General features: G+C 42.4%; 1 protein-coding gene across 10 annotated transcripts; it reads left to right on the top strand.

Moving 5' to 3' along the window:
• Positions 1-370: 370 nt before the first annotated feature.
• On the top strand, positions 371-75,670 carry WFS1 (wolframin ER transmembrane glycoprotein). Of its 10 annotated transcripts, XM_061582545.1 has the most exons (9): positions 371-706; positions 20,743-20,829; positions 27,360-27,439; positions 28,509-28,591; positions 32,744-32,888; positions 37,882-38,052; positions 42,649-42,729; positions 46,236-46,381; positions 73,255-75,670. In XM_061582545.1, the coding sequence occupies exons 4-9, from the start codon at positions 28,517-28,519 to the stop codon at positions 75,058-75,060; spliced, it is 2,424 nt and encodes an 807-aa protein (XP_061438529.1). In that variant the 5' UTR covers positions 371-706; positions 20,743-20,829; positions 27,360-27,439; positions 28,509-28,516; the 3' UTR covers positions 75,061-75,670. The 10 variants fall into 10 exon arrangements, with proteins under 10 accessions (XP_061438529.1, XP_061438525.1, XP_061438522.1 ...); XM_061582541.1 differs by lacking the exon at positions 27,360-27,439; XM_061582538.1 differs by lacking the exons at positions 20,743-20,829; positions 27,360-27,439 and adding an exon at positions 3,985-4,077.
• Positions 75,671-105,247: the final 29,577 nt, after the last annotated feature.

Raw genomic sequence — 105,247 nt, 5'->3', positions numbered from 1 at the left:
CCTCAGGCATGAAAGCAGCATTTGGGCTGGAAATTCATTAGGAAGATTCCAATTAAGTAGTTTAGTATGGTGCACAATGGAAAAAGGATTTAAGATAGTTTAAAACTCATTCAAGGATTACCAATACAGCCCACTCTCCAGCCACATGGGAAATGTAAAGAAGCATTAGTATATACGGAAGAAAAACATACAGCATGTTTGCATTCAGATAACCAAGTAGCTATACGGTAGAAACTCTTACCAGTGGGATTCACCCACAGGTACCACCTTTTCCTCCGAGCTTCCATCAGACACACCCTTTCCTCTGTCCCTTCCGCAGGAGTCTCTACTAGCGTTTAATGCTTTTTCCGGCCCCAGCCCCGCATCAGGCTGGCTGGTGCTACCCGAGCTGTCCCCGTCTTCATCTTGCAGTCGTCCAGCCTAGAAATGGTGTATGAGCGATATCGGAGAAGGGGCATACGAACAAGTGTATAATAAAGTCTTCCGGCGGGTTCAGCAGGGTGAAAAGAGCGGCTGTGATTGTCAGGACAAGGCGGAAGACCGGACAGGAAGCAGCTGGACTACGGGGCTCCTCCCTCGCGGAGGCGGTATTTGCTCTTCAACGCGTCCGGAGGGGGAGGAACTAGAGCCGACGCTAAACTTTTTAGGAATTGCCAAGCAGGCCCCTCCTCGTTCCCTCGGTTTTTGTTGGTGGCGTACGATCCAGGTGAGGCACTTTTCAGACAGAAGGCTAGTTGGTTGGAGACCTTTGCTGGCGCCGGTCGTCAAAGGCATTTCCTCCCCTCCCCCCGGTAGTGGCTTTTCCTCCCCTCGTCCTTCTTGTAATTGGTAGCAGGGGACTGTACTACAAAGCTGCCTGCTCGCTGGTATGTTTTTCCACAGCTATCTTTCTTATTGTCGCCTTTTGATGTTGCTGAGAAGAAGCCAATTACATGCTCATTTTCTGGCTGGTGGTACCTTCAGAGGTGCCAGACGGGAAGAAGGGGAAACTGCACCTCTCCCCCCAAAAAACCTCACGCAGTTCGCTCGTAAGCATAATTACTCGGGAGTAAGCCCTAGCTAAATCGGTAGGAATTACTTCGATGTAAGTGGTCATGAGCCTTGCAACATAACCCTCTGCTTGTTCAGTTGCCTATCACCGAGTCTGAGAAAGTACATACAGGATATAAGCTTGTTTTACGCTGAAGTAACGTCAAGGAAGCACCAATAAGTTTAAAAGGTCTTCCTTTCGGGTACTATGTAGAGAACTGCAGTTTCAGTAAATTATTTTTCTTTGAAAGTTTAGGTTGCTGCGCTTCAGATAAGTATGTTCAAACCATCTGTTGCCTTACTGCTTTTTGACCCCATCCTAATCTTTGTGTGACTCCCCACGTGTATTTTGAGCATATTCTTCAAGATTGTTTGGTGTTGCTTAACCTTCGGAATGTTTCTTCCAAATGCCTTATTCTTGTTGGCGTTTATGTGCTAAATGTAACTTGGATCTGTTATGTGTAATCTATAAAAGAGATTGAGGATGTGTGAGATCTCACTGAACAAATAACAAATAACAGTGCTTGCTGGGGAACAGGTAATAAAGAAAGACTTTAACAGCTTAGTTACTGTGGGACCTGCACATAGTTTTACTGGTTCTTCTCAGTATGGATAGAGAACACTTTGTACATATCCAGAAGCCTTTTTAAAAGTATTATTTAGCATATTCTAGAGCTGACGCCTGGCAGTGAGAGCATGTTCTGGAACTGCGCCTGTTCTTTCCTGAGTCATGCTTGGTATATTTATGGGAATACTCATAAAAGAGATTCGCTGGGTGTCTTTTCAGGTGCCTTTCTATCTCTTCATTTTCACTGCCTAATTTGATTATCTGTTCCCCACACAGAATCATACAGCTATAATTTTTTCAATCTTTCTCTCCTTTTCTGTGGAAATTTGGCTCTGGGGGGTTTGCCTTTGGGGTGGGCTAGATTTTAACATCATTGCTTTTAGATTTTAATGTGATTGTATTGATACGTCATTTTGTGCTATTTTGCTTATTTTGTGCGTCGCCCAGGATGACTGGTTAGCCAGCCAGATGGGCAACTAAGAAATCCAATAAATAAATAAATAAATAAATAAAATAATAAATGAGTTGCAGTTGGAACTTTTGTGATATAATTGAATTGCAGTTCTGATTTCATGTTGGACAAGAAATTTAATAACTATTTTCTAAAGTCTTAGGACTGGAGATTATTACTGTAGTTTGTTTTGGTAGCTGGAGAGTGAACTGTTGATTTCCTTTTGTGTGAGTGAAAGATAAATGCACGAGCCTTCCTTTCCCCCATTTCAAATTTGCCCTTGCAGTGTCTAATTGTGCTGATATTTGATCTCATTTCTAGTTCTGGAAGCTATTGCAGTAACTGTGCAAGCAGGAATGAAAGCTGCGAGCTGAAGATGCTTCTCTGCGTAGCTTTTATGTAGTTAACTCTTATATGCAAGGGGCTCTCTGTGTGTTCTATGAGAAATTCAAGAATTAAATTGGACAGCTGCAAGGGCAGCTGTTGTGACTTCAGTACTTTTAACAATGTCTGTTGAACTGACCTCTTAAGAACAACTTTCTGCTTTGAGAGTACACCTAATGTTCCACCGCTATTTTGAAAGTTGCATAACCATATAGTGGTTATTTTCCCTAGTGTTAATGCTTGTAATATGTTTCCTGCGTTTGAGATTGACTATTCTGGAGAAGAAACTGGCTGCCAGCAAATTATTATGCCTCTGGTGTAATCAGATTGTAATTTATGCCTTGGTAGTTACATGTATGGAATCTTGTAAACCATTTTCATTCCCTCTAATTGCAAACACAAGTAGTTAAGTGCTGGCAGGATTGGAGCCAAAACTGGGTGACTGAGAAACAAGAAGGATGTAGCACTTTTAAAAATCCAAAGGGAGCACCACAAAAAAAGCCGAGTGAAGGCTGAGAATGCTTATGATCTCCAGGATCCACAAAATGTGGAGGGGGACTGAAAACATGAGAGGGAAAGGAGAAGGGAAGGGAATGTGCCTTCTTGATGAGCACCTAACAGTATCCTGGTATTACATATTTTTAGATAGAAGTGCCAAGGGAGGTTTAGGTAGCATAGGTTGCTGTACAATCTAGTTATTAAAGTGAAAACTCTTCCACAGAATTTCTGTACCTTTTCCCAAGTCCACCATAGGTAATACATTGTGCCCATCATTAAACATCCTCTCCAGTACAGAGGTGATAGATTCAGATTAATCTACCTTGGTTTAATTGGTGTACGACTTCATGGAATATTTTACAATATTTGGCCACAGAAAAATAGGTTTGATAACATTTGGCCAATAAATTGACAGGCATGCTGTACTGATCACAAGGGGAGCAGGGCTACTACTTTTCTCTTGCATGCAGATTTTTGTCTAATAAATATGTGGGGCAGAATCTGCTTGTGTTAAGCATGAGCTTGGTCTTATTCCACATCTTGATGGGAACAGCAGTCAAGGTTGTGTAGAGATGGTGAACTCTTACTCAATACAAAGATGTACCTTTATTTATTATTTGATTTATATCCTGCCCTTGCTCCCAGCAGGAGCCCAGGGCGGCAAATAAGGGTGAACCCTTACCTTGAATAAGGGTGAATGCTTAGAAATATTTGGTGTAATCTGACTCATTTTTAGTAAGAGGGGTATCAATTCAAGGATCATGGATAGAAACCTTAGTAAAACTGGGAAAAACTTGTAGAACAATCCTATGCATGTTTACTTGGAAGTAAGTGTTGCTGTGTTAATGGCAAATGTTCCCAGGAATGTTGGATTGCAGCAATGGTCTGTGGAACACATTTTGTCGTTGCACTTTGTGTTTTCTCTCAGAAAGTAAGTGTTAGACCCTAATCACTTACATATTTATTACTATTCTATTATGTGCACAGCAAAACAAGGAAAGGCTCTCTGGCTGTAATTTTTTTCCAATCTGTTATTTTTTCTAATCTTTAGCAGAAATGGACTCAAAACAAGATCCTCCTTCAGGCATCTCTTACACTCAACTTGGAAGGTCCCAGCTAAATGCAGCAGCTGATGCTGAAGACCAAGGTGAGGGAAATCAAAAACCTTGATCATCTTCTGAAGATTTAGGCTTCAATCCAATACATGTCTACTCAGAAGTAAGCTCCATTGGGTTCAATGGGACTTACTTCAGGTAAGTGTGTATTGGACTGCAGCCTGAGTTGACTTTTTTACTTTGCCAAACAGCAGAGAAGGATTGTTGATATGAATGGTAAATGTGAATTCAGTGCAGGCATTTTGTCAGCATAATATGCTACATATAAGCTGTGCGGAGGCATTCTTGTGGAATGGATTCTACTCAGTGTAAAACAGGTTTCAGTGTTTTCCAAAGCCATTGTAAGATTGTCTGCAAGTGCATGCAGAGGTGAATGGGGATCATCCTGGAACTCCAAGGCAAGGGGAAGGCTGGGAGGGGTGTGGCCACAGCACTGCTAAGGTGATCAGAGGATATTGATAGTGCAGGAGCAACTTTCCTGCTTGGAAGAAGGATTACAGTGGTGGTGGGCTTCCTTGGCTGTTGTCAGACATGACACCTGAAGTATCTTGGCCAGCTGGAACTGTGTCTTTTTCTTGTGGCTTCCATGTGCATATTGCCTAATGATGACCAAACCAGCAAGGGGAGGGACAGGTTAACACAGTTTTTGCATTGGTTATCAAGGCTAGTTAAAAATGTGGACCCAATTAATATAATTGTTTCTCTTAATTATCCCCACATCGTCTGATACCAGTTTTCTTATCATCTTATCTTATCAGTTTTCTTATCATCTTAGAATAGAAAAAATTACTCTTAGAAATGGGCAGGGATGTCAAGAGAGGCTGTGTTCCACCCTTCGCAAGTGTTCGTATTCAAACTCTACCCATGCAAATATCTTTCCCTGCTCTAAAGAGCACCTTTGGTGGTATGTGACAAGTCCTCTGTTGCACTCAGTTGCTGTGGTTTGCTGGTTCAAGTCCTGCTTAGGAGCTGAGGGGGACTGTACCCTTGGGGCCCAGTGTCTGCTCTGGTAGCTCTAATCCAGTAGCAGAGTGGTGAAGTTTAGGAGGTGTGGACCTGATCATTCAGAGATTATTAGGATTCCCATTAAAGCTAACCAATTCTGAGATTTCTAAAAAAAATACCATTTAGTAAATATCAATGTTTACTCATTGTTTACCAAGAGTTGATAACACTAGATATTCCAAATTAGTCCATCTGGCTGGCAGCTTTTGGAAGCAGAATGCTAGAATGCATGGACCTTACTCTCATCTACTTTCTGATATCCATCTGTGTACGCATTTAAAGTGCTTATAAAGTGGTCAAAAGCATGTTTGATTTTACTAGAGTAAATCCACAGAGGATCATTCCAGTTTACAAATTGTTTGAAAGTTTCTACAAACTATAGGATTTAAAAGTATTAAAACCTAAAAATGATATGGGGACATGCAGGGTGGCTCTGTCAGAGTCAACCAGTTACCTGATATTGACCATGGATTACTCTCCATGTAAACTAACCAATCCTTGGACTGTTTGCAAAGCTTCAGCCAGAGATTTGGGAAGGAGGATAGATGAAGAGTTGCCTCTTGCCATTGTGAAAATGGGGAGGGGAGTGTACCTGTATAGCACTCTGGTGGCTGACTGGTTGCTGTATTGGACTTGAAATTCAATTTGAATTCCTTGAATCCTGTTCACAGCACATCAAGAAGTTCTTATCATAAGATCCGCTTAGGGATAACCACTACCCAACTGGTTATGTTCTTGCAGTTACTAATCTGTAGCAGCATAGCCTTCCCAAATGCAACGTTGAGTCTATACCCATTGAACCAGAAAAACTAATCTAACCACTTATTTCTTTTTCCAAAGAAATGTAGCAGCAAAGAAAACTTTGCAACTTTTGTGGTGTTTAGCAAGCCTTGTGAAAAAGATTGCTATCATAATCTTTACAGATGGGAAATTAAGGCTGCAGTCCTATATACATGAACCTGGGAGTAAGCCCCACTGGATACAATGTGTTACTTCTGGGAAAATCTGATTAGGATTGGGCTGTAAATCTGAGTAATTTGTAAAAGGCCATTAAATGAATGTATGGGCCTCAGTGCAAACATGCCTTCTACCTACCATATAAAAGGCTTGTACTATTGGGAAATGCTGAGAGTTGTCATTCCACTTACTGCTGGGGCATAACATCCAATCACTTTCTTTGTTTAGTAAGAATGTTAAAGTAGCCAAGTTGAGACTTTTGAAAAAATCCATTTATTGTAAAAAGATTGTGATGCTTTCTAAATTTTAATACTTGTATAGTACTAAATTTTTGGTATAATTGCAGCTCTTGCTTCTGGAGCAGATAAGTTTTTCTTCCACTTTGTTTAGACTAAGATATATATGCATATTCCAAACCATAATTATGAGCTGTAAAGAGAGACTAAGCGAAGGGATCAAGGCAGTGGTAAATGCATCCTTGGAAGAGGGTGCTTTGCCATCAGCCCTCAAGGAAGCAGTAATAAAGCGCATCTTGAAAAAGTCCTCCTTGGATCCTCAAGAGTTAAATAACTTCCGCCCAGTCTCTAATTTACCGTTCTTGGGCAAGGTGATTGAGCGAGTGGTGGCCAAACAGTTACAGACACACTTGGATGAAACAGATTATTTAGATCCATTCCAATCGGGCTTCAGGACTGGACATGGAACTGAAACAGCCTTGGTCGCCCTGGTGGATGATATGAGGAGGGCGTTGGATAGGGGAGAACATACCTTCCTCGTCCTGCTCGATCTCTCAGCGTCTTTCGATACCGTGGACCATGGTATCCTTTTAGATTGCCTGGTGGGATTGGGAATAGGAGGCACCGTTTTACGGTGGCTCTGTTCCTCTCTCTCAGACAGACATCAACGGGTGGCATTGGGGGATGAGGTTTCAGACCCTTGGCCTCTCAATTGTGGAGTGCCACAGGGTTCTATCCTCTCCCCCATGCTATTCAACATCTATGTAAAGCTGCTGGGGGCTATCATCAGGAGATTTGGGCTGCAGTGCCACCAATATGCGGATGACACTCAGCTCTATCTCTCATTTAAGTCCTCACCAGAGTTGGCTGTGGATACCATGTCCAAGTGCCTGGAATCCGTAAGTGGATGGATGGGAAGGAATAGGCTGAAACTAAACCCCGATAAGACCAAGGTGTTGCTTGTGGGAGATGAGAAGGTTAGGAGAAATAGACCTGGAGTTTAATGGGGTAAGATTACCCTTGAAAGACCAGGTCTGCAGCCTCGGGGTCATTCTGGACTCCCAATTGTCCATGGAGGCTCAGGTTTCAGCAGTGAGTCGGGCAGCTTGGTATCAATTACATCTGATAAGGAGGCTGCAACCCTACCTTCCAGTCCATCTTCTCCCACGGGTGATACATGCCCTGGTCTCCTCCCGCTTAGACTACTGTAATGCGCTCTACGTGGGGTTACCCTTGAAAACGGTCCAGAAATTACAACTAATACAGAATGCGGCGGCACGTTTGATTAAGAACAGCCGTCGCCGTGATCATATCACTCCGGTGTTAGTAGATCTACACTGGCTACCAGTTGTTTACCGGGCCCAATTCAAGGTGTTGGTGTTGACCTATAAAGCCCTATACGGTTTCGGCCCAGTTTATCTGAAGGAGCGCCTCCAGCATCACCAATTATGCTGCCTGACAAGATCAGCCACACAAGGACCTTCTCTCGGTCCCACCAGTTAAAATAGCGAGGCTGGTGCGGACTAGAGAGAGGGCATTCTCGATTGTGGCCCCCACCCTCTGGAATTCCCTTCCGTTCGACCTTCGCCATGCCCCCTCCCTGATAGGTTTCCACCGAGCCTTGAAGACCTGGCTGTTCAGGCAGGCCTATGGGATCCCGGGGGTGGGTTAGTTTTTAACACTGTTATTAATCTGAATTGTAGTGTTTAGTCTAATTATTGATTGTGGCTCTCATTGTTTTATATTGTATTTTATTGTATTGATGTACGTCGCCTAGAGTGGCTGTTAATTTGGCCAGATAGGCGACTCATAAATAAAATTTTATTATTATTATTATTAATATAGTTCTAAAACACAGTGTTCAGTGCCCAACCTCCACTGTTAATTCTTATTCCTGTGGCAAGGTTTTAAATATATTGTTTAGGCAATTAATTAGGATGCTTTTTATATGAAATGAAAATGGACTGCCTTCAAGTCAATTCCAACTTACGGCGACCCTATGAATAGGGTTTTCACAGTATACGGTATTCAGAGGTGGTTTTATCATTGCCTTCCTCTGAGGCTGAGAGGCAGTGACTGGCCCAAGGTCACCCAGTGAGCTTCATGGCTGTGTGGGGATTTGAACCCTGGTCTCCCAGGTCGTAGTCCAACACTCTAACCACTAAATCACACTGTCTCTCTTTTATATAGAATATTTTATGTTAGTACATACAGGATGTCACATCATACAGGATTTTTTGTTTCTTTGAACAACAGAAGTGATTGCGGTGCAAGTTGGTTGGTAATCATCAGCCATCCAAGAACTTTGTGGAGGAGCCTGCTGACCTAACATGTATTGCTGAGACCAAGGAGTACAAGTGGATGTTGGAGGTGGGGGAGGAATAGCTTTTTCCAGCTGTGTCTACTGTTTTTGTTGTTGTAGTAGAGATAGCTTAGACTTGATGAGACAGGAAGAGGGATCACTGTAGTCTACCTTTATTCCTTTATTCTATGCAGCGATGACTCAATTTTAGGTGTATGTACCTGATGCTGGAGAGCCATTGTGGCACAGTGGTTAGAGTGGGAGGCCAGGGTTCGAATCCCCACACATAAGTCAGAATCGACTTGAAGGCAGTCCATTTTCATTCCACCTGATGCTGAGGTCTCAGAATAGGATAGAGATTCTTACGGTGTATGCCCCACTCTGCTGTCTACAGCTTCCCTATCTGGGCTGGTAGAGGAAGTCTTATTGGTGGCACTGAATGTACTTTAAAAAGAGATGGGCAGAGCAATCCAACTCAGGGGAAGCCAGTGGAAGAGGATCCGACAGGAAGCTCTGTGGCATCCATTTGCTGTTTGGGAGCCTGCTGGGCCAGCGGAACACTAGCTTGAGCCATAAGCTGTGCTCATGAACAGAAAAGAAAAGGCTGGCTCTCATGAATACTCTTACCGGTGAGTAAGCGCTCCCCATTGACTTCAATTATAATTATTTTCTTAGACTGGCCTTTTTCTCAGCGTAACTTTGGCCTGGATTGGGACCCACAGGAGCACTCCGAATGGGAGTTGGATGCTGCGTAAGTCTCCCCTCGGTCCCTTCTCTGACATACCCCTTTTCGGGCTTTATGATGACATCCCTTCTGCTGGGCTGGGATTCCCTGATGGATCCTTGGCTGAGCTGGCAGGGTCCCACTTCCACCATAGCTTAGCCAGGGTGAGGGGCTTCTTCCAGCATAGCTGGGACACTGCCAGTTCAGCTGGGGGTCCACCACATCCAACTCCCCTCAGCCCAGCATAAATATGAGTTGGATGATGCCCAAAGTCACAGGTGCCAAATGAAAAATAATATTGAATTATCAGACAAGACAAACCAGGACACTGAATGATAACAAAATAATTACAGAGTATTATATACACAACACTGCAATTATCCAAACAGTACGGCACATGTAGACAAAGGAACAATTCTCCAATAAATGTAGGATGAGATCTCCAGGATTGAAACTTCATTACTTCTTCAACAATTGGAGAATACGAATCAATGGCAGCTAAAAAAACCCTTATTGACTCAGTTTTCATGTAGATTTTTCCTCCTTTCAGGGGAATATCAGTATTGTAAACCATGAAAACATATTATTGAAAAATTACCAAAAAGGTTGTAATTCCAGTTTCATTCAGATACACAGGAGCATCTTATAAAATGTAACAGGTATTTCAATTATATTATGCAATATGGTCTTATGTTATAGATTTTATATTAGTCAGTGAATAATTTTTCAATATGTTTTCAGGGTTTACGTTACTGATATTCCCCTGAAAGGAAGAAAAATGTACAAGAAAATTGAGGCAATAAGGGGTTTTTTAGCTGCTGTTCATTCATATTCTCCAATTGTTAAAGAAGTAATAAAATGAGTTTCAGTACTGGAGTGTCCTACATTTATTGGAGAATTGTTCTGTTTACATGTGGCATACTGTTTGGATAATTTCAATGTTGTGTGTGTACGTCAAACGCAGAAGAAGAATTGGAGAGATTTTACGCAGAAGTACAGGAGGAAATTGATCACACACCAAAACAAGATATGATAATCATGGGGAACTGGAAGCAGGAGAAAGACTTATTGAATTCTGTGAAGCCAATGATTTGTTTCTTGCAAACACATTTTTTGAGCTACCAAAAAGACGACTGTACACGTGGACATCACCAGATGGTCAATATAGGAATCAAATTGATTATATAATTGGAAACAGAAGATGGAGAAGTTCCATACTTTCTGCAAAAACAAGACCAGGAGCAGACTGCGGTACAGATCATGAACTGATGATATCGAAAATCAGAGTAAAGCTAAAGAAGAACAACAAAGCACTCATAATGCCAAAATACAATTTATATAACACCCCAGAATAATATAAAGATCAAATAAGGAATAGGTTTGAGGCTTTAAACTTAGTTGACAGAGAACCAGAAGGACTATGGACTGAAGTCAGTGATATTATCAGGGAAGAATGTTGAGAAAGACCTCAATGGATGACTGAAGAAACTCTTAAAATTGTTAAAGAGAGAAAGAAAGCAAAAGGAGATAGAAACATGGTCAGAACCCTAAATGCAACAATACAATGACTAGTACGTAGGGACAAATAGAACTATTACAATAGTTATTGTATAGAAATAGGAAAGGACAACAAAAAGAGCCCTATTCCAAAAGATTAGAGAAATGAAAAGGAAATTTAAACCGCGAGTACGGATGTTTAATCAACAGGGGAACACACTGACTGACCGAGATGAAATAAAAGGAAGATGGAATCAATACACTGAAGAACTCTATAAAAGAGATACCAGGATGACAGATTCATGCATGGAGGAACCGTATGATGAAGAACCAGGAATTTTAGAATGTGAGGTGGAAGCTGCTCTTAAAATACTTGGAAGAAACAAATCACCGGGAACAGATGGCATACCAATAGAGTTGCTATAAGCTACTGAGACTGAATCTGTCCAAATTTTGACAAAAATCTGTCAAGAAATATGGAAAACTAAACAAGACTGGAAGCGTTCAATATACATCCCAATTCCAAAGAAAGGGGATTATTGAACTATTGCCTTAATATCCCATGAAAGTAAAGTAATGCTCAAGATTCTACAACAAAGGCTCTTGCCATATATGGAGCGAGAAATGCCAGACGTCCAAGCTGGATTTAGAAAGGAAAGAGGCACCAGAGATCATATTGCAAACATACGTTGGTTAAAGGAACGGATCAAGGCATTTCAGAAGGAAATCACCCTGTGCTGTATAGATTATCATTACAGCAAAGCCTTTGACTGTGTAGATCATGAAAAACTATGGAATGCTTGAAAAGAAATGGGCATCTGATTCTTCTGATGCGCAACCTATACTCTACACAAGAGGCTACTGTAAGGACAGAATATGGAGAAACTGATTGGTTCCCAATTGGAAGGGGTGTGAGACGGGTGTATTTTATCACGCTATTTGTTTAATCTATTTGCAGAACATATACAGAAAGCGGAATTGGACCAAGATGAAGGAGGTGTGAGAATTGGAGGGAGAAATATCAATAATTGAAGATATGCAGACGATACCATACTACTAGCACAAACCAGTAATGATTTGAAACAAATGCTGATGAAAGTTAGAGGAAAGCACAAAAGCAGGACTACAGCTGAACGTCAAGAAGACTAAAGTAATGACAACAGAAGATTTATGTAACTTTACAGTTCACAATGAGGACACTGAACTTGTCAAGGTTTATCAATACCTCGGTACAGTCATTAACCAAAATGGAGACAATAGTCAAGAAATCAGAAGAAGGCTGGGCTGGGGAGGGCAGCTGTGAGAGAACTAGAAAAGGTCCTGAAATGCAATGATGTATCACTGAACACCAAAGTCTTGATCATTCAGACCATGGTATTCCTGATCTCTATGTATGGATGTGAAAGGTGGACAGTGAAAAAGGCGGATAAGAGAAAAATCAACTAATTTGAAATGTGGTGCTGGAGGAGAGCTTTGCTCATACCATGGACTGAAAAAGACAGATAATTGGGTGTTAGAACAAATTAAACCAGAACTGTCACTAAATGATAAATAATAAATGATAAATGATGAAACTGAGGTTATCATACTTTGGACACATCATGAGAAGACATGATTCACTAGAAAAGACAATGCTGGGAAAAACAGAAGGGAGTAGAAAAAGAGGAAGGCCAAACAAGAGATGGATTGATTCCATAAAGAAAGCCACAGACCTGAACTTACAGGGTGGTTCATGACAGATGCTCTTGGAAGGTCGCTGATTCATAGGGTCGCCATAAGTCGTAATCGACTTGAAGGCACATAACAACAGCAACAACATAGTACAAAGAAATTTACTACTGGGTGGACATGTTTACTGCAAGTTGACTATACAGTGAAATCTTAAGGAGTGTCTAGCTTTAGGCCCTGTACAGCAGGAGACATGCTTAAGGCTCTTTGCACAGGTTTTACATTTGCCATTTGGAGAGGGGATTCTTTAACATCCTTTTGCACTTATTGTGTCGTAGTATTCGGAGAAAATAATTTCCGGAGAACACCACAGGAAAGATGCTTCCTGGTTATTAAGGCAAACTACAGAGATTCCAATGACTGCTAGAAAATAAGAGAAGCAGGAAAAGTGCACTGAAGGAGGGGGAAACAGTAGCTCTTTAGGACCCCAGGCATTCCTGTTACCTGGTGTCCGAACAATCCACTTATCAATCACAGCTCCCACTTGACTCATTGACTAAAAACACTGACAGGTGGGAGAACAGAAATCACTTAGAAGGATATCTACACATTTGCTTCATAACTTTCTTTCTAGGAGGACTAGATACTTGCTTTTAAAAACAATAATAAAATTCAGTGTCTGGAGCCTTGCCCAGGAGTGCCAGTGAAGTCCTTCACAGGTACCACGGCACCAGTGAATGCAGAGTTGACAACACAAACATACTGCTTTCAACACACTGTAAGAAAGGAGGATGGGAAGAAAACTAGAAGTGTTTGGCCCTGTCTATGTGACCTCTTTGATTCCATAGCAATCTTATGATACAACAAACAAACATCATAAAGTAAGCAATTTGTTATTGCAGCAATTTGTTATTGCAGAAGGTGGTGCTTGGGGAACATTGCTCGGCACCCTGGACTCTCCAGTATGGGGTTCCGCAGAGGTCAGTTCTGTCCCCCATGCTGTTCAACATCTACATAAAACCGTTGGGTGCGGTCATCCGGAGCTTTGGAGTGCATTGCCATCAGTATGCTGATGACACGCAGCTCTATTTCTCCTTTTCATCTCCTTCAGGTGAGGCTGTCAATATGCTGAACCGGTGCCTGGCTGCGACAATGGACTGGATGAGGGCTAATAAACTGAGGCTCGATCCAGACAAGACTGAGATGCTGCTAGTGGGTGGTTCTTCTCACCAGATGGTGGATGTCCAACCTGTTCTGGATGGGGTTGCACTCCCCCTGAAGGAGCAGGTTCGTAGCTTGGGGGTTCTCCTAGAACCATCTCTGTCACTTGAGGCTCAGGTACCAACTTCGGTTGGTGGCCCAACTACGTCCCTATCTGGACAGGGATAACCTGGCTTCAGTTGTCCATGCTCTGGTAACCTCCAAATTAGATTACTGCAATGCACTCTACGTGGGGCTGCCTTTGAAGACGGTTCAGAAACTGCAGGCTGTGCAAAATGCAGCGGCCAGATTTGTAACAGGGACCAGACGGTCCGAACATATAAAACTGATTCTGGCCCGCTTGCATTGGCTGCCTGTATGTTTCCAAGCTCAATTCAAGGTGCTGGTTTTGAGCGATGAAGCCTTACACGGCTTGGGACCACAATACCTGATGGAATGCCTCTCCCGATACGAACCCACCCGTACACTATGTTCAAGATCAAAGGCCCTTCTCCGGGTGCCTACTCCAAGGGAAGCTCGGAGGGTGGCAACAAGGGAGAGGGCCTTCTCAGTGGTGGTCCCCAAATTATGGAATGATCTTCCTGGTGAGGTGCACCTGCCGCCAACACTGTTATCTTTTCGGCGCTAGGTCAAGACTTTCCTCTTCTCCCAGGCATTTTAGCATGTGTTTTAATTTTTTTTTATATTGTTTTAAATTTTAAAATTGTGTTTTAAATTGTATACTTGTTTTAATGTTTTTGATTGCTGTAAACCGCCCAGAGAGCTTCAGCTATGGGGCGGTATACAAGTGCAATCAATCAATCAAGTTCTACTAAAGAAGCCACCATCTTCCCACCTGGACCAGTCGAAAGATGAAGGGTAGCATTTGCAGTTACATTGGCTGCCAGCAGTAGTTTTCAAACATGCATACCAGGATCCTGAGCTTTTAAATGTCACATTCAAGTATTTATACATATTGACTTGATCAAGCGGCTGGTTAGCCAGTTGCTATCAGAAGTTCTTCCTCCTCTTCCCCAAAACTAGGATTTTAGTTTTTGCATAATTAACCTGTAGGAATTCCCAATACAAACTTAAAGCCCTTAGGAGCCTTCACATCCCTGCCACCTGGGTGTATGACAAAAGAGCAGCATCGTCTGCATATAATAATACTGAAATACTCCTATCCCTTAAATGAAGGAGAAAGAACTCTGGACTGGATAGGGAGGAAACTATGTCACTGAGTTACAAATAAAAGGGGTGCTAATATATGTTGTTTTTAAAAGACACTTGGTATAGCTGAATTTTAAAAATAATCTAATCCACTGAAGAAACTACAGGAAAGTTTCACTTTTGGAATAGTTACTGTTCGTTTTTGGAATAGTAATTTAAAAACAGTATGCATATGTCATTAAGTAACTCATTTTGGGGTAGGCATAGTAGTGTGATGTCTCTTTAAAGGTGTATGTGAAATAGGTCTTGCTGTTTTGGAGAACTGCATGTTTGGAATAAACTAATGATTTATTCTAGTTCCAGCACTTAGAAACCAAGAAATGTTTGTTTACTTATGCATTGATTAGGGCTGCAGAGCTGCCTTCATGCTTAAAAAGATTCTGTAAGTTGGATCCAGTGTGCCTCATGTGCAGCAGAGAATCTTCTCTTTAGGGAAGGCACAGAGATCCAGTGGGACTCCCTGCTGGGGGAGTGGGGAAGGTGATTTTTGCTGAATTTCCTCCTCCTCTTGTGCCACCTCTCACGATCTTCTGGAGGGTCCCCCAGTCCTTTGGAGCACATTTTCATGGGGCTGCAGGAACATGGAGGAATTGCCTCCCCACTCACTTCCTCCAATGTGAGTGGAATGCTGATGAGTGCAGGTCTGGATCCAACTCTTGTAAATGACTAATTGTTCTCTGAATAATTGCAGCCACATAAAAAGACATTCAAATTATCCTTGTAACATGTTATTTCATTCTGCTGAAGTGTCAGTAATTTGGCCCTTTTATTTCCCCACCTACATATTTTAAATGTGCTTCTTATTATTGTCACTTGTGGGAGTAGAAATGTCATCTTCTTAGTGCATTGATAGCTTTTAGCTGTGGTATGACTAACTCTGTAGTGATCATAGACATTTTGTCTAGCACTATATCATATTTTTTTCAGTGACTCTTACTTTCATGTAACACATTTAGAATAGGATTTATGAATGCCAAAACACCTACAGATCCTTTTCTCCTGGTAAAAACAGATTAAATCCTATAGTGGGCTCGCAAGTTTCTCTCCCTCATTGATGTGGAAACCTGGATACAAGATGCTAATATTATGCAAATTTCTTTTTCCAAATACTCAATATTGTTGACCAATTGATACATCTACTGTGCTCATATTCTTATAAAACCTTTTATCAAGTAGCTTTCTTTTTCTACATTTTCAAAGTTACCTGTTTGGGGAAAACCAGCTGCATTTTTTGTTTGGGTCCAGTAAAGCAAAAATTACTAAGAAGTTATATACCTAACTGATGCAAATACTGTTTAGTAATAGGAGGAGTTAATTCTCAACTATGGATCAAACTATTGCAGTCCCCCTGCTATCTCAGTGGATGAAAGTTAGATCATCACCCACAAGTCCAAATTTACTTGGTAAGGTGACCCATTGATTTATTGTCACCTGAATTTTGAAATTTAAGTCTTTGGTAGCCATCTGTTTCATTCATTTTAACTGCACATCTGCCTATTTTATAACCATTACTTGAGGCATCCAAGCAAAAATTTACTTAACACCCTTATTAATGTAGAATTTGTTGAAATATTTATAGTACTTACAAACTTTCAGTCATACCTATCAAGTTGTAGTTATCCTCCAGTATTAAGAGTTCAAGTTCATCCTGTTTGTTTCCCATACTGTGGGCATTAGTATACAGACATCAAAGACCATGTGATCTACAGTCTGGCTTCCTCTTTCATTTTTATGAAGACTATTATTGGGCCCCATTAGAACCATTTTCTCTGTTCCCATTGCTGTGCATAAGCCTTCATCAATTGTTACCACCAAGTTTACATCTCCCTTCCCCTTAGGATTCAGTTTAAAGTCCTCCTGATGAAGTTCTCAATGCTGTGACCAAACACATTCTTCCCAGTCCTTGTGAGGTGCAACCCATTACTTGCCAGCAGTCCATCTTCCAAGAAGTGTAGCCTGTCGTCCCAAAATCTAAATCTCTCTCATCAGCACCAGGAATCCCAGAGTATAGGACACGGAATAATGGGCTCAAGTTAGAGAAAGACATCAGTAAAAACTTCCTAACTCTTAGAGCAGTATGACAAAGGAACCAATTACCTAGGAAGGCAGTGGGCTCTCCAGTGCTGGAGGCATTCAAGAGACAGTTGGACGGCCACATGTCAGGTATGCTTTAAATTGGATTCCTGTATTGAGCAAGGGTTGGACTCAATGGCCTTATGGGTTCCTGTCCAACTCTACTATTCTATGAGCTGTTAAGTGGAATATACATTTTTTGAAATAAACAATTATTGCATGTGCTGGTTCCTACTCTGCAGAAGCTTATTTATTTATTTGGGAAATGCTGAAGGGCATGCCAAGAACTGTCTGGCTTCATCCCTCTTGCCCTCCCACCTTTATTTGGGAGGCATCATGTATAGTATGTTTAGATGCTTCCTAAAAACATCTTTTTGTCCAGGCGTTTTCTAATTGATAATTGCTAGATTGGGGTGCTCAGTTTTTTTATTTTTTTGAGTACTTTGATAACTAAAAATATCCAAAACAGCAAAAAAAACCATTCATAGTTATTTGTGTGTATGTATTGTGTTTTACCGTATGTCCGACTTTTGACTCTCATTGTAAATCAGTTCAGCAGTTTTTTTAATAGCATGTAGAGTATAAATTGGTTACATAAAATACAAAGAATGGATCTCCATGCTGTGAACCCGCTCAGTAAGGGGCAACATGATCCCATCAAAACCAAGGCAAATACCATCTCCTTGCTTGAGAATATTAACAATTACTTACCAACTGTACCTCTATCTTGTTTAATAGCCCTCATCCAGTCATTACTGACCTCAGGCACCCTTTCTTGCCCCACATTAATCATTTCAAATGTGAAGTAAAGACAGTTAGTTGCCATTAGCATATTGACGCTTCAAATCCTAGATAACCTCCCCTAAACCTTTCATGAAGATGTTAAACAGCATGAGGTGGGGACCGTGATGTAGAGGAAATGTTTGCCAGGGCCGCCTTTTGGAATTGATCTGCCAGAGAAGCAAGGTGCAAGCAAGGTGTCCCTAGTTATTATGTCTAGAAGGATACCATGGTGGTTAAGATTGAAAGTTGCTTGAGAGATGTAGGAGAATTAACAGGTTTGCTTTCCTCCTGTTCTTTTCTCTGCTTAGAGCACTAAGGGCAGTTTAAGCTTATGTACACATTGCATGATAATGTGCGTTCAGTGCTTGATGCAAGTGCCTTTTTGGGGTGTTGTACACACGATGTCATCCCCATGCCATTCCTGTCCCACGCTATTTGTTGATCTAAAGCTCATTCTGCTGGAACAGTTTGTGTCATTTTTTGTCGAAAATGCACTTCTCAAGCACTTGCTGCTTACATGTAACACAGAGTGCTTTCTCAGGTCACCTCCTATTGCAGCAAAGCTACTGATCTTTTAGGCTATGCTACTCCTCCTCACCATGTTTAACTTCTCTGTGAATGAAATAGGCAAAATAGGAAGCAGAACAGTAACTTAGCCACCTCTGTATATCAATACCAATATATATCCCTGTATATAAATATCAGTATATCAACACACCAATTTCCAGCCCCTCTCTTTAGAAAGATTGCAATAAATAAATAAAGTCTGTGGAAACACTAATTGAGGTGAGTTTGAAAACACACCCACCTGTGTGTACAGACAACATGGATAATAGCTGGTGCTTTACATGATGTTATCGCAACTGCAAACTGCAGTGAACAGAAGTGCACTGTGAAAAAAACTATCCCTGTGCATTTCAAAGGTTACGTGTGTACACAGCTTGGTTTCAAAGTCAGCTGGAACCCAGATTGAAATGGATCTAGGTAATCAGTGTCTTTCAAGAATGTCTGGTTTTGAACTGCCACTAACTGCTCAAGTATCTTTCTCCAAGAAGGGAGGTTTGGCTCTAGGGTGCCATGTGTCCTACTTTTCAGAAGACAGTCCTCTATTTGAAGGGCTGTTTGGTCCAAGTCCAATTTAAAGAATAAGAAGGGAGGGCAGGTGCCTTGTTTAGCCGTAGCACTGAGCAGGCACACAGGTCACGTGGTCAGTCTCCTCATTATGTTTCTGTTTAAATGTTTATCTCTAAATTGACATCTATACATGTAACATCATAGGAATATTTTGTGCAGGTCTGTGTCCTCATCTGGTTCTGATTTGGTCTGATGGTTTGTTTGCCAATGCATTTATTTTGTCCTATTTGTCTCCAGCCAACATTTAGAACTATCATTCAGCCCAGGGAATGTTTATTTGGAACTGGTGACATCCCCAATGCCTTGAAAGGGATGATTATCACTCCTGATTTTAGGAGGCATTGATCACATCCTGGATCCACTAGGCAGCACCCCCACCCCTGCAAAATTATGTTTCATATTTTAATTTTAATAATTGATATTCTGTTTTATTTTTATCTGTAATGATTCACTAGCTTACAAAATTAAAAAAAAATAAAACACAACAATTGGAAACAATAAATACAAAAGAGCAGCAGGAAAATAAATCAAAATAACTAATCTTTTCCCAGTTGGGAAAAATAATGGCACATAAAATGCATGATAAATGCATGATAACTTTAGCAGTCAAAAGAACAAAACGTGATGGTGAGGGGCCATAACTGAGTGTTAAAACATCTGCTTTTGCATACAGAATGTCCCAGGTTAATTTCCTGGTGTCTCCAGGGAGGGCTGGGGGGGAAAACCTGTCTGGAGAGCTGCTGCCAGTTAACATAGATCAGGGATAGCTAAACTTTTTTGGCCTTTGGGGCCCAAAGTATAAAAGTGAATGTGGTCAATTTCAAACTGTTTTTCCAATAGACAGGTGTTTTGGGGGAAGGACTACAAAAAACATTCTGACATTATACTATCACAGCGGGACAGTATGGGACAGCCAGTAAAAATGTTTTTTTAATGAATGGCCAGATGGGAGGCTTGGAGGGCCACAGAAAAAAGCCTTTTAGCCAGGGCTGTGGAGTTGGAGTCGTGGAGTCGGAGTCGGAAGCAATTTTGGGTGGAGTCGGAGTCGGTAGAAATGTACCGACTCCAACTCCGGCTCCAAAATAAATTTTGATTGACAAATTTTTTAAAATAGAAATTCAAAATGTCAAAGAAGCTTCCAATGAAGTCAGCTGTAGTTGAGCATTTCACCATAACTCAAGATGGAAAACATTTTGTGTGTCAGTGTATGACACAGGACCCAGATGAAGACAAATGCTGTGATGCCAAGATCAGCGCATATTCAGGCAGCGATAAAAATGCTCCTATGAGAGCTTCCAATTTTAAAAAAATATTTACAGCCCTTTCCAGGGCTGTGCAGTTGGAAGCAATTTTGGGTGGAGTCAGAGTCGGAGAGTAGAAAAATAGAGGAGTCGGAGTCGAAGGTTTGGCATACTGACTCCACAGCCCTGCTTTTAGCATCACAGTATCACTGTGGTAGATCTATGGGAACAGTCAGTAAAAATAAAATGAGGTGGGCACAAAAAGCATGGCATCATAACATCACAGTGAGGGACCCATAGGAGCAATAAACATGATTTTTTTTTTAAAAAATGACATATTTGGGGGCCCCAGATTCAGGCTGTGGGCTGATCCATGGTGTATGCAATGGTCTGACTCAGTATTAAACAGCTTCCTATGTTCAGGATTGGTTTAGCCAAAGTCTTTCTGAAAGAGCTTTGTTTGGACCTGACGCCTGGGGAAAAAAATACAGGAGCTCTGTGGACAGGGCATTCTGCAGAGTTCAAACCACTATTGAGAAGACCCTAGTGGATTGCCAAATGTCATTTACCATTATAAATCATGTTGGGAAAGGGTTGAAAAATGGCTGATGTCCTGAACACGCTAAGCACTTTTTTTACATCCTCAGGTCACATTAACTGAAAGTGATTCAAACAAGGATGGGGCATATTTTTTCCTGAACTGTGATCAACACGGCCTTTAAGCTGAGACAAATGTGAGTGATTTTGCCCTCCAAGTATTTAGCGAACAAGGTGTTATGGGCTATTAAGGATTTCTGATGGCCATCTTGAGGGCCTGTTTGAAATAGTGATGGTGGAAAGGTGTTCCTCCTTTGCTGCCATAGACAGTTAAGGTGATATAAACCAGAGTGGTTTTGCCATTAGGTGTTTGTACTTCTTTCTTTGCACTTCTGCATCATGCCTAAAGCAGTAGCAGTGAGATGTATATGCCTCTGTTCTTCCCTTCCATGTATCATCATATGAAGGGTCCCACTTTGATGTTACATGAAAGAGCACAAGACATCTCTGCTGCTTCTCTGCCACCTTTTTGTAACGTACAAACCTATTCTTACTCAGGAGAAACAAAATAGGAGCAAGAGAATAATACCTAGCTTTTAAATGAAGACTGGCTACTGCATATTGTTCACCATGATTATGTCAATATAATCAAACATCCCTAGTAGATTGGTACCTTGAGTTATATGTAACAATTTCTTCGAGTGTGAATAAGATTTAATACTGAGAGGAAAGATAGTTAGCAGTTAGTGTAGAAAATTGACATCATTTAATCACATACCAACTAGGAGGATAGACTCAAAAGCTGTTAAGTATAAGAACTCAAAAATGCATAATACGTGGATCAAAGTTATGCTTGTGTATAGCTGTTCAATAGAAAACTTCTTAATGGCTGGATAAAATAATGAATATGTTGTAAACACCAGTAGACCAAGATCTTTCAAAAAAGAACCATACTGTTATTGCACAAAACAGATTAGATGGAGAAAAGTGTGGGGAAAGGAAAGAGACTTAAAGGGAAATAGTAGCTTTTGTTGTAATGGTGCACCCATCTTAGAGAAAAAAATAACACAGAATGTGCGAAATGAGACGTTTTTAAGTAGAAAACCATCTGAACAGCTTTGTTTTATGGTTGCTGTTCTTGTTTGACAGACAGGTCCATCTGTTTGGTGAACGCAGAATATTTTAGTTTAGATCTTGAACCTCAGGTAATAATTCCATTGTCAAACTGTTTGTGAAAAATACTTCTAGAACCAGAAAAGGAAGAGAAGCAAGTTGTTTGGCTCAACACATCTGTCTGGGGAACCAGTAGGCAGAAATTGTGTATGTGTCTGTAAATATGCCTTTCAACTTCTGTAGCTATGGAAAAAGTGATGATTGTACAGTAAAGGGTGTGATTCTCAGGGCCAGCTACAGTTTTTTGTGGGTCCTTGAGCACAGGGTATCCTTGGGCTTCCTCACCATAGCTCACTTCTTCCCTACCAGGCCCCCTCAAAAACACTCTGGGGCTCTGCAAGAGGGAACACAACACAAAAGATTTATTGCTTTGCTCCTTCTGGGTGCCCTTCCTAACAGGATATGGAAGTTTGCTCTAGAAGCCCCTACAATGGCACTTATGGGGCAGTCTCCTACTACCTGATGGGAGGCATGTCTGGAAGGCAAAAATCAAGAACAACATTTTGTTTTACCCTGATGGGGATAAAAATCACTGTGCCTTCATCCTGGTCCATGGGCCCTGGGGGAAACCTTCCATTTCCTGTTGGGAGACAATTCCTTGAAGGAATGAAGTATCAACTCTTTTAAATTTCTTTGAGTGTCAGCAAGTTACAATTTGTAGGAATTTAATTTTAGAATACTTTAATTAGGTCCCAGAGTTTGATCCAGAAGCTCCTACAAAAAGTTCCTGTTGCTTTTTACTGGTCCTTGAAGCTCGGTCACTTGCATGACTTGTAGTAGGACAAAAGAAGTGTTACTATTGAAAGACACATGCACACAGCTTCACACAATTTCATACAAGCATTAAAAAAAACTAAAGTCACATGAATATATAAAGTAAAACAAGAAGCATTTCTTACACAGATTGTGTGGAGGCGCTTGATTGTGGATGATGTGTGAATGTATATATGTATGTTTGGTCCTTGTTATGTATATGTAAGTGTGTTTGATGTGTATGAGAGTGTGTGTGTGTATATTGTTTCATTTTATTGTTTTTAAGTTTTTGGGTATTTAAGTTTTATCATGTGCCTAGGAGAGAGGTTTTCTCGCCCATCGGGGGGACTGGAGGAGGCCCCAATTAGTGTAGTGATGGGCAGAGGGAGGTATGGCGTTGGGAGAAGGACATGCCAGGTAAGAGGAATGCGGCCCAGACATGTAATGGCTGTGCCTTGTTCCGGTCCTTCTCACACCCGCAGGGTTGTCGGTTGTCCTATCAGCCAACTCTCGGATCTCCAGGTGCTGCTTTTAAATGCTAGGTCGGTACAAAATAAATCCTCCCTCGTCCATGATTTGATTGTGGATGAGGCAGCCGATCTGGCATGTATAACCGAGACCTGGGTGGGTGAACAGGGAGGAGTTAGTCTCTCTCACTTTGCCCACCGGGGTACTTGGTTCAGCATCATGGTAGATCTGAGGGTCGGGGAGGTGGGGTCTCTGTGGTCTATAAGAGTTCCATCTCACTCATCAAGCACCATGTCCATGCAGTTACTGGTCTGGAGTGTTTGCACCTAGTGTTGGGTCAGAGGGACAGACTGGGAATCTTGTTGGTGTACCGCCCACCTTGCTGCCCAACGGCTTCCCTAACTGAGCTGACGGAAGTGGTCTCGGAGGTGCTGTTGAGATCCCCCAGACTATTGGTACTGTGAGATCTCAACATCCACACTGAGGCTACTTTATCTGGGGCGGCTCAGGACTTCATGGCTTCCATGACAACCATGGGGCTGTCTCAATATATCAGCAGCCCAACACATGTGTCAGGGCATACTCTAGATCTTGTCTTTGCAACTGGACATGGGGATGGTGATCTGGATGTGGGGAGTTTTACATCTCTCCCGTTGTCATGGACAGATCACCGCTTGCTGAAGTTTAGACTTACAGTGGCTTTTCCCCTCTGCAAGGGTGGGGGACCTATTAAAATGGTCCGCCCCCGGAGACTAATGAATCCTGAAGGTTTTCAAAGGGCTCTGGGGGATTTTCCGGCTGATAAGACTGGCACTCCTATCGAAGCCCTGGTTGAACTGTGGAATGCGGAGATGACTCGGGCTGTTGACACGATCACTCCTGCGCGCCCTCTCCTGTGTAGAGCTCATACAGCTCTGTGGTATACCCCTGAGCTGAGAGCGATGAAACAGGATAGGAGACGGCTTGAGCGGAAGTGGAGACGAACTCCCGATGGATGCAATCATGTGCTGGTAAGTGTTTCCACTAAGCAGTATTTGGAAGCGTTGAGGGTGGTGAAAAAACAATATTTCGCTGCCACTATTAAGGCATCTCTTTCCTGCCCAGTGGAGCTTTTCAGAGTTGTCCGAGGGTTACTCTATACTTGCCCTCAGGACACAGTAGGGTCATCGATGTTCCGCTGCAATGAGTTTACTGGACACTTCCAGAATAAGATCTTATGCATCCGCCATGACTTAGACTCCCAGTTTATAGCAGATGATTCGAGTGAGGCGTCCGGAGCGCGGTCTTGTCATCTTTTACTGGATGAGTTTCAGTTGGTTCAGCTCGAGGACGTGGACAAGGTGCTTGGACAGGTACGTGCAACCACATCGGTACTAGATCCTTGCCCCTCTTGGCTAATAAAAGCTAGCAGGGATGGAACATCTGGTTGGGCCAGGGAAGTGATAAATGCCTCTTTACGAGAGGGAGTGATCCCGGGCTGTCTGAAGGAGGCAGCAGTAAGACCACTCCTGAAAAAACCTTCCTTGGATCCGGAAAATTTCAACAGCTACAGACCAGTAGCAAATGTTCCATTCCTGGGCAAGATCTTGGAACAAGTGGTTGCTGGCCAGCTCCAGGCGCTATTGGATGAAACTGATTATCTAGATCCGTTTCAATCGGGGTTTAGGCCCGATTTTGGTACTGAGACAGCCTTGGTCGCCCTGTATGATGACCTATGTCGGGAGAGGGACGGAGGGAGTGTAACTCTGTTGATCCTCCTTGATCTCTCGGCGGCTTTTGATACCATCGACCATGGTATCCTTCTGGAGAGGCTTGCGGAGTTGGGAGTCGGGGGTACTGTTTGGCAGTGGTTCCGCTCCTACTTAGCGGGTCGTCTCCAGAGGGTTGTGCTTGGGGAACATTGCTCGACACCGTGGGCTCTGCAATGTGGAGTCCCACAGGGTTCGGTTCTGTCTCCCATGCTTTTCAACATCTATATGAAGCCGTTGAGTGCGGTCATCAGGAGCTATGGAGTGCGTTGCCACCAGTACGCTGATGACACGCAGCTCTATTTCTCCTTTTCATCCTCCTCAGGTGAGGCTGTCGATGTGCTGAACCGTTGCCTGACTGCGATAACGGACTGAATGAGAGCTAACAAACTGAGGCTCAATCCAGACAAGACTGAGATGCTCCTGGTGAACGGTTTCCCGGATCGGATGGTGGATATACACCCTGTCCTGAATGGGGTTACACTCCCCCTAAAGGACCGGGTTCATAGTCTGGGGGTTCTTTTAGATCCTTTCCTGTCACTTGAGGCCCAAGTGGCATCGGTGGCACGGAATGCTTTCTACCAGCTTCGGCTGGTAGCCCAGCTACGTCCCTATCTGAGCAGGGAGGACCTAACATCAGTCGTACATGCTCTGGTAACCTCACAACTGGACTACTGCAATGCGCTCTACGTAGGGCTGCCTTTGAAGACAGTTCGGAAACTACAGCTTGTCCAAAATGCGGCGGCCAGATTAATAACGGGGACCAGGCGGTCGGAACACATAACACCTGTTCTGGCTCGCTTGCACTGGCTGCCAGTATGCTTCCGGGCTAGATTCAAAGTGTTGGTTTTGACCTATAAAGCCCTATACGGCACGGGACCACAATACCTATCGGAACGCCTCTCCCGATATGAATCTGCTCGTACACTATGCTCCACATGGAAGGCCCTCCTCCGAGTTCCATCTCATAGGGAGGCTCGGAGGACGGTGACAAGATCTAGGGCCTTCTCAGTGGTGGCCCCCGAACTGTGGAACAGTCTACCCGAAGAGGTGCGTATGGCGCCGTCATTGCTCTCCTTTCGGCGCCAGGTTAAGACTTGCCTCTTTGCTATGGCATTTTAATATGTAACTTGTTTTAGTTTTAAATTTTGTTGTAATTGTTTTTGATTTCTTGTTTTATATATGTTTATGCTGTATTTATTATGAGATCTGAGATGTTTTGTATTTTTATATTCTGTTGTTCACCGCCCAGAGAGCTAATGCTAGTTGGGCTGTATAAAAATCTAATAAAATAAATAAATAAATAAATTAAAGGTAGCAATGGTGATCTATTAGCCCAGGATCTCGTACACTTCAGCTCATAGCCCACACTGTGGTCCCAGTCCAAAAGAATCGTTCATGAACACAAGCCCATGTTTTTACCCCTTTTTATAAAGTTCTTAAACCCTGGATTCCATAGAATGTGAAGTTTAGTACTACATTGGTTCTCTGACTGACCTCTTTTTTCCACATGTAAGTTTCTCCTACAGCCCAGAATTCTGGTAGATCAATATCAAGCAATAGTCCTTTCCATCATGAACTCATCCCAGTTACATTTTCACCTAATCTTGCTGTAAGCTTCCAAACTATCATACTTCCTGAATTTGATACCTTTTTGTGCCAACCTAAAATCTGCTGAGACCCAGAAAACATAACACTTTCCAGTTCTGCTTATTACAAATAAACCACAGGACTATGTCATCTTCATGTCTTCCATGTCTATTTAGATCACAAGCATGCACACAGTGCCTCCAATCTTTGTTCCCCTTTTCCCATTTTTGCTCAAGCCTAACTGCAGACCTGGCCACTTCATTTCTGATATAGCCAGTACTTTGCTATATGTGTGAAATAGAACAGAAGTCCCAGTGTCATGCAAGAGAAATAAAAAGGAATAAATTTGCCGGTCTAAATTTCTCCCTCGTACTCCCCTCCCTCTAGGTATCTCTCAAAATGGAGAATTATCCCTGAGGGTCCTAAAATTTTGCACTGGCCTCTGACACTTTCCATTTGCTGATGGCAGGGATGTCTAGTAGTAGTGGAACATGACTCTTTCTCCAAGGAGCTGGCAAGGCTAAGGTGATTTTCAGAGAGTCATTGCTCCACTTCCTCCATCTTTCATGGATCTCCGTGGAAACTTTCAATTTCCTGATGGGAGGGTGCCAGAAGGAGGCAGCAGCGGATTCTCTTGTGCTCTGTTTATTCTTTTGTGGCCAGACATTTGTCCATTCAATAAATGAGTGACTGCCAGCATCCCAGATCAGTAGTCTGTCTTCTGTGGACTTTAGAAGGTGACCGGTTGTACTGACCCTTAATGCTAACCCTGCTGACATTCATTTGGATGGGAGACTAACAATGTAACCAAAAAGAATTCTGATCAGTTTGTATCAGTGTAGTTTAAGAGTGGAATGGAACAATCTGTATTTTCTACACAACAGGTGACCCAGCCGCTCCACAGATAGCAGCACTTTTTTTTTCCAGCCACAGAACTTGCTTCTAGGGGTACAGACAGACTGAAGAAGCTAACATTCTGTTTTCATGTCTTCCAGTGCTAGTACCCTGCTTTGAAAACAGAGATTTCTGTGGTTCATTACAAAGGGTGAAGGGGCAGACTAGAATACAATAACTGGTATGTGTCCTGACACCACAATTCCTCCACTTTGTTAGCTGCCACTGGTGGAGGCTGGGGAATGTCCTTTTCCAACCATTTCACCTCTTCCCATTTTTTTAAAAAAGCAGACTGTGATTTGTTTTATAACAAAGAATATGATGGGTCTATTAAACAATATATTTAAAAATAACTTCTACACAAAAATGAGATAGTGCTGCTTAGTTTTCTTGATGTTCTCGGAGATGAATAGCCATGGAACAAAGTGAGTAAAGATTATAACATCTGATTATCTTGCTTCAGGTTGAATGTGGAAGAATCCTCAATTAAATTGCAGGGAAGAATATAGCTTTCAAAGAGTTAAGAGGAAATGCTGCTGTTACTTTCTTTCCTTGCAAGAACAAAGAATGTGGCCTTTGTAAATTATGCACTTGTTTTGAAGATTAGCCATTCATTTGTATGAGTCAGAAGTTTTAAAAGGCCCAGTTTCATGCTCAAAATAAACCTGCAATCCAAATGAAGATTAATTGGCTTCCAGAAAAGATGAAGGGAGATGGGTGCTGGGGGAGAGAAAATGACCAATAACAAGCAATATGTTATTGTTTGTAAAATATGGTGGTCCCGAGACACAATTCTTCACTGTTCTTACAGAAAGAACCCACAGCACTTTCTGTCCTAGAGTGGAAGTGGAACTGGTAACTCACTTCTATTCCAGTGTAGTAGAGTAAATAGGACATGTACAAATCCATGCCATACATTTCAAGCACACTTATATCACTTTAATAGTCATGGCTCCACAGAATGGTAGTTTTTTAAAGGGTGCTGATCCCACACAGGTACAGTTCTCAGCACCCTTAACAGTTCCCAGGATTCTCCATGACTGTTAAAGTGATATAAGAATGCTTTAAATGTATGATGTGGATGTGACCAATATCAGAGTATAGGCAACTTGTTATTGCTAATGTAAGGTATAGCATTGCCATGATCTACTCAGTTATACAAGTGTTCAGTGGTTGTAGACTGGGCTAGCTACAAGACTTCTAACCAGACTTTTACTAAAGCTCAAACCTTTTTTGACTGACTACTGTAGAGACGGTGATGGAGGAACCAGAAGTGCTCTTTGAAGAACTGCTGGAAAGAGCAAAAGCTGGAGAACCTAAGGCACAGACTGAGGTAATTTTTCATGCTTTGGCACCTTCCTTTGCAGTTTTTTTTAAAGTTGTGTTGGAGACCTTTTGCTAGTTTATAAAGTCTTATGCTGCAGATATAGCTTCATAGGATTATAAATAGGTTGTGCTGAATGTTCTGAGCTTCCATTTTTACTGCTAAAGCTTGCAGTTTGGAGAGATGCAAAGCTGTGGGAGGAAAAGCATTCCTTCCACATTTCATGCCTTTGCAGCTATTGTTCCGCTAATATGCAAGCTGCTTGGCAAGGGAAAGATGGAGCACTTCCAGGTTGCCCAGGCAACCGAGTCACTGCTACCTAGCTGCACTGGCAGATTGAGTCTTCTCCCAAAAGAGCGTCTATGACCCTCCTGGGAAACAAGAAGTAGAAGGGGCAGGATTGCAGCTTGAAATTGAGAGACAAATGGTCAAGGAATACCTAATCACTTTGAACAAGTTCAAATCTCCAGGGCCTAATGAACTGCATCCTAGAGTACTGAAAGAACTGGCTGAAGAACTCTCAGAACCACTGCCTATGATCTTTGCGAAATCGTGGTGGATGGGTGGAGTGCTGGATGACTGGAGGAGGGGTAATGTTGTCCCAATCTTCAAAAAGGGCAAAAGGGAGGAACCTAGGAACTACAGACCAGTCAGCCTAACATCAATCCCTGGGAAACTTCTGGAGCAGATTACAAATTAGTCAATCTGTAAGCACCTTGAAAACAATGCAGTGTTTACTAGAAGCCAACATGGATTTATGAAGAACAAATCCTGCCAGAAGAACCTTATCTCATTTTTTGATTGGGTATCTCCCTAGAAGACTGTGGGAGTGCTGTGTGGGGACATTATATATCTCTACTTCAGCAAAGCTTTTGACAAAGTGCCCCATCTTATTCTGATTAGCAAGATAGCTCAATGTGGGCTGGATGGAACAACTATCAGGTGGATCCACAGTTGGCTACAGAATCATAGTCAAAGAATGCTTATCTATGGTTCCTTCTCAAACTGTGGGGAAGTAACTAGCAGCGTACTGCAGGGCTCGGTCCTGGGTTTAGTGCTCTTCAACATCTTTATTAATGACTTTGATGAGGTGGTGCCAGGAATGCTTATCAAATTTGTAGATGGTATAACATTGGAAGGAGTAGCTAATACCTTGGAAGACAGAAACAAAATTCAAAGGGTTGTTGATAGGCTAGAGCAGCCTTTCCCAACCAGTGTGCCTCCACAACTCTTTCCTGACCATTGGCAATGCTGGCTGAGGCTGATAGGAGTTGTGGTCCAACAACATCTGGAGGCACACTGGCTGGGAAAGGCTGGGCTAGAGCATTGGGCTGAAAACAACAGAATGAAATTTAACAGGGATAGGTGCAAAGTTCTACACCTAGGAGAAAGAAACCCAATGCACAGCTATAAGATGGGGGATACTTGGCTCAGCAATACAACATGTGAGAAGGATCTTGGAATTGTCATTGATCACAAGCTGAACATGAGCCAACAGTGTGATGTGGCTGCAAAAAAGGCAAATGCTATTTTAGGCTGCATTGGCAGAAGTATAGTTTCTAAATTGCATGTATTGGTTCCCCTCTATTCGGCACTGGTTAGGCCTCACCTTGATTACTGTGTCCAGTTCTGGACACTACACCTTAAGAAGGATGCAGACAAATTGGAACAGGTTCAGAGGAGGGCAACGAAGGTTATCAGGGGACTGGAAACAAAGCCCTATGAGGAGATACTGAAAGAACTGGGAATGTTTAGCACTGAGAAGAGAAGACTTTTCAAGTACTTGAAAGGTTTCCACACAGAGGAGGGCCAGGATTTCTTCTTGATCATCCCAGAGTGCACGGCACGGAGTAATTGGCTCAAGCTACAGGAAGCCAGATTTCAGCTGAACATCATGAAAAATGTCCTAACTGTTAGAGCGGTACAATAATGGAACCAATTACCTTAGGAGGTGGTGGGCTGTCCAACACCGGAGGCCTTCAAGAGGCAGCTGGACAGGCAGCTGTCGGGTATGCTTTTAACTTGGTTTCCTGCATTGAGCAGGGGGCTGGACTTGATGGCCTTACAGGCCCCTTCCAACTCTATGATTCTATAATTGCCCGCATGTGCAGTGTGGCAAGGCTTTTGCCTTGATAACGATTAACTGGGGTAGAATATGGGCGTGGACATGCATTTAGGAGTGCATTCTATTGAAAATAATGCAATGTGGGAGGTCAACATCCAGTTCTGGATGCACATTATTTATTAAATTTATATCCCACCATTCCTCCCAGAAGGAGCCCAGGCTCCTAGCCAATTGAATATAATGTATTGGGATAATATTCTTTCTCCTGACACTTCCTTACAAATGTCAACGTTTGAAAAATGGTTTTAAAAGGGCATTGTGTGCATTTGCTCAAAAATATTCCTGAAATGCACCTCTTCTCCTGTGTTACTAATGTTTTTACAGAGAATCTAACCTAGAAAATTTTATTTCCCTCATTGAGTTCAGTGGGATTTACTCCCCTGCAGTCATGCTTAGGATAGGTGAAACTGACCACAGGGGATAGGGAGGGGAGGAGGGGGAGGAGGAGGGAGGGAAGGCAGAGGGGAGGACTGGGAGGGGAGCAGGCAGGAGGGGGAGGGGCAGAGAAGGACAGGTTTCAGTTCAGTGCGATTTACTCCTGTGCAATCATGTTTAGGATAGGTAAAACTGACCGGGGGGGGGAGGGAGCGCTGGAGCGGGCAGGGGAGGAGGAAGAAGGGAGAGGAGAGGGGAAGGAGGAGAAAAGCAGGTCTAATTTGATGCTTATTGAGTTCAATGGGATTACTCCTATGCAATCATGGTTAGGAAAAACTGACCATGTGGGAGGGGGAAAGGGAAGGAGCATATTGGAGGGGGGCAAAGTCTGGTGTGGGTGTGGCCGCCTGATTAACCAATCTCAGCAGCTGTGAGTCTGGCTTTTAGAACACTGACAGTTGGTTTTTACAGATCATTGGGTTCAAGCCAAAATTTCCAGGCACTTTTTAAAACTTTTAAACTGCAAAATATGAAGGTCAGAGTATGGGGCAAGGTCATTAACAGGATTACAGGTACTTTGTGAACACGGCTGATTTTTAATGAATTTCAGCAAATTATGAGAACTCTGACAGAAAAAAGTCCAAAAGAGATCTGGGGTTTTTTTCTCTCCTTTTAGACTTTGAACTCTGTATTCTCTCTGACTGTTTTGTGTATCACCATGAAAATTGAGTGGGTTGTTAAGCAAGCATTTTTGAGTTCAGGACTATATGTTTTTAAGGTTTTGTTTTGAAATGAGCTTATGGGAAGCATCAGAATGGCATGGGGGTATTTTCAATTTAACATTGCGGAATATGAAAAATCCACACTGGCTATAGTATACAGCCACTCTTGTGGCTGTATAATCTCTTCTCTCCCTAGCATTCCAGTGCAGGCAGACCTGCTCCCCTCCCCCACTCTTAACAGTGTGAGAACAGCAATCTTTTCCCCACTGCCCAATTGGGACAAAGTGAACTTGTCTCCAGGACTTGTCAGCCCACAAGGAGAGCAGCAAAGGACCACATGCATCCTGTGGGCCACAGGTTGCCTATCCATGAAGCCAGAGCAACATAACTGCTTAGGGAAAGAGACCTCTTCATTCTTATCCAGCTGTATTACACCAAACCCAGGTATACATGTCAGCCTGTTTGCCTTTTAAAACGAATCCTTGGCTCACTGGTATGTGCTATAGAATATATAGAATAGGTGGTTGTTCATATGCAGAACACATTTATTTATTATTTATTTATTTAAAATATTTCTATCCCACCCTTCTACCCTACAATAGGGCACTCAGGGTGGCTACAATAAAATAGCACACATATATAGTAAAACACACAATAAAAGCACATTACAGTAAATTAAAATGCATAAAATACAATTAAAATACATAAAATGTGTTATGCATACACATACACACACATACAAACATACATACATGTATATATGTGCATACACATATAAGAGAGTGAGAATAAAAGTACTTAAAAGATAAAAATAAAAGATAAACTTTAAACAGTGTCAGGCTGACCCATCAGTTCCAACCAAAGGCTCTCATTTAGATCTAGAGAGAAGTTGAAAGCTATCTAAATTAAATAAAAAATTGTGTTCTTATATTTTGATAGGTGGGTAAGCACTACTTGAAGCTAGCAGAAGAGCAAAACGAGGAGCTGAACAGTTGCGGTGCAGTTGAGTGGTTGATCCTTGCTGCCAAGCAAGGGCGAAGGGAAGCTGTTAAACTGCTGAGGAGATGTTTAGCAGAAAGAAGAGGTAAAGGTCTCTTCTGGTCCTTAACGATTTCTGTCTCTTTTGTAAATTTTGAGAAACTTCTGTTGTGAATGACCTCAAGGAAAAGCATGTTAGAAAATCTCAAGATTCCTGTTTATTCTGTTGAACTATTTACTTTTATAATGTTTGTACTGCCCTTCAGTGACCAGCATTGGGCTGAAAACAACAGAATGCAATTCAACAGGGATAAATGCAGAATTCTACACTTAGAATAAAGAAACCCAATGCACAGTTATAAGATGGGGGATACGTGGCTCAGCAATACAACGTGTGAGAAGGATCTTGGAATTGTCATTGATCACAAGCTGAATATGAGCCAATAGTACGACGTGGCTGCAAAAGTTGCAAATGCTATATTAGGCTGCATTAAGAGAAGTATAGTTTCCAAATACCATGAAGTATTAGTTTCCCCTCTATTCAGCACTGGTAAAGTGTCATCTTGAGTACTGTGTCCAGTTCTGGTCTCCGCACTTCAAGAAGGATGCAGACAAACTGGAACAGGTTCAGAGGAGGGCAACAAGGATGATCAGGGGACTGGAAACAAAGCTCTATAAGGAGAGGCTAAAAGAACTGGGCATGTTTAGCCTTGAGAAGAGAAGACTGAGGTGAGATATGATAGCACTGGGATCTCTTCTTGATCATCCCAGAGTGCATGGGCTCAAGTTGCAGGAAGCCAGATTTCAGCTGAACATCAGGAAAAACTTCCCAACTGTTAGAGCCATACGACAATGGAACCAACTACCCAGAGAGACAGTGGGCTGTCCAACACTGGAGGCATTCAAGAGGCATCTGCACAGCCATCTGTCGGGAATGCTTTGATTTGGATTCCTGCATTGAGCAGGGGATTGGACTTGATGGCCGTATGGGCCCCTTCCAACTCTACTAGTCTATGATTTTATGATTCTATGATCTCAATCTGATAATCACTAGAGTCAGATTAACTGTGATTAGGCAGTCTCTGTTCAGGAGAGCTCCTAGTTAGTATATTAGCCTTGGCTGAAAAAAGGCATTCTATGACATTAACCTCTAGGAACAATTATAGATCTATGAGCACTTCCAAGTTGCACACCTCATTGATATGATGGAGTGAAACCCCTTTGAATACCAAAACATTGAACATCATATCCCTGAACAGTTAAGCCATCCTCCAACAGCACCTTCGTGGAATGAGCTTTAGGGTTTGGGCCATCCAGTCCAGGAAAAAATATTACTTATGGGTTGCTCGACTGCTATTTTTTATTTTTGTGCAAGCGATGAAGAGGGAAAAACCTCAGCCACTAACTACTGGAAAAGGAGGAAATGATAAGACAGGGCTACAGAAGAGGAGATACTGTGTTTTCTAAAAATCATTAAAGGTATCAGTGGGACTGCCGAATTTCTATAAACAGGAGGAAAATATTAAAGTTTTCTAAATGGCATGAGACTAGGGAAGGGTTATTGGTCTTGGCTACAATAGCCCAAAAGTCCCTGTGGTTCTTGCAACCCCATTTTTTAGCATTCATGGTCAGACCTGGCATCGGCCCCATGTCATGGGCAAATGTCAGGCAAAACCCATTTCTACTCCACAGCAATGAATATGCCAGCCATTAAAAAGAGTATTTGTTCAAAATGGTGTCTAATAATATGTTGTAAACCGCCCAGAGAGCTTCAGCTATGGGGTGGTATACAAATGCGATAGATAGATAGATAGATAGATAGATAGATAGATAGATAGATAGATAGATAGATAGATAGATAGATAGATAGATAGATAGATAGATAGATAGATAGATAGATAGATAGATAGATAGATAGATAGATAGATAGATAGATAGATAGATAGATAGATAGATAGATAGATAGATAGATAGATAGATAGATAGATAGATAGATAGATAGATAGATAGATAGATAGATAGATAGATAGATAGATAGATAGATAGATAGATAGATAGATAGATAGATAGATAGATAGATAGATAGATAGATAGATAGATAGATAGATAGATAGATAGATAGATAGATAGATAGATAGATAGATAGATAGATAGATAGATAGATAGATAGATAGATAGATAGATAGATAGATAGATAGATAGATAGATAGATAGATAGATAGATAGATAGATAGATAGATAGATAAACTACACTGTCAGTTTAAAGAGTTACCTAATTTAACTTGATAAGTTATTCACTCATCGGCCAAAAACCTTGTGGTTTAAGAACGTACCTATGTCCAACAAATATTTCTATGAAACTTAAAAAAGCAGGGAAATTGGGCAGCTATAGTAAATACACTAGGAGAGCAGGAGACCTGACCTCTCCCCAAGATATTGTACTTCCCTACAAATTTGTCAAAATCCAAACACAATTTGGGTTGGTCTTTCACAGTCCAATCCGCTTCCTGTGTAGCTTGGAATAATTTGGTAACACGTGCCTCTGAGCATATGGTGACTGGTGGCAACACCTGCCAACTCCAAAGATGGAGAATTACATTTTTATATGTTTGTTGGTGTTCTTACTTGGCTTCTTTTTTGTGTTACTGCTGTTGCTACAGAGAATCTAACCTAGAAAATTTATTTGTATTAATTTCAAAGCCTTTTTATTGGTCAGTGTCATATGATGGTGAAGACAACCTTTTGTGTTTCAAACTGGAGGTCATGCTCTACTTTTATTTTGCGCACATTAACAGTTGAATGTGAACTGCAGTTTGATGTAAAATCAGACTGATTACATTATGTTGCTACTTAAGCAATGACTCTAGCTGTTGGAAAAAACAAACTTAGTCTGTCCAAGCTACATGTTTTCAGCCTGCTATGCTTAAACTACTCCACTTAAGGAAAGATGGGCATGGTCAATTAAAAACATAGAGCACACCTAGAATTTTGCTAGAATATATTTCACCTCCCATTGTTTTATGTTGTGCAAACTGAGATGTCCAGTGGAAACTATTATGCAGAACAGTCAGTGCCATTATTCCACAGTTGTTTTTGGAGCTTTTTTTTTAGTGTTGTGAAGTGTTGCTGTACTTCATATTCACAGAAAGAGAAGCAAAAGAAAATGATTTCCTATAGGAAACTTCACTAAAATTGCAAAATAAATCAAACATATTTAAAGTGACTATCTGAATTATATCAGTTGTTTTAATATTGTTGCTTCCTCCCTGCTAAAACAAGATCAGCACAGTACATGTCTTGTTTCTGTTATTTGGGCTGATTGCAGGTGTTGCCACCACTCACCATATGCTCAGAGGCACATGTTACCAAATTCATCCAAGCTACACAGGAAGTGGATTGGACTGTGAAAGACCAACCCAAATTGTGTTTGCATTTTGACAATTTTGTAGGGCAGTACAGTATCTCAGAGAGGAGTTCAGGTCTCCTGCTCCCCTGGTGCATTCACTATAGCTGCCCAATTTCCCTGCTTTTAAATTTTGATAGAAATATTTGTTGGCTATAGGTACGTTCTTAAACCACAAGGTTTTTTGCTTATTAGTGAATTTCTCTGCTTTTTAATCCAGGAGGTAAGAAATGGGATCCTGTGCAGGTTTGCTAAGAATGGGTTGATCATTTGCATGTTTATTGAGTTCAGTGGAATTTACTGCCCTGCAGTCATGCTTTGGATAGTTGAACCTGACCCAGGGGATGGGGAGGGGAGAAGGGGGAGGGAGAGAGATCAGGGAGGAGAGGGAGGAGGGCAGGTTTGATCATTTGTATGTTATTGAGTTCAGTGGGATTTACTCCCATGCAGTCATGGCTAGGATAGGTAAAACTGACCATGGGGCAGGAGGAGGGAGGGGGAGCAGGAAGGAGGGGATTGGAAGTGAAAGGGGAGGGGAAGGGAGGGGTGAAGGAAGGGAGGGAAGGGGCAAGTAGGAGGGATTGGAGGGGGAAGGAGCGGATGGCAGGTTTGATTATTTGCATGCTTTTTGAGTTCAGTGCGATTTACTCCTGTGCAATCATGTTCAGGATAGGTGAAACTGAGCTGGGGGAGGGGCAGGGAGGAGGGAGGGAGAAAGGGAGAGGGGAGGAGATTGGATGGGTTGGCACTGGGCAGAGGGGAAAATCAATTTCTTTCCAAAAGGAAAACATTGTGAACAGTATCATTGCTTTTCAGCGTTTCCCTCACCTTTTTATTCTACAGCAGGCACATGTAGCCTCCCACCCAAATTCAAACCAAAGCTGTCCCAGGCCACATCCACACCAGACCTTTATTTCACTTTAGACAGTCATGGCTTCTCCCAAAGAATCCTGGGAAGTGTAGTTAGTGAAGGGTGCTGAGAGTTGCTAGGAGATGCCCTGTTCCCCTCACAGAGCTTCAATCAGAGCGGCTGACTGTTAAACCACTCTGGCCACTGGAGCTCTATCAGGAGAATAAGAATCTCTTCTCAGCACCCTTCACAACCTACACTTCCCAGGATCCTCTGGGGGAAGCCATGACTGTCTAAAGTATAATAAAGATCTGGTGTGGGTGTGTCCCCCAGTAGGCAAGCCGAGCAGCTGTGAGTTTGACTTTTAGAACAGTGACGGTTGGTTCTTACTGAACATGCCCGACATTATCATTGAATTCAATGCAAAATTTCTTAAATTAATCAAAAATCAGCCAGGCATTTTTTAGACTTTTAAACTGCAGAAGATGAAGGTCAGAGTATGGCGCAAGGTCAGTAATAGGATTACAGGTGCTCTGTAAACATGGTTGATTTTCAATTACTTTCAACAAATTATGAGAACTCTGACAGAAAAAAGTCCAAAAGTGGTCTGGTTTTTCTCTCTCTCTGTTTACACTTTGAACTCTGGATTCTCAATTTAATATTGCCAAATGTGAAAAATCCATGCTGACTATAGTATACAGCCGCTCATGTGGCTGTTTAATGAGTTTGCAGACCATAGAAGGAAGAACTTAATTCTTTCAAAATAACAAATTATGAACAGGTGTCAACTCTTCCGTTGGCCTAGAAGGTGGGATAATGATACCTAATGCATTTTTTTTACTTCAGGCATCACTTCAGAGAATGAGCAAGAAGTGAAGAAATTATCATCAGAGACTGATTTAGAAAGAGCTGTGAGAAAGGCTGCGTTAGTCATGTACTGGAAATTAAATCCAAAGAAGAAAAAACAGTTGGCTGTTTCAGAACTACTAGAAAATGTTGGCCAAGTTGACAGTGAAGGTTTGTATCCAGTATAGAATAAAAGATGTACTGAACATGAATAGTTCTTCAAAAATTAGAATGGTGCAATTAATCCTTCACTATAAGGAAATAGTTGCTCTTAACTTGCTTAAGAAAAAAAGTTGCTGTAGCCATAGGCATTATTTTATTAACACATAGATGTGGAAGAGCATCTGAATTCCACTAAGTGTTTTCTGATAATGTAAAGTGTCTGGGCACAGTATCTAGCATTTTCTCTACTCCAACTGGCAGACTTTTCCGAGCTCTTGAGAAGAAAAAAGGACCTCCCCAGTCTTGGTTCTCCAGATCCTTTTTGGCTGGTGATGCCCAGGAATCATAAGAATTAGTTGATTGATCAGTTAGGTAAATTACATTTAATTGGTCAGGAGATTTTTTTAAAAAAACAAAACTTATTTTTAACTCAAAGCAGCAGGTGGCATACTTAGGAACATTTGTTTTTAAGCGTATTTTACTTCTGATGTGTTACAGTAATATAACACGGCTTTTTCTTCAAATAATAAGTGGCAGTGTTTAGTTGATCACATTGTATCTTCTCTTTCATATTTTGATTTCCTCCTCTTCGGATGCACACCTTAATGTGGTGAGGGGGTTTGAGTGTGTTGAAGAAGCTGAGAGCAATGCCGTCAGGAGTCTAGATCAAGATCCTAGACTCCTAGCAGGGGCACCCAAGGTGGAATGGTCAAAGCTGAAACACCAGACTAAGATGCATCCAAACTCAGAGGAAGGCAATGGTAAAGCACCTCTGAATACCTCTTACCACAAAAACCCTATGAACAGAGTATCCAAAATGCAACATGAGATAGTGCTGGAAGATGAGACCCCCAGGTCAGAAGGCACTCACCGAGCTACTGGGGAAGAACAAAGGACAAGTACGAGTAGCGCTGTGACTAATGACGCAGCTGGGTCAAAGCCGAAAGGAAGCCCAGAGGCTGATGCGCACAGATGCAAAAGGAGAGTCCGGAGTTGTACAACGCACACAATAGTAACATGGAATGTAAGAAGCATGAACCAGGGAAAGCTAGAAATTGTCAAGCAAGAAATGGAACGGATCAACATTACAATACTTGGTGTGAGCGAACTAAAATGGACGGGAATGGAACATTTCCAATCAGGCAACTACAAAATATTTTATTCAGGAAATGAGAAATTAAGAAGAAATTGGGTTGCTTTAATAGTGAGAAGTGATGTAGCAAGAGCAATTAGGAGCTACAACGCTAGGTCTGAGCGAGTGATATCAATGAGATTAAATGGGAAACCTAACAACATAACCATCATGCAAGTCTATGCTCCAACGGCAAATGCAGAAGAAGAGGAATTGGAGAGATTTTATGCAGAAGTACAGGAAGAAATTGATCACACACCAAAACAAGATGTGCTGATAATCATGGGGGATTGGAATGCAAAAGCAGGGAACAGAGAAGAATTAGGAATCGTGGGGAAATGGGGCCTAGGAGACAGAAATGAAGCAGGAGACTTATTCAATTCTGTGAAGCCAATAATTTGTTTTTTGCGAACACATTTTTTGAACAACCGAAAAGACGACTATACACGTGGACATCACCAAATGGTCAATATAGGAATCAAATTGATTATATAATTGGTAGCAGAATTCCATACTTTCTGCAAAAACAAGACGAGGAGCAGACTGCGGTACAGATCATGAACTGGTCGTATCGAAAATCAGAGTAAAGCTAAAGAAGAACAACAAAGCAATCATAACGCCAAAATACAATTTAAATAACATACCAGAATAATATAAAGATCAAATAAGGAACTGGTTTGAGGCTTTAAACTTAGTTGACAGAGAACCAGAAGCACTATGGAATGAAGTCAGAGATGTTATCAGAGAAGAATGCAAAAAGACAATACCTCTAGTTAAAAAGAGAGAAAGACAATGGATGACTGAAAAAACTCTTAAAATGGTTAAAAAGAGAAGGAAAGCAAAAGCAAAAGGAGATAGAAACACAGTCAGAACCCTAAATGCAACAGTACAGCAACTAGTACGTAGGGACAAAGAGAACTATTACAATAGTTACTGTATAGAAATAGAAGAGGACAACAAAAAGGGAAGAACAAGAGCCCTATTCCAAAAGATTAGAGAAATGAAAGGGAAATTTAAACCAAGAGTAGGGATGTTGAATAATCAACAGGGGAACACACTGACTGACCGAGATGAAATAAAAGGAAGATGGAAGCAATACACTGAAGACCTCTATAAAAGAGATGCCAGGATGACAGATTCATTCATGGAGAAACCATATGATGAAGAACCAGAAATTTTAGAATGTGAGGTGAAAGCTGCTCTTAAAATTCTTGGAAGAAACAATCACCAGGAACAGACGGCATACCAATAGAGTTGGTACAAGCTACTGAGACTGAATCTGTCCAAATTTTGACTAAAATCTGTCAAGAAATATGGAAAACTAAACAATGGCCCACAGACTGGAAGCGTTCCATATGCATCCCAATTCCAAAGAAAGGAGATCCCAGGGAATGCAGTAATTATTGAACTATTGCCTTAATATCCCACGCAAGTAAAGTAATGCTCAAGATTCTACAACAAAGGCTCTTGCCGTATATGGAGCGAGAAATGCCAGACGTCCAAGCTGGATTTAGAAAGGGAAGAGGTACCAGAGAACATATCGCAAACATATGTTGGATAATGGAACGGACCAAGGAATTTCAGAAGAAAATCACCCTGTGCTTTATAGATTACAGCAAAGCCTTTGACTGTGTAGATCATGAAAAACTATGGAATCCTTTAAAAGAAATGGGGGTGCCACAGCATCTGATTGTCCTGATGCGCAACCTATACTCTGCACAACAGGCTACTGTAAAGACAGAATATGGAGAAACCGATTTGTTCCCCATCGGAAAGGGTGTAAGACAGGGATGTATATTATCACCCTATTTATTTAATCTATATGCAGAACATATCATACGGAAAGCAGGATTGGACCAAGAAGGAGGTGTGAAAATTGGAGGGAGAAATATCAATAATTGAAGATATGCAGACGATACCATACTACTAGCAGAAACCAGTAATGATTTATTTATTTGTTTATTTTATTTAGTTTAATTTATATACCGCCCTAAGCCCGAAGGCTCTCTGGGGGGTGTACAAAAAGATAAAAACAAGCACAATATATAAATACAATAAATATAATAAATAATAATAATAATAATAAAAAAACAATAACGAACCAAACAACATCCAAAATACGGAAATGCTGTTTAAAATACACTTTAAAATGCCTGGGAGTATAAAAAGGTTTTCACCTGGCGCCGAAAAGGTAGTAGTGTCGGTGCCAGGCGCACCTCATCAGGGAAACTGTTCCACAGTTCGGGGGCCACTACTGAAACGAATGCTGATGAAAGTTAAAGAGGAAAGCACAAAAGCAGGACTACAGCTGAATGTCAAAAAGACTAAAGTAATGACAACAGAAGATTTATGCAACTTTAGAGTTGACAACAAGGACATTGAACTTGTCAAGGATTATCAATATCTTGGCACAATCATTAACCAAAATGGAGACAATAGTCAAGAAATCAGAAGAAGGCTAGGACTGGGGAGGGCAGCTGTGAGAGAACTAGAAAAGGTCCCCAAATGTAAAGATGTATCACTGAACACTAAAGTCAGGATCATTCAGACCATGGTATTTCCGATCTCTATGTATGGATGTGAAAGTTGGACAGTGAAAAAAGCTGATAAGAGAAAAATCAACACATTTGAAATGTGGTGTTGGAGAAGAGCTTTGCTGGACTGCAAAAAAGACCAATAATTGGGTGTTAGAACAAATTAAACCAGAACTATCTCTAGAAGCTAAAATGATGAAACTGAGGTTATCATACTTTGGACACATAATGAGAAGACATGATTCACTAGAAAAGACAATAGTGCTGGAAAAAACAGAAGGAAATAGAAAAAGAGGAATGCCAAACAAGAGATGGATTGATTCCATAAAGGAAGCCACAAACCTGAACTTACAAGATGTGAACAGGGTGGTTCAGGACAGATGCTCTTGGCGGTCATGATTCGTAGGGTCGCCATAAGTCGTAGTCGACTTGGAGGCACATAACAACAACAACATAGCAAATGTCCATTTAAATAATATACCGTTTAGCTAATTAATTAACATAACATTCTAATCCATCGATTGCTGTTGTTTGAATCCCTGTTGAACCAGCCTATACATCATTTTCCATCATTGGGATCACAGCTATTCTGAAAGTGCAGGTAGCTGTGCTACACAATTGACTGATGCTGTATATCAGTTGGGTAGATTCTGTTAAGTCCTCCTGCTGCCCTTTACCAAACATACACAGGAGACAGAGTAGTTTTCTGCTGCCAGCTTTTTCTTTACTGAATATTCCAGAACAAGAAGAAAGAACAGGGAAAAAACCCACAGGGGGCATGTCTGAATGTGTTTTCCACGCAGCCCTAAATAATCACAGGCAGAACAATAGATTAAGACATATTTAAACAATCACAGTCATAATAGCCCTGACCCAATACAGATTCCTCTTTCTTTGAATTTTCCCACTGATGCTATTTTAAATACCTTGCACAAACAGGTAGTGAGAAACACCCTGGTCCAGTTCCAAAGTCTGTTCAGAAGCAAAGAAGAATGCTTGAACGGCTGGTGAGCAGTGAACGTAAGGAAGCATTTCTTGTGCTAAACTTTGATATTTGCATATGGTTTGGGGTGGTTCTTCTATTTTGTCTCCTGAGAAAGATCTTGCATATAATTCCCCCCAGGATGTGTTCAGCAGAATTCAGGGTGAGTTTTTTTAACATTTCCACTCCAGTCATCTATTCTGCTGCTTCAAATGCTTTCTTTCCCCTCATCTGAATCTCTTCCAAAAGTGGGGGAAGCACATTTCCTATAAAGAGGATGCACTGTTTAATGGATAGGGTGTTAAACTTTGATGGGGGCATATCATAACCTTAGATAGATAGATAGATTTTTATCATAACCTTACCTCTCAGGACTCTTATGGGGAGAAACCTCAAGTGCCTTGTTTCTTGAAGGAAGGGCAAGAAAAATATGAGCATTCTGCCCCTGCGCTGAGACAGAGGCTGAGCAAGGAGCTTCTTTTTAATATCTGAGTTGGCCTATCGTGGCCCCCTCAGTAAAGCAAAGGTACATGTGCTGCTAAGGCAGGGTGTTCAGCGATCAGTGTGATGTTCCCTTGTCCAGGGGTTGACAAGTTTGGCAAATGGGCAATCATCAGTGTCCACCAAGTCTCTGGGGAGAGGCCGTTTTAGTTGCCTTTCTCCCCCCCATCTAAGCCCTTTTTAAAGTCCAAGTATCAAGACTGTTGTTCTTTCTACCTGCTCACTATTTTTTACCGTAAGTATTCCACTTGAAAGTATCATTCTTTTTCTTTCCCCACAAAATCAATATTAACTCTAGCTTAGTTTTGTCATTTCTCCCAGTTTGCCTGTTTGGAACTTAGGTGTCACTGGGTCATTTAATTTAATGTTTCTCAATTTACTTTGAGTTTCTTTGATGCTGGATTTGGATTTGGAGGACATTGAGCTTTCACAGCCTGGCTCTTCAATGCATACCTGGCATCTTTTGATTACAGCTGAACCAAAATCACTTTGGATTTGTGTGTGGAGTCTTGTAACTCGGTATGGTGGTAAAATGGAGGGTCATGAGCTGATGAAGGTGTAGGCAGAAAGGGATGAAGAAATTGTTTGTTCAATACTGGATATGGTGGAGGTAGGAAAATCTATGTTCATAAAAGAAATCTGAATAGTGTAGCATTTATTAGCATTGGCTTACAATTTTCATTGAAAAATAATTACTTCTATTTTTACAAATGCTATTTAAATAACAAAAAGTGGCCTGTTGAGAAATCTAGTTGGTTTGTAGACTCTAGGGTCTATAGTCTCACATATTAGCAGGCGTAACTATCTATGGCTAATTTACCTGTAATATGCTTGATCAAACCAATTATATTTGTATTGAAGGTTCCCATTACTCAAAATGTAGCTAGGCACATAGCCTTACTGAGATGACAGTTCATAATGCTGATTATCTAACTGGGTAGACCAGAGGGGAGTTTGCAAACTATTGAGGAACTGAGACCAGGGCCACACCTATACAGCTTGCTGGATGGAGCTCTTTCATGGTAGGAGGACCTCATGTGGTCCAGTTGCACAGAGGCTAGTACCTGGATTAAGATGACTGGATTATGCTATGTATATTTTGCAGTGCTCTTGCTAGATTCATCACATTTTTGATTATCCATGTTGGAAAGCAATATTTTTCCTTTGAGCTTCATGTAGCCGTGCAGGTGGGTTCCTGTGGTTGCACAATAAACCATTCGAACCTTCTAGAGCTACTTAACAAAGGAGAGGCACGGTTGTCCTTCCCATCCAGTGGAGGCTCAGCCACTGCACCCACTCAGATGGGAGGGTCATGTGACCAGAAGGGAGGGATGATCTCAGTTCTCTCTGTTTCTCATTTTTCCAGTCTTAAATTTAGTTTGCTGCATTTCTGCAGCATTTTGTGAATTTTCTTTTTAAAAATCCTCATGAAATTCTCCAGCATTTTCGTGCAATATTCTCCTAATAAATGCATCTTTGTATGCAGTTTTGACTAACTTTATGCAAGCATTTTCTCCTTATCTAATACATTTTATGTTAATTTCACTAATACTAATTTTATGCACACTTTCTTTTAATATATGCATTTTTGTAAACATTGGTTGGAGAACTGCAGTGCAACATTTGGATAAGTGCCCATTTCGAAGGATGGGGGTGTTTTGGTTCTCATATTGTTTTGGCAAGTGCAAATTTAGCATATTTGGCTTTAAATGCTCCTGCTGGGAGGAAGGGCAGGATATCAATCAAATAATAAGTAAATAATATATAAAATAAATAAATGCAAACTAAACTGAATTCCTCCCTCATCCCTACTGACAGGTTTGAAGGGGGCCTGAGCAAGGTATATTTCAGCCCCCTGCCATTCTGGTTCATCTGCTATCCTTCCCCACATAGAGATACTATGAAGTAGAGTACCCCTCCCCGCCCTTTTAAAAGGATTTAGGGTTGTATTCATAGTAGTGAACATTCCATTAGCACAAGAATTTCTCCATGTGCAACAGAACATTCTGCCCCTTTCCTCCCCCAGCATCCCCCAAACCTGCTCTGGGGATTCCCCCAACACCCCAGAGCAGATTTGGCAATGGCACAGGATGCGTGGGGGAGGAGGAGAGAGGAAAATCCTGCTGTGTGAGTGCAAGGATTTAACTGAATACTGCCCTTAGTCTGATAGGAGCACTGAGCAGCAAAGTGCTTGCCAAGGCTCCAGCCATGAATTTCCCAAAAGTTCCTCTGGGCCCTATAAAGAATTTAAGATGGCAGGCATGGCTGAAGCTCTGGCAGGTGCTCCATCTGACTGCTGTGTACATGCCAGAAGTTCAGAAAAAGATGAAATGCAGTCTCCAATCTAGGTGCTGTACTTGGCTTTGAATCTACATCCAGCATCTCCTAGGTTTTATGCTCTCTGCCATTTCTGTTGCTACACATGCTCAGCTTTTATGTGTACCCCATACCTCTACTTTCTACAGTTTTGATTGTTTATGGGAGGGTTGGGGAACCTGTTGCCCTCCAGATGTTGCTGGACCACAATTCCCATCATCCCTGACCCTGCCCATGGTGACTGGGGCTGATGGGAGTTGGAGTCCAACAACATCTGGAAGGCCACAGGTTCCCCATCCCTGGTTTATGGGATCCACAGGCTATGGCCATATAGATGTACACTGGTGCCTTCGCTGGTGGATGTGACCGGCCAACTCCGGAGAGTCTGGAGACCTTTTTGTCTTCATCCTTTGATCACCATGAGAATTCTGAATATTTGATAGAATTTTATTTCTTCCACAGTTCCCTGCGGCAGCCACATAGTTAGATAAACTTAAGTTAAGGATTTGCTCTGACATTATAGTCTTGTACTCATGACTTAAAAGTAAGAGTCAAAAGGAAAAGAGTTTTGTCAGGTCAGAAATGTTGATATTGGAACCGACCTTAAAACTATTCTTGCAAGCTTACATGCTTTGTCATAGTTTAATAATCTATTGTTAACCATTTTCTCTATAGAAAAATACCAATTCTTGGTTTTGATAATGTGTTTTGTGTTTACAACTTGCAGCTAAGAATTATATTGCCTTGGATGACTTTGTTGAAATAACAAAAAAGTATGCAAAGGGCATCATCCCAACCAACCTACTGGTGCAAGATGATGATGATGATGAACTGGTGGGGAAAAGTCCAGAAGAACTTCCACTCCGACTCAAGGTGAAGATTGGAGGTTGCTGCACTGCATGCTCAAATGTGGCCTGTGCTCCCTAAGAACAGTCTTGTTATGTATTATCCTTTTCTTTAAGCCTAAGTGGCATGAAGCTTTTTATGTAATGATACCACACCATTATTGCATATTCAAGTTCTGATTTGCCATGCTACCTAGACCTTCATGGTGGTGTTACAGCTTACCTTTTTGAGTTTAATCCTCCCCCTTAAACCTAGAATTCCAGCCTGTCCAGAGATCCCTGTACATTTTTTCTCACCTTTTTATAGCCTTTGTAATTCCTTCCAGATCTGTATAACTATATTTTTCAAGAGCATCATTCCTATTTCTCCACTCACCTTTCGTTTTTTTCAGTTTGACATCAAATCAAACTGCAGCAGTGTACTCGTATATCCCAATTTGGGTGGGAAACAGTTTTATAGAAATGTATTATTTAAGTAATCTGGGGTTCTCATGAATCATAGGGCATATTATGGTTTAGATCTTTGGGTTTCCTTTTGAAGAAATATAAAATTTTAGTATTCCCAAATCTGCAAACCTAAAATGATGAGCAATTTCATTCACTCACTAGGTTGGTACTCCAGTTGTGTGGTGGTTATACATGATAACCTGATCTGTGTGAGTCCTCCACCTCAAAAAAAAGAGGGGAGGTTGTGACTTGGACTTCATTGTGCACTATCTGCCTCCCACATGACTTGAAGCTTTTCCATAAAGCAAATAGCCTTGATTATACTGTTGCAACTAGCTCTGCCTAGTACTGAATCCAGCTGTGTCCTCAATTTTATTTAAAAAATATTACTCTTTTAACACATGCATCTCTTTTGTTTGTACTCATTGCAGCAAGGTTTTCCTTTGCAAGGCACTGGTAGGCAGAAAATGGATCAATAAATTTGAAGGTCTAAGGAAAACTTGGGAGCTGTTAACCTGAGTTAAAAAAATTTTTTTTTATAATAATTTTTTTATTCAAATTTTTATAAAAACAAATACAAATACAACAAAAACAATACAACAGAAAAACAAAACAAAACTTGACTTCCGATTTGTTACAGATCAGCTATAAGTATATAATATATATTAAACCTGTCTTCTAGAACATACGAAATTCACTTTTTTCCAAAGTCTATCTTAATTAATCGTCAAATCCCATTATCATTTCATTTTTTTCTTTCAACAAAAAGTCCAAAAGAGGCTTCCATTCCTTAAGAAATGTATCTGTCGTTTTTTCTCTAATAAGACATGTCAATTTGTCCATCTCAACTAAGTCCATTAATTTCAATAGCCATTCTTCCATTGTTGGTATCGATTCCATTTTCCACTTTTGTGCATATAGTAATCTTGCTGCCGTGATCATATATAATATTATTCTTCCATATTTCTTTTCCTTTTGTTTATCCATAAAACCCAATAAAAAAAATTCTGGTTTTGACTGAATATTTATCTTTAAGATTTTTTGCATCATCCTACCTATCTGTGCCCAAAATAATTTTGCCTGTTTACACAACCACCACATATGATAAAAAGATCCTTCTTGTTGTTTACATTTCCAACATACATTAGAAACATTACTATACATTTTTGACAACTTTTCTGGAGTCATATACCAACGATACATCATTTTATAAAAAATTTCTTTAAGATTATAGCATAATGTAAATTTCAAACCTTTTTTCCACATATTTTCCCATTGATCCATTTGTATATTATAACCAAAATTTTTTGCCCACTTAACCATACACTCTTTTACTTGTTCTTCTTCCATGTCCATTTTTAATAAAAATTTATACATTTTTGCAATTATGCATTCATCATTTGTACACAAACCTATTTCAAAATCAGATTTATTTATTTCAAACCCATACATTTTCTTGTCCATTTTAAATCTTTCTAACAATTGTAAATAGGCAAACCATTGTGAACTATATCCTTCCTTTATTAGTTGTTCTCTCTCTTTCATTATATATTCACCATGCACATTTTCTAATAGTTCTTGGTAAGTTAACCATTTCTCTTTTCCAGCCATTTCTCTTCTATAAAATGCTTCTTGACTTGAAACACATAGTGGTATTTTCAAAAAAACCCTTGTTTTGTATTTATTCTATATATTCAACAAAGGACGTCATAAAATGATTATTAAAATCCACATTAACTTTTACTTTATCATACCATAGATATCCATGCCATCCCCACTTCAGGTTGTGTCCCTCCAAATCCAATAATCTTTTATTCCTCAATAGAATCCATTCCTTTATCCAGACTAAGCAACAAGCAGCAAAATAAAGTCTCAAATTTGGTAATCCCAGTCCTCCTCTTTCTTTGGCGTCTTGTAATAATTTAAATTTAACTCTTGGTTTTTCCCCTGCCAACAAATTTAGAAATATCTTTTTGCCATTGTTTGAAAGGTAGATCAGAGGATATGACAGGTATTGTTTGAAATAGAAACATCATTCTCGGCAATACATTCATTTTTATTACAGATATTCTACCCATTAATGACAACTGTAATTTATCCCATCTTAACAAATCTTTCTTAATCTCTGTCCATAGTTTTTCATAATTATTATGAAACAACTTTGAATATTTATTTGTCATAATGATACCTAAATATTTCACCTTTTCTTCTATTTTAAAATCTATCTTCTCCATTAACTCTTTTTGATCTCTTAAAGATAATTTTTTCACCAGCATCTTCGTTTTTTGATTATTGATCTTAAATCCTGCTAATGGTCCAAATTCTTCTAATTTATCCATCAATACTTTGATTCCTTCCAAGGGATTTTCTAATACAATTATCAAGTCATCAGCAAATGCTTTCAATTTATATTCCTCTTTTTTTATCTTTATTCCCGAAATCCTTTTGTCTTGCCTTATGTCTCTAAGCAGCACTTCTAAAACCAGAATAAATAGAAGGGGGGACAATGGACATCCCTGTCTTGTACCCTTTTGTATTTCACATGAGTCCGTTAAATCCCCATTGACAATTATCTGTGCCTTCTGTGATGTATAAATCGATCTGATCCATTTTATAAAATTATCTCCAAAGTCCATTTGCTCTAGAACCTTAAACATAAATTTCCAATTCAAATTATCAAATGCTTTCTCAGCATCCAAGAAAATCAAAGCAGCTTGTTTGTCATTTCGTTGTTCTAGATATTCCAACACATTCAAAACATTCCTGACGTTATCACGTAATTGTCTTTTAGGTAAAAACCCCACTTGATCTTCCTGAATAAATTGTTGCAATATTATTTTCATTCTTTCAGCCAAAATCATTGTAAAAATTTTATAGTCATTATTCAGTAAAGATATTGGCCGATAATTTTTTGTTTTAGTTAAATCCTGCTCCTCTTTAGGTATTAATGTTATATTGGCATTTTTCCAACTATCCGGTATCTTCCCCTCTTGTAAAATAGAATTCATTGTATACTGTAAAGGTAGTAAAAGTTCCTCCTCCAAGCATTTGTAATACATTACTGATAGTCCATCCGGTCCTGGCGCCTTTCCTAATTTAATTTTACTTATAGCCTCAGATATTTCTCTTGACGTAATAGGACCATTAATAGCTTGTCTCTGAAGATCTGTAATTTTGGGCAAATTCTGTTTGGATATATACTCTTCTATTTTTTCTGAGGGAATTTCCTGACACTTGTACAAAGTTGAATAATATTGATGGAAAACCCTTTGGATTTTTAAATTGTCTGTCAACATCTCATCTCCTTCTTGTATCTTTAAAATAAGATTTTTTTGTCGTTCTTTTCTTAATTTATATGCTAGCAATTTCCCCAGTTTATTTGCAAATTCAAAAGTCCTTTGTTTAGCAAAATTTAATTTCCTTTCAATTTCTCTGTCAACATTGACACTTGTTTCTGTAACATTTTAATTTGATTTACAGTAGAAGCTTTAGTTGGATTCTTTTTCAATTCTTCCTCTTTTTGTTTTATTTCTTCCAAGATCAATTGCATTTTCTGTTGTTTCTTTTTTTAATTCAGAATTACATTTAATAAAATATCCCCTCATAAATGCTTTACTTGTATCCCAAACAATATTTTCATCTGTTCCTTTATGTAAATTGTGTTCAAAAAACTCTTTTAATTTCTTCTTACATTCCTGCACTATTTTATCATTCTGTAATAAAGATTCATTTAGTCTCCATCTAAATCCAATATTTTTTTTTTTAAAGTCAATATCACTGGATTATGATCCGAAAAGGTTTTTGGTAACACATCCATCTTGGAAATATCTTTCACTAAATTTTTAGACATCCAAATCATATCAATCCTCGAAAATGTTTTATGTCTTTCTGAAAAGTAAGTAAATTCCTTTGCATTGTCATTTATATATCTCCAAGCATCCACCAATTCTAAATTTTCCATCAATTCGAAACAGGTCTTCGGCAATTTGCCCTGTGTCTCTTTAATATTTTTCTCAGAAAGTCTATCCATTTTTGGTGAAATTACCCCATTCCAATCACCCATGACACACCAATGATCATATGCAAACTCTGATAGTTTTTCCCTAAGTCCAGTATAAAACCTTGTTTTATCTTCATTAGGAGCATAAATGCCCACTATCAAAATTTTTGTACCCTGAATGGTGATTTCAACTCCCACAAATCTGCCACTATCATCCAATAATATCAATTTAGGAGACAATTGTGAATTAATATAAAGAACCACACCATTTTTTTTTGAATCCTGCCGAAATAAATCCTTCACCCAAATTTTTACAAATTAAATATTTAGAATCTTTCTTCTTAATATGAGTTTCTTGTAAACAAATTATATCCAATTTTAATTTTTTCAAATAATGAAATACTTTCTCTTCTGCGACGAATTAGCTCCATTTATATTCCAAGTTAGATATTTGTAATCCATTTTTAAGCATGTATTTTAGAAAAGTCTGTGCCTGTTGCTCCCTTTGATCCATCATCATCCTTTTCTTCCTCTACCTGTTTCTGTTGACTTTGTTTCCCAGGAATTATATCCACATCTTTGAGTTTATCTTCTTCCATGTCTTTTGAAGCTTTTCTCAAGAAATCCCTTGCTTTTTGAACAGTATTTAATCGATACTTCTGTTGTCTAAATGTAAAAATCACTCCCTCTGGAACATCCCATCTAAATTGAATTTTACATTGTTTAAGTTTTTCTGTGAAGAAAGGGTAATCTTTTCTCTTACGTAGAAGCCTAACAGGAATTTCCTTCATCACCTGTATTTCTTTACCGTCAATTTTGAAGACATTGTTAAAATGATGTTGCAAAACCATATCTCTGGTCCTCTTTTTTAAAAAATAAACAAGCACATCTCTTGGGATTTTTTTTATTGTTGCATATCTGGAATTAATTCTATAAACTTTGTCTATTTCAAATTCCATCCGATCTTCGTTCCTGTCGAAGATTTTGCCAAAACATTAACAATTTTCTCTGATATCTTCACCTGTTTCCTCAGGAATTGCACGGAATCTCAAGCAATGTTCTTTATCTCTAAGTTCCATAACAGCAATATAGTCCAATTTTTTTTCCCATTCCATATTTGTAATATCTATTCTATTCTCTAAGGTTTGCACCTTATCTTTAACATTTTTTTACATCCTGTGTTAATTGCCCAATGTTATTTTTAATCTCACCCACTTCTGTTTTAATATGATCTTGTAAATCTTTAAAATCCTTTTTCATATTGCAAAATTCATCTTTAAGTTGTTGTCTGTCCTGTTTCAACTCTTGTTTCAACTCTTGTTTAAAATCACTAAATCCCTCCATAATTTTCTGGAACATGTCCATCCCTTCCTGTGTATCAATTGAAACTCTTCGCTCCAAAACTTTGGCTGTTTTCCTAGTTGTCATTCTTGAAAAAAAAAACCTTTTCTATTATTAGCCAATGTAGAGGCAAACAGTTTCTTTTCTCCCAGCAACAAAACAGTTAATATTCCAGGCCTGTTTAACCAACACAGTTCTTATCTCCAGCACATTCAGGAATGTAAAACAAATCCAGTTCTCAGCATCCAGCAGTTAGTAAGATACACAAACAGCAGATTCATTCAAAAAAAAAAAATTTTAATCCAAAATAAAAAAAAATATTCTCAGATATATTTCCTTCAAATAATCAAATCATCTTATCTAATAAATTGCCTCTTATCCGTTTAATCTTTGTAATTCCAGCTTTAAGCCAGCTTTTTGTCATAAAAAATAAAGCAGGTTCTTTGAATTGCTCCCTTCTTCCTTAGCTTTGTATAATACGAAAAAAGTGTGACTCACCCAAGTTTCTGAGTTGCCGATAACCTGAGTTAAATTAATGACCTATGAAAAATCAATAGTTAATCACCGATCAATCATCCACCAAAGTGTGGAAACTAGCTGTTCATTGTGTATTGAGTGTCAGAGGCCTGTGGAATGTCCATAGAGCAACAGTGAAAAAAAGGAAGAGACAGACTGGGATTTGGGAGAGGGTCCTGGCGTCGTGCAGTCATAAGAACATAAGAGCCTGCTGGATCAGGCCAGTGGCCCATCTAGTCCAGCATCCTGTTCTCACAGTGGCCAACCAGGTGCCTGGGGGAAGCCCGCTAGCAGGACCTGAGTGCAAGAACACTCTCCCCTCCTGAGGCTTCCAGCAACTGGTTTTCAGAAGCATGCTGCCTCTGACTAGGGTGGCAGAGCACAGCCATCACAGCTAGTAGCCATTGATAGCCCTGTTCTCCATGAATTTGTCTAATCTTCTTTTAAAGCCATCCAAGGTGGTGGCCATTACTGCATCTTGTGGGAGCAAATTCCATAGTTTAACTATGCGCTGAGTAAAGAAGTACTTCCTTTTGTCTGTCCTGAATCTTCCAACATTCAGCTTGTTTGAATGTCCACGAGTTCTAGTATTATGAGAGAGGGAGAAGAACTTTTCTCTATCCACTTTCTCAATGCCATGCATAATTTTATACACTTCTATCATGTCTCCTCTGACCCGCCTTTTCTCTAAACTAAAAAGCCCCAAATGCTGCAACCTTTCCTCATAAGGGAGTCGCTCCATCCCCTTGCCCTCTTCTGAACCTTTTCCAACTCTATAATATCCTTTTTGAGATGAGGCGACCAGAACTGTACACAGTATTCCAAATGCGGCCGCACCATGGATTTATACAACGGCATTATGATATCGGCTGTTTTATTTTCAATACCTTTCCTAATTATTGCTAGCATGGAATTTGCCTTTTTCACAGCCGCCGCAAACTGGGTCGACATTTTCATCGTGCTGTCCACTACAACCCTGAGGTCTCTCTCGTGGTCGGTCACCGCCAGTTCAGACCCCATGAGCGTATATGTGAAATTAAGATTTTTTGCTCCAATATGCATAATTTTACACTTGTTTATATTGAATTGCATTTGCCATTTTTCCGCCCATTCACTCAGTTTGGAGAGATCTTTTTGGAGCTCTTCGCAATCCCTTTTTGTTTTAACAACCCTGAACAATTTAGTGTCGTCAGCAAACTTGGCCACTTCACTGCTCACTCCTAATTCTAGGCCATTAATGAACAAGTTGAAAAGTACAGGTCCCAATACTGATCCTTGAGGGACTCCACTTTCTACAGCCCTCCATTGGGAGAACTGTCCATTTATTCCTACTCTCTGCTTTCTGCTTCTTAACCAATTCCTTATTCACAAGAGGACCTCTCCTCTTATTCCATGACTGCTAAGCTTCCTCAGAAGTCTTTGGTGAGGTACCTTGTCAAACATTTTTTGAAAGTCTAAGTACACTATGTCCACTGGATCACCTCTATCTATATGCTTGTTGACACTCTCAAAGAATTCTAATAGGTTACTGAGACAGGACTTCCCTTGCGGAAGACATGCTGGCTCTGCTTCAGTAAAGCTTGTTCTTCTATGTGCTTAGTTAATCTAGCTTTAATAATACTTTCCAGGGACAGAAGTTAAGCTAACTGGCCTGTAATTTCCGGGATCCCCTCTGGATCCCTTTTTGAAGATTGGCGTTACATTTGCCACTTTCCAGTCCTCAGGCACGGAGGAGGACCCGAGGAACAAGTTACATATTTTAGTTAGCAGATCAGCAATTTCACATTTGAGTTCATTTATTTATTTATTTATTTAATTAAGCTTATATACCGCCCGACTAGCAACAGCTCTCTGGGCGGTGAACATTAAAAATATAATAAAAATAACACAAAACTGTACACAAAACTGTACAGTCCAAAATCAAAATATAATAATTTAGAATTAACAGGAATTAAAATGCCTCAGAGAAGAGAAAGGTTTTAACCTGGCGCTGAAAAGATGATAGTGTCGGCGCCAGGCGCACCTCCTCGGGAAGACCATTCCATAGTTTGAGGGCCACCACTGAGAAGGCCCTAGATCTTGTCACCACTCTCCGGGCTTCCCTATGAGTCGGAACCCGGAGGAGGGCCTTCGTAGTAGACCGTAGTGTACGGGCCGGTTCATATCGGGAGAGGCGTTCCGACAGATATCGTGGTCCCGCGCCGTATAAGGCTTTATAGGTAAGTACCAACACTTTGAATCTGGCCCGGAAGCGTATTGGAAGCCAGTGCAAACGGGCTAGCACAGGTGTTATATGCTCAGACCGCTTAGTTCTTGTTAGCAGTCTGGCCGCCGCATTTTGCACTAGCTGTAGCTTCCGAATCGTCTTCAAAGGTAGCCCTACGTAAAGCGCATTGCAGTAGTCCAGACGTGAGGTTACCATAGCATGTACCATTGATGAGAGGTCCTCCTTACTCAGATAGGGACGTAGCTGGGCTACCAACCGAAGTTGGTAGAACGCATTCCGGGCCACCGAGGCTACATGAGCCTCAAGTGTGAGGGAAGAGTCTAAGATGACTCCCAGACTACGCACCTGTTCCTTTAGGGGGAGTGTAACCCCATCCAGGACAGGGTATATATCCACCATCCGATCAGAGAAACCATCCACCAACAGCATCTCAGTCTTGTCAGGATTGAGTCTCAGTTTGTTAGTTCTCATCCAGTCCATTGTCGCAGCCAGGCAACGGTTCAGCACGTCGACTGCCTCACCTGAAGAAGATGTAAAGAAGTAGAACTGCGTGTCATCAACATACTGATGACAACGCACTCCAAAACTTCTGATGACCGCCCCCAGCGGCTTCATATAAATGTTAAAAAGCATGGGAGACAGAACCGAACCCTGCGGGACCCCACATTGGAGAACCCACGGTGTCGAGCAATGTTCCCCAAGCACTATCTTCTGGAGATGACCCGCTAAGTAGGAGCGGAACCACTGCCAAGCAGTGCCTCCAACTCCCAATTCCGCAAGCCTTTCCAGAAGGATACCATGGTCGATGGTATCAAAAGCCGCTGAGAGGTCAAGGAGAATCAACAGAGTTACACTCCCTCTGTCTCTCTCCCGACATAGGTCATCAAACAGGGCGACCAAGGCAGTCTCAGTGCCAAAACCAGGCCTGAACCCCGGTCTGTCTACTGTCTACTGGTCTGTAGCTGCTGACATCCTCTGGGTCCAAGGAAGGTTTTTTCAGTAGTGGTCTCACTGCCGCCTCTTTCAGACAGCCAGGGACCACTCCCTCTCGTAAAGAGGCATTAATCACTTACTTGGCCCAGCCAACTGTTCCTTCCTTGCTAGTTTTAATTAGCCAAGAGGGGCAAGGATCCAGTACCGAAGTGGTTGCACGAACCTGTCCAAGCACCTTGTCCACGTCCTCGAACTGAACCAACTGAAACTCATCCAACAAAACATGACAAGACTGTGCTCCGGACACCTCAGTAGGATTAACTGCTATTAAATAGGAGTCTAAGTCCCGGCGAATGCATAAGATCTTATGCTGGAAGTGTTCAGCAAATTTATTACATCGAGCTACCGATGTATCTGCCGTATCTTGTAGGCCTGGATGAAGTAGGCCACGAACCACTTTAAAAAGCTCCCGTGGGCGTGAGAGAGATGACTGAATAGTGGCGGCGAAATGTTGTTTTTTTGCCGCCCTCACCGCTCCTACATGGAGCTTAGTAGAAGCACGAACCAGCTCATAATTGCATTCGTCGGGAGTTCGTCTCAATCTCCGCTCAAGCCGCCTCCTGTCTTGTTTCATCGCTCTCAGCTCCGGAGTATACCAAGGAGCTGTATGAGCTCTACATAGGAGAGGGCACGCAGGAGCGATCGTGTCAACAGCCTGGGTCATCTCTGTATTCCACAGATCGACCAGGGCTTCGACAGGAGCGCCAGTCTTATCAGCCGGAAAAACCCCCAGAGCCTTTTGAAAACCTTCAGAATTCATTAGGCTCCGGGGGCGGAACAATTTAATAGGTCCCCCACCCTTGCCGAGTGAAAAGGCTACTGAAAGTCTAAACTTCAGCAAGCAATGATCTGTCCATGACAACGGGAGAGATGTAAAACTCCCCACATCCAGATCACTATCCCCATGTCCAGTAGCAAAGACCAGGTCAAGAGTATGCCCCGATGTATGTGTTGGGCCACTAACATATTGAGACAGCCCCATGGTTGTCATGGCGGCCATGAAGTCCTGAGCTGCCCCAGACAAAGTAGCCTCAGCATGAATGTTGAGATCTCCCAGTACTAATAGTCTGGGGGATCTCAACAGTATCTCCGAGACCACTTCGGTCAGCTCAGTTAGGGAAGCCATTGGGCAGCAAGGTGGGCGGTACACCAAAAGGATTCCCAGTCTGTCCCTCTGGCCCAGCACAAGGTGCAAACACTCCAGACCAGTGATTGCATGGACATGGTGCTTGGTGAGTGAGATGGAACTCTTATAGACCACAGCAACCCCACCTCCCCAACCCTCAGATCTCCCATGATGCTGAACCAGATACCCCAGTGGGCAGAGCTGGGAGAGACTAACTTCTCCCTGTTCGCCCACCCAGGTCTCGGTTATACATGCCAGATCGGCCACCTCGTCCACAATCAAATCATGGACGAGGGAGGTTTTATTATGTACCAATCTGGCATTAAAAAGCAGCAACTGGAGATCTGAGAGTTGGCTGATAGGACAACCAACAACCCTGCGGGTATGAGAAGGACCAGAACGCGGCACAGCCACTACATGTCTGGGCCACGTTCTCCTTACCTGGCACGTCTTTGAGAACTCTTGGGTGGATGCCATCCGGGCCCGGTGATTTGTCAGTTTTTATATTGTCCATTAAGCCTAGAACTTCCTCTCTCGTTACCACTATTTGTCTCAGTTCCTCAGAATCCCTTCCTGCAAATGTTAGTTCAGGTTCAGGGATCTGCCCTATATCTTCCACTGTGAAGACAGATGCAAAGAATTCATTTAGCTTCTCTGCAATTTCTTTATCGTTCTTCAGTACACCTTTGACTCCCTTATCATCCAAGGGTCCAATCGCCTCCCTAGATGGTCTCCTGCTTTGAATGTATTTATAGAATTTTTTGTTGTTGGTTTTTATGTTCTTAGCAATGTGCTCCTCAAATTCTTTTTTAGCATCCCTTATTGTCTTCTTGCATTTCTTTTGCCAGAGTTTGTGTTCTTTTTTATTTTCTTCATTCGGACAAGACTTCCATTTTCTGAAGGAAGACTTTTTGCCTCTAAGAGCTGCCTTGACTTTGCTCGTTAGTCATGCTGACATCTTCTTGGCCCTGGCGGTACCTTTTCTGATCTGCGGTATGCACTCCAGTTGAGCTTCTAATATAGTGTTTTTAAACAACTTGCAAGCATTTTCGAGTGATGTGACCCTCTGGACTTTGTTTTTCAGCTTTCTTTTTACCAATCCCCTCATTTTTGTGAAGTTTCCTCTTTTGAAGTCAAATGTGACCGTGTTGGATTTTCTTGGCAATTGGCCATTTACATGTGTGTTTAATTTATAAAAAAAATAAAAAATAATAAAATTTTATTTTTGAGTTGCCTATCTGGCCGAGTTAACGGCCACTCTAGGCGACATACAATAACAAGATAAAATACAATATAAAACCATAACAACAATGTTCAATAATTAAGCTACCCCCACTTACATGTAATCAGTAGCAATAAAAACTAACCCACCCCAGAAAGCCCATAGGCCTGCCTGAAGAGCCAGGTCTTCAAGGATCGGCGGAAAGCCGTCAAGGAGGGGGCATGGAAGAGATCTAAAGGAAGGGAGTTCCACAGGGTGGGGGCCACAATCAAAAATGACCTCTCTCTGGTCTGCACCAGCCTAGCTGTTTTAACTGGTGGGACCGAGAGAAGGTCTTGTGTGGCTGATCTTGTTAGGCGGCATAATTGGTGATGCTGGAGGCACTCCTTCAGATAAACTGGGCCGAAATCGTATAGGGCTTTAAAGGTTAATACCAGCACTTTGAATTGGGCCCAGTAAACAACTGGTAACCAGTGAAGATCTATTAATACTGGAGTGATATGATCACGGCGACGGCTGTTCTTTATCAAACGTGCCACCGCATTCTGTACCAGCTGTAATTTCTGGACCGTTTTCAAGGGCAGCCCCACATAGAGCGCATTACAGTAGTCTAAGCGAGAGGAGACCAGGGCATGTATCACTCGTGGGATAAGATGGACAGGAAGGTAGGGTTGCAGCCTCCATATCAGATGGAGTTGATACCAAGCTGCCCGGCTCACTGCTGATACTTGAGCTTCCATAGACAGCTGTGAGTCAAGAATAACCCCGAGGCTGCGGACCTGGTCCTTCAGGGGCAATCTTACCCCATTAAACACCAGGTTTATATCTCCCAGCCTTCTCTTATCTCCCACGAGTAACACCTCGGTCTTATCAGGGTTCAGCTTCAGCCTATTCCGTCCCATCCATCCACTTACGGCCTCCAGGCACTTGGACACGGTATCTACAGCCAACTCTGGTGAAGATTTAAATGAGAGGTAGAGCTGAGTATCATCCGCGTATTAGTGACACTGCAGCCCAAACCTCCTGATGATAGCCCCCAGCAGCTTTACATAGATATTGAATAGCATAGGGGAGAGGATAGAACCCTGTGGTACTCCACAATTGAGAGGCCAAGGGTCTGAGACCTCATCCCCCAATACTACCCATTGGTGCCTGTCTGAGAGATAGGAACAGAGCCACCGTAAAACAGTGCCCCCTATTCCTAATCCCTCCAGGCGATCTAAAAGGATACCGTGGTCAACAGTATCAAAAGCTGCTGAGAGATCCAGGAGGACGAGGAAGGTATGTTCTCCCCTATCCAACGCCCTTCTCATATCATCCACCCGAGCGACCAAGGCTGTTTCAGTTCCATGTCCAGTCCTGAAGCCCAATTGGAATGGATCTAAATAATCTGCTTCATCCAAGTGTGTCTGTAACTGGCCACCACTCGCTCGATCACCTTGCCCAAGAATGGTAAATTGGAGACTGGACGAAAATTATTTAGTTCTTGTGGATCCAAGGAGGGCTTTTTCAGAATAGGCTTTATTACTGCCTCCTTGAGGGCTAATGGCAATGCACCCTCTTCCAAAGATGCACCCTCTTCCAAAGATGCCTTGATCCTTTCGTTCAGTCTCTCTTTACAGCTCATAATGAGCCATGATGGGCAAGGATCCAGTAGACAGGTGGTTGGCTTCACAGAAGAGAGCACCTTGTCCACTTCCTCAGAAGGAAGAGGCTGAAACCGATCCCATTGAACCAGAATGCAACTGGCCGACTTTGGCTCACTCCCTGTATCCACAGCGCATGGAATCGTGTTCTTCAGATGCTCGATTTTATCGGCAAAGTGTTTAGCAAATATGTCACAGGAGGCTTTAGAATGCTCCATGGGTTCCTGAGCAACTGGACCGACCAGGCTTCGGGCCACTTGGAACAACCTCCTGGGACAACACTCTGCAGACGCAATAGAGGCAGCAAAGAATTCCCTCTTTGTTGCCTTTGTTGCCACTTGGTAGGCAGCTATTGCTGCTCTAACCAGTGTCCGATCATCTTCGGAGCGAGATTTCCTCCACCGGCGCTCTAGTCGTCTCACCTCCTGTTTCAGACCTCGCAACCGTGGTGTATTTAGGGACCTATCTGAGTTCTATTCAGGGGGAGAGGACGTTTCGGAGCCACTCGGTCTACTGCCCTAGTGATCTCCCCATTCCACTCCGTCACCAGGGCTTCGACCGGGCGGCCGTCAGCAGGCTCGAAATCTCCCAGCGCATTCAGGAATCCTATAGGCTCCATCAGGCGTCTGGGGCAGACCATCCTAATAGGTCCATGTCCCCTGCGGAGGGTGTGTGGCATTGAGAGGTCCATATTCACCAGATAGTGATCTGACCATGACACGGGGTTAGAAAGAACAGCCCCCATTTTCAGCATACTTCCCTCCCCTCCCGAGACAAACACAAGGTCAAGAGCATGACCAGCTACATGGGTGGGCCCTACATTACTAAGGTGCAGTTCCCATGAAGTCATGGTTTCCATGAAATCCCGAGGGGCTCCAGTGAGGACGGTCTCGGCATGCACGTTGAAGTCCCCCAAAACCAATAGGGTGGGGGTGGGCACCCGTACAGCCGAGACCACCTCGAGCACCTCGGTCAGTGAGTCTGCTGTGCAGCGGGGTGGGCAGTACACAAGTAGAATCCCTAAACTGCCCTTTGGGCCCGACCTCCAGTACATGCAGTCAACAAACTTGGTCTTGTGGAGAGGGGGTCTGGCAAAAACCAGAGACCCTCGATAGATGACTGCCACTCCCCCTCCCCGCCTACCCACCCTCGGCTGCTGTGCGTATTGGAAACCGGCTGGACACATGGCCTCAAGTGTAGGCGCTGAGGCCTCATCCAGCCAGGTCTCCGTAATACATACCAGGTCTGCGCCCTCATCCAGGATCATATCATGGATGAGCGCTGTCTTATGGGCCACAGACCTGGCGTTACACAACAGCAGTCGAAGGTCAGATGGAGTCCTGCGTCCCCCAGTTATCTTCTGGTTCTGGACAGGCCCATAACAGGGGATGGATATTAAATATCTATCCCTTGTTCCCCTAAACTGGTATGGCCTGCCACCCGCACCTTTCCAGGATCTGCCGCCTAGCCTTTTAACATAATGGCTCCCCACGGTACCCCCCTCCGGTCTACACATGTCCCACTCCTTGTCCGCTAATCAGGCAGCCCCCCCACCCTTAAAACAACACCAAAATGCTCCCAAATCCAGCAGACAGTCCAAATCTCTGCTGCTGTTTTAAAGATATTAAAGTAGCCCGAACGCTGTCCCCATCCACAGCACAGGGTAAGCAAAGGTACAGACAGCAGACGACGGGGCGCTACAAGTCCAGCCGCAGCTTTTACTCACAGGTCCCAAACTGAACCTGAGCGGCGGATCCAGCAGCCCTCTCTTGCTCCGCAGATGGAGTTGCAGCTGGTGGGCCTCTCGTCTCCCGTCGCTCCCGGACCTCCACCACAGCTCTCTCCTTGCCCACACAGCAGTCCTGTCCCCACTCCTCGCTACCTTCCCGGTATGGCCAATGGCTCCTCTTCTTCATTGAGGCCGAAATATCTCGCTGCCTTCTCCCGCGTCCCGCTTCTCCTCCCGTGTCTTGTTCCTCCTCCGGAACAGCCGGCGGAGGGCGCATCACACCGCATCACGCCGCATTGATGATGCCGCGGCCTCTCCCCACTCTTCCGCCACGGACAAACCACTGGTCTAGGGAATAGTCATTTAGAATATCTAGAAACTTTGCTTCTTTGTCATGACTGGAACACGTATGCGGCCAGTCTATGTCCGGGTAGTTGAAGTCACCCATTACTACCACATTTCCTAGTTTGGATGCTTCCTCAATTTCATATCTCATCTCAAGGTCTCCCTGAGCATTTTGATCAGGGGGACGATAGATCGTTCCCAGTATTAAGTCCCTCCTGGGGCATGGTTTCACCACCCACAACGATTCTGTGGAGGAGTCTGCCTCTTTGGGGGTTTCAAGCTTGCTGGATTCAATGCCTTCTTTCATGTATAGAGCGACTCCGCCACCAATACGTCCTGCCCTGTCCTTCCGATATAGTTTATATCCAGGGATAACCGTATCCCACTGGTTTTCTCCATTCCACCAGATCTCCATTATGCTCACTATATCAATGCTCTTCTCTAAGACCAAGCACTCCAGTTCTCCCATCTTGGTTCGGAGGCTCCTAGCATTAGCGTACAGGCACTTGTAAGCAGTGTCTCTCTTCAAGTGTCTTTGGCACTTGTGGTTTGGCCTGTGGTAATTTTTCCCTTCTGAATTTATATCCTGTGCTCCTGCTCTCACAATGCCTACTTCTAGGCCCACCGCTTTTAAAATTTCATCATTTTTTTTGGTCTTTATCCCAGGGGGGAGGTTTATTCCGAACCGGACCTTCCTCAGCTCCTGTCGGGTTTCCCCCCTCAGTCAGTTTAAAAGCTGCTCTGCCACCTTTTTAATTTCAAGTGCCAGCAGTCTGGTTCCATTCTGTTTCAAGTGGAGCCCGTCCCTTTTGTACAGGCCCGGCTTGTCCCAAAATGTTCCCCAGTGCCAAACAAATCCAAACCCTTCCACACGACACCATCGTCTCATCCACGTGTTGAGATTGCAAAGCTGTGACTGTCTGGCTGGTCCTGCGCATGGAACCGGTAGCATTTCAGAGAAAGCCACCTTGGAGGTCCTGGCTTTCAGCATCCTACCTAGCAACCTAAATTTTGCTTCCAGGACCTCATGGCTGCATTTCCTCATGTCGTTGGTGCCAACGTGCACCACGACCACTGACTCCTCCCCAGCACTGTCTACCAAACTATCTAAACGACAGGCGATATCCGCAACCTTCGCAGCTGGCAGGCAAAACATCTTGTGGTCTGCACGCCCATCACACACCCCACTGTCTGTGTTCCTAATGATGGAATCACCCACTACAAGGATCCCTCCATCCCCTGAAGATATATCCTCGGCACGAGAGGATAGCTGCTCATCCCCCAAGGAATGGGTCCCTTCTAAGGGATCGTTTCCCTCTTCCTCGGCTGGATGCTCTCCTTCCCCGAGACCATCATTCTCAATGATAGCAGAAGAGCTATCATCCTTGGAGTGGGACACAGCTATAACGTCCCTGAAGGCCTCCTCCACACACCTCTCTGCCTCTCTCCGCTTTTCCAGGTCCACCACCTTGGCCTCAAGGAAATGAAGTCATTCCCGGAGAGCCAGGAACTCGCTCTGCTGCTTAACTCGCCTTGATGCTTTGTCAGCTGAGGCCTTGACGCTTTGTCAGCTGGGGCTCCCTCTAGCTAGGGTGCTCTGAATTTATATGTGTGGCTGGTCCCTCCCAGCTACTGCTGCCAGCCAGTGATGTGTTAATTGAGGCTGATGGCTCAACTATCAGATGGGGCTTAACTCTTTAGGATTATCTCAGGCTTCCTTCCTTTGAAGGCAGGAAGGCAGGCTTCCTTCCTGAACGAGGGGCGGGGCTGTTTAAGGACTTTTGTTTGTTTGTTGTTTTCCCACCTAGAACAGCCTGACCTTTCTTTAACCTAGGGAAACAGAGCTTGTGGTTGTGTTTAAGGAAGGCTAAAGCTGCCCTTTTTAGCAAAGACTGAGCTGACTCTCTCCCTGTATGTATTGGTGGAGTTTCCTTTTTACCCCTTCTCTCTGACTGGAATTTAGCCTTGTTTACAGTGTCCCCTGAAGCTTTCCTGCTAGGTGTTGAAAACTAGCTTTCTATAGGCTTCCTTCTCCTAGGATCTGTCTCCTAAGATATAGGTTCTTCAGGATTTGGCTCCTAGCTCAGGGTGACCTTAGGCTGCCCTTATTTTTTATTGCTCTGAGCTGTTTTAATTCAATTAAAGAATGAAATAAATGGGAACTACTTACCCGCTTTTCGCTCTGCTGCTTAACTTGCCTTGACGCTTCGTCAGCTGGGGCTCCCTCTAGCTCGTGGAGCAGGCTCCAGCTCCATTGACATTGACAGCTCTGTCCCTATAGCATCCGCATTGCCACCACCACACACTCCTCCTGAGAAGGACCTCGCAGACATGTCTCCATCACCCTCACCCCAGACATGAAGGCAACTGTGCTGGCAGGCTCAAAGTTTCCTCCAGTTCCTTTAAGGAGGAATGCTTGCGTACGCACATGCTCCCGTTCTGTGACACCTTCATGCAAGTAGATGAACCCGCATGCCCAATTTCTGCGACGTCTTAGAGCTGTGTAGCTGTGCTTAATTGTGCTGAGTAGAGTTGCAGCTTTCCATATAATCTGTAAGCTGATCTATGAAGCGGTCTGAACTGAACTTTCCTATTAAACCTATTAAAGTAAAAGCACTCCTTCGCATCCAAGTCTGGTTTCAGCAGCCTTGGGCAGGACAGATTGTATCTTGCTCAGTACTATGAGCGAGATGGAAGTGACTGGAGGGGCAGAGGACGATATCCAGCATGCCATGGATACTGTATTAGCTGAGCTCCAGGCTCTTTGGGCCGAGACCCAGACTGTTTGAGCTGAGACCCAAGCTCTTTTTTTTATTATTATTAATTTTTATTCAAATTTTCAAAGACAAAAAAAAACACAAAACAAAAATAATTAAAATTAAAATTAAAACAATAAAATAAAATGTTGACTTCCGATTTGTCGCAGATCAGTTATAAGTCTACAATATATAACAATCCTGTCTCCTAAATTATATTATAAAATCACTTTCCTCCAGTAGTTATCTTAATTAATCATCAAATCTCATAAACATTACTTTATTCTTCCCACAAAAAGTCAAAGAGAGGTTTCAGTTCCTTGAGAGATATATCTTTCAATTTTTCTCCAAATAAACATGTCGATTAATCCATCTCATTCAAATCTGTTAGGTCCAATAATTTCAATAGCCATTCTCATTATCAATGTTAATTCCATCTTCTATCTTCAATAATCATATTGTCCAATAATTTCAGTAGCCATTCTTCCATTATCAATAATCCTATTGAATCCAATAATTTCAGTAGCCATTCTTCCATTATCAGTATCCCATAATAATCTTGTTGTCATAGTCATAATCCAAATAAATATATAATTAATCCGTCTCGCCAAACCTGCTTGAGCCAATAATTTCAATAGCCATTCTTCCATTGTCAATATTAATTCCATCTTCCGTCTTCAATAGTCCTGTTCAGTCCAGTAATTTCAGTATCCATTCTTCCATTATCAGTATCCCATATTAATCTTGCTGTCATAGCCATAGTCATATAGTAAGAGTCTGATGGGAATTTCCTTTATCACAAATATTTTCTTGCCATCAATTCTGAATATGTTGCTAAAATATTGTTGTAAAGTCATATCTCTGTTCTTCTTTTTTACAAAATGCACTGGCTCATCTCAAGAATTTTTCCATTGTCACATATCTGTAGTCCATTCCATAGATTTTTTCTATGTCAAGCTCCATCACATCATTCCAGTCCAAAAAATTATCCAAGACATTAATAACTTTATCTCTATTATCTTCATTAATTTCTACAGAGACAACGTTGATTTCCAAACAGTAAACTTTATTTCTAGTATCCATAAACTCCAGATCTTTTTCCAATTTCACATTTGTTCCAATCTCCAGAGCTTGCATCTTCCCTTTAGTTTTTCTTTTTTCATCTCTAATCTCATCAACTATTTCTTTAAACTCCTGCGTCATTTTACTAAATTCATTTTTCATCTCCTGTCTACCCTGTCTCAGGGTTTGTTTCGTTATCTGAATCTCATCCATTATTTTCTGAAACATAATTTCTTCCATGGTCTCAGCCACTTTCCTGGTTGTCATTCTTAAAACCACAAAAACAAAAATTATTTCAGTCACAATTGGGTTAATATTCTAGGCTTGATGAGGTCACAGTGTAGACAGTACAGCCTGCCTTATCTCTTATATTCAGGAATACAAAACAAATTTAGTTCCCAGCTTCAAAAGAGTTAGTAGCGTCGTGAACAAGCAGATTCGTCAAAATGAAATAGACCAAAAAAAAAATAGTCCCAGATGTATAATGCTCCAAAGTTCATAAATCAAATTTATTTATTTCTTTTCCCTCCTTGAAATAGAAATCCCTCTTCCGTTTATATCTTTAGAATGCACTTCCCGGCCAGCTTTTTGCAATAAAAACTAAGATAGGCTTTTTCAGTTTCTTTCCTCTTTAGTTTCGTGAATAACAGAGAAAATTTTTAACTCACCCAGCAGTTCTTATATAGCCGATTCATTGACAAATCTCTTTTTTGCTGCAACGATTTAAACCAAATGAAAAAAAAAATATAGAAAGAAGGATGCTTGCTTGTTTAAGTTCGTTTTCTTTGAAGAAAAGATAAACATGTCACTTAGTCAGTTATAGCTTGATGGACGTCCTCCAGCATTGCTGGCTGAACCTTCTCTCATAAATTAATGAGATCCAGTCCTCCCAAACAAAAACAGGCTTTAATGGTTAATCTCTACGTTTTTCCCTGCCCGGGAAAAAATCATCACCAGTCAAAAAAGAACGTTCTGACTGATTTATACTGAAAAAGTTTCTTCTGAGACGAGAGCTCGTCTCAAAAAGCAGGCACAAGCGAAGTCATCCTTCCCGGAAGTCGAGACCCAAGCTCTTTACGTGGAGAATCAGAATCTGAGAGTCCAGATAGCCCAGCTTGCAACTAATGCAATGGCTGTTCCAGCCCCACCGGTGTCCACTCCACATATCAAGATGTGGGACTTTCTGTCAGATACAGTAGATTATCAAAGCAGTTTGCAATCTTCATTGCACAGTGCAAGTTGTACATCAGGTTGTGTCAAGCAGACTTCCCCAACAACATGCTAAAAGTGGCCTCTGTGATTAGTCTGCTGGATAGGGAGGCAGCTCGATGGTCTACCCCTCAGCTGTTGCACAATGATTCAGTGTTGGAACACTATACTAACTCCATTGCTGCCATGGCCGAGATCTTCCGTGATCCTCAGTGCAAGGTCACGATAGCCCATTAACTTGGGGCCCTGCACCAAGGCAAGGACTCAGTCTGGACTTATACTAACACTTTTTGGATCCTGGTGCAGGAAATGGACTGGAATGACTTGGCCCTGATGTAGCAGTACCAAAAGGGCCTTAGCAATGAGGTGCTGGACGAATTGGCCCAGTTTCCAGCTTCTAACTAACTCCTTATCAGAGCTCATCCCGCTGTGCCTGCAAATTGATAGCAGACTTGAAGGTCATCGGATGGAGAGAATGGCCTCCTAGTCTTGGGCATTACCTCCCATACCTCTCTCCCAGACACACTTCTCCACAAGCATGGAAACCACCACTCAGTCAGGGTTTAACCCATGCAGATGCCGGGGTGCAGCCATGCCTGATGGAGGAGTAGAACAAGAAACTCTGATGAGAGGGACTGTGCCTATACTGTGGAAAGGCAGGGCACCTTATGAGGTCCTGCCCAGCCAAGCCCAAGAAAGCTGCAGTGCAGGAAAACTCCAAATACCAGCTCTCGTCCATGAGCTGGGATTGACTGTGAGCAATGGACCAACATTCCAACCCTACCCAAGCCAGCCCTGCACTTCTCTGCCTGGGTTTGCCCTCAGGTTGGATCATCCAAGTACAAGCCATGATGAAGTCAGGAGCTTCCAGTAACTTTATGGACTTGGATTTTGCTAAGCAGCACAACATTCCCATAATTTCATTGGATATGCCATTGGCAGTGGAGACCTTTGATGGGTGGCCCCTGGCTTTGGGGGCAGTCACTCAGGCAACCGTAGTACTGACTGTGGAGTTACCTAAGCATCAAAAACAACTGCCTTTTTATTTAGCCACCTTGCCATGTTTTCCTATAGTTAACACAAGATGACCCTACAATTTCCTGGGGGGAATATGTCAGTGATGTTTCAGTTGGACTATTGCAGGCAGCACTGCCATCCCGTCGGAGCCACAGTCAGGGCGACAGTCATTATGGTGCCTCTTTCCAAAAAACCCTACATTGCCTGCCAAATAGCAGGTCTTTCGAGACATGCTTGACAAGAAAGAGGCGGACTAGTTAACCCCCCCTATCACTCTTATGATTGCGTTATTGACTTGATTTCCAATGACAGAATCCCCTCTATTCATTGTCTGAACCAGAGCTAGTCACTTTAAGGGAGTTCCTCAATGTCAAATTAAAATGGAGGTTTATTTATCTCACCACCACAGGGGCTCCTCTGCTCTTTGTCAGGAAAAAGTGTGGCAAACTTCATCCCTGTAATGACTGTCAAAAACTGAACAAGATTACCATCCCCAATATCTATTCACTCCCCCTCATGAACGAACTGTTGGAGCGATTGAGGATCACCAATATTTACACCAAACTGGACTTGAGAGGCATACAGTCTCATTCAGATTAGAGAGGGGGATAAATGGAAAACTGCTTTCAAGACCAGGTGTGGCCATTTTGAACGCCTGGTCATGCCATTTGGATTGACCAATGTTTCTGTAGTCTTCCAGAATTTCATGAATGACATCTTTTGGGACTATCCGGATCAATTTGTGATTGTTTACTTAGATGACATTTTTATTTACACTAACTGCCCTGAACAATATGATGCTCATGTGCAGGAAGTATTACAGAGACTGAGAGAGCATCGCTTGTATGTCAAGTTGGAGAAGTGTGGCTTTGCCTGAACCACCCTGGGCTTCCTAGGCGATCATGTCACTCCAGCAGGGGTGACCCAGGGACCCAGGAAAGGTGTGTTTCATACTCTCCTGGCACACTCCCAAACCCCAAAAAGGATTTGCCAAATGTTACAGGCATTGTATCACTGCCTTCTCTAAAATGACTGCTCCTTTAACAGATTGCCTCAAGGATTCTGGACTGTTGTCAATGGACTGAAGCAGCCCAGCAGGCATTTGACAACCTTAAAATGCTGTTTTCTTTGGAACCAATGTTAAAACATGCAGACCCTCACCAGCCCCTTGTGGTGGAAATGGATGCCTCAGATGTAGTCATTAGAGCAGTGTTACTACAGCCTTCCAAGAAAGAGGGGGATTTGCACCCTTGTGCATACTTTTCCTGGAAACTAAATGACTCTGAGCAAAATTATACAGTATGAGAGAAGGAACTCCTAGCCATCTGTGACACATTTGAGACGTGGCAATAGCATCTGGAAAGGCGCATCATGTGGAAGTTTACACAGATCACTGAAACCTCAAAAGCCTTCAGACAGCTCACAAACTGAATTGGCAGCAAGTATGCTGGTCCCATTTCTTTGCCCGATTTCACTTCCACATTACCTACATCCCTCACACCCAAAACCACAGGGCAGACGCACTCTCATGCAAGCCAGAGTGTACTGGACCTAAGGCAGAGCCGCCCCTTTGTAATAGCATACCTTTGGATAAGATTGTAGCAGCCACCTGTACAGATCCCTGGATCAAAGAACTGAGAGCCACCCAGGAACAAGACCCCTTCACTCAGGAATGGATATAGGAATTACAGGAGCCCCCTCAGGATAGGGACCCAGGTTTCACTAGGAGGGGAGAGCTGCTTTACCACTTTGAAGTCCTATACAAGCCCCCAAGGGAACTTCAGGCTAAGATCCTGTGACAGTGCCACGATACCCCCACTGTAGGCCACTTTGGCATATTCAAGACTTTGTAGGCAGTTACTCAAGAATTTTGGTGGCCCCAAACAAAACACAATGTGGAAAAACCTGTCCAGACTTGTCCTACCTGTGTGCGGGCAAAATATACCCCTGCATGACCTGCAGGCCTACTGGAACCCCTACCTACACCTGAAGGGCCATGGAGGGTGGTGACTGGAGTTTATCATGGATCTATCCTCCTCACAGGGAAACACTGCTATTCTAGTTGTGGTACATGCCTTCAGTAAGATGGCCCACATCATTTGCTGTTTCCAAAGAAACTGCTCATTTGTTCATTAAGAACATTTTCCAGTGGCACATGCTTCCAAACAGCTTGATCTCGGATTGGGACCCCCAGTTTACTGCTTGGTTTTGGCATGCCTTGTTGCAAATGCTGCAAATTGAATTTCATTTATCCTCCACACATAATCCTCAGACTGATGGGCAAATGGGGAAGATTAATGCCACCATAGAACAGTACCTCTGCTGTTATGTCAACTACCAACACAACAATTGGGTGGCCCTGCTACCTCTGAAAAAGTTTGTCTACAGCAACTCAGTGGATTCCTCCACCCAGCAGATGTCTTCATTTGCCAATTGTGGGTATCACTCATGCTCTTTCCAAAACCCCATCACAATGCTAACCATGCCTGCAGCTACCGAATAGGTTCAGGAGTTACAAGATATGCAACAGATGTTACAGGAACAGCTGGAGAAATTCAAAGCTGCCTACAAGTGGCCAGCTTGCCAACACCTGGCAACCAAGTCCAGAAATCTGGGTGAGAGATTGGATATGACTCTCCAACCTCTACCCTGTGCCACAAGTTAGAAGCCCGGTGGGTGGGGCCCTTTGAAGTGGAAGAACAGATTAATCCAGTGGCTGATCGACCTTCTACCCATCTCCATGAAGATACATCCAGTCTTCCACCATTCCCTACTGACTCCTGAGGAACCACCTCACCTGTATCAAGCCTGAACCCCCACCAGATCCCATCCTTGTTGACGGACAGGAGGAATACGAGGTGGAACGGATCCTTGATTCCCATCAGTGCCAAGGGAAGCTACAGTACCTGATCTACTGGAAAGTCTTCAGACTGGAGGAATGTTCCTGGAAAGCCACTGCTGACATCCACACACCAGATTTGGTGAAAATTTCCATCGACGCTATCCCAGTAAATTTCAGCCTCCGGAATGGGAGGAGGATCTGCATGGGAGGAGGGATTATGTCATGAGCCCTGTGGAGCAATGAAAAAGAGGAGACAGACTGGTAGTTGGGGGAGGTCCAAGGAGGAGTGTCAAGCAGTCAGAGAGTGTTAAAGCTAAAGGCTCCAACTCTGTTGACACTGACAGCTTCTCCCCGTGGCTCCAATTACAACTGATGAGACATTACCTGATCAAGAGACTGCTCTTTCACCTCCCATGGCCCCCTCTTCCCTGTCCATGCCGTCACTGCCACACACACCTCCTGCCAAGGAGGAGGACCTTGCAGACATGTCTCTGTTGCCCTCACCCCAGACATGGAGGCAACTGCATCAGCAGGCTCAAAGGCTTCCCCCAGTTCCTCTAAGGAGCTTGCATGCATGCGTGCTACCATTCAGTGACACCTTCATGCAAGTAGAAGAACCTGCTCACTCTTAAGGGTTGTTAGGGGGCGTGCCCAATTGCTGCGACAATGTCTTAGCACTGTGTAGCCATGCCTAGTTATGTTGAGTAGAGTTGCAGCCTTCTGTGTAACCTGAAAGCTGATTTATGAAGCATTCTGAACTGAAATTTCCTATTAAACCTATTAAAGAAAAGCACACCTTCGCATCTGAGCCTGTCTTCAGCAGCCTAAAGCACGACATTGGGTTTCTCAGTTTCACAATAAAACTCACAAGTGGGACCTGTAACAAAATGTTGCAGTGTGGAGTGCTCCTGTTCCAACAACTCAACTCCCCTTCCCCACTGCCAAGTTTACCATTTTCCCCCTCTAAGAGACAGTAGTATGTGTCCACTGACTATGCCCTGTTCTCATTGGGCTGTTCTGAGGTCCCTCCCCTAAGCTTTTTATTTATATCTTCCAACCTTGTGGTTCCCCTACCTTTCTCTTAACACCTTTTTCTTGTGCATGGATGATCATGCCATTTTGGCAATATAAGGGCAGGCAGAGAATTGAGTTCACTGTCAGTATATATGATTATTTTTAGTGGATATAATAATTTCTCCATTTTGATAACTGTTTATGAGTTTGTTTGTGAATTATACATATGTGTTGTCTTTATATTTTGTCAACATGTGTGTCTGTGTTTATATGATTACTTTTAAAAAGTATATACTACCTCTCCAGCACTGAATCTGATGGCTCAAGAATCCTTTGATTATTCAGGGGTACTTGGTTTTAAAGTATGAAGTTAAATAAGGGGTTATTTGCATCAGAATTAATTGGGCATTGAAGCTCTGTTCTTTGAATTGCAAAAGAATCCAAGCATAATCTTTTTCTACTTGGGTAATTTAGAAATAGGAGCTGTAACACAGTGTTGCAGTACATCCTCCCTTCCTCTTGCTCTGTTCTTATTCAGGGGTACAGACAGCCTTGAATTAGAAGACTTGCAGTGCTGTGGAGGCTTGGAGGAGAAGGCGTGGGGAGATAATGGTTTTTTTCTTCTCTTCCGCTTTTCCCCTCCCCCCCCCACCAGACCTTCCGTTGCTCTGCTATATGGCACTAGAGAGTTGCCAGATCCAAACTTGCGCATTTTATAACTATATGTTGAGAGGGCCCAAGGTTTTGTAGTGTGAGAAACCAAAGAAGTCTATTTTGTCCTTTCCTAAAAGAATTATACAGTAGATTGTGTGTGTGTAGTGTGCTTGTGCCTCTCTCAGCATGCATCTTCCTGCTCCTTGCAGGATACCTACTATAAGGAGCTTGAGCCGGTCCATTTCCTGACTCACCATTTTCCTTTTGAAGGGCTTGGTTTTTAATTGACAGCCTAAATTCTGTCTCAGCTGTTTTGAGACATAGACTCAATTGATAAATCCACATAATCTGCCTGGCATCTGGTTTCTTTGTGTCCCTTTTATTTCTATTTATAGGCTCATCTGCCATCAACTTTCTGTACCTCCTGGTCCTTGTCAGGCATTTGGGGTTTGTTTTTTGTTTGTTTTTTACAACTTTTCATTTACAAACTTCTGTGTATGTGGGGAGTTCTCCATGGTGTGTCAAAACAAGGTTCCTTCCTCCCCAGCTGGCTTCATTTAACCTGACTTCACTATTAGATGGAATGAAGTGGTGGTGTGTTTTGGAATGTTGGGGGACACTAGCCCAACACATTTGCTATCACAATCAGCCTGTTAATAAAAACCCCCACAGTAGATCAGGTTTGGTTTGATTTCCCATTCTGTCCAGGTGCTACAAAAAAGCTGTTGAGTGAACTGTATTTTCTTCCTTTACAGGTCATAAAGTATCCTCTTCATGCCATTATGGAAATCAAAGAGCACCTTATAGATATTGCATCTAAAGCAGGAATGCATTGGCTGTCCAGTATTATTCCAACACACCACATCAACGCACTCATATTCTTCTTCATCATCAGTAACCTGACTATTGACTTCTTTGCATTTTTTATCCCATTAGTTATCTTCTATCTCTCCTTCATTTCCATGGTGATTTGCACCCTGAAAGTATTCCAAGATAGTAAAGCTTGGGAAAACTTCCGCACCCTCACTGACTTGCTGCTTCGTTTTGAACCGAACCTAGATGTCGAGGAAGCAGAAGTGAACTTTGGCTGGAACCATTTAGAGCCATACCTTTACTTCCTTCTCTCGGTGTTCTTTGTCATTTTTTCCTTCCCTATAGCTAGTAAGGACTGGATACCACGCTCAGAGCTGGCTACAATCTCTGTTTTCTTCATGGTGACAAGTTACATTAGTTTGGGCACGAGTGCTGAACCCTACACGCGAAGAGCATTACTAACAGAGGTTGCTGCAGGCTGCCTCTCGTTATTGCAGGTTGTACCTCTACATTTGGGCCATTTGAAGCTATTGGGGAAAACCTTTTACAGTATTCCTGTTGGCCACTTCTTTGTCCTGAATGTGAGCATTCCTTGCCTTTTATTTTTGTATCTGTTTTACCTGTTCTTTAGAATGGCACAGATGCGGAATTTTAAAGGCACGTATTGCTACCTGGTTCCTTATTTAGTGTGTTTCATGTGGTGTGAACTCTCAGTGGTTGTTTTACAAGAATCATCTGGTATTGGGCTAATTCGTGCCTCAATTGGTTACTTCTTGTTCCTGTTTGCTCTTCCTATTCTAGCGGTAGGCATTGCACTAATGTGTCTTGTCCACTTCATCAAATGGTTCATAACATTAGAGCTAGTGAAAATTATGGTAACTCTTGTGTTATGTGCTATTCCGTTGCTTTTCCGGTGGTGGACAAGGGCCAGCATCTCTGTGATTGAAATTGTGAAATCCCTCACAAAGAGTTCAATAGTTAAACTTATTTTGGTGTGGCTTACTGCCATAGTGTTGTTCTGTTGGTGTTATGTGTACCGCTCAGAGGGCATGAAAGTGTACAACTCCACCTTGACATGGAATCAGTATGGGTTTTTGTGTGGGCCACGGGCTTGGAAGGAAACCAACATGGCACGCACCCAGATCTTATGCAGTCATTTAGAGGGCCATAGAGTGACTTGGACAGGACGCTTCAAATACGTGAGAGTTACCGAGATCGACAATAGTGCAGAATCAGCAATAAACATGCTTCCCCTTTTTATTGGTGGCTGGTTGAGATGCTTGTATGGTGAAACCTATCCAGCATGTGACCCCCAAAAGGTTACCCTGGAAGAGGAGGAACTCTGTCGTCTAAAGTTTCTAACAAAACATGACTGTCACATGAAAAGGTTTGATCGCTATAAATTTGAAATAACAGTTGGCATGCCTTTCAATAGTGTTAATGCAAGTAAGGTTATGGAGGAGGATGTAACCAAAGATATTGTGCTGAAGGCAAGCAATGAGTTTAAGAAAGTATTGCTGAACTTGAGACAAGGAAGCACAATTGAGTTCAGCACCATTCTGGAAGGCCGTCTTGGCAGCAAATGGCCTGTATTTGAGCTGAAAGCCATCTCATGCTTAAATTGCATGTCTAAACTTTCACCTGCAGGAAGGCATGTGAAAGTAGAGCATGACTGGAGAAGCACCGTTCAGAAAGCTCTCAGATTTGCCTTTGATTTTTTCTTTTCCCCATTTTTGTCAGTTGCATGATGAATTTTATTTATAATACCTGCACAACTAAAGAATTGGCAATGTTTAAATTTAATGCAAATAGTTTTGAATATGGTGCACGATGCCATCTTAGTAATTCCTGTGCTAGAGTTACCCTAACCCTAACCCTATATGTGAAAAACTCACTTTATCTGCATATTAAGAGCATGAACAATGTTTCCTACAAGAGTTGACGTTTAACATCAACTAGAGATATTGAAAACACTTTATTTTTCTGCTTTTGTACACTTCTATATATATACCTTAAAGCTGACCTCATGAGTGACCACAGTTTTGTGTCAGTTATGCTGTGATTCATAGAAAAATATTAACTGTGCTATGAGGTTGAATACATGATTTGCATAAGCTGTTTGGAGGTAAAGTGTAAGTTGTTCAAGAAGGACAGACTTTAACTCAGTCACCAGTTTTAAGTTTCATTGAAAGTATTATTCATTAAAAAAGGAATTTGGTTTTGTTAGAATACTTGAATGATTAGAATGGAAAGTCTGAACAGCTAATATATAGAAATTTGCCCTGGAGATGGAAATGAATATCTGGCTAATGGTCTGTATTTGTGAATTAGAAACATAAAATTAAACAAAGATTCAAAACCTGTAGTATAAAGCTTTGTAGTCTTATTTGAATACACTTTCCTCTCACACACCTACCATTCTAGACACTACATCAGTTTTGTTTAATGTGTTTAATATCAAGAGAATATTTTGTGGGGGAGGTGACATCACCCAACAAAGATGGCATCTTAGGTCTGCTGTCGCTACTCCCAGGACTAATTTTTAAGCTTTTAAACCACCCAAGCCTTCAACTGAATTTCACAAAGAGGTGTTTTGCCTTTCTGATGATTGAGAGCATACAGTGTGCTAAAAATTTGGAACCTCAAGCAAACCCTCACCAGGATCTAGCAGGAGGCCTGAAACACCGGAGAGAAGACGATATAAACGCTGCCATGTCTCCAAAGGCCCCTAGGAGCGGTAAGGTAGACGTTCTCATGTCTGATATTCTGGAAAAATTTAGAGAGGACATGTTTTCTGAATGGGAGAAAACTATATGTCCTCTACAGCAAGAAGTTAAAAAATTAGCAACTCAAGTAAAAGAAACCGCACAAGTAACAGCGGAGGTGCAGGAGCAGGGAATGAAGCACAAGGCGGCCATTAAAGCCCTGTCACTAGAGCACAATAATATAAAGAAGCTCTCGACACCAGAATCTGAGAGTGAGAGGGGCCATTGAACAAGCGGGAGAAACAAAGGAATCTTTACTAAAGGACTTGGTAATGTGGCTGAACGATTGATTTCCTGAGGTGAAACTGACAGAAGAAGATATTGAGAGAGCTCACAGAGCTTTATTTTCGAAACCAAAGGGGGGGGACGTCCTAGAGATATCCTAATTAGGGTTGCCAAGTCAGAAGCATCCCAAAACCTGAGATTTGAGGGGCGGGCCCGAGTGATGTCACGGGGTGGGCCCGAGTGATGTCATGGGGCGGGCCTGAGTGATGTCATTAAGCATGATACATTAAGCATTCACAGTTGCTTGGAGCATACAATTAAAAAAAATCTCTGATTGGAAATTAAGATAGAAATCTTAGCTAAAAGATGGAGCCTGGGTAGGGAACATTTAATCTAGCCTACTTGCTTTCAGCAATAAGGGTTAAGTGCCTTCAGGCCAGGGCAGTCACCAGAAAGCCACTGCAGAGACAAAGGAGCCTAGTGTTGTGGAGATGTTAGATGGGAGCTTTGGGGAGTAAAGATGGAGGCTCCTGAAGGCTGCAATTCTAAACACACTTACTAAGGGATTAAGCCCCATAGAACTCAACAGGACTGACTTCTGAGTAGATATAGTTTGGACTGTGCTGTTGGTAAACCTTGACTAGGGTTCCTCTGCAAAGACATCCATATCCAAGCAGGGTTGGCAACCCCCTGCCTGCAATACCCTGCCCTTTTAACGTGGCTGCTCCAAACGTTTTTACAGATTTGACCCTTTACTTCAGAAAGAGGTCTGAGAAATGAGTTAGATTAAGAAGTATCTTTTAAAATTTGTTCTTTTCAATTCACTCTTGAATGAACATCATACCTAGGGCAGATCCACACCATTCCTTTAAAGCACATTCAACACCCATTTGAAGCACATGAATCCCACCACAGAATCATGGGAACTGCAGTTTGTTAAGAGTGGTGAGAACTATAACTGTGAGGGGGAAATGACACTTCCCAGAATTCTTTAGGGGAAGTCATGCGCTTTAAATGCGAGTTGGATGTGCTTTACACATATTGTGTGAATCCACTTAATGAATTTTGCCTGCATGTAAATTGTTTTAATTAATTGTTCAAAATGGAAATGAGCTATAAACTGTAGTGGGTGACCATGGGCTACTCACCATCTCTCAGCCTATCTGCCCCTCAGGATGAAAACAATGGAGAACCATGACTACCCCAAGGCATACTTAAAATGTAAAGGAAGTATTGTACAACCATAGTATGAAATCGGATACTTATAGGGACACAGCATGACAAAACTGGGTGGAAGTAACGAGTGGGGTACCACAGGGCTCGGTCCTGGGCCCAGTGCTCTTCAACATTTTTATTAACGACTTGGATGAGGAGGTACAGAGCATGCTTATCAAATTTGCAGATGATACAAAATTGGGGGGCATAGCTAATACCATGGAAGACAGAAAGAAAATTCAAAGGGACCTTGATAGGCTGGAGCATTGGGCTGAAAACAACAGAATGAAATTCAACAGGGATAAATGCAAAGTTCTACACTTAGGAAAAAGAAACCCAATGCACAGTTATAAGATGGGGGATACTTGGCTCAGCAGTACGACATGTGAGAAGGATCTTGGAATTGTTGATCACCAGCTGAATATGAGCCAAGAGTGTGATGTGGCTGCAAAAAAGGCAAATGCTATATCAGGCTGTATTAACAGAAGTATAGTTTCCAAATCATGTGAAGTATTAGTTCCCCTCTATTCAGCATTGGTTAGGCCTCATCTTGAGTGCTGCATCCAGTTCTGGTCTCTGCACTTCAAGAAGGATGCAGACAAACTGGAACAGGTTCAGAGGAGGGCAACAAGGATGCTCGGGACTGGAAACAAAGCCCTATGAGGAGAGACTGAAAGAATTGGGCATGTGTAGCCTTGAGAAGAGAAGACTGAGGGGAGATAGCACTCTTTATTTATTTATTTAGTTTCATTTTTAGACCGCCCATAACCGATGGCTCCCTGGGCGGTGTACAACACATAAAAGTACAATATAAAATACAAGTGCGCTAAACAATATCAAAACAACTAAAGCAATTAACACATCAGAATACTTAAAAATATATTAAATATATTTAAAATGTATTTAAAATGCATTTAAAATGCCTGGGAGAATAGGAAGGTTTTAGCCTGGCGCCGAAAAGATAACAACGTAGGCGCCAGGCGTACCTCCTCGGGGAGACTGTTCCACAATTTGGGGGGCCACCACAGAAAAGGCCCTGGATCTTGTCATTATCCTCCGAGCTTTTCGATGACTCGGTACTCGGAAGAGGGCCTTAGATGTCGAACGAAGTGCACGGGTAGGTTCATAGCGGGAGAGGCGTTCCATCAGGTATTGCGGGCCCACACCGTGTAGGGCTTTATAGGTCAGTACCAGCACCTTGAATCTGGCCCGGAAACAAATTGGCAGCCAGTGCAAACTCTTCAAGTACTTGAAAGGTTGCCACACAGAGGAGGGCCGGGATCTCTTCTCGATTGTCCCAGAGTGCAGGACACAGAATAATGGGCTCAAGTTGAAAGGAGCCAGATTTCAACTGGACATCAGGAAAAGCTTCCTAACTGTTAGAGCCATATGACAATGGAACCAATTACTAGAGAGGTAGTGTGCTCTCCAACACTGGAGGCATTCAAGAGGCAGCTGGACAGACACCTGTCGGGAATGCTTTGATTTGGATTCCTGCATTGAGCAGGGGGTTGGACGATGGCCTTATAGACCCCTTCCAACTCTACTATTCTATGATTCTATGAAAATATTTATATAAGCATGACTATCAAATATGTTTATTATTTACACAACCTGTAAAGATATTTATAGAAGCAAGTCCCAATGTATTCAATGGGGCTTACTCAACCAGGGAAAACTGTACCCTGAAGTGACAAGGAACTTGTTCTTTTAACAAGTCTTTTAAGTTGAGACCTTATCCCAGTCTGTGTCTGTGTTGGAATTGCTTTTTAATGTTTTTAAACCTTTTCTTTTAAAAAAAATGTTTTTAAAGCTTTTAAAAATGTTTTTAAATATGTTTTGTTTTAATATATTTTAAAGTCTGTTTTTATGATTTTTAAAGTGTTTTTAGTGCTTTTGTTTGCCACCCTGGGCTCCTACTGGGAGGAAGGGCGGGATATAAATCAAATAATAAATAAATAAATAACTTCATTTTTAAAAAAAATCAGTATTAGTTTCCTACATAATAAAAACTGTGATAAACCCTGCCTAATTTCTTTAAAAATAGGATTGGAGGGAGAGAGAAAGATTTACAACACAAACACAAGTCTGCACTATGTTTACTCAGAAGTCCCATTAATTTACAGCACAATCTTAGCTAACCATGTCTACTCAAAAGTAAGTCCTAATGGAGTTCAATGGGGTTTACTCCAGGTACATGCTTTACTCCCAGAAATGGCTTTACTCCCATAAAAGCAGATACTGGATTAAATATTTCATATTTCATAGCCCAGGGTCTGACTCTTGGACAGAAGAGGGGGAAAAACGTTAAGCCATATTACTTACGCAAACTGCAATAATCTTAAAGCCACCATTTTCTGACGTTGAGCCTGGGCATGCCTGGATCAACAAGTCACAACCCTGGCTTCATTGGCTACAATCGTGAAAGGTTGGGGTTGCCGCCAGAGCTTTGAAAAGTTAATTTTTTAAACTACAACTCCCATCAGCCCCAGCCAGCATGGCACTGGATTGGGCTGATGGGAGTTGTAGCTAGAGCAAGGATCTGTAAAAAAAAAAGTCGCGTGGGGGCGGTTGACATTTTGGTGTATATCTCGGGATCTAGACCAGCTAGAAACTTACTTTTTTAAAAAAATTGAAGCTGACAGTCCAGAGATTAATGGGTGCTAGCCAGAGAGCTGGAGGGCCCCCCCAAAACCGGAGACTCCAGCCGAAAACTGGAGATTACACAACATGGAGGCAATTCTGGCCGGAGGTGAGAAAGCCAAGGGTGGGGTCAGAGACTCCGGCCGTTTGCTGGAGATCTGGCATCCCTAGTTGTGACCCAGGTTGGGAAGCAGAGGCTTCGAGATGCCAGACTCTGACTTTGAGGTTGGGATTATGAGCTGCGGGAAGGGACTAGCAGCAGGGTTAGACCCCAGAGCAAATCCCTGTCACTACAACAGGAACAAGGAGCTGTCTGCTACGTTCATAGCCCAGTGTGAGTCATATATCTGTGTGAGACAGTTGGACTTTCCTAATGATGCCTTAAAAGTGGCTTTTGTCATTAGTTTTCTAAAGGGGGAGGCAGCTCAGTGAGTGACTCCCCTGCTTGAAACAACCCTATGCCAAACCAGTTCAACAATTTTGTAAGGGAGATGGAGGAGATCTTTAGAGGAAAGCCTCTGTGTCACATTGACTGGGAAAGCTGCAGCAGGGCAAGGACTCTGTGACCATTTATACCAATGCCTTTCGAATCCTGGCTCAGGAGGAGGACTGGAACGAATCAGCCTTGATGTATCACTACCAAGAAGGTCTTAGTGAAGAGATTCTGGAGAAGTTGGTACACACCACACCGCCTGGATCCTTATCAGCTCTCATCTAGCTGTGTTTGCAGATAGACAGCTGGTTTGACGGCTGCTGCCAGGAGCGCCAAGCTGAATCGGCCAGAGCCGTGCTTCCAACCCCCCGCCCTCATGCCCACTTCACTCCCAGTGTGGGAACCTCACTGCAGTCCAGGGTGGAGCCCATGCAACTAGGGGGAGCTTGGCCAGACCTGACAGAGGCTGAGAAGAAGAAGCATCGAAAGGAGGGGGTGTGTTTATATTGTGGGAAGGCAGGGCATATGGCCAAATCTTGCCTGACCACGTTGGAGAAGGTGCTGGTGCAGGAAAACTATAAGTCCCAGCTCTTGTAGAGGTCCAAAAGCTGGGAATGACTTTGAGTCAGAGACCTTAGGAACAGCCTGTCCTGCCAAAGTCTGCCTTGCATCTACCCATTCACTTGGGCTTGCCAGAGGGTCCAGATATCCAAGTACTTGCGCTGGTGGATTCAGGTGCTTCCACCAACTTCATGGATCTGAACTTTGCTAAAAAAAAAACACCACGTGCCAATCATGGAGCATGGGTTGCTGCTGTAAGTGGAGACCATAGACAACTGGCTGCTGAGGTCAGGAAGTGTCATCAGAGCCACCAATCCCCTGAGAGTGGAGATACCTGGACATGTGGAAAGGATGTGGAAAGGAAAGGTATGGCAGCTCTGCCTCGCTTCCCTGCGGTGTTAGGCATGACCTGGTTGGCCCAGCATGATCCCATCATCTCTTGGAAGGAGGCTACTGTGACATTTCAACTGAAATACTGTGAGCAGCACTGCCAGCCCCCCGATAAACCCAACCCTGTAATGTTGGCAGCTACCTCCCCACCAGAGGAGGTGCAGCTGCCTGAAAAGTACCAAGACTTTAAAGATGTGGTTGACAAAAAGGAAGCTGACCAGTTGCCCCCTCACCACCCTTATGACTGTGCAATAGACTTGTTGTCGAGGGCTAGCATCCCTTCAGGGCACATCTATTCCCTGTCAGAGCCAGAGTTGGTGGCGCTGAGGGAGTTCCTGAACACCAATTTACAGCAAGGTTTCATACCACCATCCAAGTCCCCCGCTGACACCCCATTGCTGTTTGTCAAGAAGAAAAATGGTGAGCTATGTCCTTGTCAGGATTACAGGGAGATGAACAGAATTACTGTCCCCAACAGATACACCCTGCCTCTTATCAGTGAGATGCTAGAGCGTCTACAGTCAGCTGAAATCTACACCAAGCTGGATTTACACAGAGCTTACAATTTGATCAGGATTCAGGATAAGTGAAAAACTGCCATCAAGACCCATTATGGACACTTTGAATATCCAGTCATGCCATTTGGCTTGTCAAATGGTTCAGCTGTCTTCCAAAATTTCACAAATGACATCTTCCGGGACTGCTTGGGCCGCTTCATGATAGTCTATTTAGATGACATTCTTATTTACTCTGACTCCCTTGAGCATCACAAGGCACATGTGAAGGCAGTGTCACAGAGATTGAGAGAGCATCACCTGTACGTAAAGCTGGAGAAGTGTGGGTTTGACCTGACCACTTTGGAGTTCCGGGGCTACCGCATCTCTTCCACAGAAGTTGAGATGGACACGGAGAAAATGCACTGCGTGCTCTCTTAGAACTCTCCCAGAACCAAGAATGACCTTCAGCATTTCTTGAGGTTTGCTAACTACTACTGGTGCTTCATTGCAGCTTTCTTGAACCTGATTGCCCCACTTACTGACTGTCTGAAAGGTTCTGGACCCTTTCATTGGTCCAAAGTGGCTCAACAAGCATTTAAGATCTGAAGTGGCTGTTTTCCTCTCACCCATACTCCACAGCAACCCTTTATGGTGGAAAGTGATGCCTTGGACATTGCCATCGGAGCATTATGACAGCCAGCCAAAAAGGAGGGGGGTTTACAATCCTGTGCTTACTTCTTGAGGAAGTAACAAGGGAGAAGGAATTGGGAGAAGGAATTGGCCATTCATGATGCTTTTGAGACCCGGAGGGGACGCAGCACGAAGTGGAGGTTCGTACCGATCACAGAAACCTAGAAAGTTTACAGAGAGCCTGCAAGCTGAATCAGCAGTAGGTTCAGTGAGTGCAGTTCTTTGCCAGTTTCCACTTCCACATCAGTTACATTTCCTAGGCTCAGAACCGCCAGGCGGATGCATTATCCTGCAAGCCTGTGTACCAGGAAACCCAGCCTACCATGCAATTACGTCACATCACCCCCTTGGAAAAGATGGTCACAGCCAGTTGCCCTGATCTGTGGTTCTAGGAACTGCGCAGAGCCTAAGAATAAGACCCATATGCTCAGAAGCGGGTGCGGGAACTGGAACAATCACAGCAAGACTGTGTGCTGGGATTCTTCTGTCGAGCTGGGCTGATCTATCACTATGAGACTCTGTATGTACCTCCAGGAGAGTTGGATGCCCAGGAGATCTGCCAGTGTCATGATACCCCCATTGCCGGACATTTTGAGGTTTTTAAAATGTTGCAGGCTGTCACACGAGACTTTTGGTGGCCAAGGGTTAAACATGATGTAGAGAGGTATGTTCAATCTTGTCCAACATACACAAGGGCAAAACATGACCCAGGGTGACCTGCGGGTTTGCTGAAGCCTCTTCCCATGCCCAAGGGACCCTGGTGAATGGTGACTTTGGACTTCATCACAGACTTACCTGCTTCCCAGGGGAAGATGACTATTTTGGTGGTCGTGCATGCTTTCAGCAAAATGGCTCCCTTCATCCCCTGTGCTGGCCTGCCAACTGCCCAAGAGACTGCCCAACTGTTTGTAGAGCACGTTTCATCTGCATGGTCTCCCCACAAGTTTGGTTTTGGACCAGGCAGCCCGGTTCACAGCTCCATTCTGGCGCGCATTATGGCAATTGCTACAGAGTGAGTTAAGGCTGTCATCCACACACCACCCCCAGACTGATGGACAGAGAAAGTGGATGCTACTTTGGAACACTATCTCTGCTGCTATGTAAATTATCAGCAAGACAACTAGGTGTCATTATTGCCCTAGCAGAGTTTGCCTACAATAACTCAGTACATGCGTGTACTCATCAGATGTCATTTTTTTGCCAACTTTGGATTCCACCTGTGCACTTTTGCCACCCCCGGCTCTATCCCGGCTGTCCCAGCGGTGGCATAGTTTGTGCAAGAATTGCAGGCAATGCATCAGTTACTACAGGAGCAACTTTCACTGGTAAAAGGTGACTGCAAACGGGTGGCGGATCAACACTGCCAGCCTGGCCCAGAGATACAGGTTGGAAACAAGGTGTGGCTCGAAGACTGGGACCCTTTGACATGGAGGCTCAAATCAACCCAGTGGCGTTTCATTTATGTTTACCTGCTTCTCTCAAGATCCATCCCATCTTTCATCAGTCCTTGTTAACCCCAGAGAAAATGCCAGACCCCCACTGAGCACCCAAGACTCCACCTCCTCCCATCTTGATCGATGGTCAGGAGGTGTTTGAGGTGGACCAGATCCTATACTCTCGCCAGCACCGGGGAAAGTTGCAATACCTGATCCATTGGAGGGGACTTTGTCTGGAGGAAAGATATTGGGAGGCAGCGGCCGATGTTCACATGCCAGACTTGGTAAGAGAGCTTCATGATGCTTACCTGGACAAGCCAAAGCCCCAGGGTGTGGAGGGGAATCGGCATGAGAGTGGGGATTATGTTGTGACCCAGGTTGGAGGGGAGGCTTTGAGACACCAGACTCTGATTTTGAGGATTGGGATGATGAGCTGGGGGAAGGGATTAGCAGCAGGGTTAGACCCCAGAGCATGCAGATGCCTGTCACTGATAGCTTGACTCCTCTGACTCTGCCCCCCCGCTGAAGTGCAACCAGATTTATCAGAGACTGCCCCATTGGAGACTGCTCCATTAGACACTCGCCCAGTACCTGCACCCGCATCAGAGGTGCCACCTGCTTCACCTGTCATTTCCGAGCCAGGCACTCCATAGCTTCCCACGGTTGAGCAAACCAACAGCCCACAACTCTCAGAGGGGGAAGCTGAGTCCTAGCCTCCTTTGCCCCATGCTTGGTGGCGGCTGAAGTGGGAGATTCAATAGATGTTGAGGAGGAGCTAATGTTTATGCGTGAAAGCCAAGCCTACTTAAGTTGACACAGGGGAGGGGTTTGTTGCTGAGTCAATGTCAAAGCTCTGCAAAGTCATGCTTAGTCAGAGTTAGTCAGGGCAAAAGTTTCTAGAAAGCTTAGTTAGGTTAATGAGGCGCACTGCTTTTGATTTAACTGTAACTTTAATAAAAAGAGAAAAAATCACAGCTGCATCTGAGACTGGATCTTTCGACTTCGGGCAGGACACATACATTTATTCCCCTTTTATTCCACTTTAGTGATGGCTTCCCCCAAAGAATCTTGGGAAGTGTAGTTTGTGAAGGTGCTGAGAGATGTTAGGAGACCCAATTTCTCTCACAGAGCTACAATTCTCAGAGTTCTGTGGGACTGACTGTTAAATCACTCTGAAAATTGTAGCTCTGTGACAAGAACAGGAGTCTTTTAACAACTGTCAGTGTCCTTCAAAACTACTTTTCTCTAAGGACACTCAACAAACACAAGCCAGACAATCAATCTTCACTTATTGTTGAATCTTCACACTGCACAAAGCGCTAAAAGAGTTATTCAGTTGTGCATGTTGTAACTGGGGGCAGGGGAAGTACTGTGAGGATGGCCATCTCAACAGCAGGCAGGCATTTGGTGTGGTCCACCAGTTCAGTAAAGCTTATGTTACATATGTCATACAATGATGGGTGTATTTCTTTAGTATGTCTTATTGCTTGCAACTCATACCAAGTAACAGATTCATTCTCCAAATTTTCAGATTTGTAATGTTCCTGAATGTTCTTGAATAGGAAGGACACTCCAGTGGTAGTGACCTGCAAGGTGTGTACCATGTTTGTTTTCTTGCCTGAAAACAACATGACATACACTGGCAACAAGTGCAAGCTGGCGGCGCTGTTGGAAGAAAAAGTGAGGGGCCTGGAACAGTGGTGGCCACACTGAAGAGTATAAGAAAAGATGAAGAGTTCTTAGAACACTGGAACAACAACAGCAAAGAGAAGTACAGGAGGTGGAAGAGCAATAGCATTTGAAGCAGAAGAAGAGACTATTGTGGAGAGTAACAACAAAGTGGAGGAAACACTGTGGGAAAGGGTGACTGGAGCAGAAGAGCAAGAAGACACCCTTCACCAGTGGAACTGTGGAACCACTTCCAAGCACTTGAGGATGAGACTGGAGCACAGTCTGCAGGGGCGGAATTACAGGAGACCCCGTGCGACAGCGAGCAAGAGGCTGAAACTCAGTCAAACAGAGGCAATGAAACCATGCCCCATGACAGGAAGAAGAGAAGAGTAGAAGTAGTGGGAGACTGCCTACTGCGTGGCATTGAAACCCAAGTATGCTGAGAAGATCTGTGGACTCGCCAGATATGCTTGGAGGATGAATTAGAGATGTGAACTGAATTGAATTGAAACTTTATTTTTACCCCACCCTTTTTCCAAACTGGAACTCAGGGCGGCTTACAAATAGATGTGGAGGAAGGGTTGCCATTGCTCATAAAGCCCACTGACAGATATCCCTTCTTATCTATGTGGGAATGAGTGATACTGCCAAGTGGAGCCATGAAGAAATCACATCACACTTTGAAGCTCTGGGAAGGAAACTCAAGGACTTTGCGGCCCAGATAGTTTTCTTGTCCATCCCTCTGGTATTTAGAAGAGCAGTGGAAAGGGAAAGAAAAACACCCCGGGTGAATGACTGGCTACGAAGGTGGTGCTGACATGAGAGATTTGGATTCTGGGACCACAGGCTACACTTCCTGGAAGATGGACTGCTGGCAAGTGATGGGTTGCACCTCACAAGGACTGGGAAGAATATGTTTGGCCACAACATGGAGAAATTCATCAGGAGAGCTTTAAACTGAATCCTAAGGGAGAGGGGAACATAAACTTGGCGGTAATGACAAACAAAGGCTTGTGCACAGTAAGAGGAACTGAGGGTATGGCTCTAATGGAGCCCAGGAATAGTCTTCATAAAAATGTAGGAAGGAAGCCAGGCCGTAAGTCACATGGTCTTCGATGTCTGTATACTAATGCCCAGAGTATGGGAAACAAACAGGATAAACTTGAAACTCTATTTAAAATGTTTTTATTGGTTTTGGATAAAACAGAATACAAAACAAATATAACTTATAAAACAGTGAGAGAAAATAGTATAGTTATCAGTAAGAATTATTATAAATGTAATGCTCTACGAAGGTAAGTATGAATTAAATTAATTATTCTCCTGTTTTATTTTACAGAGGTTATCCTAATGTGGACCGCCAAATCTGACCATGCGAGGCTGGAGGCTTGCAAGCCCCATCACTTTGACTAACAAATACAATAAAGCTATACCATTGTTCGTAGAACTTATGTGCTTCTGTTCCTTGTCTCATTGCTCTTAGAACTTGAACTCTTAATACAGGAGAGTAAATACAACTCAATAGGTATAACTGAAACTTGGTGGGATGACTCCCATGATTGGAATACAGCAATTGAAGGATATAACTTGTTCAAAAAAAACAGAAGGAACAAAAAGGAAGGTGGAGTCACACTATATGTTAAAAATATACAGTAATACCTCGCATTAACGTACTCAATGGGACCAGAGCGAGTACATAAACCGAAAATGTCCTTAAAGTGAAGCACTACCTTTTAAAACTTTTTTTACCTCTCCTTCATGCAGAGCCTCAGAGCCCTGCGCTAAAGCCTCTGCTGCTGCGCTGCTGTGCCTCCCAGCTGATCGCGATCGCGCCTCCCAGCTGATTTGCGGTGGCGTGATCGTGTCTATTTCCACCCCCACGCGCTAAAGCCTCTGCTGATGCGCTGCGTTTCTGGAGAAATACAGGCATATGGATGGAGCATGTATGTTATAGCAAGGCTATGCCTGTATATTCCTGCACAGAAATACAGGAGGATGAGCTTAGTAGCTCCACCAAGAGTGTCTGGATTAAAATTAATGGGGCAAGGGATAAAAGGAACATGGTAGTTGGAGTCTACTACCGACAACCCAATCACGGAGAAGATGAGGATGAAACTCTTACAAAGCAAACTGCCAATGTTTTGAGGAGACATGATGCAGTAGTAATGGGGGGACTTCTATTATCCTGATATCTGTTGGGAGACAAATTCTGCCAAACATGGCCCCTCCAAGAAATTCCTGATTTGTGTTGGAAATAATTTTCTCCTACAGAAAGTGGAGGAAGCAACTAGAGGATCAGCTGTCCTGGACTCGATTCTAACCAACAGACATGACTTGGTGGATGAAGTGTCAGTTACGGGAACTCTGGGGGAAAGTGACCACACTATACTGGAGTTCTTGATTTTAAAGGAAGCAAAAGCTGAGGGTAGCCATATGTGTACCCTGGACTTCAGGAAAGCCAATTTTAATAAACTCAGAACAATGGTAAGTACGGTTCCATGGCAAGTGACCCTAATGAGAAAAGGAGTCCAAGATGGGTGGGAGTTTCTAAAAGAGGAAATTCTAAAGGCACAATGACAAACAATTGCATCAAGGAAAAATGGGGAAAGACAGTAGAAGAAATCAATGTGGCTTTACAGAAAGCTTAAAGATGACCTGAAAACAAAAAAAGACACATACAGAAAGTGGAAGGAAGGCCAGATCACAAAAGCAGAGTACAGACAGGTAGCAAGGAATTGCAGGGATGGCATCAGGAAGGCTAAAGCTAAGAATGTTTACCAGGCCCAATTCAAGGTGTTGGTTTTGACCTTTAAAACCCTACATGGTTTTAGCCCAGTCTATCTGAAGGAGCGCCTCCAGCATCGTCAGGGATGCTGCTCAACAAGATCAGCCTCAGAAGACCTTCTCTCGATCCCACTGGTTAAAACAGCTAGACTGATGAGGACTAGAGAGAGGGCTTTTTCAATAGTGGCCCCCACCCTGTGGAACTCTCTCCCAGATGATCTCCGCCATGCCCCTTCTACGATGAGCTTCCGCCGGGCCTTGAAGACCTGGCTCTTCAGGCAGGCTTTTGGGGTGGGTTAGGTTTTTACTGTTATGGTTTTAAATTTTAACATTTTAATGTATTGTTTTTTATCTTGTACGTCGCCCAGAGTGGCTGGACAACCAGCCAGATGGGTGACTAATAAATTTAATAAATAAATAATAAAAGAATGAGCTGATGAGAGATGCCAAAAGCAACAAAAAAAAACTTTCTTCAGGTACATCCATAGTAAAAGACAGAGAAATGGTGGTACAGCTACTCAATTTGGATCAGGGGTGTAGTTGTCTGGGGCTTAGTCATTCTACTTTTTGGGGAGCAACATCCCCGCAGGATCCCTATGTCTCCAGCATCCTACGAGCCAATCATCATGAAAGCAGAGGGTGTTAGCATGTTTCCTTGTCTGTTCCTGCTGATTGGAGCCAATCAGAGTGAAATGAGGTAAGTCAGCCACTGAGAAGACTCTTCTTAGTAGCTAACACTCTTTCATGCTTATAGGCTCCTAGGAACATCTGCAATTGTGGAAGAAAGCATTAAAAAGGATCTCATTCTCAACCCAGCAGCAAATAAGGGGGGCATGGATGTATCATGAAGGGACCCTGCACTTCTGAATTTGCCACTACACTACTGATGAGGATGGCAAAATGATAACAGATGACAAAGAAAAGGCAGAAACGGTCAATTCCTATTTTGGCTCAATCTTCTCCCCAAAGAGGGTTTATGCTGCTCCTGAGAAACTTGAAGTTGAAGGGGCAAGATTGCAGCTTGAGATAGATGGACAAATCGTCAAGGAATACCTAATCACTTTGAATGAGTTCAAATTGGCAAGGCCCGATAAACTGCATCCTAGAGTATTGAAGGAACTGGCTGAAGAACTCTCAGAACCACTCTCTATTATCTTTGCAAAATTGTGGAGGATGAATGAAGTGCCAGATGACTGGAGGAGGGCTAATGTTGTCCCTCTCTTCAAAAAGGGCAAACAGGAGGAATCTGGGAACTACAGACCAGTCAGCCTGACATCGATTCCTGCAAAAATTCTGGAGCAGATTATAAAGCGGTCAATCTTTAAGCACTTTGAAAACAATGCAGTGATTACTAGAAGCCATCTTGGAATCATCAATACAGGCATACCACGCTTAAAGTCGCTTCACTTAACGTCGCCTCGGTATAACGTACATGCTCCATACGCCACCATACCCTGCTTAACGTACGCATGCTTCGCAATTACGGACACTTAATGGCATGACGCTGCTGCCATCTAGTGGCGATTGCTGTGCAGTACTTTGCTTCACTTTAAGTACATTTTCACTTTACATACATGCTCTGGTCCCATTGTGTATGTTAAAGCGGGGTATGCCTGTAATAAATCTTGCCAGACTAAACTTAATCTCGTTTTTGATTGGGTAACCTCCCTGGTAAACTATGGGAATGCTGTGGACATAATATATCTCAGCATCAGCAAAGCTTTTGACGAAGTGCCCCATGATATTCTGATTAGAAAGCTAGCTAAATGAGGGCTGGATGGAACAACTATCAGCTGGATCCACAGTTGGCTACAGAATCATACTTACAGAGTGCTTATCAATGGTTCCTTTTTAAACTGGGAAGAGGTAATGAGTGGGGTACCACAGGGTTCGGTCCTGGAACCAGTGCTCTTCAACATTCAAATCAGCAGATGATACAAAATTGGGAGGGATAGCTAATACCTTGAAAGACACAAACAAAATTCAAAGTGATCTTGATAGGCTGGAGCATTGGGCTGAAAACAACAGAATGAAATTTAACAGGGATAAATGCAAAGTTCTACACTTAGGAAAAAGAAACCAAATGCAGAGTTATAAGATGGGGGATACTTGTCTCAGCAATACTACATGCAAGAAGGATTTTGGGATTATTGATCACAAGCTGAAGATGAGCCAACAGTGCAATATGGCTGCAAAAAAGGCAAATGCTTTATTAGGTTGCATTAACAGAAGTATAGTTTCCAAATCATGTGACATATTGGTTCCCCTCTATTCGGCACTGGTTAGGCCTCATCTTGAGTACTGCATCCAGTTCTGAACACCACACTTTAAGAAGGACGCAGACAAACTGGAACTGGTTCAGAGGAGGGCAACAAAGATTATCAGGGAACTAAAAACAAAGTCCTATGAGGAGAGACTGAAAGAACTGGGCATGTTTAGCTGTGAGAAGAGAAGACTGAGGGGAGATATGATAGCACTCCTCAAGTACCTGAAAGGTTGTCACACAGAGGAGGGCCAGGATCTCTTCTTGATCGTCCCAGAGTGCAGGACACGGAATAATGGGCTCAAGTTACAGGAAGCCAGATTTCAGCTGAACATCAGGAAAAGCTTCCTAACTGTTATAGCAGTATGGCAATGGAACCAGGGAGATGGTGGGCTCTCCAACACTGGAGGCCTTCAAGACACAGCTGGACAGCCACCTGTCATGTATGATACTGAAAAGAAATTCCTGGGCTTGTTCATTCTGAGTGATTCAAAGCTCAGGTGTTTGTTTTCAGTATCAAAATTGAAGTCAGTCCTTTCACACAAAAGTACATTCATGGTTCCTTTCCCCCCCCCCCAAGCTTTCCTCATTTCAGCAGCCTGATTTTGAAGAGGTTGCTGGTGTTTTCGGTTGTTGCTGCTGTTAAGCCAATGGGAATAAGAAATCCTTGGTGATTTCATGCAAATAATTCCTGTTCTAGATAAAGCATACCTCTTTGAAATGACAGACATTCTGCAATCCTTGATGGTAGCCACCTAGAAAGCTTACAAAGACCCATAGTGTAATCTAAGGTTGGGGAACTGGATCTGGCCAGTGGGCCAGATCCTTATCTCCCCCATTCCCTGTGAGCCAAGTTTGGCAGGTGGGTGGAGTCGCCTGCCTGTCAATCACTGGATTTAACAATGATGTTAAGTGACCCGTTTTTCCCCATGTAAATGATCATCAGCCTTGCGACACACCCAAATTGAAACTATGCAACTCCTCATAATCAGCTGATATTAGGGGCTTGCATGGCTCCATGTGCAGTGCTTTGCAAGTCCTGATGATCAGCTGATTGTCAGTACCTGCAAAGCACTGTGCACAGAGCTTTGCAAGTTCTGCAGATGAGGTTCAAACCCCTTTTATCCAGCTGCATCTTTACCTGCCCCACACCTGGTGTCAGACACTGGGCAGGTGGGTTGGTCAAAATGGCTTCATGAGACAAATGGGGAGGCCTAGTGTTTTAATTCCCACGCATGAGGTTTGTTGATATGCAAATGACCTCCCCAAGTGCAAGGAAAATAAACGTCCGGGTTGTTAAATATAACATGGTGCATACTAAGGATGGAAGCTTCTGGTTACTCCCGATTACATTGAATTTGTCAAACTGGGAGGCAAATCCCTTTCCGTGTTTGATTGTTTCCCACTATCTCCTGCTGTTACCATTTTGAAAGCGCTTACCTTCTGCCCAGTGTACCCACCAAGTATCCTCTTCATGCCTCCCCCCCATGTAATTGTATTAGATACTCCGCCACTATTATCTAATTGTATTAGATACTCCACCACCCACTGTGGGAGAAAGCAAGAGATCACCTGTTATTCAGTTTCAAGTTAGCAAAGGGAGGACCCAGATAAGTCAGTTTCAGGCTTGAAGAAAAATAACACAATTTACAGTTTGTGTCCTCACACACACAGAGAGAGATACCTGGCTACCTGGAGGGAGAGAAGCTGAACTCCCCTTCCTCTTGTTCCCCGAGTTTTTGCTTTTGGTATCTTTGGCTCCCCCTCCCATCCCCATCAGTTGTGGGCAGGAAAAGAGAGGCTTTGCCTGCTTCTGTATTGGCTGCAAGATCAATGCCACATTAAAGTACTAGAGCTTGCTCTTCCCCCCCACCTTTCCTCTATTGGCTCAAGGAAGCTCAGTTAAAAACCTCCTTTAAACTCCGTGTTTTCAATGAATTGTTTGGGTAGCATTGGAAAATAGCTTTTAAGTGGACATATTACTAATTAAACATTTGATTTATGTTTGATCGCAAAATAGTAGCTTTTTTTAAAAAAACCCAATGAGATACAGTTACAGAAGCAGAAGGAGGAAGTACCCCAGTTCACTCCCAGAAGCAGGAATGAACTGTAAGCAAGGAGGAGGAGGCGTGGGCAGAGGGTCAGGGGAAGGAGACAGGGCTTGGCATACAATGGAGGAATGCCCATGGACCACCTATTACAGGAAAGCCTGTGGCATTGCGTCTGAGCCGACGGACAATGTGATCGATCATTGGTTAGGAAAGCTTATTGGTTTTTCAGGGTTATTTCTAATGTGGATTTGTTAACGCAAAAATCTGTACTAGCTTGTAACGTCATATGAACGACAGTGAATTAACGAGGACACAAAGCAATTACATTGCAGATTATACAGTCGTATGGACAGGCCCTACGACTATCACTGTGAGTTCCCTTAAGATAAGCTGGGACTTCCCAGGAGGATCCCTCCGCCTGTGCAGCCTCTGAGACGGCTCTCGTCTTGGATGAAACTTTTTCAGCTATAAATCCAGTCAGAAAAGGTTTTTTTTGACTGGGGATAATTTCTTCCGGATAAGGAAGAAACGTGAGATCTCCCACACAGCTCTGTTGTGATTGTTGGAGACTGGAATTCGTCAGAATTGTCTGTGAAAGAAGGTCTTCCAGCAGCTTGAACGGAGCGAGGATTTTTAGCTAGCTCAGCTGAACAAGTGATCCGTTTTTTTTTTCTTTAAAAAAATACGGACTAACAGGCAAGCATTCTCCTGTCTACGATTATCATTTTCTTATCTATACAGCTAAAGAGATTTGTCAAAGGAACAGCAATTAAGATAACCTGGGTGAGTCAAAACTCCTTCTCTTTTACTCACGGAATTAAGGGGGAAGAAAATAAAAATAGCCTATCTTTTTGTTATTGCAAAAAGCTGACATGGAAAATAGCATTATAAAGATTACAACGAATGAGGGATTTCTGATTGGAAGAGATTTTTTATTTATAAGACTTTTGTGTAACATAAGTCTGGGACTATTTTTTCTGATCTACTTTTTTTTTTGATGAATCTGCTCACTCTTTCTGCTACTAGTTATTTGTACGCTGTGAACTAAAGCTGTTTTTGCACTTCTGGGCATTTAAGAGATAAGAGCTGTTTAGAGTGTGACGCCAGTTGGTTTGAAAGATTAACTCCTTTGTAACTGGATAAAGAAATAAACTGCTCTTTGCTTGGGACATTGAAAATTGAAGGGGTTTTGTTCCTTTGGCTTTAAGAATGACAATTAAGAAGACTATGGATGTACAAGAAGGGACTTTATCTTTAGACATGTTTCAGAAAATAATGAATGGGATTAAGTCAATAAAACAAGAACTGAGAAATAATAGTCAAGCGTTGAGAATTGAATTTGAAGAAATGAGACAGGAGCTGAAAGAAATTCAGGATTCTATGAGAAAGGAGAATAAAGATGGATCTGGAAAACCAAAAAAGGATGAAAGAGAAATTAAAGGCAAGGTTCAAGCTATGGAGATTGGATTAAATATGGACATGGAAGGGGATTTGGATTTCCTGGCTGTGATGGATCCTGGAGACAAATATTATGGTTTGAAACTCAGCGCTGTCCCTGAAGGAATTGAAGAGGTTGGAGATAAAGATATTATCGGTTCAAAAAAATTCCTGGACTGGAAGGATTTGATGGAACTTGAAATGGAGAAAGTTAACAGAATTAATCCCTGTTTTGTGTCAATGGAAAAATCCTCAAGAGATGTGCTACTGTATCATGTAAAAAAGAGGAACAGAGATGTGGCTTTGCAACAATACTTCAGTGATACGTTCGGAATGGATGGCAAGAAAATATCTGTGATAAAGGAAATTCCTATCAGACTTTTATTATATGACTATGACAGCAAGATTATGGGGTGCGTAAAGATGGAAGATGGAATCAATACGGATAATGGAAGAAGAGCGATTTGAAATTACTGGATTTAGTACACTTGATGAGTTGGATTAATTGACATGTTTATCTAGAAAAAAAATTGATGGACATATATCTCAAGGATTGGAAACTTCTCTTTGACTTTTTGTGGAAGAATAAAATGATATGATGTTAATGAGATTTGAAACCAATTAAGATAACCGCTGGAGGAGGGTGATTTTATAATATATTTAGAGTCAGGCTTGTTATATATTATAGATTTAAAGCTGAACTAAGACAAATCGGAAGTCAATATTTTTATGTTTTTTTTTCTTTTTTTATTGTATTAGTTGTTGATTTGTCTTTTGTCTTTTTGTATTGTTTTGGTTTTGGAAACTTGAATAAAGATTAATTAAAAAAAAAAAAGATAAGCTGACACATTGCACTTCTTTTGCCAGACCATGTGAAGACCATGGAATTCTAAGGGGGAAAACGAAGTAGATCCCACAAGATCTGCCCATCCCTGATCAGAATATCTCTTTCTTTGGAGCACCCCTTTCTGTGGAAATTTTGATCTCAGCAGCCACTATTCTTGAACAAGAGAAGTGAGCCGAAAGCCTTACTCCAGCTCCCTGAGGTGAGAAGTGATGAAACCAAGGTGATAATGCTACTCCTGACAAAATTCCTGTACCTCGAGCAGATTTATTTTCTCCTTACATGGTCTGGTGAATGCAGTGCAATGTGTTGTCCAAAATATGTGACCTTGTAAGGAGGGTGGCATGCAAGAACACGTACAACAATCAAAATCCGGTCAGTGGGCTTCCTGCAGTGACTGTGTAATGGAAATTCTCTATTCCATCCATTAATTATTCTCCTTTGTAAACACTCCCACCGGTCTGAGAAATAGGAGATGTTTGGCTGCAGAAAATAGCTTGGATACTGGGATATAGTGTTTGTGTATATAACATTATAAGCCTCATTTTCAGTTAGCTTTTTGGAGGAAAACACAACTCAGCCTTGAAAGATAGAGTTTTCTAATCCTTTCTTCACAGCCACATCTGCTTTTTTTAAAGCCCTGTTTTAAACCTCAAATGGTGGGCACAGTTTGACTGGGTGGTCATCTGCACATGCTCCATCAAAATGACTGGGAACTTTGGGGGCACTATTAAGGCGGCATGGATTATAGTCCTCACCAAACTAGACAGGACACAGGAGAGGCAGGTTTTTGTTTTGGCTGTATTGCTGATGAAGGCTCTTCCAAATTTGATTGGAGCGGTGGGCTGAGGGGTGGTTAACCCTTTTCTCACATGCCATTTGTTCCAGTAAACATAATCCTGCCTGGGCTGCATTTCTCCATGCATGGGAAAACATTTGTGGGCCCAATATCTTTTCTTTCAGATGTGTGTTTTATTGAATGGGGAAATGGCTGTGGGTAAGCTTTAAGCATTGCTGCCCCCCCATCACTGTTCCAATCAATTCAGAACTTTCTACACCTGGAAAGACAAAACAGTTAAGAAGATACTCCATGTGTCTCTTTGGCCTTCAGCCCTGAAGCTTGCTGGGTGTCCTTCAACAAATGGCTCATTCTTAGCTCAACTTACCTTGTAGTTCCATCTCTCTTTATCTCTCTCAAACGATCTACGCAGTCCCAATCTCTAACAGTCTGCAGGGGGGGTGCTGTAATGCAGCTGAAAGCAGGCCAACAGTTCTCTCCATCTTCAAACTGCCATGGTGGTACAGGGCGTCAGGCCCTGTCACCAGAGTCAATGGCTCAAGACCCGCTGGCGCTTTATATACACTTTAATTTCATTTGCTGCTTTTTCTTCTCCTCTCAAATGAATGGAAGCTGCATTAACACATAGTTTATTTACTTATGTTATTTATTTAACTTATGACTCACTTTTTACATACAAAGCAGTCTCAAAGAGAGTGACAACCAGAATAAAACGCAATCCATAACTCATCAGTTAAGCATACCACCAATTAGCCTAAGTCTTGCTCAATTAAAGCTAATGGCTATAAGCATTAAATCCCGAAAGGATTTGGAACTGGAATATCTGAGGAACTGCAACCCTACTACCACTGTCCTGGCCTACTCCATTTGATTCAGGCTTAAAGTCACCGATGAACTCTTCTCCATTCCGTTTAATGTGAAATTGAACTCTAAAGTGTCTTATAGATCAGTTTACAAGTAACTAGTGATGGGCTCCATTTCTGCAATAATTGGATTTACTATTAGATTAATTATTATTTCTGATATTCTCTATCTTTGCAGAGAGAAATTTGAATTAGCAACTCTCTGCATCTGGTTTCTGATTCATTTTTTCCGGATTTGTTTTTATTTAAATTTGCTTTGAAATCATTGATAGTGTGAGTGATATGTCTATCGATCTACTTTCTATGTGAGCTCTTCAAATTCCCTTTCACTGATGTCAATGAAGTGTTGATTGTAACTAACAGACAGAAAGTACCAGAGGGGAATGAGGTGTTGTAAGTGGCAGGGGGGAAGATACTGACTTGATTGCCTTAATCTGCTCTGCTCTGCAGTGCACTTGAAAAGGAATGTAAACAGGCAATAATTACAGAGTTCAGAATAAAGATTGATATCAGTGGAGACTTGTGAATAAATAGTGATTATAATATAGATAATTCTCTGCAAAGCAAAAAAATATCGGAGGAGACTGGAAAAATGAAACATCAGAGGAAAAAGGAATTGGATCGTTAACGACCACGAAAGGGCCACACTTAAAAACAAAACATAAAAAGGGAGAGGATTCCATCCCAACAGATAACACAGGCTTCTGTGACTTTACAAGTCACAACTTGTTCAAAATGCGGCGGCTCGACTACTTACAAACAGTCGTCGCCGGGACCACATCACGCCAGTGTTGTTCGATCTACACTGGCTTCCAGTTGTTTTCCGGGCCCAATTCAAGGTGTTGGTATTAACCTTTAAATCCCTATACGGTCTCGGCCCAGTTTATCTAAAGGAGCGCCTACAATGCCACCAATTATGCCGCCCAACAAGATCGGCCACACAAGGCTTTCTCTCAGTCCCACCAACCAAATCAGCTAAGTTGGTGGGAACTAGAGAGAGGGCCTTTTCAGTGGCAGCCCCCACCCTCTGGAACTCCCTCCCACAAGATCTTAGGCACCTCTCTTCCCTGAATATGTTCCGCAAGGCCATAAAGACCTGGCTTTTTCAACAGGCTTTTGGGACTTCTGGGGAGGCTTAATGTTCTTATGTTTGAAATGCCTCCTACTTTGTATTCTGCTGTTATTATAATTTATAATTTTATATTGTTATAGTGTATTTTAGTGTATTGTATTTCGCTGTATTTACTATATGTACATCGCCTAGAGTGGCCATTGGCCAGATAGGCGACACACAAATTAAATTTTATTATTATTATTATTATTATTACAAGGCATAGTTGGGCATGGCTACTCAACATAGTTGCAGTAACTTAACAACCCCCTGAGACCCCTTAAGTAGTCTTGGGATAGGGTCACTACTTGTGCGGGAATAGTCCACTGGTTTGGGACAAGGCTCACAAATGGGCACTCCTTCACATGAGCTGGGAAGCGGGCTCAGTCTGCTCATGCCTGTGCAGCTGCCGACACATCCTTGGTGATGGGAGGAGATGCATTGGCCAGCTTTTCTCCAGTCCCTTCCTCTGGCTGTGCTTCCTGCTCCTTCCCCAAGGGATGCAAGGTCAAAGGTGACTTGGGGGCTGAGGGACTCAGGAGGCATGGTGGTGGGAGGGTTGCTGTCTGATACAGTCTCCTCAACAGCTATTGGAGGGCTGTGGTAGGAAGTCCTCTCAGACCCCTCTCTTTGTAGACAACTGGGGCCCTTACCTGAATCCCAGTCTTCTTCCTCCTCCTGGTCACTCTGCCAGAAGTTCTCTATGGTGCCCATGACAACCACCATATTACTCTGCCTGAGATCTTCACTCCACTTTGGGGACTTCTCCTTTGGGATCTTAAACAATGCATCTTTGGGTGTGGTTAAGCATTTCATTCTGGGGCTACTACAGCTAGATTGGAGCAATTGTCTTTCTTATATCATTCCTTTTTTATAGTATATGATGAACTCAGAAGCAACCAGTAATTTAAAAGATCTGTAGGATAGTCTCTTTCCTCTACATACTCCCAACCATAATTTGGCTGTATATTTCTGCCATTAGTAATTAGCAATTGCTTTATATCCTCAAGATCTGAAAAGTTGGCTAAGGGAAAATTACCCCCTTGGAGCAGGGCTTTAATGTGATTTTAACAAGCAGAAAATTTATTATTTATTATTATTTAGTTGCATTTCTAAACCGCCCTATAGCTAGCAGCTCCCAGGGCGGTGTAAAACAAAATCATTTATTATGAGAGCACATGGGTGTGTGAGAGATGGAGAGAGGGAGCGGGAGGGGCAAGAGAGAGAGCATGCTGGCACTAACTTATGGCCAGACTTTCCTCCCATTGTGAATAGCACAGGTGCAGGAGGGCCCAATTCTGATTGGGGGCAGAATGTTAACAAAACCCTCACCACCTGAAAAACAAACTTGTTCATACTACAAGTTTAGGAAAGGGCAGAGAGAAAGTACTTTAGGGGTTGTTTCTCCTTGAGACTTCCTCCCTCTAGTCTTGTTCCTGACCTCTAGATTTTCCTTCCTATTGGACAATCAAGTGAAAACTTAAGTATGCAGCTGTGGCAATTGCTTAAATACCTTGTTTCCCCTTCACTTGGAGATGTCTGTTTCTTTCATTGAGAGAGCAGATAGACATTATCTAAAAAGTGGGTCCTCAGTCATAGTGTGTTTTGTCCCAGCTTTGTAACCGAAATGGCATAAATACATTCCAGTGCATTGAATGTTGGTCCTTTCATAAGTTTTGCCTGTCTCCCATTGTTCCAAGTGGCTGCCCATCATTGTATTAATATGTTAAATAGAGCACTTTAAGGTCTATTCCCAAATATTTTAAAGAAAAAGGAGGGACTTAAAGTTTTCCAACTCTTATAATAGATACTATGCATTTGGACTAAATGTTTGGATGGGGAATGAACGAGTGAAAGTTCAAGACAGTAGAGGAAGCACAACATTTGCTGGAAATAACCAATATCCTGTCCAAACAAACACAACTCAGCAAAAAATCCGAAAGGCGGGGTGGGGGGAGCAGGATGGAACTAAGGGTGGAGCATCACTATTGTGTTCCTCTGCCCTTTTCCAGTTTTTTCCTTTAACAGTTTCCCTCTCATTGGGTACAGAGTGTGTGCTTGTGTGTGAATTTCCTGGTAGTCTGGCAGGTTCCTCTCGGATTTCCTGTCCAACAGCAATTTAATTTTATTTACTGGTTTGGGGTTGATTTTTCTGCCCAGAAACCTGGAAATCCTAGTTCCCTGACATGGCCCCAGACCAGGAATAAAACTACTCCAACCCTGCAGCTGATATAGCGACGTGGAAAAGGCCACATGCTGAGCTGCACACATTGGGAAAACCAGAAATTAGGCCTAGGTGGTCCACCAGCTAGAGAACTATAGTATGCACAGCAGTGTTCCTATTCCTCTAGGGCTGTTTTCATCCTTTGCCATTAAATAAGAAAAAGAAGAAAAAAGCCACTATGTGAGTGTAATGAGTGCTTGAAAGAGTAAAGGGTAATTTAGGGCAGATTTTTTTTCCAGATCACTTTAAGTTATTTCTTTATTTCACCCTTTAGCAATAAGCACCCAATCCTCTACTCATCATAATAACTACACAATAAACAAACTGTTACTTCAGGCAAACAAACATGCTTCTTTATTGTTGGCTGGGTAGAGAACACACCTGAAACTGGATCTGAAAAGCAGAGCAAAGGAAAGTCCAAGTGGTGGAGTCTAACTCTAGCCTATAATACAAAGTTCTAGTTTTTAACTCTTCAGTGGTCATGTTATGTTATGTTAGCGTTTATTTCTAGGCTGCCTTTTGGCCAAAAAGGCCCCCAAGGCGGCTCATACACAAATAGAAAAACGTAAATACAAATCAAAACAACACAATCTACAAGAATTCAAACCAACAAAATCGTAATATTTCTAAAAAGCAATAACAACTAAAAACAAAAAGCAGTCATTATCTTGATAAAGGACAGTTCCTAGAAAAATGTTACTAAGAGCAGGGGGCAAAACAGCAATACATCTCAGTCTGCAGCTCCTCATGATAAGATCCAAGCAGAGGGGTGGGTCAAGGCAGGTGGAAAAGCTTGCCCCTTGATGGTCCCACCACAGTCTCACCCCTGCAGCTATACAGGCTGTTTTCCCCCAGGTTCATTTAAGTAATTAATGGCAACTAATTCAATTGGACTGTTTTGTCTGCTTATAGTTTCTGATTTCAAGCGTTTTAACTTTTATCTTTTAATATTTAATACCATGTTTTTGTATCTGTGGTTGGTTGACTGTAAATAAAGATTGTTGTTGTTGGTCTCATTTAAGTAATTATAGGGTGATTGTAATCATGCAAATCCACCCTTGCACATATAAGGTTTTCAGTGTGTCTTCAACTCTGTCTTTTGAAAACGGGAGCACACAGCGTTAGTCAACCCTGCCCATTTTGTATGTGATATTTTGTATTTCTGTATTTTTAATCTTTTGTACACCGCCCAGAGAGCTACTCGCTATGGGCGGTTTAAAAATGAAACTAAATAAACAAATAAATAAATAATAAATTTTAAATCTGCAATCTGTGATTTTGAGTGTTGGATGCATATTTTCTTGAACTCTGCTTCACAACGATTTCATTTTTGCTGGATTAATTCAGCCTAGTCTGTGGTGTGCCTAGTGGAAATGCATTGCTGTGGGCGGTGCACAGTGTTCTGACATTGGCAGTGTGTACTGTACTCAGAAACCTTCTACCTGTTACCCACTTCATTTCATTTCCGGTCCTCTAGCTGCTGCTTTCCTTTTTTCTATATTACCTCTCTCCACCCTTACCACCTTCCTTGGCCAAACAGATGCCGCCATGGAGAAAAATGTCCTGCCTAGTGTGTTTTTAATGTTTGTAATTTTTGGAATGTATTTTTAGAAGTATTACTTAATACTGTACTTACTAAAGTCTTGGATATTACGAGAGTGCATTAGCAGTTATTTACCTGTTCTACTCTATCCATTTTTCTTCAAAAATAAATCAATACATTCATTGCCTAACTCTGCTAGTTTGTGTCATTCATTTTCTTAGGTTTAAACATTTGTACCTTTTTTTTTTTTGCTTAGTGTTTCCTGCTCATGCAATAAATCAGATGCTGCATTTCTTCTGGGGTCCCATCCTCCACCTGTGGCTGATGTCTCCCTTGGAGAGACTCTTCAAAATAAAAATTGCTCCTTTTCATTTCTGTATTAAAATGAAAGCTCTACTACTGTATCCATATATCTTTTCTGTTACTTTTGTTATTTCCTAAGTACTTATCCGATGTCTTTTCCCCCTCACATGTTCCAGCCCAGAAAGCTACAATCCATGATGCTTTGCATCTTGTTTACCTGTGCACACACTCCTTTGAAAATTACACAATACAGTGCGAAGCATCACCCTCAAAGCTCTGCTCACTGTACTGTATTCACATTTCTGTAGAGAGGTGAGGTCTTGGGGCCATTTCTTCAGTGTTGCTGCACTAGGCACAGCTGGTGTATTTAACTGCACTTCAGTTCTCCAATTGATGGTTTTCTCTAACAGTATATTAAAGAGAGGCCAATACTGGACACCTGGAAGCGGTCAAAGGTAATCATGATACCAATGAGGCTCTTGATTAGCAAAAACTTCATGTCTTTTTCATTCAACATATGAAGATCCTAATGGCCTTCTTGGTGAGTAGGCTAAATTTGTTCATAATGATTTATGTAAGCCCAGTCCAACCTGAGTTTATATCAAGCAGACAAATCTCAGAACCTATAAGATGGTTTCTCAATTAAATTCATTACAGTAAAAGTAGAAAATCACTACTGGCCATTTAAACAAGGCCACTGATTGTTTAAAATGGCCAACTAGCTAGTTATGAAACTACAACTGGGTGGATGTTTAATACACAGTATTTCAGATGTCCTTGGCCAGGATGAGAATGAACACAGATAATTTGGAAGCATTTAATCTGCACGGAGGACTTGGCAGAGGTGACCTCTATGCCCACATTCATTTGCATTATCCCTAGAGTCTTTAGCATGTGCCACAAGAGGGAAAACAGACCGAAAAAGACTTAAACGGGATGGCAAACAGCAAGGAAGGACACCCCCCGGAGTGCCCCCACACAGTGTTTTAAAAAGGAATACTGACTTAGGAAAATGTCTTAGCCACTGCGAAGAGTCTTCTAGCATGCTTCCTTGCCCATTCTTGCTGAATGGATCTCATTGTACTGAATGGATGTCAGTCAGCCACTCAGAAGACTCTTCTCAGTGGTAAACAAAATCCCCTGTCATGATAAAGGTCTTCCAGGGATGTCTGCTGTTGTGATAGCCATGTGACCCAATCCAGTCAAGTGTCAGAACTGGAGCAGTTCAGGGATCTCCTGTGCAGGCACAGACACACACACACCCAGAGTGCCCAGCCACAGTGTTTTAAAAAGGAATCTTTCCTGAGGGGGATAATTCTGCCCATTAGCTATTTTGGGGGATCAGGTTTGGATTCCAGCCTACGTTTGAAATGCTGGAAGACATCTATAGGGGTAAACCTGATCTTTAAAACCATGGATTGCAACAGTCTCCTAGTGGTGCTTGGTGACAGGAATGGTGGAAGGCAGCCGCATGGACATGTGTGAAGAGGCTAGAGGCTATAGTCAAAGAAAGAAGAGAAGTGGCTGACTGACCTCCATTCACTACAATGAGACCCAAGCAACAAGAATAGGCAAGGAAGCATGCTAGAAGACTCTTTGCAGTGGCTAAGACATTTTACTTTCATTCTTTCTTTGACTATAGCTTCTAGCCTCTTCACACATGTCCATGCAGCTGCCTTTCACCATTCTTGTCACCAAGCAGCACTAGGAGACTGTTGCCATCCATGGTTTACCCCTATAAATGCCTTCCAGCATTTCAAATGGTAGGCTGGAAACCAAACGTGATTCCCTCAGAGAGCTACTGGGCAGAATTTTCCCCTCAGGAAAGATTCGTTTTTAAAACACTGTGGCAGGGCACTTGGGGCGGAGGGGGCATGAATGAGAGGCAGAGACTTCATGAATGGGGAATTTGCGTGCATTTATAGGGGTAAACCTGATCTTTAAAACCATGGATGGCAACAGTCTAATAGTGGTGCTAGTTGACAAGAATGATGGAAGGCAGCCGCATGGACAAGTGTGAAGAACATAGAGGCTATAGTCAAAGAAAGAATGGAAGAATGAAAGGAAAATGTCTTAGCCACTGTGAAGAGTCTTCTAGCATGCTTCCTTGCCCGTTCTTGCTGATTGGATCTCATTGTAGTGAAAACCATGCCACCAAGCCTTTAAAAAAAACCCCACCCCTCTGGTTACTCTAAAGTAACCTCCATTCACTACAATGGGATCCATGTCCATGCAGCTGCCTTCAACCATTCTTGTCACCTAGCACCACTAGGGGACTGTTGCTATCCATGGTTTACCCCTATAAATGCCTTCCAGTATTTCAAACGGTAGGCTGGAATCCAAACCTGATTCCCCAAAAGAGTTACTGGGCAGAATTTTCTCCCTCAGGAAAGATTCCTTTTTCAAACCCTGTGGCAGGGCCTTTGGGGGAATGAATGAGAGGCGGAGACTTCATGAATGGGGATTGTGTGTACCACTGAGAAGAGTGTCCATTCGCTACAATGAGACCCAAGCAACAAGAATAGGCAAGGAAGCATGCTAGAAAACTCTTCGCAGTGGGTAACACATTTTCTTTTCATTCCTTCTTTCTTTGACTATAGCCTCTAGCCTCTTCACACATGTCCACGCGGCTGCCTTTCACAATTCTTGTCACCTAGCACCACTAGGAGACTGTTGCCATCCATGGTTTACCCCTTTAAATGCCTTCCAGCATTTCAAATGGTAGGCTGGAATCCAAACCTGATTCCCCCAAAGACCTACTGGGCAGAATTATCACCCTCAGGAAAGATTCCTTTTTCAAACACTGTGGCAGGGCATTTGGGGGGGGAGGGAATGAATGAGAAGCGGAGACTTCATGAATGAGGATTTTACCACTGAGAAGAGTCTTCTTAGTGGCTGAGTGACCTCCATTCACTTCAATGAGACCCAATCTGTAAGAACGGGCAAGGAAGCATGCTAGAAGACTCTTCGCAGTGGGTAAGACATTTTCTTTTCATTCTTCCATTATTTCTTTGACTATAGCCTCTCGCCTCTTCACACATGTCCATGCGGAGGCCTTCCACTATTCCTGTCACCTAGCACCACTATTAGACTGTTGCCATCCATGGTTTTAAAGATCAGGTTTACCCCTATAGATGTCTTCCAGCATTTCAAACGTAGGCTGGAATCCAAACCTGATTCCCCAAAA

This window comes from Rhineura floridana, chromosome 8 (genome assembly GCF_030035675.1).
Source record: "Rhineura floridana isolate rRhiFlo1 chromosome 8, rRhiFlo1.hap2, whole genome shotgun sequence".
In the NCBI taxonomy this organism is placed as follows: Eukaryota; Metazoa; Chordata; class Lepidosauria; order Squamata; family Rhineuridae; genus Rhineura; species Rhineura floridana.
This window is presented reverse-complemented; position numbering and strand designations above follow the sequence as displayed.

What these genes read in the sequence shown, in the direction of transcription:
- WFS1 (XM_061582538.1), top strand. Translation starts at nt 3,987, where the DNA reads ATGGACTCAAAACAAGATCCTCCTTCAGGCATCTCTTACACTCAACTT. An exon ending in AGCTGATGCTGAAGACCAAG is followed by an intron (nt 4,078 to 28,508) that starts GTGAGGGAAATC and finishes TGACTACTGTAG; the next exon opens with AGACGGTGATGGAGGAACCA. An exon ending in ACGGCTGGTGAGCAGTGAAC is followed by an intron (nt 42,730 to 46,235) that starts GTAAGGAAGCAT and finishes TACAACTTGCAG; the next exon opens with CTAAGAATTATATTGCCTTG.